The sequence below is a fragment of the Grampus griseus genome (assembly GCF_964374135.1).
Source record: "Grampus griseus genome assembly, chromosome: 2".
NCBI lineage: Eukaryota > Metazoa > Chordata > Mammalia > Artiodactyla > Delphinidae > Grampus > Grampus griseus.
The window spans coordinates 10,738,566-10,860,461 of NC_139018.1; the positions used below are offsets into that span (position 1 = coordinate 10,738,566).

At 51.2% G+C, this 121,896-nt stretch overlaps 1 protein-coding gene across 1 annotated transcript; it reads left to right on the forward strand.

The window, feature by feature from the left end:
- The first annotated feature begins 61,003 nt into the window (after window positions 1–61,003).
- PRIMA1 (proline rich membrane anchor 1) lies at window positions 61,004–121,245 on the forward strand. The gene is made up of 5 exons (XM_082648636.1): window positions 61,004–61,057; window positions 61,691–61,814; window positions 68,788–68,923; window positions 107,323–107,452; window positions 121,113–121,245. Exons 2-5 carry the CDS (start codon window positions 61,722–61,724, stop codon window positions 121,213–121,215), a joined length of 462 nt encoding a protein of 153 aa, XP_082504762.1. The 5' UTR covers window positions 61,004–61,057; window positions 61,691–61,721; the 3' UTR covers window positions 121,216–121,245.
- The last annotated feature ends 651 nt before the right edge of the window (window positions 121,246–121,896 follow it).

Sequence of the window (121,896 nt, forward strand, 5' to 3'; positions counted from 1 at the left end):
TACCATCAAGCTCTACAAGGATTAAACCATGAACTGCTGCAGCTGCTGACTTTCAACACCCCCTGAGAGGAGTTCAGGGTGGAGGGCAGAGATGAGGCCCTCTGTGCTCTGGGAAAAACTAGCAGAACAGGTCTTCAGATAGTTAGATATTTTCAGGAGACGATTTTATGAGCTCAATTCTTGCATCTCCTCATATCTAGAAAAGCACTAAAACCCTTCATGGTGATGATGTCTGCTTCTCGTGACTAGCAGTAACCTTCACGAGATTAGCAGAAACCTGCAAAAAAATATGTGTCTGATTGCATGCACTCCCCCTTCACCAGAATCACATATATACTGACCTTCCCCCCACCTCTTTGGAGCAGTTTCTCAGAGCTATCTGAAATGCTGTCTCCCGGGTCATAGTCCTCATTTTGCCCCAAATAAAACTTAACTCACAACTCTCACATTGTGCATTTTTTTAAAGTCAGCAACCTTTACACACGTGGATGTGGATGTGCCCTCCCCAGAGACCCCCTGGAATCTGGGGGTCCCCAGTCACTCCACCCCCCCCCCGGGGCCTCGGGCTCAGGCTTGGTGGCATTTCTCCAGTGCCCCCAGCCCCCTTCCCCTGCCACACCATGCAGACCTCCCCTCCCTTGCTGCAGCCCTGATGCCCGTGTCACTGGCAGTGACTCTGGTTCCCAAACCCAGGTTGACTCAAATCTCAGAACGCCACAACGTGGGTGCTCTTTCTGGGCCAGATACCAGCCTAACGCTGCCCTTGGCTGCCAAGGTGACACCGTCTTCTTCAAAAAGACAATAAACAGGCTACCAGGAGCGCCTGGCAGATCTCTGAGCTGTTCCGTCACAGTGACAGTCAAGGTGACAGGCGCATTGACAGATGAATTTCCATCTCTCAGCTGTTACGGTGACCCCCGGTCATGTCCCCACCCCCGCCCCAAGAGAGCCCTCTTTCTGGGGCGACCTCATCATTCACCCGGCAGAAGCAAGGGCTGCATCCTAAAACACCCTGTCTGCTACTCACAAGCTAGGAGGGGTGAGAAAGCTTTCCTAGCCATGTCGGGGGGGGACCCACCACAGATGCCATCTGGGCTGGAGTGTGGCGAGGGCAATGAGCTCCTGTCAGATCCCAAGCACACTGTTCCACTCGTCCTGGAAGAAGGTTCCAAGGAGAACCAAGCCATCAGGCAAGTCACCCGCTGAGGAAGGGTCAGTGCTGAAGTTTCTGCAGGTACCTTGAAGGCCTGGAAACCCAGAGGGAGCCTGATGGATCTGACACAAAGCTCACAAGAGATCCTCAGACTCTGAAAGCACCCACACTTGCCCTTGACCTCCCTTCCACCACCCTGGGAGCCACTGTGGGCCAAGAGGCAAATATTATTATCCCCACTTCCCAGAGGGGAAACTGACTCCCAGAGGGGCTAAGTGATGTGCCTGACATCCCGCAGGGAGTAGGTAGTGAAGCTGGGGACGAGCCTCTGCTTTCAACACCAGAGCCGTGGTTTTCAAGATTTGGTAAGTGGGAGGTTGTGCATAAAATGCAGATTCCTAGGCACCGCCCAGTGATTTTGATTCAGAGGGTCTGGCTGAGTTTCAGGAACAGCTGAATCTGTTGCAGCCAGTCCACGGCCCACATCTGGGGAAGGGCTGTGCTAGATGCTTGTCTCCACAAGGACGTTCCGTCCGCACCTGGCCGCCTTCTCCAAGCGGCTTGCTGGCAGGAATTTCTCCCTCTGCACATTCCAGTAGTGCATTCTGGGTGAGCCCCCTTTTGTTGAAAGTGGTTCAAATCCCACCTCCTCTACTTATCAGCTCTGCGATATTGTCCTGATTTTCTAATTTGTAAAATGGGAAAAATACCATGACCTGTCTCAGAGCTGTTATAAGCATGAAATGAGTTCATATAGAGAAAATGCTTGGAACAGCACCCAGCACATAATAAGCTCTCAATAAATATTAGCTGTCATTATTATTGCAAACATTTCTGTGGTTATTATTACTACGGAACTATTTCAAGTGTATCTGTCTTGCCTACACAATAAGATTCTAAACTCCTGAAGGGCACAGGGCTTAGCACAGGCTGAGATATACAGCATATACTCAATAAATACTCATTGAGTGTATAAAGTAATCATTAAATGCCTAAGTAATCAAATCTTATCATTAATGTATGGGGGAATATCATTAATGTATGGGGGAATAATAACGATCATGGTGACAATATTATGAAGAATAATATTATTGATCACTTGTTGATCACTTAATACATACAAGGATTCCCACTAAGCACTTTACATGAATATCTCATTTAATCATCCCATTACGCATGAGGCGGGCACTACTTGCAATGAGAAAACGGAGGCACAAAGACGTTAAGCAATTTGAGCTACTGAGTAGTTGGGCTGGTATTTTACACCAGATTTTCCTAAGCTAAGAGCTCATTAATGCAAGAGCACAACATTGTGTGTTCCTTTTTTCTTGCTAGACTGGAAGCTTCTCCAGGGGAGTAACTGAATCTTGTTCATCTTGTTTCCCTAGGGCCAGGCAAAGGATTTCATATAAAGTAGGTGCTCAAGGAAACGTCTGTGGGCTACGTTTGCATGGATGGATGGGTGCATGGATGGATGGGGGGTTGGATGGGTGGGTGGGTGATGGATGGGTGCATGGATGGATGGGGGGTTGGATGGGTGGGTGGGTGATGGATGGGTGCATGGGTGGATGGGTGGATGGATGGGTGGGTGATGGATGGGTGAATAGATAGTTGGGTGGATGGATGTGTGGGTGATGGATGGGTGAATGGGTGGGTTCATGGATAGATGGGTGAATGGATGTGTGGGTGATGGATGGGTGAATGGATGGGTGCATGGGTGGATGGGTGGATGGATGGGTGGGTGGATGGATGGATGGGTGGGTGGATGGATGGGTGAATGGATGGGTGCATGGATAGATGGGTGAATGGATAGATGGGTGAATGGATGGGTGCGTGGATGGATGGATGCGTGGATGGATGGATGGATGGGGGGGTGGATGGGTGCATGGATAGATGGGTGAATGGATGGATGTGTGGATAGATGGGTGGGTGGATGCGTGGATGCGTGGATGCATGGGTGGAATTATGGATGTATAGCTGGGTAGATACTTGGGTGGGTTGGATGATACGTCTTTGGGAGAGCAGGTGGGTAAATGAATGAATGTTCAGACAGAAGGGTGAATGAATGGATGAATATGTGGGTAGATCAGAGAATGAATAAGTGCAAGAATGAGAAGGTGGGTGATTAGATGCATAAGTGAAAGAACACCCTCCCCATATTACTCTGCAGAGTAACACTCATAGAATCATGAGATAGAGAAATGTAGGAAGCAGATGTGTATTTTTGGATAAAAGAAGCTGAGAAATAGTTGTTGGCAATGCTGTTCCTGGAAGGAAGACGGGGACGGGGAAGGCACATCTGGGTTACAGGAAGAGGTGTCCCCTAGTTCGGCATCTTTAGTCTGAAAGGGCCAGGGCTCCACAGCGAAGGCACTAATTGGATTTCTTTAAAGTGAAATAGATTTCCTAGCACTGGAAAAGCTAGTTCATTAATTTAATACATGCTCTGCTGGCAGAAGGCACGGGGAGGGGCAGCCAGCCCCAGCTCATCTGGGCTAAGGTCAGAGCTGGGAATGCTGCAGTTTGATGCCACACTGGGGTTCTGAGCACCTGCTCTATGCCAGTGCCTGGGCTGGCCATTGGGTATGCAATGACAAATCAGGTACAATCACTACCTCCAGAAACTCCCAGTATCGGGAGAAGGCAAACACACAACAAGGTGGTTCGTGCACAGTGGCAGGGCACTGGACGAGGGCAAGCAACATAGAATGTCTGGTCTGTGCCCCTGGGGGTCCCGGCAGTTGGGTGGAGGTATGGAGTGGAGAAGGATGAAGCTGGCACAGCTGGTATAAGCGTCATGGGTCATGGTTCGCAAGAGGAAAGCTGTTTGCCTGAAGTGGTGATGATGGTACAAAACCAGTGGAAAAGAGAAGTGGGGTGGGGGTGGGACTTCTGTTCATCCAATTGTTCAAAAATATTTACTGAACACCCACTTTGTATCAGACATGCTGTAGATAGTACTGGACATTCGATGGGGAAAACTGACTTGATACTGGAGCTAAGGAGAGTGGTCTTGGTTGGAATTTAAAATTGGGGAGTTTTGAGCATATAAAAGTGGTTAATGCCCCAGCCCAGGTGCAGTCACCTGGGGAAAGAGTAGGAGGAGTGGTTCGTCTGAGTTCATTCTTCCTCCCAGAGGGAGAATTACTTCCACAGCATCGCTGACAGGTGGGCGCCCAGCCTCTGTTTGCATGCTCCAGTGACAGGGAGCTCACTATCAGCCAAGGCAGTCCTGCCTACCTTTGGAAGTTCTGGTCGTTAGTAACTTCTTTCACATGTGAGCCCAAGCCTCCCTCCTGATTTTATTCCTAGTTGTCTGAGGAGCTACCCCAGCTTGCTTTTTTCTCTGGGTTGGAGATCAGCTCACATGCAACAGTGGCCATGCCAGGGGCCAAGGATGGCTAGCTGTGCCGTCCACCTCAGCCCCGTCCTGGTTGCCCTTCTTCTTACACAGCATCTTTATAACAACATTTGACCCAGTTGAACATCCCTCCCTGAATGGAGGCGCTTTGGTCCCCCTGAGTGCTTTCTTTTTTTTTTTAACATCTTTATTGGGGTATAATTGCTTTCCAATGGCATGTTAGTTTCTGCTTTATAACAAAATGAATCAGTTATACATATACATATGTTCCCATATCTCTTCCCTCTTCCCCGAGGTGCTTGCGTCTTCCCCGAGTGCTTTCTTGCTCTCAATCCTCCCTTGGGCTAATGCAGCTGCAGGTCTGGGTAAGCAGTTTTCTCCTGCCAGCTGTGGCCCAGCCGGGCCAGCTTCTCTCCTGCCCTCTCTCTCCACCCAGTCTTATCCAGCAGGGAAAAGAAATCAGGCTCTGAGTTCTCTCTGAGTTCTGCTGGCAAAGGCTGACTTGCAGCAGATCAGGGTTGTCCACACCCTGAGAGGTGTGGCCATGGACTAGCTCCTGGGAGATAACCCGTTCACCCTTGAAATATTCTTCCTGATGAGAGTGTCTTTGAGCCATGCCAGGTAGTCTACACAAACAATATGATTTATCCTGGGGGCTTTGGGCCACGGGGTACCAGTTTGACCTCTGGAGGGGCTGGAGACTAAGGTCAGCCATGCCCACACAACTGATGCGGACACCGAAGCTCAGGTGAGCATCTTTGGTTGCCACACGTTGCTACATGAATTAGCTCTGTCTGTAGGACTCTGCTGGGAGAGGACAAGCGGAAGCTCGTGCCTGGTCTCTCCTGACTCTACCCTGTGCCTCTTAACCCATTCATCTGTGTCCTTTCACTGTTGTAAACCATAACCATGAATAAAATAGCTCTCTGAGTCATGTGAGTCCTAACCCTAAACCCAAGCCTGGCCTTGGGGACCCTTGAATGCTTCTGCCACCACAGCATTCATATCTGCTTTGTTACATGTCTGTACCCCACTCCCACCCTCTCAGCCCATGAGCTAGGATCCCAGGTGTACAGATCTTCATCCCAAGATCCCACCATCCACGCTGCTCCCTCGTACCTCAAGCTGGACTCCACAGACAAGGCTCTAGCTTACCAAAGATTTTCCCTAAACTGCCTTCTGATTTTTGCTCGACAAATGATAAACATGGGTTTCTCAGGCCAACGCTGTATGTGAGGGGCAGTTACACGCAAGCACTGGTCTGAGGTTCTGGATGGAAATCCACAGTGAGCTACGCTGTGCAAGCTCAACAGAGCCTTGGAACCTCCGTCACCATCCCCGTCCCCACTGCTGATTGTGCCGTCTCCCTTCACCTCACAGCTCTGATCCCTGAGAAAGTCAGAGGGCCCTGGGGGCTCTGAGAGGCGCTTCCGCTCACATCCCGAGCCATCGAAGTCCAGAGATGACCATGGCCCTGTCAGCAGGGGGGCCCTTGGGTACCCCCAAAAGGAAGACCGGAACTCCCCTCTGTAGGATGGAAAGAGTGCAGAATCTTCCAAGAGCTGGTTTCCTTGGTAAGACGTAAAAAAAAATGGAAAAGAGCCAAGTCTGAGCGCAAAGAAAATCTTATTTGGTGACTTCATAGCTGGGCCCGAGCCTGGCCTGGCCCCAACACAGGCTAGCTGGAAAGGACAGCTGTCCTCACGACGCATGGCTGTGACGAGGCTGTGCCCTCCCTGCCTCACCCCCACCCCTTCTCCCCTGCATCCCTAACCTCTCAGGAAGGAGACGGCCTGAAATGGTTTTGCCTGTCCCTGGTTAATGGGGGTCTGGGGATATGAGAGGGACATATTCAGCTTCTCCTTCTTTCATTTAATTTTTCTGTTTAGGCAACTAGCTCAGCTTCTAGAAGCAAGACTGGAATCTAAATAATATTGGTGTTTTATGAAACGCTTTTCCAACCATTATCCCACTTGATCTTCATCACAATCCTGGAAATTTGACAGGAATTAACACCTGCCTCCCACCCCCACTTTCCGCCCTTTTCCAGACAAGAAACAGGATCAGAGAGATTATGTGACTGAGAGGGCAGAGTCAGACTAGAATCTGGTGTCTTCATACAGGTGCCATGGTGGACACTGCCATCAGATGCATTGGCTCCAGGAGAAAGGGAGCTGGAGGGGAAAACGGGTCCCAGCCCCCTGGAGAATGGCCCTGGGCTCTGCAGCTCTGCAGCGTTTGCTCATGCTGTCCCCTCTGCCGGGACCCTTCTCCCTGTCTGCAAGTTGGGCTCCTACTCATTCTGCAGAGCCCCACCTAAATGTTAACCTCTTAATAAAAATTCCAGGGTACTTGCGGGCCAGCTGGATTATCTGATTCCCTGGGCCGTCACAACTCCTAGGATGACTTTATCACCCTGGACTGTCATTCTTTGACATTTACCTTCCTCACTGGATCCTAAGCTCCATCTTTCATCTCTGCAGCTCCTGCCCCTAGACAGGGCCTGTCCCAAAGGATACACACTCTTTAATGTTTATTGGCTGAATGAGTGAATGAATGAATGAATCAATCAAACGTACCAAGCTGCCACCCCCGTGTTTATTATCCACAAAGCAGATTTGCCATTTTTTGTTATTATCTTATGCATTTATTTTTAATTATTCAAGAAGAACATAATTATATTTTTGCTGTAGGCAATTCAAACTCCACAGAGAAGTCCCAATTCCCCCTTGTCAACGCCCCTCCAGCCGTCATCCTATGCCCCCTTCATTCCAGTCCTTTCCCTAGAGAACGCCGTCGTCACCTTGGGGTGCCTCTTTCCAGGCTTCTTACTATGCGTTCACACACGTTTATAACTACATACAGAAACCTAAGGCTTTGTGTGTCTTTTAATCTAAACGACATCCCATGTTACATCATATTGTGCAACTTGCTTTCATCACACAATGATATGTCTTGGACTTCTCTCCTTGTCAGTTTCAGAGAGCTCCCTAAGCCTTTGTTGTTGCTGATCTATTGCTTATTTATCTAGACTCTTCCTGATGGGCACTGAGGCTTTCCCCCATTCTTCGCTCTGGTAAACGAAGTGGCAGTACCACGTTCAAGTCTTATAATTTCCTTTCCCAGGTGAGTGCCTTCCAGATCGACGCTGGAGCCCCAGGTAAACTCTGGTCCTCCTCCAGCCCATATGTGCAGCAAAGGTCTGGGCTCCGGCCACACTGGTGGTCTGAGGATGGTCAGAATCAAGTTCCTGAGACCAAAGGCGTTTAGAGCAACCCTCCTCTGAGGTTTGTTGCCATTTATACAACAGCCTGAGTCATGGCTTCCACAGCCTGGGAACGAAGCCCTCGTCACCCCCCAAGGGAAAGTCACTTCACTGCAGGGCCAACAGGGTTTGCATTCAGACACGGTTGGTTTGGGGGACTTGGAGGCCTGGGGGCTCAGCCTTAGATCCCTGCTCTATAGATGGAGGACGGCAGCCCCTGCCTGCAGGGCTGCTCTGAGGGTTAAGGCAGATGAGACGTCCACCGCGCCTCGCGCTGGACCAGCTCTTCCCAGCTGCTCAGCGCCATCAGCTACTGGATCCACACCCGCCTTCTGCGGCTGCCCATCTGAGAGCCAGCTCAGCCCCACCCTGAGCCCCTGCTTTCCCGGCCCATCCTGCCCCACCCACTCATCCTCATCTTGTCCCTAATGAGGGCAGGTCATAGCTAAGGAACGGTCATCTGGGATGTTTGGGAATATGAACTTTGTGTTTCCTTATGTAAGACAGGATTGGAAATTCACCTGCCACCAAAGTCGCTGACGGTCAGTGTTCCAGGATCCAGAAAGATCTGTACAGGGGCCAGCTCCTCCTGGCGTAATCGAGCCGAGGCTGGAGAAAAAGAAGATAGGTCAGCAAAGCACCTGCCAGGGCCAGGGTGCAGACTCCCATCCCCACGGCCTGGGCCCCGACTCAGCGCAGGGGGCTCTGGAGTCATCTGAGTGTTTGTCCGGAGTCACCAAGCTAGGAGTACTGGGACCAGGACGAGGATGAGAGAAGTGACGTTTTCCTCCTAGAGCGAAAGGTCTCTCCCCGGAGGAGGCCACAGGTGCACCGGGGCGGGGGGAGCTGGTCGGATTGGCTGACTTGAGGTTCTCTTGTTTACTGAGTGATGTTGGGCAAGTCACTCACTCTCTCTGGGTCTCGGTTTTTCTCGTCTGTGAAATGGGAGCAGGGCTGCTCTCTCACTGGGTTGTTGCAACAGCGTGTGTAAAGTTCTTGGTGACATCTAAAGTCTAAAGCATCAGGTAGGTGCCAGGCCTTCCTGCTAGGACACTCTCAGAGGGCAGAGACACGTGAACCGCTTGCAAAAGACCAGGTAAAGGAAGTAGGGCCTCAGGCGGAAAATAAGGAGAGGAGTTATAGGGTAAGTTACAGGAGAGAGGGGAAAGGAAAATGTGGACAGCAAGAAGAAATAGCAGTGTGCTTACCAAAGCCCATTTTCACTCTTCCCCCGTTTTACCGCTGTTCGTGTTACTCCTCGGCCCCTGTGGCCCGGGTTGATCTCTGGCGGTGTCTGTGGAAGCCAGCGGGGCCGGGCACCTCCCCAGTCCTGCGGCAGGCGAGCTGACCCCACGTGCTTCCCGCTGCGCTTGCCGCTCGGGACTTGGAAGCACACGCGGTGGCCGCAGCATCGTGATCCTCTGGCTCTCAGTCCTCCGCTGGAGACTCCCCTCCACTCGGCCTCACCCTGACCCACGTGCTCACCACGTCTCCCTCCCAGCCCCCTGGCTTCTGGGAGAGGCCAAGGAACGCCCATCCCACAGCCAAGGCTGTCCCGAGGCGTAGGGGACACGAGGCCGAGAGAGAAAAAGAGAGAGAGAGACAGAGAGCTGGGAGTGGGCTGGGGGAAGGGCAGGTACTCAAGAAAGAAAGAAACAGAGACACAGAGACGCAGAAAGGAAAAGGGAGAACTGGAAAGGCAGAAATATCAATGAGCAGGGCCAGGGCACAGAGCAGAAAGTCTAAGCTTATTCTGAGGGTTGTTCGTAGGTGTTTGCAGGTTGGGATGTGGTTCTGTTTCCAAACAAGTCAGGCGGAAAGCACAGGGTAAAACAGGAACCAGAAAGGCTTCTCTTCTGCAGGGCAATACTGTGCTCTTGACGTGCTGATGTGGGTGTCCTGAATCTCCAAGAGGGGGCTCTAGGGTTTCCCGATACAAGTCACCACCGGGGACAACGACGACCAAAATCCGGCACCGTGACATACGCTGACACAGAGATTCAGAGGAAGACATGGACCCAGAGAGCCGGAGGCTTAAAGGTAAAGGGACAGGCAGACAGACAGAAGGACACAGAGAGACAGGGACCCAAAGAGAGAGAAGTGATGGGCTGTGCTGCCCTGAATTTAAACCCAGAAGGGCTCTCGCTTGTTCTGAAACGTAAAGCCCAGCAGGTCGGGCCCCTCCTGTAGCTGGTCCGAACACTTCTCCTCTCTCAGCGGGCAGCGCAGAGTCTGCGAGACCAGAGGACACACTCCCTGGGGAAAGTCACTTGACCTGCCACAAATTCAGCCACCCCTACGGAGAAGGCCTGAAAAAGAAATCAACCACGCAGCGGACTGAAGACCGTCCCCTGCTTCTGGAAAACTAAGACAATGATCAACAGTTGCCACTGCGGCTGCGGCTTGGCTTCCGGAGGGCAAGGCTGAGATAAAGCTCCGAGAGTTAACTGAACCGATTGTAAACGATTTGCCATTAATTTTATGGGTTTACAAGAGCTTTCGAGATGAGAGATGGACTGCGAGACTTCAGAGACTATATTTCACGGGTGTTAATGCCAATTCAACTCAACAGGCCACCAGCTCTTTTGATCCCTTGAATTCGTGCCTGTTCTGATGAAGAACGGTCCTAGGGGATTTCTGTGGACACAAGTCCCCGTCACGTCAGATCTATGTGGATCTCTCTCCCCAGCAGCCCCACCTGTCTCAATCTGTGCTCCAGGCAAGATGTACCAGTAGTCTGCTGCCCTGGGGTGATGGTGCATGGTGGTCAACCAGCTGCTCCCTTCCCCTCGTGAGATCTTTCCAAAGCACAAATGTAAACGGGCTTCTCCCCTGCTCCAATGCCTTCCAAGGCTCCCAGTTACCACTCTGGACGCCTGATCACCCTTCAGCCCTGGAGAGACGTTAGGCAGAATTCTTCACTGCCTACTGTTCTCTTACCTACTCTGAGGCCAGCGCCTCCCTTGTTCTCAATAAACTCTGGATCTTTATTCTGCACTGGCTTCATGTTCTGTGTTATGGATTGACTTGTGGTCCTCTCTTCCTTGTCTCCTGGCCCTCTCAGGCTGGCCCCCTGTTTCTGGCCCCACTAGCCTCTTGGACACAGTGATGGGCACGGTGATGAGGTCGAGCTTCTCTGGTCCTGGTCTGCAGGCTCACCCTTCAGTGCTCCCTGCTGCTGGCTGCTCTGGCGGGTATGCACTTGGTCTTGTATTAGGCTACAGGCCAAACTACTGTAACACGGCATCCAAAAAGACAGTGGCATCCAAAAAGACATGTGAAAGAGGCTTCATTGTTTCTCGCATAGTCGTCTAAATGTAGGCGAACATAGTAAATTATTGGCCTATCTGATCACCCCTTCCTGTATTTGTCCCTTTGCTGTGTGTCTTTACACTTTCCCCACTAGAGGTGCCAGGTGTTTTACTGCCTTGCACCGTGACTTAATAATACTCAGTGAGCTGACTTGTCATGACCAATGGCGTGTGGGTGGAAGCCACAACATGAAACAAGCCAGTGAAACAAGCTCATAAGAGGCCTTGCGTGACTCTCAGCCAGCCTGCAGACACATGAATGGAATACATGCTGATTGCTGAGGGCCACGCAGATTTTGTCGTTATTACAGTGACGATCCAGGATGGGCAGACGGCTGCGCTTCATGGAGCTGTCCGGGGGCCCAGGTTAGCGGTGAGCTCCGCCATCCTGACGTGTGACTTCCATCTGTGTCCAAGGCAGCTGCTCCAGAGCCACCGGGAGGGGAAAAACCAAAGACAGGCAGCTGCGTGGCTTGCCTTTAGGGAATTGACCCGGAAGCTGTAGGCAGCTGTGCACAGCACTTCTGTGCATAGCCCATAGGACTGAATTCAGTTACGTGGCTTGCAAGGGGGCTGGGGAATGTAGGCTTGTTATGGGCTGAATTATGTCCCCTTAAATTCATATATTGACGTCCCAACCCCCAGTACCTCATAATGTGACTGTATTTGGAGATAGGGCCTTTAAAGAGGTGATTAAGTTAAAATGAGGCCACTGGTGTGGGCCCTAATCCAGAATGACTGGTGTCCTTATATAAGAGGAGATTAGGACACAGACACACACAGGGAAGACCCTGTGAAGACACAGGGAGAAGACGGCCGTCTGCAAGCCAAGCGGAGAGCCGTCAGAGGAAATCAACCCTGCAAAGACCTTGATCTCGCACTTCCAGCTTCCAGAATTGTGAGAAAATAAGTTTCTGTTATTGAAGCCTCCCAGTGTGTGGTGCTTTGGGATGGCAGCCCAAGCGAACGAATGCAGGCCACAACTGGGTGGCTGTGCTCCTCACTTAAACTTAGGGGAGAATGGTGATTCTACTAGAAAGAAGAGAAAAGAGGATGCTGGGAGCAGTTAACAGTCGCCACCAGTCTCCCTCGTGTGTCGGATCTGACACGTCACCCCCACCTTCTCAGCTCTAGGCCCTAATGACATGGGGTCTACCATGTACCCACTGGCCGTTTACCCAAAGCCAAAGTCATAATTCTCTGCACTTTACTGTGTGCACTTACAAACGCTATTCTGAGAAGGGGTCCGTAGGCGTCACCAGATTATGGTCAAGTGTCCATTGTTTGTGATGCTCTTCCCGGGTCACAGACAGGCCGTGTGCTTGTGCGTTACTGACATCATCTTTAATTTGGTGACATACGTGGCTTGGGGACCCCTCAGTCATTCCACCTCCATTAGCCAGCCCCAGGATTAGGCAGAAAGAGAAGTTGAACACTGATCAAGACGCAACAGAGGCCCCAGCTGGTCCCACAGGAGCTCCGGAGCTGGGGAGGCCCTCAGAGTATTTCATATTGAGGCAAGGGGCTGGGCCTTCCTACCCCTGCAGGGACAGTCATTGGATGCAGGCTGCCCAGAGGTGAGGAGTGGCCTTAGGGGAGTCAGCTCCCTCCAGCTGAAGGCAGTGCCTGGCGAGGGACTCAGCTGTGAGCCCCCAGCGGTCGGAGGTCCCGGCAGCCAGGAGAACGAGGGAATGCCTGGGTCCTGCAGGGGCAACTGGGTAGTGCACTGCGCAAGCTCTTATTCTAGGCGCTGATTCCAGCTCTGACTACCTGAGCCAAATGTGCTTTCTGTCTCTGTGTCGTTTTCGGCAGACCTGGGGCAAGCTTTGGCCCGTGGCTCCAAGAGACCCAAAAATACCTGGTCATTAGCCTCTTGGGCCTAGGAGGAAGCGTTCTCTTCTGAATGTCAGAACCCTCGAAGTGTCCACCTAAAGGACTCTTGCTGTTGGAGCTGCCACTGGCCAGGGTGCAGGTGCTGAGGAGGGAGCCTGGCCCAGCTCGGGGCTCTCGGTGACGGGCTCTCCTCTCCTTCCACATCCCGTGAGACTCGACTTCTGTGCGCTGGGCTCAGAGGAGCAGTGGGTGAGAGCGGCCAAGCCAGCCGGGGCTGTCTAACCAGAGCTTAGCTCTCTTCCTGGGCTTCCGGACACTCTGGGGCTGCCCTTGTAGGCATTCTTAACCATCTCTGTCCGTGGACCCCTGAGTAAAATGTGATGGAACCGATGGACCCCTTCTCTGAGTAATATTTGTAAGTGCATACAACAAAATACACAGAATTACCAAAAAAAAACCCTACAACAATGATATTGGAATAAACTCATCAAAATATTGTAAAAACCAGTTTTGTGATCTAGTACTATATATGTTTTTTCCGTGCATTAATGGTAAGACTGGACAAGAGTAATCTATATCTCACACTATCTAATAACAATCTAATATTAAAGTAGTGCGGAGCATAAATGATATTTTGAGATACCTGTGACAACTATAATATGATACAAAAATACCTGTGATTTTTCTTGGTTTCAAAGTAGCGCTAACATTACCGTGGTTTGTTGCCTATGATATAATTTTTCCCACCAAGTTCATGGACACTCCTGAATTCTATCTTCAGACCACTTGGGGGTCGAGAGAACCCAGACTGAGAACGCCTGTTCACTAGTGAGTTAATAGCTAGAAGAAACTGAGCCCAGCCTTGGAGCCAGGAGCTGGATTCTGCAGCTTAGCTGCAGTTCCCTTCTCCTCTTGCAAGGCTCATGACTTGCACAGCAGTCGTTTAGCATGCCTCTACACGCTGCCTGGGACTGATCGTTACTTGGTCATCCATGCATCCATCCATCCATCCATCCATCCATCCATCCATGAGTCATTCAACAAATATTCATAGAGATGGCCTCTGGGCTGATACCTCTATCCCCAACATGCTGGGAAAATTTCAGGATGCAGGGGGCCAAAAGAGGAGATGTGAGAAGAGAGAAAAGGATGACAAATCCAAATGTTGTTGGATTTCTCAACATCAACAACAGAAGCCAGGAATAATGGAGGAAGAGCTTCAAGATTCGGAAGAAAAGTGACCTCCAATGTAGAAATATGCAGCCAGTAGACTATCACTTAAGTTTACTGCCAGTTAGACTATCCAAAATGCAAAGTCTCAAATTGTTTGCCTCCTGTGGCAGCCAACGCCCAAGATGACCCCCGTGATCCCTGCTTCTTGCTATTCCCCCCCCCGGGGGAAGCCAGCTGCTCTGCTGTGAGGGCACTCATGCAGCACTGAGGAGAGGCTCATGTGATGGGCAAATCAGAGGACTTCTGCCGACAGCCAGCAAAGAACTCAAGTCTCCTTCCACAGCCGTGTGAGCGGGTCTCTTGGCAATGCACCCCCGACCCCATGTCAAGCCTTCAGATGACTGCAGCTCTGCCCGACAGCTTTACTGCAACCTCATGAGAGACTGATCCAGAAGCACCCATCTAAGACACTCCTAGATTCCTGAAATGTAGAAACTGTATGAGACGATGCATTGCGGTAATCTGTGTTTTATATATATATATATATTTATTTATTTATGATAAAGAATTAGCTCACACAGTTAAGGATGAGCCAGTCCCAACAACTGCAGGGTAAATTGGTAAGCTGGAGACCAAGGAAAGCTGATGGTTTAGTTTCCATCCAAAGGCCAGCAGGCTCAAGACCCAGTCAAGTGTGAAGGCAGGAAAAAATCCAGTGTCCCAGCTCAAAGGCAGTTGGGCAGGAGTGCCTTCTAACTCAGCCTTTGTTGTATTCAGGCCTTCAGCTGATTGGATGAGGCCCACCCCACACACCAGGGAGGGCAATCTGCTTTACTTAGCCTACGAATTTTTTTTTATATATATAATTATATTTATTTATTTTTGGCTGCATTGGGTCTTTGTTGCTGCGCGCGGGCTTTCTCTAGTTGCAGCGAGCAGGGGCTGCTCTTCGTTGTGGTGCGCGGGCTTCTCATTGCGGTGGCTTCTCTTGTTGCGGAGCACGGGCTCTAGGCATGTGGGCTTCAGCAGTTGTGGTGCGTGGGCTCTAGAGCGCAGACTCAGTAGTTGTGGCACGTGGGCTTAGTTGCTCCACGGCATGTGGGATCTTCCCAGACCAGGGATTGAACCCGTGTCCCCTGCATTAGCAGGCAGATTCTAAACCACTGCACCACCTGGGAATTCCCTAGCCTACCAATTTAAATACTAGTCTCATCCAGTTATACCCTCACAGACACACCCAGAATAATGCTGGCCCAAATATCTGGGCACCTTGTAGCCTAATCATGTTAACACAAAATTAACCATCACAGATACCAATGGGGGGAAAGTCAGCTGAAAGAGTTGAAAGCGCTTGATTCAGGGCATTTGAAAATGGTGGTGAGAGGCCCCAGGGGACTGCCATTTCCATAGCAAGCTTTTTAGAACTACTTTATTTCATAGATTCTAAGACATCTTTTTCACAAGTTAACATCTCTGAAACTAAGATTCTGTTTAACCATCAATGGCATCGGACAGTTACAACTGGTAGCATTACTGTCTTTCTCACTGGTATATAAAATTAGAATTCACCTTGCAATCAATATCATCCTAGATTCAATGAGATACAGCATTTGACTCTTTATGTTCAAGGTATAAATTTAGTATCAAAACAGAAATTAAAAAAAAGAAAAGATTGTGTCCATGAGACAATTCCCTCACCGACACATGCCTAGGCCAGCCTGGACCAGGATGGAGTAAAAGTGACAACACACCACCAGTATAATGTAGAAGAGCCGTGACTTTTTTTAAACCACTGAACTTTGTTCATATTTCTCTCATTATTAAGGGGATCATGTAATTAGCAATCAAACCAGAACCCTTTCGAGAGTAAAGGAGGGCCACTATTAATGATTCACTCCAGGACAACAGGCATAAAATGAGACTGTCCCAAGCAAACTGGGACTTACGACCACCACTCAGAGTGCTTACCCCACTCTAGCAGTTACCATCCAGTTACAGATCTGCCTCCCAATCTCTGAAGCCTGTAATCTTTTGTAACTTTCATCTTTGTACTTCTCAGTATCTAGCATGGTGTCAGGTACACGGTTGGTGCTCAATATATAGTCATGGGATGAATGAACAAATGACAGGGTTAATGGACTCTGGTTAAAGAATTAGTGGTGGACCACAGAATCAGACTCTAGCTATTACTTTGCATCAGTTATTACTATGTCGTTCACTGCTTAATATTCATGCTCAAATGAAGTCTCTCTGAAAGCATGTATAAATACAGGTACACTCAGTTCTTGTGGAAGTTCAGTTTTTCTCAACTAATTTTCCATGGGTTTCTTTTTCTTTTCTTTCCTTTCCTTCCTTCCTTCCTTCCTTCCCCTCTCTCTCTCTCTCTCTCTCTCTCTTTCTCTCTTTCTCTCTTTCTTTCTCCAATTAAAAGAATTGCTCCAGGCCCCGATAAGGCCAGGTACTTCCCTACAGTGGAAACAATACCTCCTACAGATGCCAATACATCTGGATTGCACACCAGCTCTGCCACTAGAAGCCATGTGTCCTTGACAAGGCAGAAGCTCTCTGAGCCTCAGTCTTCCCTTCTGTAAAGTGGTCAGAGAACAGTGCTGGAGCAGGTCATAGGGTGAGGTTGGTGGTGGGTGAATCGGGGGGCAGCACCCTGCACATCCCCTGTTCCAGGTGAGGAAAGTCCTCAGGCACACGGTTTCTCTGGGCCTCAGATGCCCACAACAGCCGAGCAGTGGCTGCTGGTACCGGGAGTCTTCCTCCACTGTGACACTCTGATGTGATAGAGCTGGGGGAAGTAAGACAAGCCTGGAGCATTTCAGCCTTGGAAACTGTGTCCCAGTTGACCTCGATAATTTGAGAAACAGGAGCATGTCTTTTCCTTGATCTACCCATGAAATTGCCACAGTTTCATTCTTCAAAGACAGGAGCTGTCTGAAACCCAGGCTTTACGAAGAGGAAAACCCCAGAGCATTCTCCCGGTGACAGTCCCTGGTCACCCCTGTGTGAGAAATCTCTGTTCCTCCATCTTCCTTTCCTGCTTTGGGCTATCTTCACCCCCAGGGACTTACCTGCTTAAATACTTTGTGTTAATAGCTCTCAGAATGTATCCTTAACGTGTCTGTGAGCCAGTGTGCCCTATCTTCAGTCTTAATGAAGACTCTGATTTAAACATGACCACAGACCTGGGGGAAGTCTGGGGGAAAGATGAGGAGGAAAACTTCCTTAAATTGTTTAGGCTCTGAGGCCCCTCTGAATTGTATTTGAAAATCTCTTACACTTAAATCCATCTTAATTAGAATGGATTTGGCTTCAAGTAATCACCCAAACTCCCATTCCTTTAGTGAAGCTGTCAGCATATTTGTATCTCACAGCAGGAAGCCCAGAGGTGGGCGGCTCTGGGCTAGTTCTGATGCTCCCAACAACAGCAGCAAGAACTGGATTCTTCCCAACCTTCCCCTGGGCCATCCTCAGGGCACAGCTTTGGTCCTCAAGCTGCTGCCCTCTGGACACAGATGAGGAAGAGCAGACAGCGGATCTAAGGACAAACAGACAAATCACTGGCTTGGATTACTTTCCGCACTTGGCAGAAGAAGAAACTGAAGCACAGAGCAGTTAAGTAACACGCTCAAGGTCACACAGCAGAGCCAGATCAGTCTTCTTTTGAAGACCTCTTTCTACTGGATTATGTTGCCTCCCATCTCCTACCTGTCCTGTCTCCAACCAGAGCTCGTCACCCTGCTCCTTGCCCAGGAAGGAGCAATAGAACAGGACAAGAATCTCCGAGGTTTGGGAAATAGGACCCTCTCGTATCATATGACTATGGGTTTCATGCTGAATGTTTTAAAGTATCTCTACAGTTGCTGCCTCCTTTGTGTCTGAGAATACAGTGAGCCCAAATAAGGCCTCAGAGAAATGTACATACGAACTGAATAGCAGGCTATGTTGGTGAATTATAGTTCACGTTATTAGATGAAACACCAAGGTTACGTAAGAAAATGTCCACACACCCCTCTTTGCTGAGATGCAAATGCAAGTATTCATGAGTGAAATGAAGTTTGCAATCGGCTTTAAAATACTCCAGGGAAAGGTGAGGTGGGACAAAGCTATGGTGGCAAAGTTCTGATGGCTGTTGAAGCTGGGTGCTGGGCACATGGCAGCTCACTGGTGTCTCTACTTTTGAATGTTTGGAAATTTCACAATAAAAATTAAAAATAAATGAAACATAAATTTCTAAATCAATAACAAAAGGGCCTCCCAGCCAAGCTAGGAATTAGCCCTGTGGAGTTAGTCAATGGAAACAGAGGGGCTAAAAATAGCAGAGAGATTTATTTGGTCTCTCCGCATGACATCTTTTGATAATTTATCATCCACGTTCACATTTACCACATTTGTTCTCTAGATGTCCTGGATGGAGCTGGGTTTCAAGGAGAGAAAGAAATATTTCCCTATCCCCGCTTAAATAAGTGCTCCTGCAACTTCTGATGGTGGGATGGATGGAAGTGCCTTTCTCTGCCCCCCACTACTGTGAGCCTCAGTTTCCCCAAAGAACATTAAGCATGAGGGTACCTGCTTTGACTCTCCAGTAGGGTCCTTGAAAGGAGCAGAGGAAATGCTATAACTGAAAATACTTTTTTAAAAAGCCTTAATTTTCTTGTTCGTAAGTGAGACATGGATCATTGTAGAATATTTAGGAAGCAAGATAATCAAAATAAAGAAAATATAAACGACTCACAATACCACCTCCCAAATATAACCAGTATTATTTTAGCATATTACCTTACAGGTTGCTGTTTGCCGTGCATACGTGCTTTTGTTGCTGTTAATTCACAAACAGGCTCAAATTATGTAACATTTTATTTTCTAACTTAACACATTGGGGACATCTTTTCATATTGTTACAAATTCTTCCACAATATTATTTTACATTTTAATCATTGCTATGTTTTCCATTATGTGTCTATACCATAATTTATTTAACCAGTCTCATTATATTAGTTTCCTAGGGCTGCCATTACAAAGTGCCAAAAACATGGCGGCTTAAAACAAAAGACATATATTTTCTCACAATTTTGGAGGCCAGAAGCCTGAAGTCGAGGGTTGATTCCTTCTTGGGTATTCAAAGGGAGAATCTGGTCCATGCATGCCTCTCTCCTAGATTCTGGTGGTTGCAGGCAATCCCTGGGATTCCTTGGCTTGTGGCAGGATAACTCCACTCTCTGCCTCTGTCATCACATGACTTTCTTCCCTGTGTGTCTCTGTGTTTCTTCTTCTTTTCTTGTAAGGACACCAGTCATACAGGATTAAGGATCTATACTGCTTCTATATCATCTTAACTTAGCTAATTACATCTGCAGTGACATTAATTCCAAACAAGTTCATTTTCTTTATTTTTTTAATTTTTAATATTTATTTTATTTTTATTATATTTATTTATTTTTTTATTATATTTTTTTGTTGAGGAACGTGGCATCTTTGTTGAGGCATGCAGGATCTTTCGTTGTGGCGCGTGGGCTTCTCTCTAGTTGTGACTTATGGGATCCAGGGTGCGTTGCCTCTGTAGTTTGCGGCACACAGACTCTCCCGTGGAGGCTCGCGAGCTCAGTAGTTGTGGCATGCGGGCTTAGTTGCCCCACAGGCATGTGGGATCTTAGTTCCCCAACCAGGGATCGAACCCGTGTCCTCTGCACTGGAAGGAGGATTCTTTACCACTGGACCACCAGGGAAGTCCACCAAACAAGTTCATATTTTGCAGTTAGAGTTAGAACTTTAACATGTCGTTCCGGGGATAGAAATCCATCATATTGGTGGGCTTTTTAATTAGCTCATTTGCTTTACATTTTTTTCTTTTTGCTATTACTAATGTCTCAATTTTTTTTTTTTTTTTTTTTTTTTGTGGTACGTGGGCCTCTCACTGTTGTGACCTCTCCCGTTGCGGAGCACAGGCTCCGGACGCACGGGCTCAGCGGCCATGGTTCACGGGCCCAGCTGCTCCGTGGCATGTGGGATCTTCCCAGATGGGGGCATGAATCCGTGTCTCCTGCATCGGCAGGCGAATTCTCAACCACTGCGCCACCAGGGAAGCCCTAATGTCTGAAATTTTTGAACACATCTATGATTATTTTCTTAAAGTAAATTCTTAGAAGTGGAATTTCTAGGATAAAGACTGTATCAGTCAAAGTTAGGCCATGAAAAGAGAAAGCATAGGTATTGCAAACAGAGGGGATTTAATATAGGGAATTAATTACATAGGTGTTAAGAAGATGAAAAGTAAAAAGATGCTGAGATAACTCAGAGATTAATAACTGCAGGAAGCAGTTACCATCCCCAGGCCTTGGGGAACCACAGGAAAGAGTTGATGTTACTAGAACTCAGGAGTGTGGAGGAGGAGCCCCCCTAAAGCTCGTGCTTAGACTCCTACAGGAGACACCGCAATGTCAGTGCTTGGAACTCTCGAGGGAGCACTGACAACAGGTGCTCAGACATCTAAGAGGAGGGCCCACAAGTGATCTCTGATGGAGCACCACGTATCTGATGCTTAGACTTCTGGTGCTCCTCCAGAGGGTACAAATGGCATGGCTGCTGCTGGTGGGGTACAGACCTCAGGTGGAAGCCAAAAGACAGTCCTTTCTCTCCTCCTCTCACCTTCCAGTTTCCACTGGTTTTGAGGTCAGGCTTTTCAATTTATATGTGGTCAAACCTATTAATCTTTATTTTTTTATGGATTTGCCTTTGGTTTTATGCTTAGACAGCTCTTCCCCAGGCCAAGATTACATAAATATTTATATTTTCTTTATTCTTCATGGTTTCTATATTTTTAACACGAACTTTTAAAAATTTTAGTCTTTATATGGAATTTATTTGGGGATATATCAATAGTATAAAGTTAGAAATTATTGAACAGTTAATTTTCCTCTATTATTTGGAATGCCATCTTTATCCTTTATTAAATCTATATGCATATACATGTATCTGTGTCTATTTCTGGACAATCTCTTTTATTCCATTAGTCTGTCTGGTCATTACATTTTATTACATTCTCATAAAAATGTAAACTCCATGACAGTCATCTTGGTACCACCAGTGGCTAGCTAGAATGGTGCCTATCAAAAAGTAATTACTCAAGAAATACACATTGAATGATTGAGTGGACTATTTCTGTGCCAGAATCATGTTCTTTTTGTTTTAAACTCAGATTTGTTGAGTATTAATTTACCTATAGTAAAATTTTCCCTTGTTAGTGTCCAGTTTAATGAGTTTGACAAACACATACAGTTGGGGAATCACCATCACAGCCAATGTATAGAACAGTTCCACTACCTCAAAAAAAACTCTCATGCTTTTTTAAAATTAATTTTTTAACTTTAAATTATAATTTAAAAAAACTCACATAACATAAAATTCGCCATCTTAACCATTTTTAAGTGTTAAGTATAGTAGTACCATGGTACTAGTGTTAAGTACAGTAGTACTATAGTACTAGTCAGTAGTGTTAAGTATATTTACATGGTTGTGCAATAGATCACCAGGACTTTTACAACTTGCAAAACTGTAACTCTGTATCCATTAACTACAACTCCTTACTCCCTCTCCCTTCAGCCCCTGGCTACCACCCTTCTACTTTTTGTTTCTACAAATCTGAAGACTTTAGATGCCTCATATAAATGAGATCACACAGTATTTGTCTTTTTGTGGCTGGCTTATTTCACTTAACATGTGTCCTCAAGGTTCATCCGTGTTGTAGCAAATGTCAGAATTTCTTTCCTTTTTCAGGTTGCATAATATTCCACGTTCTCTACCAAGTCCTTTTGTAGTGAATGCCTTCCCCACCTCTCAGTCTTCTGTCTCAGCAGTTCGGCCTTTTCCAGGCTGTTACATAAATGGAATCTGACAGTTTGCAGCCTTTTGAGTCTAGCTTCTCCCACTCGGCGTAAGGCATCTGAGGTCCATCCATGTTTTTGTAACTATCAGTAGTTCGTCTCTTCTTATAGCTGGGTAATACATCATTGTATGCATGCATCACAGTTTGTTTACCCATTTCCCAGCTGAAAATAAATTTGGGTTGTTCCCAATTTTAATTATTATGGTTTCATAATGCATTTTTATAGTGAAACCATTCAGTAAGATGCCAAACATATACCAGTTGTAGCCAGAACTAGTGGAGAAGCAGGTGTCCCTGGAATGTGGAGATAAGATTTCATTCTGGGATTGAGAGCAGGAAGAACTCACTTCTGATGAATGTGGAGAGCATCACTGATAACAGAAGACTTGTGGGAAACCGCCAGGTCCTGTCAATAAAACTGGGCCAAGTGAGCTCACCGGCAGTGTCATGAGGAGTAAGCCATTAGGGACATGAGCTCTGAAAACGAGGAGCTCTAGATGTGGCTCTTTCCTCTGATGCTTCCTTGCTGGTGATGGGGCAACCTCCTGGCCTGCTGGAAGCCTTGGTTTTCCATCTGTAAAATGGGAACACAATAGCACATTCCTCATGTGAAGCTGTTAGTGGAGCCACTAGCGCAAAGTAAGTGCTTACTAATTGCTTCTTTTTGTTAGCTATTCTCTTGGGAAAGTGAGGCTGGATCATGAAAAAGAAAGCCACGTATGGATTCATTCAGCTGAGTTTTTTCTCTGAAGAAAGAATGTACAAACAATGCAGGTGATTACGGTGGTTTTGAAACACGGCTGCAAATTCTTCAACATTCTTCCTTTCAAGACATGAGTCTATATTCTCTCTGCTTGAATCCGGATAGACTTGCAACTGCTTCCACCAATAGAGTAGAGCAGGAGTGATGGCGTGTGACCTCTGAGGCTGAGCCATGAACAGCCATGTGGCTTCTGCCTTGTTAGCTGGGCCTTCTGCTTTTGGAGGCCTGAGCCACCGTTAAAAAGGAGCCTGGCTATCCTGACGCCTGAAGCTGCAGGGGTGAGACTGTAACTGAGCAGGACCCCATGGGGCCTTCCTGGGACAGGCCTTCCCTTATATCCTCTGCTTTAGCTCCTCTCTGTGAAGTACCTAGAAAGCAGGATTTGATGCACATTTCCTGACTTGTTTTACAGATGGGAAACCATACCCCCACCTGCTCCCCACCAAATGGAAGATGTTAACAACTTGATCACCATGAGCCCATAGCCCCAGGCCTCCTGGAGCCTAAGGACTGGTAATGTGAACCCCTGTGACACTGTTCCCTCACTATCAACCAGTCAGAGGGTTGTGCACTAGCTGATCACATATCCCCCCTCACCTGGCTTTTTAAAATGCTTTGCCGAAACCCTTCAGACAGCTCGCGGCTTTTTAGGACATGAGCTACCCATCTCCTTGCTTGTCCCTGCAATAAACCTTTCTCTCCTCCAAACTCCAACGTTTCCGTTTGTTTGGACTCACTGTGTGTCAGGTACATGAACTTGTGCTAACAAGACCACATGCAGACCACACAGAAAAAGAAACCCAACAGGCACCTCAGCCCAGGAACCAGACGTGTGAGTAAAGAAGCTTCCAGATGATTCCAGCTCCCAGCCATTTGAGTCATCCCTAGCTTTGGGGACTCCCCAACTGAGGCCCCAGACATTGTGGAGACAACCCATCCCCTTTGTGCCCTGTCCAAATTTTTGACCCACAGAATTTGTATTCGCAATAAAATAATGGGGATTTTATGTCACTAAGTTTGGGTTGTTTTGTTACAGCCATAGATATCCGGGACGGTGGTCTAGAAGGGATTTAGGAAAAAAAAAAAAAGGAAGGCAAAGAGGGAAGATTTATCAGTGTTCTGCTAGCAGCTGGTGGAAGCCTCCACCCACCCACTAGAGGAGCCTCACACACGTGGTGGGAGAATTAATCAGGCTTTTTCACGGCCTCAGTGAAACATCCCCCCAAGAATGTGTACCTTTGCTTCCTCTGCTTTTGTGCCTACTGAAAACCAGAGACTGACTAATTCAGCCATGATGGCCAGGAGTATTCCGGAGCCTGGAGGAGTTACATCAAAGCGGTAAACCAATAGCTCTGCGTTCTGGTTTGTACAACAGTCTCTTATGACTTCACATGTGTGAATCCCTTAAGCCCAAAACTTCTGGACCTCCTCAGCGGCACAGTGGAAAGTCACAGGCTGAGGCTCTGGGTCTAAATCCCAGCTCAGTTACTGTACCACCTTGGCAAGGTGCTTGGCCTCTGTGAGTCTCAGTTTCCCTGTCAGTAAAATTGAGTCAAGAATGTCTTTTTCGGGCTTCCCTGGTGGCGCAGTGGTTGAGAGTCCGCCTGCCGATGCAGGGGACACGGGTTCGTGCCCCAGTCCGGGAAGTTGCAGTATAGTATAAAAAAAAACCGAAAAGACAACCTACAGAATGGGAGAAAATATTTGCAAATGATTCAACTGACAAGGGCTGAATCTCCAAAATAGTACCTCTTAATTTCTCTCCCCCCACCTCCTAAAAAGCTTGAGGGCAAGTTCTAGACACAGTGATTCCTCCTAACTCCCCCTCCCCCTCTCCAGGCATTAATCCTCAGAAAACCTGGCCATGGGAGCCCAGCTTGCTCCTCTCTGACCCCTCCACCTCCGGCTACAGTGCTGTCCACACAAGTGGAAACTCTTGGCCTGGCTGTTGGAGCCAGGTTGGCTTCCTCGGTGGACCCGGAGATGTGTCTTGACTCTGCTCCTAACCCCACAGGCTCCGACTTGAGAGGCTGAGGGAGAATCAAATAGGAGACGACAGAGAACACATGGCTGGGATGACAGAGTATATAGTCCCTGAAGGTAAGCAGCCCTGTCCCATCAATTGGTAGGATGGGAGAGAAGACGGGGCTTGGGAAATTACAGCCCCATCAGGCCGCCATCATCTCTTGCCTCTCATGAAAGTGACCAACAGCCCTTCGACTCTCATTTTAAAGATCAAATGGGAGGAAGGATGACTCCATCAGATTTCAGCCCAGGCCGCTGGCAGCCCCAAATGCCAGAGAGTGTGATGGATTGAGTGCCTGAAACACAGAAAGAAAACATGAATCTCCATATATCACTGGAAGACGCCAGTCAGATCCAAGGAGGCACGTGGTCCCTGCATCTTCCGGCCTCAAGACAGATCCTTGTGCTCTCTGGGAGTCCAGGCCCAGGCTCTGGAACATCAGTTTCAGGAGAGCAGGGGACCAAATCCATTTTGTTCAGCACACATTAGGCACTCAGTAAATATTAGTTGAATGAGTGAATGAACGAACAAACACTTGTTCTGTCTTTCTAGCTATGAGGTTTTGATCAAGTCACTTTGCACAAATCAAATGGCCTGTCTTGGCCTCAGTTTCCTCATCTGTAAAATGGAACCAGGAATATCTACCTCTCCAGGGTTGTTGTGAAGATGAAATGACATCGTACAAAGAAAGCACAGTGGCTGGCATCCAGTACAAGGTGCCCAGGCAAAGGAGAGGCCAGGTGGGAGAGTCAGGTCACGAGGCAAAGTCCAGACGGGTAGGATGAGGGCCGGGGGAGTGGCTCTGTAGGGCACAGTCCTGAGACGTTTGGGGCAAAGATGGCTCAGCTTTGACTCATCATCTTCACTCACCGCCCAGCTCTCTGTCTGCGTCCCGTCTGCCTCAGAGGAATCATGCAGAATGCTGTGACATGTGCTTAGCGGATCCTTCACTCCCGGTGACGAGAATGGTATTCACAAAGGATTCACGGAAGGGGGTCCCTTTGTCAGGAACAGTTCTGAAGGCATTGTGGAGGGAGGGACATCTGTACCTGTCTGTAACAGGCAGACAGAGCATGGCTGGTGGGGCTGGAACCCAGGCATGTTTGTGGGCTGGGTGCACCTTCTCTGCAGGCTCCAAAAGGCCAGGCTGAGGACTTCACAATTCACATCAAGGCAGTTGGGAGCTATGGAAGGTTTTAGAGCAGGAGTGATGACTCCAAAAAAATTCCTTAGCTTTGTTAAACAATTAGTGTTTTGACTCTTCCACAGAAAGGGGTCAGCAGTTCAACATTAGCGCCTACCATCCAGGCGAAAGAAAATAGCAGGGACGTGATGGCAGGAGTCACGAGCTCTGGGTTCAAGCCCCAGCTCTCCTGCTTACGGGCGCCAGTCCCACAGGCAGGTGACTTCACTGCTCCAAGCCTCGGCCTCCTCGTCTGATTACTGAGCTGGCTGCACGAGGATTCTGTGTCAACGCCAGGCAGGCTCTAGCGCAGTCCCCACCTGGCAGCAGGAGCGAGCAAGTCTCAGCTGGATTTTATTAGTATTTGTGTGAAACAGAGAAGGAGCGGGAAATGTGGTGAAATAAGTTATCTTGAAAGGGAAAAAAGACTTCCCTGGTGGCGCAGTGGTTAAGAATCCGCCTGCCAATGCAGGGAACACGGGTTTGATCCCTGGTCTGGGAAGATCCCACATGCCGCAGAGCAACTAAGCCCGTGCGCCACAACTACTGAGCCTGCGCTCTAGAGCCCGTGAGCCACAACTACGGAAGCCCACACGCCACAACTACTGAAGCCCACGCGCTCTAGGGCCTGCGTGCCGCAACTACTGAGCCCACGTGCTGCAACTACTGAAGACCGTGTGCCTAGAGCCCGTGCTCCGCAAGGAGAGAAGCCACCATAATGAGAAGCCCGTGCACCGTAACAAAGAGTAGCCCCCGCTCGCCGCGGGCACCTAGAGAAAGCCCGCGTGCAGCAACGAAGACCCAGTGCAGCCAAAAATAAAAAAAGAAAGGGGGAAAAAGAGGGGCAGGCAGGACATTGAAGTTCAGGTTGTCAGATGTGGGCGTCACCAGGGTGCCTTTGGGAAGTGTCCTGTGAGTGATAACACCAAAAAATAACTGACCCTGGGTAGGAGGTTAAGTTCTTCTTTGCCCCCAGGATTCTTCTCCTGCCCCTCCAATTTTTCCAAAGCCCTAAGGGGCCTATTGGCTGAAAGAGGCAGTGTGTGGGTTTCTTCTCTCAGTGGGGGATGGGCTGGTTTGTGGTTGAATCTCGGGTTTCCTCTGGCCAAGGGCTGCCTGGTTACAGATCCCATCTGAGCGTGGGGTTCCTGGAGATGCACCCTCACTCCCCATGGCCAACACGGCATCAGGATCATAAACTCACTTTGTTTCCCCATAGATGACAAACAGACAGGGAGAAGGGAGCGGGGATGAAGCCCAGGCTGGTGCCTGGAATCTGGGATCATGACGTAGCCTGTTGGAATGGGATCCTTGGCCCAGAAGGTACACTCTGCAGCCTGGCAGCCACTGGCCTTGGCAGTTGGCCAATGTTCCCAGAGCCCCTGGCACTGACTGCCTTTCTGCTTAAACAGGCTGTGCCTTTGCAGAACGGGGAGAGGGCTACGAGCCCAGTGTCCACCTCAGCTTAGCAGGACGTACCCAGTCCACAGGTCCAGGCAAAGTTGGCTTAAATAAACACAATGAGGAAAAAAATCTAACTGGTCACTCATGGCTTCTCACTGGGACCTCCCCGCCACAGCCCCGTAGCTGCCATTTCCTAGCCCTCCAGACTCACTCCCTGCCCCGTTTACACCTGAGCATGCAGCCAGATTTCTCTTCCCAGATTACAGCTCTGGTCAAGTTATTCCCCACCTCAAAATGTCTGCTGTGCCACTATGGAGAACAGTATGGAGGTTCCTTAAAGAACTAAAAATAGAATTACCATAAGACCCAGCAATCCCACTACTGGGCATATACCCTGAGAAAACCAGAATTCAAAAAGAGTCACATACCACAATGTTCATTGCAGCTCTATTTACAATAGCCAGGACATGGAAGCAACCTAAGTGTCCATCGACAGATGAATGGATAAAGAAGATGTGGCACATATATACAATGGAATATTACTCAGCCATAAAAAGAAACAAAATTGAGTTATTTTCTGTGAGGTGGATGGACCTAGAATCTGTCATACAGAGTGAAGTAAGTCAGAAAGAGAAAAACAAATACTGTATGCTAACACATATATATGGAATCTAAAAAATAAAATGGTCATGAAGAACCTAGGGGCAAGATGGGAATAAATAATAAACAAGATGGGAATAAGCAGACCTACTAGAGAATAGACTTGAGGATATGGGGAGGGGGAAGGGTAAGCTGGTACAAAGTGAGAGAGAGGCATGGACATATATATACTACCAAATGTAAAATAGATAGCTAGTGGGAAGCAGCCGCATAGCACAGGGAGATCAGCTCGGTGCTTTGTGACCACCTAGAGGGGTGGGAGGGAGGGAGACGTAAGAGGGAAGAGATATGGGGGTATATGTATATGTATAACTGATTCACTTTGTTATAAAGCAGAAACTAACACACCATTGTAAAGCAATTATACTCCAATAAAAATGTTAAAAAAAAAAAAAAAAGAAACATGTCTGCTGTGGCTAAAAATTACCTGCACACTCCTCACTGTTGTTTTCCAGGCATCTCTGTCTCAAGGCCAATCGCAAATGCTATCTCCTCCAGGAAGTCTCTCCTGATTTATTTTTCTGAACTGTATGTGACTGCCCCCTTCACAATCCCCGTCAGCTTTCACTTATATCAGAACCGGTCCCAAGGCCTGGGGTGTAACACACAGAGCCAAGGAAGAGAAGAGGCAGTCCTTCCCCAGGGAGAGCTGATGGCTTCCCCAAGGTCCTACAACCACACTGCCATCTGTGAAATAAAGAACATGGTCACACAGAGAGTTATCCACCAAAACTGAGAGGTCGGGGAGGTCAAGCGCTGGGCAGCTTTGGTGTGTGCCTGAATGTGTGTGTGTGTGTGTGTGTGTGTGCGCGCGCGTGTGTGTGAGTACACGTGTGTGTCAGGGAAGCCCGGGGGCTGGGAACATCCCAGGTTGACAAATTTAAATCAAATTAGAGCGTTAGAACTGAAAGAGGCCTCAGATCGTTCAGTCCAACGCTTTATACACAAGGAGGCTCCAGAGAGGGGGTGGGATGGATTTCCAGTTAGAGATCACAGGAGTCATCATTTAGTTCATGCAATCACATGGTCATTTGTTCTTTCAGTTATTCAACAACTTTACTAAAGCCCTGATAGATTCCAGACCTCCTGCCAGACTTTGGGAACCCAGAGCTGAAGAAGAAATGGCTCAGCCTGCACGAGGCTGAGTCCATGGGGAGTGACAAGTGCCAGTCTGGAGGTCAGCCCAAAGCGAGAAGAAGCAGAGAAGGGAGCAGAGGCCCTGTTGGGGGTGGCAAGGTGGGTGGACAAAAAGTGATCCCGGAAGGCTTCCCAGAGGAGGTGACATCTGGTCTGGGTGTGAGGAATGTTTAGGAGTTTCCTGCAGGGTCCAAAGAAGTAGAGTTAGCAGAACCCACGCATGAGGACTCCCTGCCCACTGCTCTTCCCTACCCTGCACTGTAGGATTTTAACATGTGAGCACAGCCTGAAGGTAGTGGGAAGAAATGGGCCCTCTGTCACCCCAGCTTGGCCCAACCTCCACATAGCCACAAGCCTGAGGCTGCGTAAGGTACAGCAATGATTGGTCCAGAGTGATTCTGAGAGAGCCTCTGCAGGGAGACAGAGAGACGAACAGCAACTCTGGGGCAGACCTTGTGTTCAATGATCCATCCACACTGCAACGCTTGACACTTGGAGTGGAAAAGACTGGGTCATTTTACAGACAAAGCAACTGAGGTCTATGCAGACAGAGCCGCCTGCTCAAGCTACGCAGTAAGTCAATAGCAGAGCTGGGACTCAGAACAGGCTTCTCAGCTCCTAGGCCAGCGTGCTTCCCTGGCGGGGAGTCAAAGAAATCAGGGAAGCCTCCCCTAGGGAAGCATCAGAACACATTATCTTAAAAGTCTTTATAAAACTCACAACCAGGGCTTCCCTGGTGGCGCAGTGGTTGAGAGTCTGCCTGCCGATGCAGGGGACACAGGTTCGTGCCCCGGTCCAGGAAGATCCTACATGCCGCGGAGCGGCCGGGCCCGTGAGCCATGGCCGCTGAGCCTGCGCGTCCGGAGCCTGTGCCCCGCAACGGGAGAGGCCACAACAGTGAGAGGCCTGTGTACCGCAAAAAAAATTAAAAGTAAATTAAAAAAAAAAAAAAACTCACAACCAAAAAAGACCGAGAGCCTGATAAGAAATACAACCAACACCAAATGTAAAGGTTAGGAGATAAGTCAAGACAACTTGTAAAAAAGTGTTTTTCAGGGCTTCCCTGGTGGCGCAGTGGTTAAGAATCTGCCTTCCAATGCAGGGGACACAGGTTCGAGCCTTGGTCCGGGAAGATCCCACATGCCGCGGAGCTACTAACCCTGTGTGCCACAACTACTGAATCTGAGCTCTAGAACACGGGAGCCACAACTACTGAGCCTGTGTGCCACAACTACAGAAGCCCGTGCACCTAGAGCCCGTGCTCTGCAACAAGAGAAGTCACCGCAATGAGAAGCCCTCCCACCACAACGAAGAGTAGCCCCCGCTCGCCACAACTACGGAAAGCCGGCGGGCAGCAACGAAAGCTCAACGCAGCCATGAATAAATAAATAAATAAATAAATAAGTTTTTAAAGGTGTTTTTCAGGCGTCATTGATTCCCCTTCCTTCAAGAAGCATTCTCCCTGGAAGACTCCCCTCCGGTTGCACTGGCTGTCTCCACCAAGCAACCCGGGAACGGAGTACCGTGTATCCTCATCTACACTCGAACTTAACAGACCTCTTCTCCACAGTGAAGGAGAAGCTCCTTGAAGGCAGGAATGGTGTCTCTTTTATTGCTGTGCTCCAATTACTCGGCGTATTGTAGATGCTCAGTAAACATTTGTTAAGTTAATGACTGCATAAAAAAAAAAAAGAGTAATGCTTCTTCCTAAAGACAAGATCTCTGCTGTAAATTGAAGTTCCATCCATCGTCTCTCTATTCTCCCATCCCTCCTTCCAACCACCATCCTTCCATCCATTCATTCCTCCATCTTTCCATTCATCCATCATTTCCTGCCTAACCCCTTCCTCCCTTCCTCCTTTCCTCCCTTCCTCCGTCTCTCCCTCCATCACCCATTTATCTATGTATCCAACACCATTTTTTGAGCACCACCATGGGCAGGCCGCTGAGTTAAACAAAGAGAAACGGAGTCTGGTCTCTGAAGTGAAAAGCTTTCTGTTGGCAGGGGCCTTCATAGAAAACCATCATCAGTGTTTTGGAGAAGACAGCAGAGTAATTTAGAGATGTGATTTAATCAATACTTCCTGGTCCCTGAAATCCATCTCTGTTAAGTGACCAACAAAAGACGGAGGCCAGGGAAGTACCACTGACAAGTGAGAGGGGAGAAAACTCAGTGTGACATCTGATGGGGAAAAGATCCACCTGCTGGGTTAGGGCTGCTAAAACCACCAGACACCTTTGTTATTAGTAATCACTGTACAGGGGCTCCTGACAATGAAAGCAGCGTCCCCATGCCTGAAGCTCTGCTGCAGGCAGCGACAACAGGTCTCAGATAATCACCTGAAAATTCCTCCTTGTGGGAAGCTTTGCCTCCAGCTTGACTCCAGTCGGCCTCCACACAGCCCATCACCACTCAAGACCCTCTGCCCCCAGAGAACCTGCCCAAGGGCAGCAGTGATGGTAGTAGCTGCATATTCTTGGCAGCAGGACACGCCTTCACATTCTTTTCTCCTTTGAGCCCTTCCCCTTTCCCAGCTAAGAAAACAGAGGCACAGGAGGATGAACCGACTTGACAAGGTGATAAAGTTTGCAACTGTCAGCGGGAAGGCAAACTCGGTTCCCTGACGGACTGCTCCCCTCCCCAGGCCTTCTGGGGACTTGACTCAGTATCAGGACATAATTAAAATCCTAAATGGCATTTTCCAGGTGATACCCAGAGTGAAAACAGCCCAGTGCTGGCCTGGAAACTAGGAACATTATTAGGACTTAAAGTTAACACCCCAGCACGGTGTTCTAGTACCCACGCTCACGATGCGGGTGGATGCCCCCTGAGCTCCAACTGCCTTTCAGAGGCTAGGAGAGTCCTTAGTCAGAGTACTGTATCCATTTCAAAGCAAGAAGGCATTCGCGAGGGCTGCCAGCTGTCATTTCTATAATGGAATTTGCTTTCAAAGCCCCAGGTCATGCTAATGACAAAATAAAGCACACTCAGGAGAAGTAGGCTCGAGCAAGGCGGGTGGGAAATGCCAGGACACCTCCAGCAAGGGGGGGGGGGTGCGGAGCACCGAGAGTCACGACTGAGTTGCCTACACTTGTGTGCTTTTGCACACACGCACACATGCACATGTACTCACACACACTCCATGGGGAGGTTCTGGAAACCAGGGAGGGGGGATTTAACCTGGGACGGAGATCCTGGGGGGCACTCGAGAGCTGTAAGTCCGTTAAGGGCTTTTTACATGGGAGAGAAATTAGAATTAATTTGAACGATGGTTGCTCCTCATTGAGTGCTTACTAAGGGCCAAGCCCTGCACTGGGGGCTTTTATCTTCTCAGTCAATCCTCACAGCAAACGCAGGAGGGATCCTTTTCATCCCCATTTTGTAGGTGACAAAGCAGGGGCTCAGATGTAAGACCTTTTGCCCAGAGTCAGAGCGCTGGTAAGGAAGGGAGCTGGGACTTGAAAGCAGATCTGTCCTCCTCTCCTTACTACTCCACCTCCCTGCAGGTGGAAAAAAAAATACTATAATAAAACAACAGGCTGGTGTCTCCACAGGGCAGAACTGAATCTCATGGGGAGATGTCACAGAGATGAAGCCACTGTCTCAATCCAAGAAAGAACTAAAAGCCAGGGCTGACCCCAAGTGGAACGAGTGGTGAGACACCTGCCCCAGGAGGTATGCAAGAAGCAGCAGAAACCGGTCACTGGGATGACCCGAGGGTCTGTTGGCTCCTGAGGCTGAAGCCAAAAGAGCTGTTTTTCAGCCCCCGCACAGAGCATCCACCCTCACTTCCGACTAGCCCCCGAGCTCCCAGGCAGAGGCTTCGCCCACATCCCGCGCTGCATGGCTCAGGGAGCTGCCGCGTGACAGTCCGCCTCCGAGGACACCTCGACCCGTGGGTCGAGAGCCCCCATCGCCAGGGAGTTCCCACGCAGGCTCCGCCCCGCAGTGGCTGAGTCAGGAGCTGCCTGGTTGTCAGCACTGCCGGCAGCCCCGCCCACGGCAGGCGCTGCGGGGAACTGCCGCCCTGCTAACCGCCCCTGAGTGTCAGGTGCCACCCTCACGCACTCTGCCCCAGGCGCTGTCTTCTGCCTCCCCAGCTCTGGAGCACTCTCTGAGTGCCTGCTATATGCCAGGGCGGTGCTCAGGAAGCGGAGTCCGGACTTGGATGGAGTCCACCAGTGCATTGCCGATCCGGCTTCTCCGGGATCACCCCATGACTCAGTTATCCCATCAGCAAGACTGAGTAGTCACAGCCATGACCCAGGCTGGCAGGAGCACTAGAGGCGCTGATTAACATGAAGGGCAGAGAAGGGTGCCCGGCACACACCGGACAGCAGTCACTACAGCCTCACTTAGTGCCCCCAGCAGGCCAGTGAGATCTCGCTTTACAAAGGAAGAAACTGAGGCTCAGAGAGGCAAAACCGTGCTCTCAGCTGGCAAGGGGCGGAGCCAGGACGGGAACCCGCAAAGTTCTGACACCAAGTCCAGGCCCCTCATCACTTCTCCTCTGCTCAGTCCCAAAGCCTGACCACACCTCTGCCACATCCAGCAGCCCGCCCCCACCCCAAGCTTCGGGTCACACCTGGGCTGCTGTGACCATTTCCTCTTGGCTCTCCCGATCTGGGGTCCCAGCAGGGTTTTCCCATCCAGCTGGAGGTGGGACTCTCATCAAAGAAGAAGCAGCGTGAAAGGTTTGGGCCAGATAGATGGCAACCACAGAGGGCAGACACTGGGGCAGGGGCACCAGGAGGGAGGGGGCTGAGGGCTGAGGCTCCTCCAGTTAGTCACTGGTAACTTGGGACAAGTCATTCCACAGTTTTTTCATCATGAAATGAAGAGAGAAGAATTCTTGCAGGGCTGTTGGAAGGATAAAGTGAAGCGATGAATAGAGTGCCTAGCACGGGGGCTGGTATAAAAAGGTGCTCAGTAGCTGAGAATTGGAATTAGGGGTGGAACAAGCAGAGCTCACCAGGGCATCAAAGGCACCATCTCTGAAACTTGCTCTGCCCCAGAGGTAGGTCCATGGCTGATCTGCTCCCCATAAGTCATTCTTCTCTTAGTCCCACAACCAGGGATTGAACCTGGGTCCTTGGCAGTGAAAGCGTAGAGTCCTAACCATTGGATCTCCAGGAGATTCCTCCCCGTAGGTCATTCTAATGTTTATTGAGCACCTACTATGTGCAGGGTTTTCAGCAGCTGCAGCGCTCTGCATTGAGGCTACGGAGCTGAATGGGGTGGGATTCCCAGCCTCAACAAGTGTCTATCTGGGGAGCTCAGACACACAAAAATAGCTCCAATACACCGTGTGATGCCTCCGTGAAAGAGGAGCAGGTAAAAAGCAGTGAGTATGTGGCGGAAGGAAAGCGCAATTCCGGCTGTGGGAGGAGGGGGGAAGTGGGGAGCTGGAGGTCAGGGAAGAACTCTAGCAGCTGGGCTTTAGGGGACAGGATTTGAATCAGGAGATGGGCGAGGGGCTTTCATCGTAGCAGGCACAGCCTCGGCAAAGGTGTGGTGGCTGGAAGGGCTGATGGAGCTCCAGGAGGGCAGAGCCCTGCGCTGGGAGTCTCTGTCCTTCCAAGGCAGGTGAGGTATGTTGTGAATTCCGCACGTTCCGTGTGGACAAGGCTGGGCCTGTACCCAGGGCCTGGCATGCATTAGGCACCCCGCAGAGATCTGTGGAATGAATAAGACGTGAACCAGTGTCCAGTTCCTCTGAGTTTTGTCCAGCTGTTTTCTAGAACACGTAGCTGAGTAGCTTACGGATTTAGTTTCTGGAAAAACTGCTCGGGTCAGAGTTCTGTGTCTGACTACCTTGAAGAGTTACCTAAATTCACCGTTAGTAGTGAAAGTTAACATTTATGGAGCCCTGCGATGTGACCGGTTCTGTGCTAAGCGGGTTCAAGGATTGCGCCTTTAAGTCTTTATAACGACCATTTAAAGCAAGGGCTGTTGTTTGGTTTAATTTACAGATGAAGAGATCAAGGCCCAGAGAAGCTAAGTAACTTACCCAAGGTCACACAGCTGATAAAGGCAGGAGAGGAACTTGACTATAAATAAAGTGTTCATGCTTTTCACCACGATATGATGTTGCCTTGTCTCTAAGTTGCTGTACTTTTGTGTCCAATATTATTTGGACTGGAAAGAAAATGCATCCTCAGAGAAATGTTTCTACAGTGTAGATTTTTAATTATCTTATTTTAGCTGTAAAGTAAAATAGAGGTATATGTAAAATACATAAATATGTAATATAAGTAAAATAATATGGAATAATAATTTGAAAGAAGAACTAAATGACACTCATTTAAGAAAAGATCGATTCACTCACTCAACACTCAACATTATTTGGCGCCTACTGTGTGCCAGTGAGGCGTTATTCTCAATGCAGTGGTGAACAAAGCAGACAGTGCCCTCAGAGTTTACATTCAAAAATAAATGATAAGTGGATGATGGAAAGAGAGAGAGATACAGAGTGTGATGAGTAAAAAACTAAATAAGAAAAATAAAAAGTAGAAATAAATCTGAAATTTAGTATTGCAAAGTATGAATCTAGGGTGAAGTAACAAAAACAGGGTGAAGTGATACACAGTGACTCGGTGATTACTTCAGACGGGGTGGTCAGATCAGGGGGGCCCTCTTGGGGAGGGGCCAGTTAAGCTGAGAGGTGACGAGAAGAGTAGCAGAGGAATGGGGTGACCCCTGCAGGGGGATGTGAAGTAAGGAGAGAACATTTTAAAGCTTGGAGATGCTAAAATATATTCCTGTGCTCCTGGGAATGATCCAGTAGCGAGGTAGGAATTGCCAGTTTAGGAGATCATGGATAATCACAAAGCTGTACCGGGAGGGAAGGCAAAGGGTTTGGGCACGGAGTGTACCACTGGTTGCTTTGAAGCCAAGACAAGGAGGGAACCCCTGTCCACTTGATTCCTGGCTGAGGCAAGGCTACCAGCTGAGAGAGGGAAAAGTATGCATTGTCAACTTAGAGAGCAAAGAGGAGTGTGGGAGGATTGGGGGCAGGGTGGAGGCCCCCAGGGGCTCACGTGTGCCGATCACAGGCTTCAATGTGCTCAGAGTGGTCCCTGTATAAATAACATTGCGGTGAACATCTTTGCATATCGACCCGTTTCTATACTGTGCGCTGTTTTCTCAGAATTGAGTCCTCGAAGTGGCTGTACACATTGTTGTGTGTACAGCTTTTCCATTTATTTGATTCATGTTGGAGTGAAACATTTTTTCATAAGCTTACTAGCTACTTGTCTTTTCTCTTACTGTAAATTGTCCTTTTGTGGCATATGTAAAGAGTCTCCGAGGTAAATCTCAGTGAGGTGATGGCCACACAGCCCATTAGGAGTGAACCAGGGGGTAAGCTTGCAGAGAGGGATTTTCTGGCTATTTCTTCTCCTGACAGTTGCAAGGGGGTAAAAAAACCCGTAAACTGAGTCAGGGCCATAAACAGCATATTTTGAAGCTAATTTAAAATAGGAGGCTTCTTTCAAACTTTCTCTCTTTCTTTCTTACATAAACACAAACACGCACATATATGATGATGATAGCGAGGAATTATTTACGGAGTTCTATCTCGGCTGAGCTTTTTCTGATGACTTTTATTAATTATTGAATCATTCGATAAATAATTCATGATTTTCCTGCTGGTGAAGGCATCATCAAAAACTCTTGAATACCCGTCAAGCCATCTCCTGGTCTTCCTGAAGCCGCAATAAACCCTGATTGTATTTCCATGAATGTGTGAATGTGTGTGTGTTTGTGTGCGTGCCCGAGTGTGGGCCAATGAGTGTGGAAGCCTGGTGTGAACAAGTGTGCGAGTGGTTATGCGTATGAGTGTATATCGAGCATGTGGTGTGAGTGTGCCAGTGGGGTGGGGCGTCTATAGCCAGGTGAGAATGAGTTGAAAAGGAATTTCTCTGTGACTCTATTCTGCACGTCGTTATCATTTCTTTGGCTTCTGGTGGTGGGAGCAATAGTTCTTTCTTTGTTATCTGTATAGATCGTTCCTTAATAAAAACAGATTTGGGATAGAGGAAATTGTAATAAAAAAATATGTGTGCCTTGGGGAGCAGTGAGGAGCTGGGGGGGCCGGGGAACGATGGGGAAAATAAGGAATGTCACCTCCACCAGGAAACTTTCCCTGATTCCCCAGGCTGGGCTTCTCAGTGTTTGGCACCTTATAGTTTTGGACAAATCACTGAAGGCTATAAAAGATAAAGAAAAGGAGAAGCTCCTTTAAAAAGGAAGACAGACCCAGCCATCGATCTCATCAGCAGGGCTTCTAGTCTGACCCCTTTGGAGGAGGGACCTGGGGCTCAGCCTGGAGATGGAAGGGAGATGGCTATGGTGGCCAGTTTGAGTACCCTGTGTACTGGGGTTGTTAGTTAACATGTCTGTGCTTCTGCCTATAAAATTACAACAAGAAATCCCTGCCCTGTGACCACTGGGGGCTACTGTTAGAGCCTTGAAGAGAAGTGAGTGCTTTGTGCCCAGGGTCCCCAGGGCTTCGTGGGAGTGGAAAGAACAGGAGACAGAGGACAGTTCTCAGTTCCTGCCTGGTCTCTCTACCATTAGCTGGCTGTGCAGTGAGGGGCAAGTCATCTCGTTTCAATTAGGCTCAGTTTCCTCAAGTGGAAAATGGGACACCATCAAGTATGAGATGGGAGCAAATGAAATCAAGCAGGACCATGGTGAGAATTAAATGGCTAACCCTGGCACACAGGGTCTGCACACAGCTGGCTCGTGGTAACAGTTTACTCGTTCCCTGTTCATCCCCAGGGGGCAGCATCTGAGCCCACAGATTGCCGTCTAGTTGCAGCACCAGTTACTGAGAAATAAGCATTACCATAACCAACTCTGTGGATGTGTCCACTTCATTATGCTCTGGCCGGTTTTGTTTTATGCATTTGGAAGCTATTATGTGCCACCACATTTAGGACTGTTACGTCTTTCTGCTCTATAGACCTCTTTATCATTATAAAATGTCTCAGCTTTGTTCTGAAGTCTACTGTGTCTAATATTAAGACAGTCACATATCAGCTTTTCTTTGGTTAGCATACACATGGTACATCTATTTCTGTCCTTTTAATTTAAACCTATGTCTTTATAGTTAAAGGACATTTTTAAAGGCAGCATATAGTTGCTCTTTTATCCAGTCTGACAATCTCCGCTTTTTAATGGACATTTTGATCCATTTACATTTAGTATAATTATTGCTGTGGTTGGGTCTATGCCTACAATCTTGCTTTCTTATTTTTTCTATTTGTCTCAGTTTTTTTGCTTTTCTATTTCTCCAGTACTTTTGCTTTTCTACTTCTCCTGTTCTTTTGTATTAATTGATTTTTTTTTTTTAGTTTTCCATTCTATATCCTCTATTGCATTTTTAGCTATACTTCTTTTCATTATTTCTGCTGATTGTTCTGAGGATCCTAATATACATCCCTAACTTACCATGTGCCCTTAGAATCAATATTGTACCACTTCATATTTCACTCTCCACATTTCAAATTTAAGAACATTACAAGATTACAATTACATTTATCTTCTTATCCTTTGTGATATTATTGTCATATATTTTACTTCTACATAAGTGATAAACTTAACATTATAATGTTATCATTTTTACTTTAAGCTGTGACATTTTTTGTTAAAGAGATTAAGAGAAGAAAGTAAAAGCTAACGTGTTATATTTACCAACATCTCTATCATTCTGGTGCTCATCATTCCTACCTTCAGATCTGAATTTCCCTTTAGATTCATTTCCATCTAGCCAGAAAAACTCCCTTTAGTGTTTCCTGCAGCACAGGTCTGGTGGTAAGAAATTTTCTCAGCTTTTGTTTACCTGAAAATATCTTTATTTTCCCCTCATTTTTAAACAGCTTTACTGAGCTGTAATTCACATCCCACGATTCACATATTTAAAGTGTACAATTCAATGGGTTTTGGTATATTACATTATTGATTTTTTTAAATTGTGGTAAAATATATATGACATAGAATTTGCCATGTTAACCATTTTTAGTGGCATTATTTACATTCACCATCTGCATGATTATCTCCACTATTTCCAAAACTTTTTCATCACCTCAAATGCAAACTGTACCTATTAAGCAATAACTCCCCATTCCCCACCCCAGCCCCTCTAATCTATTTTCCGTCTCTATGAATTTGCCTTTTTAGGTACCACATATAAGTGGAATCACACAGTATTTGGCCTTTTGTCTATGCCTTATTTCACTTAACATATGTTTTTAAAGTTCATTCATGTTGTAACGTGTCAGTACTTAACTCCTTTTTAAGGCTTAATAATATTCCATCGTATGGATAGACCACATTTTGTTTATCCACTCATTTGTTGATAAATACTTCGTTGCTTCTACTTCTGACAATTATGAACAATGCTGCTATGAACATTAACATACAAGTATGTGTTTGAGTCCCTGCTCTCAATTCTTTTGAGTTCGTTCTTCTTTCTTAAAGATATAGAACTCTATATTGACAGTTTATTATTTTCTGTGCTTTTAAGACCTTATTTCATTTTCCTTTGGGTTTCCATTGTTTCTGATGAGAAGTCAGCCTTGATTTTTGTTGTCCTCCTGTATGTAATATGTCATTTTTGCCTGACTGCTTTTAAGATTTTTGTTTGGTTCTCAGAATTCTGACTATGATGTTTCTAGGTTTGCTGAGCTTCTTGGACCATTCATTGGTGATTTTCATCAAATTTAGGAATTTTCAACCATTATTTCTTCAAATATTTTTCTACCCTATTTTCTCTCTCCATGTCTTCTGGGACTTTAAGTACATGTGTGTTATACTGTTTGATATTGGCTCGGAGGTCACTGGGGTACTCTTCATCAAAAAAAATTGTTTTCTCTCTGTTCTTTAAATAGGGTAATTTCTGTGAACTGTCTTCAAGTTCACAAACTCTCCAATCTGATGTTAAACCCATCCAGTGAATGTTTCATTTCATTTCATGTTGTATTTTTCTGTTCTAAAACATTCATATGGTTCTTTTGCTTCCATTCCTCTGCTGGGATTCCTCATCTGTTTGCTCAATCAGACCATCTTTTCCTTTAAGTCCTTGAAAATATTTATAGTAGCTTCTTTAATGTTCTTGCCTGCTGATTCCAACATCATGGTCATCTCTGGATCTGTTCCTACTCACTTCTTTTTTATTATTTATTTATTTATTTTTGGCTGCATTGGGTCTTCGTTGCTGCGTGAGGGCTTTCTCTAGTTGTGGTGAGCAGGGGCTACTCTTCACTGTGGTGCATGGGCTTCTCATTTTTGGTGGCTTCTCTTGTGGAGCACAGGATCTAGGCGCGTGGGCTTCAGTAGTTGTGGCTCGCGGGCTCTAGAGTGCAGGCTCAGTAGTTGTGGTGCACGGGCTTAGCTGCTCTGCGGCATGTGGGATCTTCCCGGACCAGGGCTCAAACCCATGTCCCCTGCGCTGGCAGGCGGATTCTCAACCACTGCGCCACCAGGGAAGCCCCTACTTCTTTTTTCTTAATTATTGGACATACAGGGGTTCAAATCCCATCTCCTCCACTTTTTACATGTGCAACCTTGGGCAGATTAACATCTATTAGAGTATTTCCCCTTCTATCTACTAGGAACAGTAGCAGTTACTTTGCAGGATTGTCAGAGGATTGAATAAGGTACCGTATGTGAAGAGCCTAGCACATAGTAGGCGTTTAATGCAAGGTGGCTATTACTGACCTTCAAGATTAGGCTCATGAGACATCTCTCCCACAGGAAGCTCTTTCTGATAACTCCATTTGGAGTTGGTTGCCTCTTTTCTGTGCCCCTCAATACCTTGGGCTTACCGCTCAATGGCACATTATTGTACTATCTACTCACCCCCGTCTCTCCTGCTAGACTATGATTCTTCCAAAGTAGGAATGGGTTTTATTCAGCTCTGTGTCCCTGGCTCACAGTAGGTCCCCATGCACATTTGTTCTACCCAACCAAAGCAGCCCTTTTCTGAGAAGCCAGGAGCAGTTTCACAGACAGCACAATTTACTACAGTCTGCAACATGGTAGAGAGTTGCAATAGTTCAGGAATTCCCCACGGGCCAGCAAACCTGGGGTCCCTTGTGCCTCCAGCCCTGTAAAACTCTAATTGAAGCTCACGCTGCATTAAGCATTGCTTGTATTAGGTCTCGAGGCAGTGCAGTTGCTCTTTGCCTCTAATATACCACTGACATTTCATTTTTGTAGCATCAGTGTCTCATTATTACCCATGGCTTCTGCCATGAGACCATAAACACGTGGTACACGCATCAGGATTTTCTCGCCACGTGACACTCTCATATCTGAAACTGCCCCCAATCCTCCCCCTCCCCTCTAACTCAGAAACCTGACTCCTGGTCCACTGTTCTGTCCAGTGAACTCGCGAGGCAGATATCAGTGATGGTGAGAATGATGATAAATGGGCCGATGAAGACTAAAGCTAATGAACTGAGAGATTACCGCGTCCCAGGCACTGTGCGTGCTACCCCACTTAATCCTTATCAACTCTGAGCAATGGGTGTCATTATTCTCATATAAGAGAGGAGGACTCTGGAGGCAAAGGGAGCTGATGACTTGCCCAAGGGCATGTAAATGGTAAGAGAAAACCCAAACTTGCTGACTCTTTGTCCAGTGCTCTACTTTTTTCTTTTTTTTTTTGCGGTATGCAGGCCTCTCACTGTTGTGGCCTCTCCCGTTGCGGAGCACAGCCTCCGGACACACAGGCTCAGCGGCCATGGCTCACGGGCCCAGCCGCTCCACGGCATGTGGGATCCTCCCGGACCGGGGCACGAACCCGTGTCCCCTGCATCGGCAGGCGGACTCTCAACCACTGCGCCACCAGGGAAGGCCTGTCCAGTGCTCTTTTCTGTGGACTGTTGGTGGTGCTCAGCAAACCCTGACTCCGTGGACAGGTGCATGTGCCCAATCTTACCAGTCACATCAAGATGCTCCTGGCTCTGAAAGCTCTGGGGAGTGGTGTTTTTTTTTTAAAGGGATGTGCCTATCTGTGACGATTAAGGTGGATGGGGTGACCAGGGAGAGCTGGAGAGGGTGAAGTCCACAACAATTGTAATGACAGACGTCACTTTTTGAGGACCCATTGGAGCCAAAGCATACGCTGGGCAATTGACTTATATTATCTCAGTCCTCACAGCAATCCTGCAGGGTAACTATTATTCCCATTTCACAGATGTGGAACTGAGGCCTGGAGAGATTCAGTAACTTGCAGCTCCCCAGGGGGCCTGCTCTCCCCTATCCCCAGGCCTGTGTCCATCCTCTGCCTCTTTCCCTGCCTGGTTCGCTCCTGGTCACCATTTGGGTGAACTGAGAAGTCACCTTCCTGGCCTGTGGCTCCCCCAGGCTGGGTCCGGGCCCACCTGGCCCCATAGCAACCTTGCCCTTCACCTCATCATGGAGCTTCACATACCGCACTGTTCTTACCCATTTTCTACCCCGAAATTGAGACTGTGAGTAGCTCACATCTCACTTGGCTCAATATGTTTAAATGAATTAGTAAACGTAAAATGCTGGCGCTGTCTCTGGTGCATAGTTGGGGCTCAGTAAATGCTGTTACTTTTTTTTTTTTTTGGCCACGCTGTGTGGCATGTGGGAGCTTCGTTCCCTGACCAGGGTTCAAACCCACGCCCCCTGCACTGGAAGGGTGGAGTCTTAACCACTGGACTACCAGGGAGGTCCCAATGCTGTTACTTTTATTGTCTCTGTTGCTTACCATAATACCAGGCGCACAGCAGGCCAAGAGACATCTGTTAAATTAAGGAATGAATTACCACCATATGGCCATGCATTCACAGAGCCAGGGATATGATTCCTCTTATCCCTGAAACCCACACATTGCCTCTGTCACCCAGGCTGGATATGCGGGATGACCCCCAACTACCTGTTGCCGACGTGCCTTGACCTCCAGGCAGCACCCCAACTCCTAACCCACCAGCAGAGGCAGGTGAACACATTGGGAGCAGAGCTCTCCGCGACAGAGCTCACAGAGGCCTAAGACCACTGCCCAAAGCACCTTGGGAACGGAGGGCCCAAGCTCTGTCCTCTGCAGGGCTCGCGGAGGGAAGGGGACTCTCTGCAATTTTTCTTGGAATTTTCCAACATAAAACGCTGACCTTTCTCTTCTGAAAGAACAGGGTTTTAAGACTGGATTTGTTAATTGGCCTTCCCTGGTCATCTATGCAAGCTCCCTCCTCTTGCTGTCCTCCCCTAGCAAACCTTCATTTTGGTCCAGGCCCTACTCTCTGTCCATCCTCCAGACCCACAGCCTCTATCATCCTGAGGCAGCCCTTCTTCAGATGCAAATTCCAGGCTCCTTTGCTCCTTGTTCAGTCTGCTCTAATGATGCATGCCCCACCTCCTGCAGTGCAGCCCAAGGGAATCCCAGCTCCTCCCACCCAAATACTCACTTTTTCATAACAGGGGGGCCACACCGCCAGATCCTTGGCCTGTCCCGACAAAAGCAGGCCGACCAGCAGGAGGGGGTTATGGCTGCGTTTCTTTCTTTCTTTTTTTTTTTTTTGCGGTACGCGGGCCTCTCACTGTTGTGGCCTCTCCCGTTGTGGAGCACAGGCTCCGGACGCGCAGGCTCAGCAGCCATGGCTCACGGGCCCAGCCGCTCCGCGGCATGTGGGATCTTCCCGGACCGGGGCACGAACCCGTGTCCCCTGCATCGGCAGGCGGACTCCCAACCACTGCGCCACCAGGGAAGCCCTATGGCTGCATTTCTTGCCCAAGCTAGGAATCGTGTGCCCCAGGCATACGCCCGGCACTGAGGGTCCAATGGACCTCGTCCCTCAACCCCATTTCGTTGGCCAGTTCCCCTCTGCCTCTTCATCTTCCCCTCACCGCCACCACCATCATCATTATCATCACCATCACTGCTAGCTCTTATTAAGGGCTTACACTGTGTCAGGCACCGTTTGGAGCACATTACATAGGTAAACATCATTTCATATAACTAGATCCCTACACTACTTTGGACAACTAGGGCCTGATCCTAGAAAACAGGTCCACTTGGTGGAGGTCCTGAGACCTCCACTCAGGTAACTAGACACTGTAACCATCATGGACAGAACACCTGGGACTTCATCCCAACTACCCTTTAGAACCGAGGTTGTTGATTTGCCAGGTTCACCCAGAAACTGACTTCTCTTGAGCGTTGGCACTAGACCAGCTGGGGTCCAGCTGTGCTCTAATACCTGGATCCTGGATGTGGGTTGTGGGATCTGCCATTAGGGCCAGGCCAGCAGGCCAGGGCAGCTTTGCCTTCCTCCCCTTCCCCAAGTCATGCCTGAGTTCCCAGCCTGCGTCACGGCCAAGCCCACCTGGGTTAGGACATGAATTCTCCATTTGAACATCCACAGTGATCCAGTGCCCCCAGCAACTGATGAACTGCCTACTTGAATTGTCTTGGTGGTGACTGCCATCTTGAGCTGCCTCTCCAGTTCTTCTCCTCCCTCTACCCTCTCAGCTTTTATAAAAGGCAGGATGGAAACATCACGGGTGTGACTCTTGGTAAAGCTGAAAAAGTCCATGTAGAGACATGGTTATCTTGTTAAAGCCATAAGAGAAAACCTATTCCGTTTTATTTTATTTTATTTATTTATTTTCTATTCCATTCTAGACTGAAGTTGAGGGTCCCCCATGGAGAGGACGGTATTCCAGTTCCTACAGCTGCAAATCGAAGTACAGCAGCATCAACCAGACCTTTGTTATGCTCATGGATTCTGTGGCTCGGGAATTTGGGAAGGGCTCAGCTGGGCAGTTCTTGCCTGGGGTCTCTAATGAAGGTGCCGTTAGATGTTGATTGGAGCTGCAGTCATCTGAGGGCTTGACAGGGCTGGAGAATTCACTTCTAAGGAGAATCATCACATGGCTGGCAAGTTGGCACAGCTGTTGGCTGGGAGCCTTGGTTTCTCTCCACAATGGCCTCTCCATGAAGCGGCTTGAGGGCTCTCATAGCATGGCAGCCAGCTTCCTCCAGAGTGAGATATCCAAGAGGCCAAGATGGAAGCTGCAACACCTCTATCACCCAGTATTAGAAGTCACTCACTGTCGCTTTCACCATATTCTGTAGGGGACACAGGCCAACCATGATTCAGTGGAGGGAGGGTCTACACAGGCGCAAACACCAGGAGGCAATGACCATCGGGACCATCTTGGAGGCTGGCTGCCATGTACACCATTCTCGAGGAGGGAGCAGGTCCCCCAGGAGGGAATGGAATTGGGCGCCAAGAGAAGATGCCACATCCCTCCCTCGGTTCTGGATTTGAAGGTGTCAAGATGTCCAGCCACACTCTCCTAAACTGTGGGTGCCACAGTTCTGTCCACCATGCGAAATAAGACTGAGGAGGAGATAAAAGGACCCTGGGATGGAACCCAAACTGGAAATGGGTAAATGTCACTGACACTTTTGGCACCCGCCCTACCCCCCTCGCTCACCTCTGATGCCAGCTGTAGCTGTGGTGGACAGTTCTGGGCACGCTGCAGAGTGTCAGCTACAGCGCCAGACACGTCTTGCTTCCCTGCCTGGTGCTCACTTGGCCCCGACACAGGGCAGCCCAGAAATGCAGAGGGGTTAACAACCCCTACCAACAGGGGTGGTAGTCGGTGGGTACAAGCCCCTGCCTCCTTTCCCTTCCGGGAACAGTGCTGAGTTCCTTAGGGGTCCTCAGTGAAGCTGAGCCCCAGTGGCCCACAGCAGTGTGATAAAGCACTTAGTATTGCCTGTTTCTCCTTCCCCGTTCTCTCGCCTTCGGAATAAACACCTGTCACCCAACTCCTTGACTCAGACTCTACTTTGAGGGGAACTCAAACTAAGCTTCATCTCACATTCTTTGTGGGCCCCATTTCCTCAATTCATAGTATCCTCTGCTGGTTCTTTTATTCAGCAGACGCTTTTTGAGCACCTGGTCTGCACCAGACGCTGGGCGCAAAGGCAATGATCTCGGTCCTCGAAGACCTCAGCCTTGCCCACGGCAGTCCTAGACAACGGCACCGACTATTAGCACGTTGATGAAGCCAAGGACCCGCGTGTGAAAGGAGCCCAGAAGAGGGGTCTCTAAATCAGACAGGGGTCTGGAGGTCTTCTCAAGTTAAATGATGCTTGAGCTGAGAGGTTCAAAGGATGAAAAGTTGCTAATGAGACAAAGCATGGGGTGAGGTTGGTTTGAGCCAAGAGAATTGAAAGGGAACAGCATTGCCGAGGAACCACTGCTAAGACTCTTTGTTGGTTTTTTTTTTAACACTTCTGGAGGGCTTTTCCAAGTGCCCAGCCCTCACGTGGATTGTTTCATGGAATCCTCACGACACTTTATGCGCTAGGCATAATTGTCGCCATTTTATAGATGAGAAAACAGAGGTAAGAGTTAAGTAATTTGCCCATGGTTGCCCACCCAGTAAGTGGCGGAACCATAATTCAAACCTAGGTCAACCTGATTCCAGATCCCAAAGTCTCAGTCCTACGAACGTACTTGCTGGTACGGTTAGTGGTACATGTGGAGGGTGGTGGGGACAGAGCGGGGACAGGAGGCAGGTGCTAGGTCACAGAGAGCAACAAACTCCGAGAGCTTAAACGAGGGAGTGACAAGCTCATGTCTGGTATTTTCCAAAGATAATTCTAGGCATTGTTAGAACATTCTCTCCCATGTTCCAGAGGATGAAAGAAAGGTTTTTGTCCATGTTGCGCCCAGAGGGTTAAAGGGCAAGCAGCGCCCCCATGAGGCTGGAATGGGGAGGCAGCAGGTGGGTAACACCATCCTCGACCCAGTATCCCCCCACCTCACCCCAACCCCGACCTTAAGAAAGTGCCCTCCAGTGCGAACCTTCCAGGGCCCGGGATTTCATTAAGGAAAGAGGCATTTTCTTTCAGGTTTATCCCTCTTGGAAAGCGTAATAAGCATCACCTAATGAGCATCTAGGGCCTCCAGGGCGCAACGCTATACACGATGACTATTTTTGACTCACCCTGTTTTTTTCCAGGACAATCTTAATTAAGTGGAAGGTGCCAGTAGCTCTAAAAGTATTTATCAACAGCCTCTCAAAGTGACTCTGATTAATAGCAGAGGCGCAAATGTGTCGCCATAACCAGGTCACATGACATAATACAAATGACTGTCTGTTGCTATTTTTAAATAATGTTTATTAGAATCCCTTGGTGCGTAATAAATTTAATTTACAGCAGCTTGAAGCCCAGCCTGCACATGGCCTCCTGTGGCTTAGTTCATTAACACACTCAGGGAAGAAATGAGTTTTCTCCTTAATTCTCCCATTCCATTTCTCCTTTCTAATGAGGCCAGACAGTGAAACTCTTCAGGAGAGAATTTCTCCACTGTCTGCAGTAAAAATCATTCCTAAATGTTCAAATTTTTTAATTATCACAGAGGCACACAGCACAAATTCATGTTAGACGGCTCGGGGCAGAGCTGGAGAAATAAACAGTGAATCATCCATTCTCACGTGAGTGGGTGCGGGCCCTCAGAAGGGAGGACAACAAGAGGAGTCCTGTGGGTACCAAGAACATTCCAGTTGGAGACTTGGAGGCTTTTAAACAAATCCAACTAGAAAGTCCCCCTAGAAGCAGTAGCAGAGCTCTGGACTAGGAGACCAGAGACCTTGAGTCTAATTCTGCCTCTGAGTTTTGATTAGAAGACCTCTGAGGGCCTATCGAGCTCTTAACTGTCTGATTCTTTCCATTTCTGGGCCTGAGGACCAAACTGAAAGACCAAACATCTCAATCAAACTATCATGTAGAACAGGAGTGTACAAACTTGTTCTGTAAAGAGCCAGAGAGTAAATATTTTAGGCTTTGCAAGCTAAGAGGCAAAATCAGGGATATTGTATAGATACCTACATAATAAGAACAAATTTCCCCAAGTAATGACTGATGAAAATAGAAATCTAATAATTACATATAAATTTTGTATAATAAGTCTACCAATGAGAAGAATGGAATTCCTTTTTGTGGGATAGCATTTGTTTAATTGAGGTTCAAAGTAACTGTTCCCTATCATCAAAACGATTGAAAATATTCATCTATAATAACCTTTCTTAGCTCATAGGCTCTACAAAAACAGGGGGTGGACTGCATTTGGCTTGCAGGCCATAGTTTGCTAACAGCCAGAATAGAAGAGCATCTAAGAGTGTGGGCTCTGCAGGAAACCCACCTGGGTTCAACTCCTGGCTGTACCGGTGATTGGCTGGGAATTTACGTAATCTCCTGTTCAAGCTATCCGGCGTCACAATAACGCTGCTAAACCTTGGTGGTGTACAGTGAGAACTATCTACCTAGCTCCCAGATCTGCGGAGGCCCCCTCGATCTGGGTGGGCTCTGCTGATCTAGGTGGGTTTACTCATGCACCTGGAGTCAGTTGCAGATTGGCTAAGTAGCTTTGCTGATCTCGGCTGGGCTCACCCACAGGTCTGAGGTTCAGTTGGTTGTTGGCTGATCTAGGGTGGCCTCAGCTGGGAGCAACTCAATTCTGTTCCATGGGTCTTTCACCTCTGGCAAGCTAGCCAGGGCACCATGTGACCATGGGAAGAGAAGCAAAAGTAAGAAAACCCAGTTACACAGCACCCTCCAAGCTCTGCTTACACTACACTTCCCCATGGGTCCAAAGTAGGTCATCCCACGTGTCCAAAGTAAGTCACAGAGGCCCAGAGTCAGTGGGAGGGCAATACCAAGTCACATGGCATAGAAGGTGGATGCCGCAAGGGGCACACTCTGGAACCACTGATGCAGACTCATCATTCTTTCCCAGTTTCCTTATCTATAAAATGGTGACAAGCACAGTAACTACCTTATAAGTTTGCCATGAAGATATAAGGAGTTAACACTGTAATATCTTTGAAACAGAGCCTGGTGCTGTAAACGGCCGAGAAATGGTAGTTGTTCTCATTGCCTGGTTTACCCAACTCTGGGTACCAGCATCTTAATTCTATTCACTGTGTAGGAGCTATGCCTGCTAAGGGTCTACAGATAAAAGTACCTGGAAAGAATGATTTACTCTGGGGCTCTTTTAAAGCTTTCTCTGTGCTCAGTTAGGTATGGACCATGGATGCCAGAAGAAGTCTGGGGGTGTCTGGTCTCAGCCTGCCGCTCCACCCATTAAGGAAGTGCAGAGAGGCTGCGAGAGAGGAGCTGGGCTTTCAGGGAGACATCCCCGTGCGTTCCAGGTTGTGTGGCCCCATGCTGTCTACGTGGGCTGGCTGCCTCTGGTTTAGAGGCTCTTTCACACTCTTGCAAAACTCAAAGGTTTGCCTCCCTCCGGACGGTCCACCTGGCCTGCTGCTGCCATGGGCCCCTCAGCCCCCTGCCTCTCTGACCTGAGCTCCATGAGGCTGCCCTCTGTCTTGCTCATCATGGTTGCATCAACACGAGGGGCTGCTCAAGCCTCTGCCAAGCAGGTAGGTGTCACTGTCTCCTTGGAATACGATCCAAAAGAGGGCCCCCATTACTGGGGAAAAACGGATATCCTTGAACCTCTTATATAACATAATTAAGCACCCTTCCTGCAACACAGCCTCTGGGGTTGCTCTTTCTTGTCCGATGTCCTAGGGGTGACATACATTTCACGTTTACGAAACCTAACATATGAACTCCACAGTGCAAATCAAGAAATTGCTAGTTGTCTAGTTGCTCCCCAATATCAGTATCTCTCTTATTCATCAGTAATGGCATCTCTGATTTTAAGCTGGGCACATAGCTGCTCTGAAATGCTTTTCCCAGCTTCCCTCGCAGCTAGGTGTTGTCATGTGATTATGCCCAGGTCTATAGGCTGTAAGCAGAAATGTCATTTGATACTTTCAGAAAGTGTTCTTAAAGGGAGGAAGCTACCCTTCTTTTTCTCTTCCTTTTCCCTGCTAGTTGGAATGTGGATCTGATGGCTGGAGTTCAAGCAGCTATATTGGACCATGAAGTAAAAAGAAACCTACATGCTGAGAACTGCAGATCAACAAGCTAGAAAAAGCCTGGACCCTACTCTGTAGAGCACCATACTAGCCCCAGGCTTCCTTTTACCAGAAATAAACTAACATGTTTAAAGACCCCACTGATTACTGATCATGTCTAGTACTTGCATGGTATTTTAGAGTTGACAAAACCCATTCCCATTTATTCTCTTGTGATCTTCCCAGGAAAAGAAAGTAATTTCATTGTTCCCATTTTACAGATGAGGAAACTGAGGCTCAGAGACTGTAAATGATTGCCCAAGATCACACAGCTAGGTAAAAGCTGCGATTCAAACCTAGACCGTGTGACTCTAAGTCCAGGCTCTCAACCAGCACTCGCTTTGCCCACCTTCCATCTGAGCACCCCTTCCCTCATATCCCTCTTTCCCGTGATGCCAGCATGGTCTTTATAAGTCACAAATGTACGATGCCATTTTCTTGCTTAAAACTGTTAAATCCTTCCCTACTGCCCCCCAAATGAATTCCAGATATGTTTGCATGGCTCACGAGGCCCACCACGGTCGAGTCTTTCCTTCCCGCAGCTCTTTCCTTGTACTTTCCCACCCTCTTCTCCAGCCATGCCCGAGAACACATAGCCAGGAAGCAGCAGTACTAAGATCCAAACGCAGCTCTGTTTGATATCAGAGTCAATGTGTTTTTCTCCCAAATCGTGCGCCCCACCCCTACGCCATCAATTACTCATTGCTCACACAAGAGGGTAAAAAGGGCAGCTCCTAAGAGGCAGGCTACAGACAGCACAGGACAGGATGAGGTTGGTGGGGCGTTGGGATAGGGGAGGGAATCTTTCCTGGGCAAAGCGATGTAAGCCAGGATTTGGAGGATGACTAGGACTTTGCCATGAAGATGGAGGGAAAGCATTCCAGGTAGAGGAAACTGGACATGCAAAGGCAGGGAGTTGTAAACAGCAAACGTGTGCAGAAAATCACAGTTTGGTTAATCTAAAGCAGAAAGTACAATTATGCCGAGATGCTGAAAGCACTAGGTTCTTCCTGAAAGTTTGCAGCCTGCGCTCACCTCTATCACAGCCCTTCTCACACCGTGTTTATAAGCATCTCTTCCCTTCTCTGTCTCCCCCACTAGCCAGGAGCTCCCAGAGGGAGGGCAGGGACCCCGACTCAGGCAATTCTGATCTCCAGTGCTCAAGTCTGGCCCATAATCTGTGTTCTATAAATGTTCGTTAAGTGCCTAAATGAGCACAGAGTATCTCAGTTATTTCAGGGACAAGCACACCAAGGTAATCCTTCTCATCATGCTCTGAGGTAGGCATGCTCTTTGAAAAGTTATAACAAATAGCTGAGCGATGGGCCAGTCAAAGCGGGTGTTAGCAGATCTTCAAGCTCCTGGATGCTTCCGACATTTCTGACTAAAGTAAATGGCAAAATTCCTCATTCCCTGAAAAATCTACAAAGCTCAAAGACTGGCTCCCGGGCAGAAGCCATTCTGTGAAAATCCTAGTGTAAACAAGAAGAAACAGGATTCAGCAAGTTCACCTTGTGATTAAAAAAAAGTCACCCAAACATTGCATCAGAAAGCAAGACACAAAATGGAAAATTCTGTAAGTTGTCTCTCTTTCCGTTCACTCCTTCAACAAATATGTACCGGGCCGTCGTAGGTCAAGCATGCTCTAGGCTTGGAGTGTGCTGGCCTCTTGGTTTGGGTTCTCCCCAAAGCGGTGTGAGACCAGGACTCATGTGGGTGATCTGTTTGGAAGGTGAGCCCAGAGGAGGAGGGAGGAGCCAGTTAAGGCTGTGTTAATGGAGACAGTTACCTGGCCCCCTCACCGCAGTCAAAAGGGCCTCAGTCCACCGAGGGGGGACCCCCAAGGAAGTGTAAGAACGAGCTTCAGAATAGTCTTCAAAGAAAGGCAGGCCAGGGTATGTGTCCACAGCCCTACTCCATTGTTCAGGTCCTTCGGGAGGCCTCGCTCCCCACACTTCTGGTTTCTCCCTGCTTTCCTTGGCTCTCAGGCAGCTTACTGGGCGGGGCGGGGGGTCGGGGTGGGGGGGGACCCCAGCGTGCAGAGGAGCTGTCCATCATGGCTGTGCTGAAACCAGTGGTGTGTTGAGCGGATGTGGTGCAGGATACAGGAAGTATCCTCTCCAGGCTATGAACAGAGAAGTCCAAAGCCCCTGCCCTCAGGAAGCTTACATTTTAGTATGAGAGGAGACACATACTGATCACAGGAAACAAGTTTTAAAAGTGTGTATTAGGAAGCAATATATACTAGTGAGAAAAATAAAACAACATGGGAGAATGGGGAAAGCCAGCAGGCGTTGGCTATCAAGTTAAATAGGGTGGTCAGCACGGGTCTGGGTAGAAGAGTGACAGGCAAACAAAGACCTGAAAGGTGTGAGGGAGTGTGCCCTGCTGAAATGGGGGGAAGGGCGTTCAGGCAGAGGGAACAGCCAGGCCCAGGCCCTGGCCCTGGCCCTGAGGCACGCTTGGGTCTGAGTGTTTAAATAACAAGGAGGCTGGAGGCAGGGTAACAGGAGACAGTGAGAAGGGAGGTTGGAGAGTGAAGGAGACCCTTGCACAGAGGCCCAGTGGCACTGGGTTCTACAGTCACTCTCAAATATTTACGGAGCCCCTGTTAGACGTGGGGGGCTGCTGGGTGTCTGAACTCAGAGATGAATAAAACAGAGCCCCTTCCCCCAAGGCCCGCACAATTAGGAGAGGAGACAAACTTGCACCTAGGCGGAACAGACAGGATTTCTTGAGGGCCTGCGCTGTGAAGGCACTGGGCTCTACGCTTTACATGCGTTATTTCTAGTATTTCCCCCTGTAGCCCAGCAAGGTGAATGTCAGCACCCTTGTTTTGCAGACAGGACAAGTGAGGCTCAGAGAGCTGAACGGAACTTTCCAGATTCCTCCCCTGGTCAAGCAACCCCAATACCAGAGTTCTTTCCATTAAGTCCACGCCCTGCTGCATCCCTGACTGCCCATGTCCTGATAATTCCAGTGCCACGATGGAGAGGTGTGTAAGATCGGGAGAAGGGAGACAGGGACAACTGTATAGGAATTAGCCAAGTTGGCAGGAAGAGAAGGGATTCTCAGCACAGGAAACAGCGTGAGCAGAGCTGGGAGATATGAAACAGCAGGAAGTGCTGGAGCACCAAGGACAAAGAGGGGAGTGAGTGTGGAGCGGCAGGGCCTGGGGACGCTTGGGCGCTGTGTGAGAGTCTTCTGGGGGCTTGAAAGCAGAGAAGAGAAACGGTCCTATTTGCAGCTAAGGAATCATGTATGTGTCTCCTCCCTCTACTAGAATGTGAGAAATTGGGGAGGAAGATCTATCTCCTTCATCCTGACGGCTCCTGCTTGGCCCAGCACGTGGAAGAGAAGAGATGAAGCCAGCTCTCTCAGCTGGGCTGGCATTTGGACTTGACCCACTGGGCCAGAGGGGTGGCCCCCCGAGCAGTTCCAATCAAACGTCCTCTTGGATCACACCTGTGTGGACTCTCCTGTGACACTGGAAAATGGCACTGGACCAGGCGGCACCACCAAGCATGCCCAGTCCTGACAATTTCCCCCAAAGTTTTGGTCCTTTCTTAGGATTTAAGAAAGGACAACAAATGAGGGAAGATACAAGTGGTTTTAAACAAAAGTTTAAAATCCGGGCTTCTTCCTGACTCTCCTCCACATCCAAACGTCTGGCTGCAAGAAATCTAGACCAAAATGTTCTTGGGGAAAGGGCCTAACTCAGAGTCTGGGGCAAGGCAAATCTGCCCACATAGCCCTTGTAATGAATCCAGCTCAGCTCTTAGGTCACTGGTTGGAGTGTGGGACCAACCTCAGAAAGACCAGTGAGGTCTGGGACAACACCTAGGAGAGACTTGGGTTCCCACTCCCCCGATACGAGGGCAATCAGGAAAATGTCCTCTCTGGACAGAGTCACAGCTGATCTATCAAACGTGACATAGACGATTCCATATTTCACTCAAGCAGAGGTAATGAACGATTTGGACACCACCAATGTCTTTTTCAATAACTGTGTTTATTTGCAGTATTTCAAGACGTAATTACCCTGCATAACTTCATGGTTCAATGAGGGCTCTTTTACTGGTCATAAAGTGTTTCCTTTGTTTCCTTGTGTTTTACTTAAAAAGATTCCTGATGCCAATTAGCACTTTTGCAAAAGGGCAGCGTTTTTGCGCCTTTATCCGTCAAAATAATTAGAGACTCCTTTGCTAAGCAATTATTATGTGCCAGGCTAAGTGTTTATATGAATTATCTCAGTTAATCCTTCCAAGAACTCTGCAATCTAACTCTATCTAAATACTATAATTCCTGATAGACAAAGAAAAGGAGGCCAGCTTTTTTTTTTTTTTTTTTGCTGTACGCGGGCCTCTCAGTGTTGTGGCCTCTCCCGTTGCGGAGCACAGGCTCCGGACGCGCAGGCTCAGCGGCCATGGCTCACGGGCCCAGCCGCTCCGCGGCATGTGGGATCTTCCCGGACCGGGGCACGAACACCGTGTCCCCTGCATCAGCAGGGGGACTCTCAACCACCGCGCCACCAGGGAAGCCCTTTTTTTTTTTTTGACATAGAGGCCAGCTTTAAAGGTTAGGGTATTCTACAAAGACTCCACAGGTTATAAGAATCAAGCAGTCTGGCTCAAGAGCTGGTGTTCTCGACACTCATGAGACTCTTCCCACCTAGAACTTGCCTGGATGCACAGGAGTGGGGACCTGAAGAAGACCATCTGGATGCTTAAGGAACCCCTTTGAATTTGCTGTGGGCCTTCAGAGGCTGCGGTAGGAATGCAGTGTCCTACTTCATTTTATGCATGTGGCCACACCCTCTAGAGCCCATGAACCCTCCAAGAACTTGTCTGAGCCTAAACTCCCCAGGAACCGGAAGTAAAGCAGAGGTAATAACAGATTTGGGGGGAGTGAATTTCTAGGTCAGAAAGAGCAAGGGGAAATTGGCAGGGAGGCAGGGAAGGAAGGAAGGCAAAGAAAATGTGGGCCCTTCACTGGTCTGGCCACAGCTTTGCTGGGGAACGCAGCCAACTGCTTAGTCACACAAGACAGACTCGAAGAGGCCAGATGGAACCAGATGGAGATGGAACCACGGATGGAGAAAGGGTGATGGATCATCTCCCACATCTTTCCCGACCCTGTCTCTCCTTGATCCAAGTCTGTATCACAGAGACTTAACTCTCTACACTTTCAGGTCCTCTTCCTTGGCCCCTACAGATAGCTGCTCTGGGAGTCGGATCCCATCCACCATGGTGTGGGGCTTCGTCTGAGTATGGGATTGGTAGTAGGAGCCCAAACCTCCATGAGTCTGGTCCCCTCCATTGCTGTTGGGACCCCTCCTACAGTGGGCATGATGGAGGCCACACTGAAGCTCAGCTCTGCCAAGGCGGGGAGGCTGAGATGGCCACAGTGATAGGAGATGGGATGGTGGTAGCTCTGGCCGCCCTCTCCAGGGAGCAGAGTAGGGAAGCAGGTGGAGCCAGACAAATCTAGGTGCCTAAATGTGGTCTAATAGAGTCCACCCCCTGCATTACTCAGAACTGTTCACATCCTTCTATGCTATTTGCAAGTAACTTGAGAAGAAAATGCCATCAATTTGAGAGTGAAGGTACAAGTCCAACTGTAACTTCCTAACAAGACAGAAAAGATGAGCAAGCCAAGCTATAGTCCCACTGCTGCAGCTGGTCCTAGGGCCATAATTGATATTCATCATCTCCCCCCGCTACACCTCCCATTCTAGATTTCTATGGCCAGCTTTTCAGCTGGTCCGGGGTTCTTACCTGGACGGTCTTTGGACGTCTTAACTGCCCATTCATGTTATCTCTGAGCAGAGAAGCTCCAGAGAATCCCAGAGTATCAGCTCGAGCTGCCATAACAACATACCACAGGAGGGGTGGCTTAAAGAGCAGAAATTGGGCTTCCCTGGTGGCGCAGTGGTTGAGAGTCCGCCTGCCGATGCAGGGGACACGGGTTCGTGCCCCGGTCCGGGAAGATCCCACATGCCGCGGAGCAGCTGGGCCCGTGAGCCATGGCCACTGATCCTGCGCGTCCAGAGCCTGTGCTCTGCAACAGGAGAGGCCGCAACAGTGACAGGCCCGCGTACTGCAAAAAAAGGAAAAAAAAAAAAAAAGAGCAGAAATTCATTTTCTCACAGTTCTGGAGCCTGGGAGTCCCAGATAAAGGTCCATAGAGTCGGTTTCTGGTGAGAACTCTCTTCCTGGCTTGCAGAGCTCTTCCTCTGAGCACATGCAGAGAGAAGGAAAGAGAGCTCTCATCTGTCTTCCTCTTCTTGTAAGGACACCAATTTTATTGGATTAGGGCCCTACCCTTATGAGCTCATTTAACCTTCATTTCCTCCTGAAGACCATTTCTCCAAATACAGTCACATTGGGGAATTATGGTTTCAACATACGCATTTGCGGAGTGGGGGCGGGTACAAAATTCAGTCCGTAGCCAAATATACTCTTCCCCGTGCCCACTGCGTAACAGCAAGCCTAGATCCCCATGGTAATCAAGGATGACCGCCCTGCCAGTATAGCAACTCCTCTCTCTGACTGCTGGTCCACTGGCAAGAGAAGCCCAAGGTGCCCAGGTAGAACTTACGGCTTTCAGTTTTGAGCATCCCTTTCTGTGTTCACTGGTGGAGGCATCAGCTTCTAGGAGCCAAGACCGCTAACCGCTTAGTGTCTACATTTGCAGGAACAAAAAACACAGAGTCTGCAGGTATCTCTCTGACAGGTGGGCTCAGAGGGGCCAATCGTACTTCACTCCTTTGTTCCCAGATTTCGTGTGTTCTTGCTGTTGGAGACACATCTATCAACTCACATGCAACCAGGAGAACAATGGCCCAACCCCACAGGTTGTTGTCTCCCAGCTGATGCCACGGCTCAGCCTTCAGCAGACCAAGCCATCGTTCAGGGAAGCACTAAGATGGCCAGAGAGAGGGGCTGGCTGACTTCCACAGGATGGGTCATCCTGTCCAACTGATTGCTGAGAGCCTCCTTGGCAATAGATGCTCCCTGGTGAGTATGAATATGAGGCAGGACCATCCGTATCCTTTGTGTCCACCCCTATGAGTTCATCCATTGACTATTCACCTGACCTCCATGCCCCTGAGTTTTCAGTATTGTTATTTCCATAAACAATTAGCTGAGCCACTTCCCCCTGCAGACCCAAGATTTTCAGGCTTGTTCGCCCAAATATTCCTGTTCTAGATCACAAGGTCCAACTCTTTCCCTATCAGAGCCCTGATGTGAACAGCTGGGTGGCTGCACGTGTAGTGTTCTTTCCAGCTCTGCCACCCTTACAATCAGATCCTGGGCCTATTGTTCAGGTGCCTCGTGGATGTCAAGAGATGAGAGTGTCCTTAAAGCTTTCACAAAGTATGCCTCAAGTTGGCAAATAGCTTCCCTATCACTTTCTTTTTGCAAAATCTCCAGTGCTGTCAGAAGAAGCCATCTAACCTCACAGTCTTTATGATTATCATTGATCAAACACAGTGCCCACTTGACCTCCCATAGCCTTGCTTTTTACCCACATCTCATCTCGCTTAGCCAGAGGTGAAGCTTTACAAATAGTAATGTCAAATATATGCGTGATTATGACCTGCTTCCCGTCAGTAATGGGGCCCCTATGGCTTCCAGATAGACGGGAAATCCAGCTCCAACATCTGACCCTGAAGACTTGCTTTCTGGACCACCTGTGGTGCCCATTGTCCCCGGTTCCTTAGGAGACAAAGCATGAAGCAATGCTTGCTTGCTAACACTTTATTGAGGGCTACAATTCTAGGACAAGAAAAAGAAAAGAAAACGGAAGTAAAGGAAGGAAGGAGGACAGTAAATACAAGGCTGTGGGTTATCCAGGTGGCTGCATCTTTGGAAGAAAACATTGCCAGTCACTCAATCACACCTCCTGGACATCTCCTGACAGGCCAAATGGAACTACGACCGTCCATATGCTGGTTCCCTCCCATCTCTTGTCTTTTGTTCGTCAAAATTTGCTGCAAGGTTTAACACCCCTGCATTTCTTTTTTTGTGTGTGTGGTACGCGGGCCTCTTACTGCTGTGGCCTCTCCCGTTGCGGAGCACAGGCTCCGGACGCGCAGGCTCAGCGGCCATGGCTCACAGGCCCAGCCGCTCCGCGGCATGTGAGATCTTCCCAGACCGGGGCACGAACCCGCGTCCCCTGCATCGGCAGGCAGACCCCCAACCACTGCGCCACCAGGGAAGCCCGCCCCTGCATTTCTCGAGGAGAGTTGCCTGGCCCTGGTAGGCAGATCCCAGGTACCATGGGTTGCTTGGTCTTCACCCTAACAGAGGTGTGATATTCCACGGCGTTAGGAGGGCTGGGAGAATGTGGAGCCAGCTGACTCTCAGGAGGTGCGTATACTGGGTCCAGTACAGGAATACTGAAGATCAGAATGGATGATGCAGGCTTTCCAAGAGGCACAGCCTGCCTAGGCTCTCCTGAAGTGTTGGACCTCTGGTTGGGGCCAGTACTTCTGAATCCCAGGTGAGCAGCTGTGTGATCCTGGGAAAGTCACATCTCTGAACTTGTCAAATGGGGCAATTACATTTACCCCACAGAACTGTAAGAACTGAATTAGAATGTGATTTAAGAACATTTTTAAGTAGCAAAGTATTCCATATAAACCTCAGGGGCTGCTGTCATATCTAAACACTGAAGTCGTGGACTGAACAAAATACCCTGGCCAGCTTAAGTGGAAAGGCATTAAAATACCGTGTTATTTTGACCTCAGCTGACCAACAGGGCTCATTCTGTGCCTCATTCTCCTGCTTCAAACCACGGGTGAAAGCAAGTAGTCCAGGAAGTCCCTCCTGCCCCGACACCTGTATTTTCTCCCCGTCCCTCCTCCCACTATGATGGGCCCCTTAAAGGCAACAAGAAGATCTGATTTGTCCACTGCTGTATACCCAGCATCGAATGCTCTGTCTGGCCCTTAGTAGGTGTTCCAGACACTGTGTATGGAATGAATGAACAAATGAACAAGCATCTCCACATCTTTGCCCGGGGGGTTCCCAATGCCTGAAATACTCCCCCACTCCCAGCTGGTCACCCAATCTTGGAAGCCTTTCCTGACCCTCCTTCCAACAGAAGGACATGAAGCTGCAAACACCTCACATTTCAGAGTTTTCACTGATCTCTCCTCCCCTTAGAGTGCTTTTGTCACACACAGCTGACAGCAGAATGCCAATGGACAGTGGAATGGCTGGTTTTGTTATCTGTCTCCCAGATCAGACCCCAAGCTCTTGGAGGGAAGGGACAGGGCCTCGTTCACGACTGTGTCCAAACATCTCCTTGGTTCAGATGCGGCTCTACGGAGTTTGCATGGAGAAGAGCCTCGGGTCCGCACTCGATATGAAAGAGTTCGCTAGGAAATTGGTCTGAAAGCCGGTTTGCAGAGCAGTTTATAGAGTGTGTGTTTACAGGGCGTGACTTAAGGGTGCCCAGAGAGATTGGGGAAAGGAACTAAGTAAATGCTCCTTCGATGAACGAGCTATGGTGTCTGACTCTCCGCTCTCTGTCCTGACCCCCTGGTTCCTTCACCCAACCTAAAAATAAGATTGTCCATGCGTTGGGGGCGGGGCGCTCTGGAGAGCGCCTCTATAAATCAAAGCTCTCGTCAGGCGCTCTCACCCGATCAGCGGAGGCCATGCATACCTGTGGTGCGGCCTGGCGGGGCCCGGGGCAGCTTGTTTGAAAGAAACGTAACGCGCTACTTCGCCACCGACTTGTTGATAATCTCGCCTCAAACAGGAGTTTGAGATGGCTGACGAAAAGCAGTGGTGGAGAGGTCCTCCCCGGGGCCGTCGGCAACTCCTTCCAAGGTGCAGCCGTGTGGCTGGAACGGTCCCCCCGCCCGGGACTACAGAGGGGAGAACACAGCACTTGGCCCCGAGAGTGGCGGCCTGCACCTCGAGCCCGGGCAACCGGGGCGCCTTCGGCACCGTCCGAATGGGGTGGAGGAGGGGAGGGATTCCGCAGGGATCGAGCGCAAAAAGGGGTCTCCACGAGTCAGTCCTTACTCCCTTCCCGCCCCCTTGGAGAAACTTGGCGGGGGGGGGGGACGGCAGGCAAGGAGCAAGACCCTCGGGAGCTGGAGTCTGCCTCGCGGGTGGATAAATAATTAAGCGCCCAATACACAATAGCCTCACTAGATGGAGACGAGGAATCACTGCAGCGGCGCTGGCGGCAGCTGCGGCGGCGGGGAGCGCGGGCGGGAGCGCAGCCCCGGGCGGGAGGCGGGCGAGCTCTGGCTCGGCTCACGTCTGTTTTCCTTTTTCGTGCATTATTTATTTCGCCTCCGCCCGCGGCCCTGCGGCCAGAACAGGCGCTCGAGGCCAGCGCCTCTAGCCGCTGCTTCTCACGGGCTGGCGTAACGGGCGGCCGGAGCTCGGGCACACCAGCGCCCCGGGCAGCCGCGCGGCGCCACCGGGGAGGGCGGGGACCCGGGGAGGGCACGCACCGCCCGCTCCAGGCGGCTAGGAGGAGACTTTCCCCACCCTCCGCCTCCGCCTCGGCAGCCCGCCCCGGCCCTGGGCGCGGGGTGCAGCCCCTCCCGCCCCGCGCGCGGCCAGGCGCAGCCCGGAGCCACCGCGCCCTGCGCCCCGTGCGAGCGCGCCCTGCCGGGGCCCCGGCTCAGCCGCCCCGGAGGCCCAAACCGCGCGCAAACTTTTGCTCCAGTGTCCGACGCTCCTCCCAGGCATGTGAAGCCCCCAGGCGCCCGCGCAGTCACCAGGGTGAGGACCGAGGCCCCGCCTAGAGGGCGGGGGACTGGGGAGGCGGCTGGCTTTAAATGGGGGCCGTCCGGCCGCTCGGGAACAGATTCTGCCGCGGGGGGGAGCGGGCGCCTCCCTTCCTCGCGCCGAGGATCGGGTGGGGCCGCCGCCAGGCAAGGTGGCGTAAGGCCCCGGAGGGGTGCGGGCGGAGATGGAGACGCGGGGGGAGCTCGTGCCCTGAGGCCGGAGGCCGGGGCTCGGCAGAGCGCGAGGGCAAACGGGGCGCGCACTGAGGTGCATGTGTTGCAGTGTGCGCAGTGAGGGCCGGCGGGGCAGAGAGGGTGCACGCAGCGTGTACAAGCGGGGTCAGCGAGCGTGCGGGCAGGAGTCGGTAGGTGTGCACGGCCGTTTCTGTGGGTGTGCACGCAGGGTGAATGGTGCCCGCCGGGTTTGAAGTGTGCTCACAGTGGGGGAGAGTTGTGCATGGCTGTTTCTGGGGAGGTGCACGGGCCTCGGTAAGCGTGCTTGGCTGTTTCTGGAGATGTGCACGGGGCCAGGGTTTGCGCGCAGGATTCCGGGGGCGTGCACCACGACGGACTGTAAGTTCTTGGATGCCGGCCCCTGTGAGTGTGCATGAAGGGTCAGCGAGGATGCAAGCTGGAATGAAAGGCCAGGCTTGGTTTACGAGGGTGCCCCAGGGTGCGGGGCGTGCCCGCCCAACCGGGACTGCTACGTGTGTGCGTGTGTGCGGGTGCGCAACCACGGTGGTGCCGGCGGCGCCTGCCTGACCCGAGCTTTTCTCCCCTGACAGTTCGCCCCGGGAGCGGGTGCCGCGGGCCGAGATGCTCCTCCGGGACCTGGTGCTGCGCCGTGGCTACTGCTGGCCCTCACTGCTGCTGCACTGCGCGCTCCACCCGCTCTGGGGCTTCGTGCAGGTGAGCGGTGGCGCGGGCTGCGCGCGCCTGAGGACCTCCTGGTCAGGACCGGGTAGGGGGTGGTTGTCACTTCACTCCCACGACCCTGGCTTCCTGAAATCGCCCCTCTGATTGGTCCTGGGAAGAGTTTAGGAAAAGAAAGGATGCATACTCTCGCTCTGAAAAGATAAGAAACTCCTGAAGGAGGCTTCGGTCCTGGCCTGCTGAGGCCTTCAGGACAGCGCCTTGGAACAGAAAGGGCTGAGGGAATGCCTTCTTGATGATAATATTCTATTGCAGAAATGCAGACAAAGAAACCTTAGAGCTTTTACAAAGTTAAAAAGAAAAATGATACCAAGAATATACCTTCTTTATTTCCCGTCAGAGCCACTAGTAAGCTTCATATTAGCCTTCTTAAACTGGACTTCAACACAGAAGGGGTTGTTTCTTGTAGGTAGTAGAGTTGAGGATGTGGACAGGTTTTGCGAGGTGGCCACTGGTGGGGGAATGTAAGAAGGAGCTGTCCATCTATAAGGACTGCCTGAGGATGGAATCTTCACCCCGGGCCCCCCAGTCCCCAGGGCAGAGACCAGGTAGCCACCAACTCGAGTGACCTGTGTTAGGGTCAGAGAGATGGTAAGATGGGATGGTCCCTAGTCCCTCCCAGAATGCACACAGTCAGCAGTACAGTGGAATGGTGAAGAGGTGGACTTTGGTGTCAGCTCTGAATTTTGAGCCCCAGCTCTGCCCCTTACCAGCTGGGGGACTTTAGACAGTGCGCTTAACCTCTCTGGGCTCTGGTTTCTTCTTCCTCCCTGTGCTATTATAAGTACTTGATGAGATAAAGATTACTTAGCGCAGCTCCTGAACCATAATAAACACTAAATGGTAGCTGGTGCTGCTATTATTGATGTTAGTAATAGTAACGTCACGCCTCTGTCTGGCTAGCCAGGTACTCTGTTGATTGCTACGTACTCTGATCAACAATTTTGAATGGTTTTGATCAGCATTTTTACCATTTCAGTCATTGAAATACCCACTCTGGGGTGTTTGCAGCTTCATGTCCTTCTGTTGGCATTTTGGGGCTTGGGGACTATTCAGGTAGTTGCCCTGAGTAGGAGGTGACAGTCCAGAGAAGATGGGATTGAGCAACACTGCTTGCCAGGCTGCCAAGGCTCATGAGCTGTCCCAGGTGACGGGGCGTTGCTGGGAACCAGGGTGGTCAGTCCTGCTTGTATGGCAGCCCTGGTGACCCCTGGAGAGAACCAGGGGCTCTAATGCTGGAACCAGCCAGCTCGGGGGAGAGCTCGAGTGGGGGAGGGGCATACCCCCTGCTGCAGCGCCAGGCCCATCTTGTGCTCTCTTCCCTGGCTTGCTTCTGTGTCACTCACAGTTGTTTTCCTTTCGGAATTTGACAGCTTTGTTTAATGTGTGAAGCGGCAGTTATTAAACTCAGCTCTGCCTCCTCGGGATTCAGACTTTTGTCACTTCGAAACACTTGGGTGGTTTGGGACCAGTTTCTCTCGTTCAACTTTTAGCTGAACCTCAGGTGTTAAGCTCACTTCCTTTTTGTATTCGTTTGTTTACAATTTTCCCTCTTCTGGGAGACTTTTTCAGCTAGTACAGAGAGCAACATGATGATGTTGTTAATCTCCAAGGACTGGAATTTTCTGCAGGAACTAGCAGGATAGAAACAGCAGCTCCACCACCTCCCTACCCACTCCCACCACCAAAGAAAGGATTTTGTAAAGCAGCTTCGTTTTTTAGCAGTGTTCTTCAGCCAGGCAGTGCTCACACAAGCAAATGTGTGTGTGAGTTTGTGTGTGTGTATTTCAGATGCTGTTTACTCAATACAAATCAAGTTTTGTGGAAATCAGTTAGAAAAGAAATCCTCCAGGCAAGTAGAACGGGTAACATCTTGGCTGGAGGCACTGGAAAGATTAATCTACAAATGATAAGGACTGAGAAGTCAAGGGAAAAGGGGCTTTGGAAGGAATGGATTTGGTTTTTGAGCAAAAGAGCTGAAACCAGAAGAGAGAGGAGAAGAGGAAAAATCAAAGTGCACAAAGCCATGTGTTTCCCTTTAATTGGAGAGAGTGTCATTTGTCACGTCATAGGAGTTTCTTGAATATAAAGAAATCTATCTGTGCTTTCATGAACTTTTTGCCAGAAGAATCCCTCTAAGTCGTAAACATCTGGAAGGGTGAGACCAGCACAATAATTGGTGAAGCAAGAGGTCTGTGGTCCCTCAAAGCATCAGGTTCCAACCTTGAGATCAGCCCGGAGCCTCTGGCTGCTGCCTGGATGATAAGAAACTTAATCATTACAGTCAGATGACATTAAATGGCCACAAGGTTGGTGGGGGCACTCTTGAGGCTCTTCCCTTTTTTCCTTCATGTGTCTGGAGTTGAGATTTTGAGCTTTTGTGATTTAGGGTTCTTCTAAGTTCACTTCCACATGAGTCCTTTTTTTTTTTTTTTTGCAAGTGAAGAGGATGACAGGCTGGCGAATTTATTAGGTGTGACAGGAGTGTGTCTCATCAAGTTACTGTGGCGCTGTAACAGTATCGAGTTACTGTCTCGATAAAAGATGCCAGAAGCCATCATCCTTGTGGGCGCCCCCCTAAAGCAATTGTCATGGAGACAGGCTCTGATCCGGGCCTGTGGGTCTCTGTGTGGCAATGAGGAGCCATCCCAGACCCAGGCGATGCCGACCCCCTGCCCCTGTGGTCAGTCATTACAGCTTCACTTATTTAGTCAGCTGCAATTATTGGGCACCTACTGTTTGCCAGGCCTCCCGTGTTAAGTGCAAGGGATCTAGGGGTCCCTGCCTTCATGGCATTGACAGTCTAGCACCGGAGAGATTGTGAGACAAGTCATAATAGGCAGGAGTGCTCAATAGGAGCAAATAGCTTAGAAACGGGAGCTTGTGGAGGATTCAGAGAAACCTCGCGGATGCAGCGCTTCGGCTGAGACACGGACAAGGAGAAATCAGGAGTCAGGATGCAAGCGTGAGTGAAGTGTCCAGGCGGAGGAGGGAACAGCCCCGAGGTGGGAGGAGAGGGCAGGGCATTGGAAGAACGCAGGCGAGGCCTCTGTTGTAAGCCACTAACATCGTGTCTTACAGTTTGGACTTGATCCTGAGGGCTCTGGGGGCCGTGGAAAGTTTTAAGAAAGAGACGACACAACCTCAGATTGGCATTTTAGAAATCTCAGTCCAGCTCCAGCACAAAGTTTGGATTCAGGGAGGGGGCGAGGCAAGGGGCACAGGGGCTGGTGAGAGTAGGGTTGCCAGATTTAGCAAATAAAAATACAGGCGGTCCAGTTCAATTTTCAGATGAACGATGGATCGTTCTTGAGCGTTAAGTATATCCCATACAATATTTGGGACATATTTATACTTAAACAATGTTGTTTCTCTAAAACTTTACAGGGTGCCCTGTATTTTATCTGGCAATGCTAGGAGAGAGGCAGGGCTACCCGGTGGGGATGTGATGGTGTCCTGGTTTAGGGCTGTAGCACTGGGAGTGAGGAGAGGTGGATGGATTCAAGGACTATTTAGGGGGACTGGGCCAGAGAGCTACACTGGTTGGCCAGAAGTGGGAACTGGCTGCCACAGGACTGTGTCCCCCAGACCACAGTGCCAGGGACCAAATCCAGGTGACTGCGGAAGCTCTCTGGGCCCCAGGATTCTGGCCCCAGGAGGACGCGGCAGAGCAGGGACAGGATGGCAGGAGATGGCGAAACCGGAATGAAAAGCGGTCACAGGAAGTCACGATACCGGCTTTAGGCGGGCGGCTGACCTCTCTGGGCCTCTGCTCCTTCTTGGTTAAGTCTAGCTAAGGGCAAGTGACTTCCGGGGCAAGTTTCTTCTCCTGGTAAGACTCCCCAGGATGTAAACCAACCAAGCAGGCATTGAGACAAGCTCGTGGTACTGAGGTTTCCTCTCTGCTGGTCTAAACACAACACTGCCGACCCGCAGAATCCCAAAGTGGACCCGGAGCTGGGGGATGGGGTAGATCCCACGTCTCTCCACTGCTGGGCAGACAGCCCCCGGCACACGTTTTTACTGAGCGCCGACGGAACGCCGGGCCCTGTGCAACTTTGGTAAATCACTTAGCTTTTGCCAAGCCTGTCGTCCCAGCCAGTAAGCGTGGATGATAAGAGCTACCTCTCTTGATTATCCTCATGGCGAAAGGAGAGCCTGTTTCCCATGACTGACACACAGTAGGGCTCAGGAAGTCACGCTTAGTCAGGATTGATAAAGCACAGACCCACTACCTTTCTGCTCCAAGATGCTCACAACTTAGTGTGGGAGGACATTAACAGTGGGAAAAGGGCCCCAAAGGGGAGGGTTTACGAGGTGAAGAGGCAGCACTGGGCAGCTGGGTCTCATCTGGGGGGGCGTGGGGTTCAGGACAGATTGCCTGGGAAAGCCATGTAAGAGCTGGGTTTGAAGGATGCATAGAAGTTGGCAAGTGGATAAAGGACCTGTGTAACCAGCTGTCAGTCTAGGGAGGCTCAGCGGCCACAGGCTTGCACTGGACCAAACCAGTGAGGAGCCCCAGGGGTCCCCGCCTTGGAGAGAAGGACAGCCCGCTCAGGCCCGCTAATTTTGTGATGACCTTTGGGTAAGCAGTTATGCCCGCTCGCATTTCAGTGGGACCGTTACACGAGAGACCACAGATGTTTAACACGCCGTGTGTGCCTGCACTTCCCCCACTTCAGCCTTGAAACTTGGCCCTGGTTTCCCTGCCTGTAATTTCATCACATTAAGCACTCTTATCCATATGTGCCCTTACAGCCTCTCACGAAAATAGGTCATTGTGTTGGGCCAGGTTAAAGAAACGTGCTCCCCTTGAACGTTCTTGCAGAAATTGCACCTCGGAGGGTGGGAAAGTAATTGCTTTGGCGATGGCATTGCTTGAGGTTTGCACACTTGGTAGAGTTCAGCGGAGAAGCAATCTCAGAGGCCAGCCGTTGGGAGAAGGGAGAGTTTGAGCAACCGCCATGGTCTTAGAAGGTCAGAATCCAGATGGTGATGGGAGGGCTGACAACTACGCTGGGGGAGAAGCCAGTGGATTTGCCATGACATCTAAGGAGTTAATCATCTCCGTAAAATAACAGAAAAGGCTCACGGTCTGAGGAGATGCTCTTCCCGGCGGGAGGTAAGATTGCCTTCCAGAGTTTGCAATGCAGTCAGTGGTCCTTTAAAAACACTAAAAGGTGGTGAGCAGGAGCTTCGTGGCCTCGTCAATATTAAGTCAGGGCTGTGAATCAATCCACCGCCTGCTGCCATTCCGGTAGCCGTTACCCATCCTGTTCACACCTGCCAAGTGGCAAGGGAGCAGCCGAGTCCTGCTGGCTCTCTCTGCGGGCCTGGAACACGTGCAGCAAAGGGTCTGCACTGGCCCCCAAAGGCAGGCCTTCCGTGGCTGGTTGCAGGGAAATTGGGGATCTGGGTTTCTACTCACCGGAGATGACAGCCAGAGAGATGAACTGTGGGCATCACTGAAGTAGGGGGTGACCACCAACTCTTCCTTCATGGCTTTAAATCAGCTGTTCTCTGGACAGGCAGAAAATGCTAGGTTCAAAGGTCTATGGCCCTCTGCCATAGAGAGGGATGTTGGCAGTTGGTCTAAACCAGCCATTCTCTCACTGGCTACATAGTTTAACCTGGGATGCTTCAACAAATACGCATGCGCAGCTCCGCCTGTAGAAATGCTGACTTCACTGGCGTGGGAAAAGCTCGAGCATGGGTATTTTTTAAAGCTGCCTGGAGATTCTGATGTGCAAGAAAGGCTGGGAACCGCTGGGTGAACACAACCCACTTTTGCTCCCCTTTTTAGTTTACAGATGGGGAACGTGGGACTGGTGTTGAAAGAACACCAGCCCAGGAATCAAGAGGTGTGGATTTTGGTGAATTCCAGGCATTTCCTTAGGTGTTATGATGGCGAGAGAAAAAACAAAAGGCCTGACCCCTGACCCCACAGACCTTAGAGTCCAGTGGTAGATAGGCGGCTGAGCTAGGTAAACGCCCCCGTGTGGATTTCTGCCTCACAGAGTGAAATCCGGTGCCAGGAGAACCTGTAAAATGGAGATCTGACCTGGTGGGGGCGGGGCGGTCAGAGATGCTTCCCTGAGGAGGTGATGGCCAAGCTGAGTCATGGGTAAAGCAGAGGGAAAGGTGTCGGAGGAGATTCCAGACCACTGGAGCAGCGTGCTCAAAGGGAGGGAGCGTGACCAGGCGCCAGGCACCGGAAGGAGGGCTTCGAGAGCAGAGCAGAAGGCCAGAGTAGGAGGGGAGGGGGCCCTCCCTTGCAGGGCCCTGTGGCCCGGTGATTCCCCTGAGCTGTGGGTGAGCATCCGGGCATGGCGGGGCGGGGGCCTGCAGGCAGTGTGGTCAGGTGTGTTTCCCACAAGGCCACTCGGGTGGCTCGTGCATCACACTGGGGAGGTTGCTCTGCTCCCCTTCGTCACGTGCGCCACCAGAGCAGAGGCCTGGCCGGGTAAGGTTCCTCCCCCAAGGTGGGGGGACCTTGGCCCAGAGTGGACACACAGAGGCCATCAGGAGCTGTGGCCAGAGAGGAGGTGAGGGCTTGGTCCTGCACCGTAGCCGGGCAGATGGGAGAAGTGGTTAGGTCAGGTTACGCAGAAGGTAAAATCAGTGTCCTGTCACCATCTGGGTGTGAGAACCTCAGGCGGCCACTTCTCCTGCCTGGGCCTCAGTTTCCTCATTTGCACGATGGGGAGATTCTAGAAGCCTCTCATGAATGCCCAAGCCAACTGTCCCGGTCCCACAGAGCTGGAAATACAACCTAGGTCTCCATCCCTGCCAGGCCAGCCCCGCGTAACACTGTTCCCTGCGACCCAGCCCAGTTTCTGGCTCTTCCTCCTGCCTAGGTCTGGGGAGGGGTGCGTGCGTCGGGGTGGTCCCCTTTGGGCTCCCAGATGCCGCATTGGCTTCTCTCGGGCGCCCGTGCCCATTCCTGCAGGTGACACACGGGGAGCCCCGGAAGTCCTGCTCCAAGGTGACGGACAGCTGCCAACACATCTGCCAGTGCCGGCCCCCGCCCCCGCTGCCCCCGCCCCCGCCGCCCCCGCCGCCTCCCCGACTCCTCTCCGCCCCAGGTAAGTAAAGGCTCAGCTCTGGTTCCGGTTTCTCTTCGCGTTTTCCTGGGCCCAGGAAGGACCTGGGAAGCAGGTTCCCGGGAAGCCAGGAAGCAGAGGGCAGCCTTGCTTCCTTTGTAATTTTCCACTGGCCGAGCAGGAGGGAAGCCAAGACCCAACTTTTCCCTGCAGTCTGCAGAACGCCTTTCCCACAGAATGTTCCTGTGAGATGGAGAAGGATGTTTCTCCATTGGTTAATCAGATAAAAGTCAATCTCCATTTGATGAGTGGCTCTGCCTGGATTGTTCCGAAGGCCAGACCTTGAAGGGGGGCAACCATGGGCACTGGTCTGAAATACCCCTCTCATGAGCATGGTTTCATTTTTTGATTTTAATTCATGTGTAAGGGAGCAATTAGTATAGAACCGAGGTGGAGGCTCTGAGAGCAAAGTTACACGGGTGCCGCTCAGCTATTTGCAGCAAGTTCTGCTACACACACACACACACACACGCACACACACACACCCGCGCATCCCCTCCCCCGCCTCGTCACTTGTTTTCCTTGATTTCATCTCTGAACAATCTGATTGCAAACAAAGGAGGGTTTCTTTAGCCAGAAATGGCTTCAGTCCTGACCCGTAGGGGTTAAGTTCCCTGCTTACAATTGCCAGTTGATAAGGTCTCTAACAAGAGATTCTGTATTCGGGTTTGATCACTCAAGTTGCGGCCTATAGACTGCCCAAGCTCATGTGTGGAGCCACCTCATTAAACACATCTCCGTTGAGTTATTTGGGGCATGTTTTAAATAACTTTGACGAGGCTTATTCTCTGGTAAGCCGTGTTTCCAAGCTTGCGGTGTGCAGGCAGGGATGCGGTGTTCTGGTGGAATCTTTTGCAGTTCCCATGTGTTTCTGCACTTTGTCTGCTAGGCCCCCACCTGTCTCCATTCTTCCCTGACACACGTGGCTCAGTGCTTCTCAAAGTGTGGCCCTCAGCATCGCCTGAAGCATTCGTTTTAAAGTGACGCTGCACAGGGCCACTTCAACGCACTGAGTCAGAGCCTTCGGGGTGGGACTTAGGAAGTGGCATCCTAACAAGTTCTGAGATGATGCAAGTGCAAGTTAAAGTCAGGAACCTCAGCCTACCAGGCCCTGTGCTCCCGGCCTCTGCAGGGTCCTGCCATCCCAAGATGCTCACCCTCCTTCTGTCTCCTGAAGGAATCCCTGGGCTGTACTGTAGGGCCCCGCCTCAGGCCCCTGGCCCCTCACTCCCTTCCCTTCCATGAAATTCCTTCTCCCTCTGCTATTCAAGCTCCAGGCCCCTGCTGCTTCCAGGTGTGTTTGTACCTAAATGGATCCACATCCGCCAGTTAGAGTCTGTTCAGTTCATCTTGTGCGAACCGAGCATCTGTGCCAGACACAGACCTGAAAGACCGTTCTGGTCTCTGGGATCTCTCGGCCTCAAGGAAGGCCTTCTGTCAGCAACCGACAAAAAGTGACCTGAGAGAGCACAGAAATTGTTCTCCAGGTGCACTGGAAATCCTTGAGTGGCTGGGCCAAACTACAGCCACAATAACATTGACTTGGGTCTTCATAATAAATGGAATTGTTCTAGGTCATTGAACGGGTGGTGGGGAAAGGGCATCCAGGCAGAAGGACCATCGAGAGCAAAGGCTTGGAGGTGTGACGCTATGGGACTTCTCATGGGAGGTCCAAGCCCCTCAGACTGTGATGTGCCTTGTGTGCCCGGCCGAGTAGATCACATTTCATCCTGTGAATCGCTGTTTGCCAAACATTCCCCTATCCAAATACCTCCTGTTGTTTGCCTTATTTTTTTTTCTTTAAACAGACTCACTTTTGTGTTGATACAAATTAATCTCCAAAGAAAACTTTAATAACTACCATCAGTGAAAAACCAGAATCACTTGCGTAAGTAGAAGGTGACATAAAAACAAATGCAAACACACCGGTGTTTTAAAGTTCTAGCCTGTCGTGAAAGGTTCTGAGCTCGAGGCCTCCTTTCTTTCTGCTAAAAAGGGAGCGCAGCAGGTGGTAGGTAGACGGGTGGCAGAGCTGTAGTAGCCCCGTGCGGAGATATTTCTCAAGAAAGAAATCAGAAGGTTTGTGAGAGAATCAAAAGGGGCCTAAGTTTCTTGTTCTATGTTTCTGTGTGTCTGAGCACCAGGTCCACGTGTCATCCAATACCAGCTCACTTACCTGCAGGGACACGCGCCCCATCCTTTAGGAAACGCTACTCTGGGCAGCAATGAGCCCACGAAGGTATTAAGCAAAGAAGTGACACGATCCCACACCGTCCCCTTCAGAGTCAACTTTCCTGACCATGTGGAGGGTGGATTGGGGTGAGCTACCCGACTGGGGTAAAGAGGGGACCACTGAGATACTTCAGGCCCCAGACCAGCCATGAAGGCCTGAAGCCAGGTGGGGGGCTGTGGAGAAGGGGAGGCGGGTGGCCGTGCCAGGTGTGAGGGGACGGAGGCCTCCTGTGAGCTTGAGGCCTGAGAGCACTTCTGGGTTGGAGGACAACAGGTGTAGTTTGATTCTATGGTAGGACTTTTTCAGTTACAGATTCTATGGTAGGACTTTTTCAGTTACAAGTAGCAGAAACCCATCTTGAAGTGGCTTAAGTGATGCAAAAACTAGAGAGAGCTGTTCGTTTTTTGGCTCATGTATTGGCATATTCCAGCAGCAGGTCTTATATGATGACGGTACTGGGTTTCTGTGTCCATCTCTCTCTTGTGATTTCTCCCGGGTCACCTTTTCTCTCAGGCAGGCGCAGTCTCTGTGGCTCCAAGCTCCAGGATTCCGTCAACCTTACAGTTAGTAATCTCCCTACAAGGAGAGCTTCTCTTCCTCAATCATTCAACTAAAGACCCAGGGCTGACTTTCACTAGACCAGCTTGAGTCACATGTCCATCCTTGAACCAATCATGATGGCCTACGAGATGGAATGTGCTGATTGGTCAGGCCTGGGCCATGTGACCACGGTTGACAGTTGAGGCTTATGGATAGAGGTTAAGAGGGTGGTGGCTTCTGAAAGGAAAATCCAGGTAGAGGGGTTGTAACCCAAGGATGAAGACGTGGACACTGGGCAGGAGGACAGTGGATGCACTCCACAGCCATGGGGTTCCTGGCAGATTAGACCAGTGGCAGAGAGTGTATTTTGTACATCACTGAGCTCAGCCCAGAGCCCCACACACGAGTACTGCCCGGTAATGTCAGACAGAGCTGTGGCCACATCCACAACTTCTGCGTATTCTTTAATCCCTGAGGAATTAGCCTCTCCCAGAGGGCACGGGGCTTCAGCGGGTGTGCACGGAGCTCCCCAGGTGCTGGCAGGGGCTTGGAAGTCAGCTATGGTCAAGAGAGGAGCAGCTCCTGCCCACAGGGAGCTCACGGTGCGGTGGTCCATAATCTGCAGAGGGTGTGTCTAGGAGTGTCCTTTCCTGCCATCTTTCTGGATACACTGGCTCCAGGCACATGCCAGCCTTTGCTCCTTTGGTCATCAGATGTGCCTGCATCCCTGCCGCTCACAAGGGCTTCTGATTTACCTGGTGAACGTTTGCCGAGTGTCTGCTCTGCATCCAGCCCTGTGTTGGGTGCACTGAAGGCCCACAGAGAGTTGTTCTCAATGGCGGGGCCCGAGTAATGAAAAGACTGAGAACACGGCATGAGAGGTTGAGACCCTGAGCCTGGGTTGATGTGCCAGCCCTGCCACTTCCTCTGCATGATGATAAGAGGGCTGATAAACTTTTTTTTTTAATTTTTATTTTATACTGGACTATAGTTGATTTACAATGTTGTGTTAGTTTCAGGTGTACAGCGAAGTGAATTAGTTATACATATACATATATCTATTCTTTTTCAGATTCTTTTCCCATATACATTATTATAGAATATTGAGTAGAGTTCCCTGTGCTATACAGTAGGTCCTTGTTGGTTATCTATTTTATATATAGTAGGGTGTATATGTTAATCCCAACCTCCCAATTTATCCTTCTCCCCAGCCTTTCCCCTTTGGTAACCAGAAGTTTGTTTTCTATGTCTGTGAGCCTATTTCCGGTTTGTAAATCAGTTCATTTACATCATTCGTTTAGATTCCACATATAAGTGATACCATGTGATACTTGTCTTTCTCTGTCTGACTTACTTCACTTAGTATGATAATCTCCAGGTCCATCCATGTTGCTGCACATGGCATTATTTCATTCTTTTTTATGGCCGAGTAATATTCCATTGTATATATGTACCACATCTTCTTTATGCGTTCATCTGTTGATGGACATTTAGGTTGCTTCCATGTCCTGGCTATTGTAAATAGTGCTGCAGTGAACATTGGGGTGCATGTATCTTTTCAAATTATGGTTTTCTTCAGATATATGCCCAGGAGTGGGATTGCAGGATCATACGGTAGGTCTGTTTTTAGTTTTTTAAGGAATCTCCATACTTCTCCATAGTGGCTGTACCAATTTACATTCCCACCAGTGGTGTAGAAGGGTTGAAATAGGGCTGGTAAACTTAAGCCTGAGTTTTAGGTGTGAGATTTTCACCCACCAATGGGGTTGACTGCAGGATTCATGTAAGTGGCAAGCACTTTTGAAAACTGGACCGGTATCCATTGCTGCTAACCATTGTGGGAAACAGTATCCATTGCTGTTAACCATTGTGGGAAAATCTTTCTGATAAAGAGCAGCCTCTGAGTGTTAGACTTAGGGAAAAAAGCGGTGCTTTGGGGGAAAGATATTTAATTCCAAAAGGGGCAGGAAGGGAGGATCAGGACAACATGGGAGAATTTCCAAGTAGACCTCGGATAGGTAGGAGCACAGGGTGGCCGGACAGTCCATGGAGAGGCTGAAGCAAAGGCCCGGAGTTCGGAGCCCGAGGATCAGGCAGGAGGCGCCCTGCTGCAGGAATGTCCTTCTGCAGGAGCGTGGACGTCGGTACACGTGTCGGGGATAGAGGGAGAAAGAGGACACAGGGAAACCTCTGTACCTACTCACACAGACCTATAAAGTCGCCTGTAAAAGGAAGAGCCAGAAACATTTGCCAGAATTGTTGGGCATCCTCCCTGTGGCCACGCAGGCCTCCCTCTTCATCCAAACAGCACCTGCTGCTGCCCTGCTGCCCCGGGCTACCAACGTATCCCGGGTTGGCTGGGACTCTCCTGGTTTTAGCCCTGAAAGCCCTGCCTCCCGGGAAACCCTGTAGTCCTGGGCAAACTGGGATGGTGGGTCACCTACTGCTGGGCCACCCTTCTGGCAGTGGCAACATGGTCTTTCAATTTATTTCTTATGTTTTATTTTGTTTTACTGTGAAACTTTCAAGAGCACTGTCCCCTCACCCCCCGCCTCCAGCTCCATTCTAGAACGTGTTGATCACGGGGGCAGCTCAGCCCCACATTTGTCTGTGGGTCCCCAGCTCGGCTGCCCCTCCCAGCCGCCCTGGGACGTCTGTTGAGACAGCCTTGCCCTGAGTCCTGCTTGCCACCGAGAAGGAACTTGGAAAGGGTTCTTGTGATGTGGAAGATTCTTGACCGGCATCTCCAGTTTCTGCCCTTTGTTTCCCCAGCTCTGCCCACGTCCTTCACACTTTAGGTGGCGACTGCCTAGGGCAGCTGCACTTTGTAAACCTTTGCAAACAGTGGGAGGCACTAGACTGGGTGATTCTCAAATGCAGGTGTGGTCCGAATCCCCTGGAGGGCTTGTCCAAACACAGGTTGCTGAATCCCATCCCCAGAATTCCTGATTCAGTCGGTCTGGGGTGGGCCAGAGGATTTGCATTTCTAATATATTCTCAGGTGACACTGATGCGCTGGCCGGCCAGGGCACACCCTTTGAGAACCAGTGTCCTAGAGAACGGCAGTCAAGTCAAGGGACTTTGGAGTTACGTGCAGCTCTTCCACTCCGAGCTCTGCGACCCTCGGCACACCTCATCCCTCTCAGCCTCAGTTTCCTCATCTGTAAAATGGAGCTAATGATACTTAACCTCAGGAGGGATTGCAGTGAAGACTGGAAATTATACAGCCTGTACTTGGCAGAAACTACATGCTTAAAAGTGGTGTTACAGCACAGTGGCTCAACCTGGCTGTCCTGCCCTCTAGATCTGGGGTCCACCCTTGTTCATGAGCTAAGTGATTTGGGCAACGTGTCCTTAACAGCTTGGGACCTCAATTTCCACATCTGTGAAGTGGAGCTAATGACAATACCTGCTGCATATGGGCTGGGCGGTTGTGAGTATTCCATGCCATGAAGTTAACACAGCGCAGAGCCTGGAACCCAAGTGACACTCACTGAATGGCAGCTAATAAGTAATACTAATGATAACAGTAGTAGTAATAATTATAATAATAGGTCACTGACGTTCAGGTTGGGAGTTGTTTAAACGTGGTTCCGGCACCTCGCTGCTGAGAAAGGAACATCTGATTAGAAACGCAGGGAGGAAATGAGTGCTTTAAGGATGTGTAGATGCCCCTAGGTATTCAACAGGAAAGAAAAGGTTTACTGAGAGTACCACTCCTGCCCCAGTAGGGGCAGCTGTCACCAGGCTTGTGATCCCCAGGGTCAGCCCCAGAGTCCCTGGGTGAAAGTATTTCTGGAAGGCATGGGCAGGGGTGAACCCTGGCAAAGCAAAGGAATAGACGTGCTCGAGGACCCGACCAAAAAGCCCACGGCAGCTGCCAGGGCTCAGGACTGGGCCGACTTTGTAAATGTCAGTGATGGCCCACTCGTCCCCGTGTGTGACTCAGACGCTGCGGCCGAGGAAGGAGCCGTGTACCAGCCCTCAAGGAAGAGCATGTACACCCCCTCCACGAGACCTGCTTCTGAGGCTGATGGGGCCAAAAATAGCTGTGGCAGAACAGAGGCGTGAGCCTGCATTCCCATAGTGCCTGTCTTTAAGGAGCTCAAAGCACTGAGATAGATTTGATTTTTCGCCTTCATTTTATTCTTAGAAAAACCCGAAGAGAGGTTGACTCCGCAAAGGTCACACAGCAGTGGTGGAGCTAGGAATGGGGCCACCTGGTTCCCTTCCTATGTGCCAAGGGCCACGTTTTAACAGAGAGAAGCAAATGGGACTGTGGAAGTTCTAGAATGCTTTTCTACTCAGCCAGAACACTAGGAGGAACTGGTACTCAGCCCCCGGTACTGAGGTGGAAGGTCTGTGCTTCTCTTCCCCTTTAATCCTCACGTACTCCTTTGTAGGAGGTCGTATCAGCCCCGATTTCCCTTAGGAGCCTGGGACTCAGAGAGGGTGACTTACTTGTTCTCGGCGGCCCAGCTGGTAAGGAGGGGAAGTACTTCTAGGTCACCGGATTACTTCCTGCCGAGTCCTCTGCCTAACTCTCCTCCTCCATCCCTGAGAGTCCGCTTCAGGGGTCCCCTTTCCTCTCCTTGAATGGGCCTCGCTCTTTCCTGTCTCGGAGCCTCTTGTATATACTAGTCCTCGTGTCTGCCAGGCATCCCCTCCAAGTAGTTAACCTCAACTCAGGCAGATCTCAGCTCAAATATCCTCCAGAAAACCTTCCCTGACTTCTACAGAGGTCACTCCGTTGCCTGTTCTGGGTCTCGATGGCTATGGGGTCAGTCGCGCCAAAAGTTAGTGGTTAAAAAAACAACCCAAGTGTACTGTCCTTTCCTCTCAGCAGTTATGGGGGGTGACGGGGCTCCACCAGGAGGATCTTGCTCGGGGTCTCCGTGCAATTGTAATCAGTTGGCTGGAGCTGGAGCCACGTCGAAGGCTCCCTTGCTTGTGCCTGGTGGCTGATGAGGGCTCCTGGAGGGGTCCCCAGCTGGTCTTGTTTCTCCACGTGGCCTGGGCTTCCTCACAGCATGGTGGCAGGGTTCCAAGCTTGAGAAGCAGGTAGAAGCTGTACGCCTTTGATGATGTAACTGAGGAAATCATGCGGCATCGTTTCCGCTGCATTCTGTTCCTTGGAATCGAGTAACCAAGGCTGCTCAGCTTCTAGGTTCAGGGAATTCGATTCCACCTCATGGTAGAGGAGTGTCAGGGAATTTGTGTACGTTTTAAAACCACACACATACATACACACACTCTTTTTCTTTTCCTTTATAGCAATCATTCTACTCTTTATATCTAATTAATCATTTGACTAATGCCTGGGCTTTTTGCTGGATACAAAGAATTGCGTGTGTCCGCCGTGTCCACTTACAGCCCCAGCTTGTTGGCATATGCCTGGCACATCACAGGTCCTCAGTAGCTACTAATTTGTTTCTTTTGCAAAGATTCTTACGCTCTACTGTATGCCAGGCACTGTGCAAGGTTCTGGGCACTGTGCCAGGCACTGTACAAGGTTCTGGGAGTGCAGTGGTGAACAGGATGGAAGGGTCCCTGTGTGGGGGACAGAAAATAAACCAAAAATATCGCCAGAAAAATAGAAGATAGCGTATCCTACAAAGGTAATTAGAATCACAAGATCTGATAGGGGGTGACTGGGCGGTCACTTAGATTGTGTGGTCTGGGGACAGGAGATGACATTTCAGCTGAGACCCGATTGAAGGGAAGGTGTGGGCAAGGAAGACGTGGGGGAAGAGCGTTCCCAGCAGAGGGAACAGCAGTGCGAGTTCCTCGTGCGCTCGGGGTATGTGAGGGGCCGGGGCTGCTGGCTGAGGCGAGGCCCAGGGGGAGGGCCTGGGAGGCCAGGGAAGGGGTTGGGGTTTTATCTTAAGTGTAAGCAGAAGCTTCGAGAGGGTTTTGAGCAGGGCTGTGGTGTGGCCTCATTTATACTTTACAGAGCCCGGCTCCCAGCAAGGAGGGTGTCCCTTCGGTCCAGGGGGTGATGGGGGAGCCTGTGAGGTGGCCTGGATGGGGGGAGGGGAGAGGCAGCAGCGTCAAGGCCTGGTCTGATTTAAGATGGTTTTGGAGGTGAGGTGATGGCTGCGGTTGTAGGGAACGAGGGCAGCAAGGATGCTGTTAGGTCCTGTGGAATGAAGAAGCGGGGAAGCCTCAGGACGTCACTCACAAGCTCCCCCTCCTTGGTCCCCTTGGACGTTTGTGATCTCAGCAGCGGGATAATGATGCAGACCCGGGTGGTGCCGGGAAGAGGTGAGCGTGTGACACGGGACTTTGGATATCCAACACAGGCTGTGTCACTTGGGTCGCTTCTTGTTTCACGGGCCATGTTGGTGCCAAGCTGGTCTTCACTGCCGCCGTTGATCTGGACCCTGGGGTATTGGATGTTCATCATTTGCGGGAGGAGGGGTTTCTGTGCTGTTATCTTTGAGCCACTTGTCTGGTCTGTGAGTAGTAGGATCTGGTGGCTGGGCCCGGCTCTGTCTCTTACCAACTGCGTGCTGGTCACTCAACCTCTCTGAGCTTCCGTTTCCTCATCTGCCGAAGGGGGTTCAGGATGCCGTCCTCCGAAGGTACTTGTGGGAGCATGAATAATATGTGGGCCTAGCCCAGCACCCGCTACGTTCCCACTCCCAGTAAATGGGCTCTTGTCAATATAATCCTTGCTTGAGCAAATCTCTTATCCAAACCAGTCTCAGCTCTCCCATCCCTAAGAAGGCCTGGCTGGCTCTGCCCTGAGTTCCCCTCGACACTGAGCATCACGTGTATGGTAGCGTGATTTTCTTGTGCCCGAACTCGAGTGTCTGATATCCGTAATATCTTTCGGTACATGGAATCGTTTGTCTTCCATGTATTTGCTCATATCCAGCAAATAAAAGATTACAAATTGACGTGGACTTTAATTTCTTAACAAACCTATATTCGTTGATTTATTGAACAAATGTTTGCCAAGAGGTTGTGCCCTGGCAGGTCTCGGGGCTGCAGAGATGAGCTGTGCACAGCCCTGCCCTCGGGTAGCCTGCCTCTGGCTGGATGCCTGAGCCCTGCTGCGTATCGGCATCCCCTGCGAGCTTTAGACACGACTGATGCCCGGGCCCGCCCTCAGTGGAGGTGCTTTTTGCATGAATCAAGGTTGAGACCCTCGGCGGGAACCAGAGGCCAGAGGCAGGAAGGGGTCTGTACCAGAAGGAGGAAGACGTGAGGGCCCAAAAGACTGATGAGGCTTGCACGTGCGTGACCTCCTGGTACGGCTACAGACGCTGTGATGACCCCAGAATTGGGGCCACACAGGGCAGGGAGGGTGCAGCCCCCATAATGGAAGGGGAGCCTGCTGGGTGGGGGGCATGATCCTGGCTAAAGGGCCCCACCTGTCGCATTGGGATGGAAGGCTGGTTCTGACGCCCTCTGACTCTGGCCTCACGTGGACCTCGTTTTCCTCATAGGGCTGTTGAGAGGGTCACATGAGTTTGAAGGTGACGGTGCTTAGAACAGTGCCAGCACGGGGTGATCGCCCTGCCAGACGTAGCTATTTCATATTATTACGGAAGTCATCTAGAATGTCCCTCTTACGTCCGGGTCAAAGCGGCCAGCCTGGCCTGTTTAGTTTCTGATCCAGTCCCTGAGGTCGGGGACTGTTGATTCGTCTTTGTCCCCAGAGACAGCTCAGAGCTTGACATGGAAAGCGCACACTGAGTGTTTGAATATATGAATGCATGTGTGACTAAATGAGGAAGACAGAAGAGAAACTGTCCAGGGCAGGGGGGTAGAGAGGGGACTGACATGTTTTTAAGCGTCTGCCATTTGCCAAGGAGCATTTGGGACCATGTCTTATTTAGGGCTCGATGGAGGGTGGGGTGTCGACTTACCCAGGCAGAGCTGCAGCCCTGGCAGTTGGAAGCCCAGCCAGCGAGCCCAGGAAGGGCACCAGCAGCGCCTGGTACAAGCTGTCACCTTTTTCCACTGTCATTGCCACAGGTGACCTTGCCCCGGTCAGACCCAGATGGACCCACATCTCCTAGCTAGGAGCCCACACCTCTCTTTAGCACCCGAGAAAGCACGTCAGCACTCAAGCGAGTGTTCTCCTTTCATCAGGATACCTAATTCATATATTTAAAGAGCAGCAAATCACTCACAGACATTTACTCGTTCAACAAACATATGGAGAGCTCTGCTGAGGCCACAGACCGAGGAGGACACAGTGGGTAAGACAGGGCGAACCCAGGGAAGCTTCAGCGGGGGACGATCCGGGCTCTGCTTTCTCTCATGTGGAGTCTGGGGTGCCTGTGGACAGCCAGGAAAGGCAGAACACACAGGAACTGTAGGCTAACGGAGCACCAAGTGTCCGCAGGCCGTCGGGCCCCTGAGAGGAGTGGGTCTGTCCTCGAGCAGGTGTCCTACAGGAGGCACTGGCTGAGCTGAGCGGGGATGATTCTCCAGGTGAGGGCTGGGCGTGCTCACAGCACAGAGAATGGCAGGAGCAAAGGATGGGAAGCCACGGTGATGGGAGGCATGGTGAGAGAGGAGTGGAGGCGTGGCAAAGCCTGGAGTCTCAGACTCACTGCCCGGGCAGTGCGAGCCCTGGAGGGTCCGACTGGGTCCGACTGGAAAGCTGCCACCTAAGCTGCCTTTACTCAGCCCTGGCTGGGGTCAAAGTAGAAGGAAGTTGAAAGCAGAGGGTGGGGAGGAGACGGTGGCCTGGGACAGGCAGCAGCTATGAAGCATGAGAAATTTCAGGACTCAGTGACCAGCTGCTGTCCAGGGTGAGGGAAAAGGAAGACTCTGTCCTGGAGACAGGACACGAGGGAGAGGGATGGCCTCAGGAGTTCCAGGCTTTGTCACGAGGCATTGGAGGTGGCACAGGACAGCGGGGGAGATGGTTGGCTGGTGGGTCTGGAGTTGAGGGCAGAGGGCTGAGCTGGCCCTAAGGATGGGGTGGGAGCAGCAACGGCCTTGGGGCCAAAGTCACTGGAGATCAATCACCTGGGGAGAGCAGGGGGAGGACAGAGCCTGGGGTTCGGGGAAAGAGGAGCCCGAGAAAGGGCAGCCAGAGAGGAAGGAGGAAAACCAGGAGAGGGGAATAGGCAAGGAGTCGAGCGCTGGGAGGGCTCACGGGATTCGTAACCAGGCGCTGGTATCCACCCTCCTGTATCCACTTACCTTCTCCTCTAGAGTGGAGAAGAAAGAAGGAGGAAGAAGCTTAAGAACTGAAACCAATGCGTGCTCCCACTTAGGGACCACTGGAAGTCAGGTGGTGATAAAGTTAGTCCAATCCAGGGAGGCTTCAGGGAGGAGGCGAGCCCACTCTGCATACCTGCAAGGTGGGGAGAGGTACGATTGGCCTCAGGAAGATGAGCTGAGTGGGAAAGGGCATGAGCAAGGTAGGGGAGCTAGTGTGGATGTGGCTGGGAGCAACCAGGGGCCCCCAGTGGAAGATCTGGTCTGCGTTGTCACAGGTGGGTGTGCTGATCAGTGTTCAGAAGCAGAGTCCCCGGGGTGCTAGGAGCTGAGGCTGGGGGAGGCGATGGCAAGACTGGGAGACCTATATTCATTCAAACATTTCTTGAGCATTTCTACATTCCAAGAGCTTGGGCTACACCGTGGAACCAAGTCAATGCAGAGCTGCTACTCTGGCAGGGGAGAGAGAGCAGAGAACAACAAACCTGATGAGGCTTTAGGCTGTAGAGTGTGCTAGAAATGTAAGTGCTACGGGGAGAAAGCAGCGAGGCGTGGCCGGACACTGCAGTTGCTACAAGGCGAGCAGCTCCAGTGGGGTCTGCCCCAGAGATGCTGGGACCAGGGCTGTCCTGGAACCAGGACAGAACCATCTGATTTCAGGTCCCAGCGAGCCCCTCAATGAGCACTCGGATTCGAACAAGGCTCTGATGAAGGGCTTTGTAAGTGGCCTGGTACTGGTGTAATTAAAAGAGGGAAATGGTTTATGCATCTGCCAGGTGGGGGATGAACGCCTACCACCCAGTGCTTCCGGGTGTGACGCCTGAGTCCTTCATCACTTTCATGGCACTGTGATTGGCTATGCAGCCCAGATCTGCCCCACCTGTATCTCCAGGGCCCTGGGACTGGCATTCCCAAAGCCACCTCTTGGGTCTCAATCCTGGCACCCAGGTCTAGCCCAGAGCAGAGGCCTATTGTGGAGGAACCATCATGGAGGTCATTTCTGTGGGTACAGGAAAAGAGTTGAACTCTGTAAGAAACATGCTGATAGTTTCTCTGAAGTGAATCAATGCTGACAAATGAAAATAACAGTTAAGAGTTTAAATATACTCAGAAGCGAGAAGCCACTCTTTTTTTTTTTTACTGAAGTCTAGTTGATGTACAATATTATATGTTACAGGTGTACAATATAGTGATTCACAATTTGTAAAGGTTAGACTCCATTTGTAGTTATTTAAAAATATTGGCTATATTCCCTGTGTTGCACAGTATATCTTTGTAGGTTTTTTGTTTTTTGTTTTTTCTTTAATTTATGGCTGTGTTGGGTCTTTGTTGCTGTGCGCGGGCTTTCTCTAGTTGCAGCGAGTCGGGGCTACTCTTCCTTGCAGTGTGCAGGCTTCTCATTGCAGTGGTTTCTCTTGTTGTGGAGCACGGGCTCTAGGTGCATGGGCTTCAGTAGTTGTGGCTTGCGGGCTCTAGAGCACAGGCTCAGTAGTTGTGGTGCTTGGGCTTAGTTGTTCCATGGCATGTGGGATCTTCCCAGACCAGGGCTCGAACCCGTATCCCCTGCATTGACAGGCAGATTCTTAACCACTGTGCCACCAGGGAAGTCCCTGTAGCTTATTTTATACATAATAGTTTTTCCTCTTAATCCCCTACTCCTGTATTGCCCCTTCCCCCCACTGGTAACCACTAGTTTGTTCTCTGTATCTGTGAGTCTGCTTCTCTTTTGTTACATTCACTAGTTTGTCGTATTTTTTAGATTCCACATATAAGTGATATCATATAGTATTTGTCTTTCTCTATCTGACTTATTTCACTTAGTGTAATGCCCTCCAAGTCCACCCATGTTGCTGCAAATGGCAAAATTTCACTCTTTGTTCTTCTTTCTCTAGTGGCTTTAGATGTAACATTAGGTTGTTTGAGATTTTTCTTGTTTCCTGAGGTAAGCTTGTATTGCTATAAACTTCCCTCTTAGAACTGCTTTTGCTGCACCCCATAGGTTTTGGATCATCGTGTTTTTGTTTTCATTTGTCTCTGGGTATGTTTTGATTTCCCCTTTGATTTCTTCAGTGATCCATTGATTGTTTAGTAGCATATTGTTTAACCTCCATGTGTTTGTGGTTTTTGCATTTTTTTTCATGTAGTTAATTTCTAATCTTGTAGCGTTGCGGTCGAAAAAGATACTTGATATGATTTCAATTTTCTTAAATTTACTGAAGCTTGCTTTGTGGCCCAGCATGGGATCTATCCTGGAGAATGTTCCATGTGCACTTGAAAAGACTGTTTTCCATCTGCTGTTTTCAGATGGAATGCTCTGTAAATATCAATTAAGTCCATCTGGTCTAATATATCATTTAAGGCCTGTGTTTCCTTATTGATTTTCTGTCTGGATGATCTGTCCATTGATGTAAGTGGGGTGTTAAAGTCCTTCACTATTATTGTGTTACTGTCAATTTCTCCTTTTATGTTTGTTAACACTTGCCTTACATATTGAGGTGCTCCTATGTTGGGTGCATATATACTTAAGATTGTTATATCTTCTTCTTGGATTGATCCCTTGATCATAAAATTGCATTTTTTTTGTGGCTGAGTAGTATTCCATTGTGTATATATACCACATCTTCTTCATCCATTCATCTGTTGGTGGACACTTAGGTTGCTTCCATATCTTGGCAGTTGTAAATAATTGGGGTACATGCGATGAACACTGGCGTTCATGTATCTTTTAGAATTAGTGTTTTTGTTTTTTTCAGGTATATACTCAGGAGTGGAATTGCTGGGTCACATGGTAGCTCTATTTTTAGTTTTTTGAGAAACCGCCATCAAGAAGCCACTCTTGGTTTCTGCTATAAAAAAGCTCACAACCTGGGGCTTCCCTGGTGGCGCAGTGGTTGAGAGTCCGCCTGCCGATGCAGGGGACACGGGTTCGTGCCCCGGTCCGGGAGGATCCCACATGCCACGGAGCGGCTGGGCCCGTGAGCCATGGCCGCTGAGCCTGCGCGTCCAGAGCCTGTGCTCCGCAACAGGAGAGGCCGCAACAGTGAGAGGCCCGCGTACTACAAAAAAAAAAAAAAAAAAAAAAAAGATTATAAAAAAGCTCACAACCCAAAACCCTTCTAACTTTTTGGTCAAGAACCAAATGAAACTAGAGTCCGGATGCCCAGTGGGAGATTGTTGCAGGTGTTCAAACATCTGCTGAACTCTTGCTCTGGGGTGGATGCTGTGGCAGGAGCTGGGGATGTGAGGATATACTGGTGATTACATGGCAGAAACGGAGGCTACAGAGAGGGCCCTACCTTGGACAGAGTGGCCAGGATAGGTCTCTCCGAGCTGTCTGATATTTGAAGGAGAAGGAACTAGCCTTGTGAAGACCGGGGAGAGCATTCCAGGCAGGAAGAATAGCATGTACAAAAGCCCTGTGGTGGGAACAACTGTTGTGCTGGGTGTGGTGATCAAGGGGGAAAGTGGTTTAAAACGATGTTAGAGAGGTTAGTGCCAAATCACGCAGGGCCTTGAAAACCATACTTTACATACTACAGAGCTGGATTTTTTCCAAAGTGCCATGGAAAGCCACTAAAGAAGTTTGGACCAATAAGGTGGCACTCACAGATTTACTTTCGAAGACAATCATTGGTGGCCGAGTGCAGAATGGGCTGGAGGGGAAAGAGAGTTATAGGGAAGACCAGCCAGGAAGCTATCGCTGTTGTCCAGGTGATGGGAGATGGAGTCCTGGACTGGGGCAGTGGCCAAGGGGAAGGAGAGGTGGACAGACAGATCCCAGACACAGTTTGGAGAGAGAGCCAGCAGGATTGGGTGGAGAAGGATGAAGAGGAAAAGGAGAGAGTCTAAGAAGGAGATACAAGGACGAGAAGTTGATGCCAGCCAGTGTCTGCCAACAGTTTGGTGGCCCTGGTACCATCTGCTGAGCAAGGATGCTGATTCACTCAGCTCATTTGTACGGAACACCTCCTATGCACTTACTGGGTGCCAGGGTGAGCAACATAGAGATAAGTAAGAACTGTTCCCTGCCCTGGAGGACCTCACCAGCCATGGGAGGGGGGATAAAAAGCTGTCATCCAGTGCAGAGTACAATGGATACAAAGTGCTGCTGAGCCCAGAGGCGGGAGCTCTGAACCATCAAGGATGACTGCTTGGAGGAGGTGGCATGGAATTGAGAGCAGTTAGGATTTTGAAGAGCAGACGTGGGGAGGGGTATGAGGGTTGATGGAAAAGGTGCTCCTGGGGAAAGAAACAGCATGAGAAATGTGGGGAGTCAGGAGTCCCAAGGCCTTCTGGGAACCTGAGCGTGGTCCCACTTGTTGGGAGCGTGGGATACCGGGGCAGGGTGATAAGAGTGGGCGCTGTCTCGGGATGGACCGGCTGAGGAGTCTGGATGTGATTCGAGAAGAGCTAAAGCTTTTGAGCAGCTGAGTTAAGCCAACCAGGTGGTGTTTGAAGACTATTAATCTCACAGAGACAGGAAGGAGGCCGAGTCCACTGCACAGTTGTGTGTCTCTTTCTAAGATTGTGCCAAGATGTTGGCCTTGTTTTGTTCCCCTTTACAGCCCAGTGTATGGGGACTTGATTTATGCTGGCTTTCCATCCCATTCCTCTCTCTAAATATGGTTAGGTTGCAAATGCGGATGGTATCTGTTAGTCCTGCAGCGTGGGCCTTCCTTCAGTTTATCAAGATTGGACAGGGGGCTTCCCTGGTGGCGCAGTGGTTGACAGTCCACCTGCCGATGCAGGGGACACGGGTTCGTGCCCCGGTCCAGGAAGATCCCACATGCCGCGGAGCGGCTGGGCCCGTGAGCCATGGCCGCTGAGCCTGCGTGTCCGGAGCCTGTGCTCCGCAACGGGAGAGGCCACAGCAGTGAGAGGCCCGTGTACCGCAAAAAAAAAGAAAAAAAAAAAAAGATTGGACAGGACCTGACAGTGGCACCCATGCACCCCTTTGCCCTTTGGCCTCCAAAGAAAGAACCCAGTAAAGGTTCAAGGTGTCTGGGACCAGCCTGTCTGGGATGCTGGGATGCTCGCACTGGGGCCTCTGCCAACATCCAGAGAGGTGGTGACGGCAAGTACTTCTTCTTGGTCACTCCTCTTCCAGGAAGGCCTCCCCTCCTCTAGGCCTGGAAGTTGGGATTACGAATGGGTTGCTCCAGCTGGCTTGTTGGGCTGCCTGGGGAAGAGCTGTTTTTCTTCCTTTCTTACTCAGCCAGGAGAATTGCTGGGCTTAAGAGATTCCAAACTCTGATTGTGCTGGAAATACAGATACCTTGACTACTCAAGAGTATTTTGATTCTGTGAAACAGGCACTTCTCCTCTTTCCCCTCACCTCCCTCTCCAGCCCTTTCCCTCGTACTCAAGTTCATACTTCTCCAAGTTCAAATGAATCTCCCCCACCCAACACACATACACACACACACACACACACACACACACACACACAGAGGCAGTGCCCTGCCCTCCGACACCCTCTTTCCCTCTCTCACCTTGAGCTGACTTTGATCCTACCTGTGGTTCTCAGTCAGGGGTAAATCAGCCCCTTAGAGTCCATTTAGAAAAGTGGGGGAATTCTTGTTTGGGGGGGGCGGTGAGTGCTGCTGGCATTTGGTGGTCAGGGGCCAGGGATAAGAAATGTCATGCAGGGGGCAATTTACACGACAAAGGCCCTCCCCATGATATAGGGATCCGGCTGAGAAACTGCTTAGCCGCCAGGCCTTGTTTTGAAGCAGCCAGTCTTCAAGTCCTAACCCGGTGTCCCCAGGAGAGTTCTCTCTTTCCATTTTTGGAAAACTCAGTGACCCGCATCGCTACCCTGGAAGACAGTTACTGTCTCTTTCGATGATTCTGTTTCACTTTGGATAATGGCTTGAGGCTAGTCCACATTCATTTATCAACCATTTATGAAACACTTTGCGAACAACAGAGAGATGCAGAATAGGCAAGACCTGGCCCAGGTCCTTAGAGAGCTTGTGTTTACGTTGCTGAGTGACTCTAGAGGTCTTCGATGACCCCAGCAACTCACAGTCCCCGGGAAGGCAGAGAAGGGGTCTGCTTCTTTCCCACGTCCGCCCCACAGAGCTGCTTTACGTGGCCTGCTCGTGACAGGATGCCGTTCACGCCTGTCGGCATTCTGGTTGGCTGGAGGACAGGGCTCTTGGTGATCCATTACCAGGGCTTTTGTTCTCCCCTATGCTGTCAATGCTGATGTATGAAATTGAAATTTGACGCGTGGTCTTACGTGGTCAGGTACTTGTATTAGGCTGTGTCTTTATAGGCATCATGTTTTTCTTGACTTTCATTGGTCATCTTGTCTTATATCGGGTGCCCTAGGGGCAGAGCCTGAGCTGGGTTCAGCTGTGTCATCATTGAAGGAGGGTCCTCAGGAGGGAAGTGAGGGAAACAGGACCCGAAACGGAAGGAACCAATCAAGGGTGTGGTTTCAGGGGAACCCACAGGGAGCTCAGGATGTGAGTGGCTCCAACGAGGAAGCCGTGAGGCAAGGGGGCAGCCTTTTATGCTTCCAAATCACTGTCTGCCCCAGTGGTCCATGGGGGACCCCAGCAGCATCTCCTACATCGCTCAGAAGCAAGGAGCATCTCCATCAGGTTAGGTGCTGCACAACATGCCCTCAGTTTCTTGGCCCAAATCAGGCAGAATCCTTTGCTATAAAGACCTACCCAATTTTGTCCTCCTACCTTTGAGACTTTTAAGTGTTTCCCCACTTTTTGTTCCTCTCATTCCCTTTGTCCCCCATTTCCACTGGTCTCCTGATCCCACCAAGACAGAGCCCGGTGCCCTGAAGTACCCAGCTCACCTCAGAGACTTGGGGAGCTGGAGGGGTGCACACGGAAGGGGATGAGTCACCCCAGCCCTTAGCCACAGCTGATCTGCAGCGCAAAGCCCCCTCCCTCAGGCCCCACCCCCAGGCCAGAACCCTACCTTCCTCTACAGGGAGAAATACACGAAAGACTTTTGTCTCATCTCTGAGAACATTCTGGACCTTATAACCAGCAAAGCAGTTTATCTCCTTTCTCAACCCTAAGATGCTTTCTGCGGCCCCTTAAAGCCCTGTGGGATTACCGGCTCTGACGTTTACTGCTCCTCATTCCGGGGGAGACTGTAGGAGGGGGAGCGTGCTGGCGGCTGTTTATTTAGTGCTGCTGTCTCCGAGGTGCAGCCGTTAAGTAATACCGCTAATTCCTTTCTTGCTTTTTTTTTTTTTAAAAGCACATCCCACAACTTATCCATCCTCCCCTTGGAAGTTATCCCACTCTGTGCTGGCTCCGGCAGTTCTGTCACTGCCCGGAAAGTTTCTAGATTCTTCCCTATAAGGGTTTGAACCCGCGTGGCCAAAACGGGGAGGAGAGTTAGGCATCTGATTTACAATTTACAAGGAAGATTCCGGCAGCTGGGTGGAGGATGGGTGGGGGAAGGGAGAGACCAGTTAGGAGGCTGCTGTCAAGAGGGCAGGTGAGGGCGGAAGGGACGGGAGGCCAAATTCGAAGGAAGAAATGACGAGACTTTTGTTGCGTTGAAAGGAGGGAACGGTGAGGGGAGGGGGGGTGTCAGGAAAGACCCCCCAGTTTCTGAATTGAGCAGCTGGGTGAATGGATGATTGGAGAAGGAGGGGGTTGAGGGGTGAAAAGTGAAGAGTTGGGTTTGGGACACAGACAGTCTAAGCTGGTCTGTGGACCACCTAAGTGGAGATGCTGAGTCAGGAGCTCAGGGAAGAGCCTGGGTCTAAACGGTAAATGTGGGAGTGACTGGCACCTGGCTGGTGTTTGAAGCCCTGGGACTGGATACATCTTCTGGGGAGCGAATGGAGAGAGAGACAGGTATGGGAGAGGCCGCCTGCAGCTCCAGGACCTAAGAATGCTGCATTCACTTTCTCTGTTTTTCAAGATGACAGCTTCCTTGCCTTCCTTTATTCCCAGAGGAATAAATCTTACAGCTGATCCGTTACTGAGGCCATCACCTGGGTCATTGCCTCCCAGAAGGATGGGAAAGGCAGCCACATCAGATACCACGCTGATGGGCCCGTGGCCTCACGGGCCACACCCAGTGTTTAAAAAGAGAAAGAAACAATATGTAACCATCAAAGATAGTTCACATTTTAAAACTCCTGATTTCGGTGTTCTCTTAAAAATCAGCACCTCGCAGTGCTGTGGAATGGAAGTGTGAGCTAACGCTCAGAGTGGAGTCCTCCAGGTGACGAGGGCAGTTTGAGGCAGTGTGGGGTTGGGAGGGGAGAAAAGTAGAGAGAAGGAGGCTGGAAGGACTTGGGGGGGCGGGGGCGGGGGGGGGTGGCCTGGAGGGACTGTAGTGAGTGTTTGTTCTTTGCTAAGCTTGGTGATCCCTTCGTGCTTCTCTAGGGAATCTTCGGCAAATGCTCATTCCTCATTACTGCCTGTGGGTTGGCCCCGGGGGCTGGGGGCGGGAGATGCTGAGTTGGCCTCAGGGTGAATTTGGGACAGGAGGCAAGGCCCCAGGAGCCCATGGCACCTGGTTTACCGTCTCTGTCTAACAGAGGTACTGGAAAGGCTCCACATCCCTTATCTGAAACTTGGGACTGGCTATGTTTTGGCAATCAGAATGCTTCAGATTCTATAAAAGAGGTATCGATACATATCATATATCCACGGATTAAGGCACGTCTCCAGGCAGTCCAGCACCCAATAATATAAAGAAACCCACTTCCCCACAGCTCAGGTTTGGCTACCAAATTAATTTTGGCAGCAAATGACAAAGAGTTGAGGTCCTGCATTTGAAAAACATCCTCTTCTGAGCTGGCTAGATAAATCGTGGCATATCCATACCTTGGCACTCCATTCAGCAATTTTTTAAAAAAGGCAGCTCTGTTCATACTGACGTGAAAGCATTGCCAAAATATATTAAGCGGAATATATATTATATCTGACAGCATCCCTGGTGTATGTATAGGATGCTGTCTTAGTCTGTTCTGGCTACTCCAGTGGAATAGACTGGGTGGTTTATAAACAACAGAAATTTAATTCTCACAGTTCCAGAGGCTGGAAGTCCAAGATCAAGTTGCTGGTAGATTTGGTGTTTGGTGAGAGCCCCTTTCCTGGTTCATAGAAGGTTGCCTTCTTGCTCTGCCTTCACATGGCAGAAGGGGCGACAGATCTTTCTACAGTTTCTTTTATAAGGGCACTAATCCCGTTCATGAGGGCTCCACCCTCATGACCTAATCACCTCTCAGAGGCCTCAACTTTTAACACTGTCGCTTTGGGGTTAGGATTCTGACGTATGAGTTTGGGAGGCACACAAACGTGCAGTCCATAAATGGTGTTCTCACTTGGAATATATATAAATACAACAGACCTGCTGTCTCAAGGGACACATGAGAAATCGGGTCCAGTAGCCTCTGGGGAAGGAAACTGGGTACCTGGGCTAGCCCTTAGGCCTCCGTGTCCTTTCACTGACCAGCGTCTGGACGTCTTGAGAACCTTCAGGGTTATTGACCATATTTTACAGTTCAGACTCCCTAGAACTGAGGAAATCTCAGCATCAGAAGAGCTTCTGAGACTCCACCTCATTCTCAGGGGAGGGGGCTGAGTCAGACCCGGCCTCTGCCCAGGGCCGTGGCCGCCGTGGCATTTGTTTGTGGTACCTTGGGTTTTCTGAAGCAGGTGGACACAGCCGGTTCCTAAAGTGTCACCCTGTCTGTATGAGGCAGCCCTTGTTTCAAGGCCCCATTGATGTCCCTGTCAAAGGCAGATGATGGGACAGTTGATTATGGTGACCTGTGTGGCCAGCTGTCATGAAAAATAAAGAACAGGCGACAGTGTCTGGGTTCTTGAGGTGCTCACGAGCCGTTGGATTTTGGAACAATGTGTCCAGGGAGCTTGTGACTCTAAGGAATTAAAGAGGGGAGGGCTTCCCTGGTGGCGCAGTGGTTGAGAGTCCGCCTGCCGATGCAGGGGACACGGGTTCGTGTCCAGGAAGACACGGGTCCAGGAAGATCCCACATGCCGCAGAGTGGCTGGGCCCATGAGCCATGGCCGCTGAGCCTGCGCGTCCGGAGCCTGTGCTCCGCAACGGGAGAGGCCACAGCAGTGAGAGGCCCGCGTACCACAAAAAAAAAAAAAAAAGGGGGGGGGTAGTATTTATCCTGAATGTCACATAAAAAGTTTCTCCCAATCTCTCCCTTGCTGAGAATTTTATTTCCCTTTTCCATCACTCCTGGGGTCCAGGGTGGGCATGACTGCGTTCCCAGGTCTTGTGCACGTCTCACGGATCTTCGGTTGAGTAAGTCCTGCCCTCCACCCTTAAGAGGAGTGAGTAAAGGGCTAGAGAAGGCTGGGAGTGTGGCCGGGGACACTCCGCATGGAAGCCATGGGTCTGAGGTCGAGGCATCCCCCGGCAATGTTCCAATCTGTTCTTCCAGCTGGGCCAAGGCGCCCTGCCGCCAAAATCCAGTAACAGTGGTCTTTGCCTGGTTGGCAATAGGATGTGGTAGAAAGAAGAAGGACTTTGACATCAGATGGTCCTGGAATCCTGGCTTCTCCGGTGACCTCTCCTCACTGAGCGTCTGTAATTGGGGACAGTGACACCCACGTCTCCTGATGGATCAGGAGACCTCAATCAGGTGATACACATGCACGCAATGTGGCTTAAAAAGGGCTTAGCAAAGGAGGGGCTGTTATTATCATTATAGTTGTATTAAGCTCCTTGAAATATTTTTAAGACATAAAAGTAGTCCTCCATAAAATTTTCTGAAACCTTAGGCATTTGCTAGTCTGCCAATAGATAAGAAACAGAGAACACTAGTGAAGGCTCAGAAACAGCCTGGCAGCCCCAGTCTAGAGGTCTGACGTGTGTGAACGCAGGCGACAGTGGCCGTGACTTTGTGTAGATGGCGATCACGGCACCTTTGTATGATGGGCAAGTTGTTCCTACTTCACCTTGTGGGGTTTAATGCATCCTGGACCGTGACCTCCTGCATCCGGGCTTTGAGTTGCTCTGCCCAGAACGGGACAGAGACACCCTGCTCCACTGTGCCTTCCACTCTCGAGGGAGTCCTGTTTGAAAAGAGGGTGGTATCATCTCTCCAGTTAAGAAAGGGATGGTGTCCAGTGGCTTTTAAGAAGAATCACTATTGTTTAGTCTTCTCCCCAGGAAAAATGACAGAGTTCTGCCTGGCGGGTCAGGGAGGAACGTCCATTAGTTTCTGTCCCCTTCTTTCACCAGAGAAAAAACAAGACAACGATATGAACAGTGCCCATTCCCAGCTCCCAAGTTTCTGTGTCACCCTCACCAGCACTCAGAGAAGGCTAAAGGCTACCGTTTCCTGGAAGGGGTGTCGGCCTGCCCTCCGCCCCTCCCGAGAGTGAATGGGCTCCTTGTTCTCCGATTTAGAATGAACTGGACTGTGGGCAGCAAGGGCACATTGTCTCCTGCCTTGGCAGAGAGAATTACGGATGCTTCGGAAAATAATGCCTTCCCCTCTTCTTGGATGCTGTTACGGGCAGTTCCGCTGGGCAGCCTCTCAGTAGCTGGGGGTCGTCGTGGAGGCAGTTGGCTTGGAATCTCAGGTTCCAACTGGGAGGCCATCAGGCCTGACTCCTTCTGTTGGCTGGGACGGGTGTGCTGGACTCTGGGAGGCAGGTCAGGGCTGCACTATTGGCCGTGCCCGCATTGGAGGCATCCATCTCTGCACCGCGTGGTGGAGCCAGGGAACAGCCCTGGAGACCTTCCAGTCCCCTGGTTTTCAACCGGGAGATTTTGTTCCCCAGGGAACATTTGGTCATCACAGTTGGGAGAGGGATGCTCCTGGCACCCAGCGGGTAGAGGCCGTCAGCTAGTGTGTCCAGTGCACAGGACAGTCCTCACGGCAAAGGAAGATCCAGCCCAAAATGTCAACAGTGTCGAGGCTGAGGAACCCAGCTCTAGGCCAAGCTCACCACTCCCATCTGGCATATGGGCATTTGAAGTCCAGACTGATGAAGTGACTTTCGAAAGTTCCAGGGGTTTCCAAACAACGCCACCAGGTTATGTGGCCTTGATCTTGAGAATGAGCTGCTTGTCCAGAAAGAGATCAGAATTCCCAGGCAGGAGCCCGCTGCCAAGTTGAGACCTTCTGCCCGGGGTCAGCTTGCCCCGTCCTTCAGACAGGCCAGCGTCACGGAAGTTGTCCACGGGGAGTGTGATGGTGGGGTTCTCGTGGGCCTGGACCCATTCCCTGCAGCGAAACCACTGCACAGCTGCTCATCACAGAGGGCAGAGCCACTGCTTCATTATCTCAAAGACAGAGTGACCACTCTGGGTCACGTGTTCCACTCACCAACCACATGGCTGTTGAGTGTGCCTGCCAAGCGTGGGTGTTAGGCTGCGCCCCAGCACGCTTACAGCTCCTCAGAGAGCCGACCTGTTGGGCCTCCCAGCTGCTGTCATTGTCCTGGAACCTCCCAGCAGTGGCAGCGGAGGCCTTGCAGCTCCGAAGCTCTGACTCTGACTCTGCCAGTGGCTCTGTGACTCTGCCTCTTGGGTCCTTAGGAACCCTCAGTTTCCTTACCTGTAAAATGATGCTCAGAGTTGCTGCCTTGGCCTATTTGTGGGGGAGGAGAAATGAGAATGAAATAAAAGAATCTGAAGAAGAAAGGGCTTTGAAAAGAGCACAGCCGTCATATGTGTGGCTGCCGTCATATGTGTGGCTGCCGTCATATGTGTGGCTGCCGTCATGTGTGGCTGCCGTCATACGTGTGGCTGTCGTCATATGTGTGGCTGCCGTCATACGTGTGGCTGTCTCATTTTGCTTCCCATGAGGTATGAAAACTACTCTTGGCTGCCTCTTTGGAAAGCGAAGCAGGACATCTCACCTCTCATCACCCTGGACACGTGGCAGTGCCGTCCAGTAGACTTCCTGCAACGATGTAAATGATCTGTACCCGTGCTGTCCAGTACGGTGGCCATTAGCTACATGTGGCTACCGAGCACTTAAAATACGGCCATAGTACAAGTGAGAAACTGAACTTTTAACTCAATTTAATTAAATTTAGGTAGTTACATGTGGCGGGTGGCTACTCTGTCGGAGCGCGGCCACGGACCATCCATACAGGTTTCTTTCCTTCTTAATACTGTGGTTTTGCCCCAAAGCTACAGACATTGCAGGTTTCTTCCTTTTTTAACAAAGACCAATTGAGCAGCAGTGATCTTTTTCAGCTGTGTCACTGTCCCTTTGTAGTCGCATTCAGGACAAAAATCATCCTTGGGTTAACCCAGCAGGGACCTTTTAAACAGAACTTAGGCTCAGTCCAGAGAACTAGCAAAGGGTGGTTCTGGGAAGGAATCTTCCAGAACATAGAAATCACACATGAATCTCGTTGGGATGTAGTTTTATTTATTTGAGGCCTTAGAAGGCAGGCCACGATCTTTCGGTACCATGGTGACCTCGAGTCTAGGGCTCCTGACGTGGAACCTGTCCTCAGAGACAAGGATTCTTAAAGGAGGCGTTCCCAGGGGAGACTGGAAGGCAACAGAGGAGGGGGGACGGGGCGGGGAGGAAGCCAAGTGAGAGTCCAGGAGGCCTGAGCCTGACCCCATAGGGGGCTCTGGAGGCTTGGTGATGTCTCACCATTGTCCCCAGCCGGTGGCAAAGGCTGACTGTCCCACCTGGTACCTGTCATGGGTTGAGGACTCTCTGGGCTTTGGAGGAGTAAATTCCCAGGTTCTCTGCCTGTGCTCGGCCACTCTAGCAGCCCCAGGCAGTCTTCTAAAGAAAGTACAGGTGCCCAGGAAAGTCAAGGTAGCTGCATGCCCCCTGCACCTCAGCGCAGGTGGGAAGCAGCTCCCGCCTTACCTCCCACACCTTCACAGCCAAGTCTGGGCAAGGCAGCTGCAGCAGCTGATGTCCAAATGCCCAACAAATAAAAAGACCCCGAGATGTACCCATGAGAGGGGCCAGTGGGAGGAAGGAGGGGCCAGAGGCTCTCCTGTGCGCTTAGAACGGTCAGAGGAGGAATGGAACAGAGCCGCCTGTGCTGCTGCTAAGCTGAGGCTAAGCCTTTCAACAGAGCAGGAGCCAGAAGCGTCCTGGAGCCTAACGCCAAAGCGGCGGCTGTCCCAGCCTTAGGAATCAGCCTGCCGCATTGAAGGACAGTTAGTGTCGGCAGCTCCTGGGGGTGTCAGTCCTAAATCTGCCCCCGTCCCATTGCCTCCACTCACGGGCCGCAGACCTGACTTGAAGAGCCGCCAACATGTTACGGTGGTGACCCTGCCCTTTGTTGTCTGCCCCTGCAGCAGGGCCGCGGATGATACCTAGCATATTACCACAGTAGATGCCCCCCACCCGCCTTCCAGGGAATGTTGTGCCCCCGGCACCTGACCACTTAGCAGGCGCGGTGTGACCAAGTCAAGACTGTCACTGTTAAAACTCCCAGACAGAACAGAGCCCTGTGTCACATGTCTAGACACCTCCCCACCAGGGCACTGGTGGGACATTTGGAGTAAAGGGACTTTCTAAAATATAAAATAAGGAGTGGAACGTGTACTTGTAACATGCAAATATGCGGTATAATTTCAGGGGTCTCTCAGATCAGTTTTCTAAGCTTGTCTGAGAATCTCAGCCGAAGACCACGGAAGTTAGGGAGGGGTGGACACACTCATTCTGTAAAAGGCCAGAGAGTGAATAACTTAGGCTTTGCAGGCCATACAGTCTCTGCTGCAGCTACTCAACTCTGCCGACGCAGCAAGAAAGCAGCCATGACAATATGTAAACAAATGGGCATGTGTCTGTGTTTCTATAAAACTTTATTTACAAAAGCAGGTGGTGGGCCAGATTTGGCCTGTGGGCCCGAGTTTGTTAACCCTTGGGCTGAGTTGATCCTGAACCCCTCTTCACAGTGATGACGGCTGTTTGGACCGAGCAGATACTACCTGACTGGGCAGTCATGAGACCCCATCATCTAAGTGCCCTCTGGAAAGGGAGAAAGTTCTCCCAACAGGTATTGAGTATCAACTCGGTGCTGGGGCTCTGCTGGGCATTTAACATAAACCACTGGGAGCGTGCTCCTGTCCCAAGGTCATGAGCCTCTCACGAAGATGAGCCCATTGCGCTCCGTCAACCTACGTTGGGTCTTTGTGTTCGGGGAATTCTTATTTTTTTGTTCTGTAGTTTCCTGCTGTTTGTACCTAAGGCACATGCCCAGTATCTTGGTGAGACAGGAATCAAACGTGCATTTAGCTGGTGGTTAGTGAATTCGTGTCCATTCTTCAGCAGACTGGACCACAAGGGCAGCGTCCCTGTGTGTTTTTGCCAACCTTCCTCTCTCCAGCACCTAGCCCAGTGCGTGGCATGTCGTAGGCTCTTAGCAGATAGGTGTTGAGTGAGTGAATGGATTTGTCCTCGAACAAGGAGGAGTCGGGGCAATGAGGGTGGGCTCAGGTGGTCCCCCAGAGCGTTCCCCTGTGGCACCGTCTCCTCACTTCTGGACAGCGCTGCGCTGTTCTAGGCTGGCTGAACGTAGCCCTTCCAGGCAGCGGTGCATCTGCAGCCCTGGGTGGGAACTGAAGGCTCGGCGGATCTGGGGAGGGTTCCCAGGGCCGGGCACAGAGAAAGTGTGGGCTGCAGCTCCAGAAAGATAGCAGAGCTGCTGAGCACAAGTCCCGGCCTTGAGGAGCCTCACAAAGAGGGCTGTTTGGGTGAAGAACAAGGGGAGACATGTTCTGCAGTCGCCATCAGAGGCAAAATTAATTGCCCCCGGCAGCAGCCTGCTGTTCTCAGGCCTCCACCCAGGCCTCTCCCTGGCATCGGGAAACACCAAGGCTGCCCCCACCATAGACACTTCAATCCAATTCATAATTTTCCTTTCCTAATTAGGCACGGGAACGATGGAGACAATTATTAATAATGTATTGGGTTTTTTCTTAATGCCCCCCCCCCAGGAGCCGATCCTGAGAACTGTGTCCTTTACGATAAGCGGCCACATTGCCACCACGCTGGGCTCCATGCCCGGGATGCCGGGCAGAAGTAAATAAATCAGAGAAGTGAGCATCTCGTGGAGCTCAGGGAACCGGCCGGGACTCACAGACGGAAGGGCCAGAGCCCCTCAGCAGGGCTTTAGCGGGGTGGTCCCATCACCAGGGGGGAAGCAGAGGCTTGGGGCACCAGCTGCCCATTCCCCACTCTTTCCCTTGCAGCCTAGGCCAACCCAGACAGGACCTTGCCATAGGGCTGTTCCCTCTCCCCAGCCCTATAGGGCTCAACCAAAATGCCACTTCCTCAAAGAGGCTTCCCCACAGCCCAAGGTGACACCGATCTTTCCTTTCCACACCCGGCATTGCTCCCCTGGATTTGCTGGCTCGCTGGTTTTTGGTCTGTGTAGCAGTTACGGGTTGGCCCTGGAGCCAGATGTCTGGGTTCAAATCCCAGCTCCACCACCCACCCAAGTGGAGCTGGGCGTCTTCACGTGACCAGGCGGTGTGCCTCAGTTTCCGCCTCTGGTCCCGCACCGTCTTCACTCCCCGGGTGCACCCACTTCATCATACACGCTGGGCAAACCCGGCTGCCCCCCGCCGGCAGCTGAAGGCGGCTGGGCACAATGGCCAACCTGGAACTGGACTCGCCCTCACACCACTGGCCCTTCAAGCTCCTCCTTTCCCCAGCCAGACCAGTCACCCACCTGCCCTCCTAGAAAACCAGATCACCTTCTCTGCTCCCCTGGAACGCCGACCCCCTCCCCCATCCTGCTCTCAGCCCTGGCGCTGGCCTGGCCTCCCTCCGAAGGCAGCTTCCACTGACTCTCACCTGTCATCCCCCCACCTTTCCTCCACAGCACAGCTCCTGCCACCTGTGCACAGGCCGCCCCCTCTCCTGGGTCCCGCCCACCAGCACTCACACACGCTGCATCTCCCGTCTTAGAATCCTTCTCTTGCCACCACTGCTCGCCCCAGCTGTGGCTCCATGTTGCTGTTCCCTTTTGCAACACAACTCCACCAAAAAGCTGTGCATACTTGCTGTTTCCATTTCCTCTCCCCACATCCCCTCCTAGATGGCCCCGGTCAAGCTTCCTCCAGCGCTTCCGCAAAACCACCTGTGTGGCGGTCAGCGGTGACCGCCACGTTGCTCCATCCAGTGGCTGGCTCTCAGCCTCGTGGCGTTTGTCCGTCAGCTGCAGTGGACACAGCGGACTGTCCCCTCCTCCTTGACGTCCTGCTCTGACTTGGCCACAGGACCCCACATCGCCTTGGCCCCTGTCCCTACTGGCCTCTCCTCCCAGCCTCCTTTGCTGCCTCTGCCTCTTCCCGTGGAGCTCCCCAGGGCTCAGGCCTGGACCCTCCTCTCCACTCTGCTCACGCTCCCTCACTTGATGATCTCATCCCCTCTCGGGACTGGGTGCTGACAGCTCCCAGATTTATGCCTGCAGCAGAGCCCTTGCTGCTGAACTCAGAATCTAGATCCCGCTGCTGGGTTGCCATCTCCCTTGGGTGTGTGATGGGAATTTCAGACTTTACTCCCAACCTCCACACCCAGCAAGCCTGTCCTGCCCCAGCTTTCCCCGTCGCTTGACGGCAGCTCCATCCTTCCGCTTGCTCAGCCCCCAATCCTTCAAGTCATCCTTACCTCTGCTCTGTCTCTCACACCCACATCCAAGCTTTCGTGAACCCTACCTTCCAAACATATTCAGAATCCACCTTTGCCCACCACCTCCGCTGCTGACCCCCATCTGAGCCACTGTCAGGTCTCTCCTGGGCTATCGGCAGTATCCTCCCAGCTTCCCACACTGGCACACACCCCCTGCCACACACACACGCGCACACACACACACACACACACACACACACACACACACACGGTCTATAGTCTACTCTAAACACAGAGTGATTGAGCCAATGTGTAAGTCACACCTCACCACCCCTCTCTCCAGACCCCTCAGCGGTACCTCATTTCTCGGTGTAAAGGCCCACACCTCTCTCATGGCCTCCAGACCCTGAGCCATCTCATCTCCTCCCGTCCTCCCTTTGCACACGTCATGCCAACATGCCAGGCCCGCAGTGACCTCAGGGCCTTTGCTTTGGCTCTCCCCTCAGGTGCCTGCATGATGAACCCCCTTACCAAATCCCAGTCTTTGCTCAAAAGTCGCCCCTGGGGGCCACCCTACTTTGCATTGCAATCCACCCACCCTGCACGCCAGCACCCTCAGCGCCCCCAAAGCTGCTCTGTTTGGTGGTAAAGAAGGGCATGGCAGTGTCCACAGGGAAAGAAGCCTGCCTGTTTTCATGCCTCTAACAGCAAGGAGACAGGTCTGGAAGCGTCCAGCAGACTGTTCCCCCCGTGTCATTGGCCAGAACTGCATGACATGCCCACCTCTGGCCCAATTAGGAGCAGAGGGCTAGAACGACCAGGCCTGGCTGAGACCTGAGCTGGTCCCGCCTCCCCAAGGCCTGGGCCCTGTAGAGGGGATCAGGGACACAGGAGGAGAGCTGGGGCTCTGCGAGGGAGAAGGGGAAGGATGCGGGGGCAGCTGAGGGGTGTCTGCTGTGAGCTCCCTGATCTCATATCTCATTTAATCCTTGCACCAGCCCGGTGGAGGAGGTGCTGTTGTTTCCTCCCAATTTATAGTGGAATTTAAATTGAGATTAAATCTAAAAGATTAAATGATTTTCCCAGGGTCGGAATCTGGAATTTAACCCCAGATCCTTCCAGGTCGTTTGAAGAGCCACTGTGCTGAACTGGGGGAGGTACCCCAGGGATGAGGGGCCTGGTGACAGTGATAACCAGACAGGGCTCCCCAGGAGTCAGGGAGAGGCAGGTGGAGAGGAGGTCGGAGTGCTCAGCTCCGCAAAACTGGTGGCCTAGCTGTGGAGCAGAGGGCGTGCTGACCCCCAGGCTGGGGCCTGAGCCTGGAACGAGGGCAGGACAGGAAGGGGGCAGCTCACTGATGGATGCCTCCAGCACAGAAGGTGGGGATTTGAGAGAGGCTGCACACACGTAGCAGTGGCGGAAAAGAAGCCGAGGCGGAGAAGATGTTTGGGGGGCCACTGGTAGCGCAGTGAGGGGAGGTCCAGGGGCCCTGGGCAGCCCTCCCTGTGAAGCCCAGTGAGCTGTCCAGCCCGCCTGGCCCTTGTGGCTCCAGCCCCTCTGGAGTCCTGGTGGCCAACTGAGGTCTGTCTTCTGGCTGAGCCCCTCACCAGAGGCTGGCTAAGGCCTCCCGCGCTTCCATAGACCAACGAAGTCCATCTACAGAGGACGAAAGCCAGGGAATGCTCAGCTGCAACAGCCCCTAGAGCCCGGCTGGCAGGAACAGGAAGGGGGCTCCCGGGCTGGGTGTGGAAGTCAGTGGAGACCAGCGACAGGACTGCGGGAGGCGTAGTGGGCAAAACAGATGGCCCTCCGCGCCGGCCCGGCACAGCACGGCTTCCCCGGAACACTGCCCCTCCCCGGCCGCCCTGGAGGCCAGGGACCCCCATTCAGGCTGCAGTGTCCAACCTGCAGGGTGGAGAGGGAGGGGCCCTGGGTTCTGGAAAAGGCAAACTGCTGAGGCCCCCCCCAGAAGCAGGGAATTCACGCCTTCTGCCTGCTCTTACTAGGCAGCCTGGGGCTTCCTGCTGTGGGAACCTCAGGTCTGGGGGAGGAATGGGGAAGACTTATGGAAAAGGGGGGTCTCTGTGCTGCACCCAAAGCCAGATTCCCAGTGGCCGAGAAGGGGTGGAAGGAGCCCCCGCGCTGAGGTGCCGATGCTCACTGCTTTCATCGGAGCAACTCAAACGAGGCTTCTCCTTTCTCTCCAGAAACGGGGGCTGATTGCAGGGCGTTGTGTAAAGCATCAAGGTCTGAGCTTGTATCTGTGGTTTAAAGTCCGGCCACACACGCTGGCAACGTGCCGGTAGGAAACGAGTGAGCGCCTCACCCCAAGCTGGCCCAGGCAGGGGGGTGGACGCCCCTGGCACAGACCTCCCAGTGGAGGCCTGTGCCGGTGAATGGAGAGCAGCGGCCTGAGTTGGTCCCTTGTGTCCCGCAGACAATGGGCTCTGTGTGGGGTGTGAGAGGGAGGGGCCGTCGCCGTTGGATTTGGGGTCTGTGTCAAGCAGCCCAACAGAGGTGGGGCTGGGGGCCCCGAGGCAGTGAAGGGAAAGGGCCGTCAGCCCGTGAAGGAACTTCTGAGAATCCAGGTCCTTCACGGTCCTTGGGGGCAGCACATAAAGCAGGGCTGGGGGACGGGAAGCCCAGGTCTGCCCCTCCCCTCCTCCTGGCCTCGTGTCCTCCTTTGTCTGAAGGGTCTGGGGGCCGGGTGTTGCCACCACACAGATGTATTAGCAAAGTTCCTGGACCCCTTGCTGTCCTCGTGAGCCACATAAAACCAGCAGGGGTTTTAGGCGAGCAGGCAGAGGCAAGACGAGAGTAACCATCCTCTTAAAGGCTCTTCAAACACTCCACCAACTCGCAGTGTGTGCATGATTCCTAGACATGCTGGACCCTCCACGTGGGTGGCAGGGTGTGGAAGTGAAACGGAGCCCACCCACCCTGAGGGCCAACTGTGCCCCGAGACCGTCCCTGGGATCGGGGCTGTGTGGCCCCCTTCGCATCTGCTCCCAAAGCCCAGGGCAGCACCTGATACCCAAGGGTGACGAGTCCCTGGCCGTGTCGTGAGGCCCGGGCCAGCTTCTGACCTCAGTTTCCACAGCGCAAAGGCTGAGCGTGTCCGCTGTGGTTTGAGAAGCATGTTTACAGACATCAGCCCCTCAAAGGAGACCGGTCTCTGCAGCCCAGGGGACCCTTGACACTGCAGCCCACGCTCAGGGGCTGTGATCCGCCCAGTGGGCTGGGAGCTGAGCTGTGAGGGGCAGGAAGCAGAGTGGCAGCTTTCTGTGCAGGTCACACCTCCTCACCTGGCCGTGACCAAGGCCAGCTCCTGGGCATCAGTCGGGAAGCCGCTCGGGTAACCTGGGCATGAGTCACCAGACTGTGAAAGTTGGAGACGTCTAAGGATGCCCTAGAGGTTACTGCATGCCCGTGGTGTCACCAGCAGGGCCTGGCAATCAGACTGCGCTCAAGGAACACTGAGCCACGTGAGCGTGGGGCTGGCCTCCGCAGGTGGCCACGTGCGGGTCCAGAGGCCGAGCCAGGGAGAAATCACAGCCTCCATCTCGCAATGGAAACATCAGGTTAAAACAAAGAACATGGCTCTCACTCCCTTCTAGCAATCCTTGAAAAATACCTTGCAAAACTAAGGTTGTTTCCACCCAACTCACTGTTCCTTTGATTCATTCATGCCCCACTCAGTTCCCCTCCTGTCAATCAGACATCTCCGGTGCACAGCGGGCTCTGAAGAAGAGATGGAAGTGGCAGGCCCCAGGTCCAAGGTAAAGATGCGCTGAGTTGGCCGTGAGTGTTGTCACAAGGCACACCTGGTTCAATCCTGGCAGGCCCCTGCCTGTGTGTCCCCACTGCAGAAGGGGGACTAGTAGCGGCCTCAGAGTTGGTGCCGCGTGAGGGAGGGAGGTACTCCTGGTACCCTCGAGAACACTGTCTCCGTCATCCCATTTGATAGACACAAATACCCCAGTGAGGAATACAGGAAAGGCGCTTGTCCCAGAGAGCAGCTGACCTCACGCAGTTCCTCTGTGACACCGGACCTCAGGCAGGTCCACACACCCCAGCAGGAACCTCCTTGGTCTGCTTAGCCCCCGTGATACCGTCCAGATGGGGACATCCAAAGCGACCCCTCTGCCCCCAACTGCTTCTTTTCCAGACACCTGTGGGGGCATCTCGGCCTCTTCTCCATTTCTTTTCTAGCACTTACCATAATCTGTAATTATTTATTTGTGGGTGCTGTTGGCTCCCTCTGCTTTTCTGCAAGTGCCCTTGGGGAGGGGCCTCGTCTGTCTTGCTTCCTCTCGGCCCCATTTCCTCGATGTTCTCAGTGGGCTGGACCTGGGCGGCATCTCCCTTCCAGGACCGATATTTAGAAACTGTCTCCAGGCAGTAAGCTGGGGCAGCCGTACTGCTCACCTTCTCTGTTTTTGTTTCGTTTTGTTTTTTGACTGCGCTGCACAACTTGTAGAATCTCAGTTCCCCCCAACCAGGGATGGAACCCAGGCCACAGCAATGAAAGCCCGAATCCTGATCACTAGGCCTCCAGGGAACTCCCACCTCCTTTGTTTCTTGTCTCTCGCTGCCTTTTGTTGCCTTGATGTCCGTTGTTTTGAGACCATTGTTTTGTATATTTGGTACATCTTTTGGATGTTGGGAGGGGATGGGTAGTGATGCCAACTCTGGGCCTTGTTACTCCACCTTGGCCGGAAGCTGCAGTCCCAAATATAAGCTTTTAACGCTGCATTTCTTGACTGAAAAGACAGCAGCTGCTGCGAAAAAGCAAAACTGAGTCCGTGTTGTTCTAAATCGCTCTCTGGTTGCCAGTCTCATTATCTTTACAGGCATCAGGGGTGTTTAATGAATACAGCAGACAAAGCCTCATTGAGTCCCAGGAGGGAGGGTGTCGTGACCCCTGAGATATCATGACAGCTCCTGCCTGTCTGTCGTGTTTGCAGAATCTTGGCAGGGAGCGAGGGGGAGTGACAGAGAAGTCAGCTCCGCGGCAGCCTCGTGTCAGGGGCTTCACGCTCTGGTGGCCTCAGCACCCTCCTCCGCCTGACCACCTGCCTCTCCCAAGGCATCACCCTCCCCTTGAACCTTGGCGCCGAGTGGCTTCCTCTCCTCGGCCACAAGTGACCTTCCCCTTGCACATCAGCACCTCCTGTGTCTCCTCTCCTCTTGGAGCCTGCCGTCTCCTTGAGCAAGGTGATCAGGTCTTGGGCAGCTGGCATTAGACCCGGGAAGGGCACAGTTTACATCTAATTCACCTCTGTACTCCCAGCTCCTAGCACGGTGCCAGGCACAGAGGGTGATTAGTAAATATGTGGTGGATGAATGAACAAATGAATGAATGAGTGAGAACCTTCATGATTCTGTCTTCTCGAATAGGAGCCATCCGTCTGCCCACAGGGTAAATGGTCTTATCACATCTGGAAAGGAGTACTGGCCACGCCCAATGAGAAGGAAGTTCAGGCAGGGGCGGACCTGGCCTGCAGCCTGAAGATCCTGGGGTCCGAATCCTGGCCCCTGGGAAAGCTGCTTGATCCCCAGCCTCAGCATTTATTCTCTTTTCTGAAATGACACCTCCTAGGCTTCCTCAGACTCCGACATCCCCTGATCTTTTCTAATGCAAAAGGCATGAGTCAAGCAAGGATAAATAAGGATGCATTCTTTGAACACAATAGCTGTTTTCTTGGCAAAATCCAAGATTTATGCCTTGGACTGTTTCACAAAACACCTCCCTTGCTTGGGGTGGTTTCCTCACATGCAAGTGGTGAGCAGTACACTGCTGAATATTAGAGGGGGACCCTCTGCAGAAGGACCCTCTAGAACAAACCTCCCTGCTTTCATTATCAACTGTGTTTGAAAAAAGTCAGCAAGAAGGAAATTCCCACCTCATTAACAGCGAATATAAAGGAAAGAACATCACGAGACGCACTCTGAAATTTAGCGTCTAATTCCAAACGAAGTTTAGAATCAACCCTTTCTTCTGTTTCAAGTTGATGGAATTTCTCAACAGGGGCCCTGGTGGCATTCTGGAGGGACAAGTCTACCTTGCGTGGGAATATCCGGGTCACTGTTGTTAATATCCACAGCTGCTAGGCGACCAAAGACAGCCCCCACACCCGGATTTCCAAATGCCCCCGGGAGGGATGCTGCCCCTGGCTGAGGCCACACACTGGTAGATGAATGCCCTGGCCATGGGAGTGTTGGGTAAATTGTGGGCCACTGGTGTGAGGGTTACCATGGGCTGCAGGCTTGGCCCTGGACACTCGCCCAGAGGTGTCATAGCCTGGGTGGTAGAATGGACAGAAAACAAAATCGCTTCCCTTGGCAGTGAAAATGCAAACCATTGGGGGCCGGGACCCCGTGTATCTGGTTGCTCTTCTGATTCTCCAGCAATGACCACTGTTGTGGGGAATATCTGTCCCCAGTCACCCTGGGGAGACTGAGCGAAGCCAGAGGCACCCCCAAGATGAACAATGAGGGGGAAGGATTTTGTGTTTGATATTTCACAGAAAAAGCACTGAAGAAGCTCATCATGGGGAAAAATGAGAATCCTTTCGGATTGCCTCTCCCTCATTCTAGAGTGTATTCCCCTTTTGAATTCTATATTCTCTATCTCTTCAGTGTTGCACTTTCTAAAGGCCGGCTTTCACCGGGCTGAGAGCAGCCGTGTGGCTCAGTGACATCCTGTTCCAGTCATTTCTTAGGATGCTTTTCTGAATCTGCTTGGTCTCTGTGTGGATCTGAGCTCCACCTCTGGGGACCTTGCACCTGTTAATGGGGCTTTAGCACCTGTTCCCTGGGAAGCACATAAAGGCTTCCTGGATCTCCTAATCCAGATGCAACAATGCCACAATTTGATAACAGTTTGGTAACCTGTAACCACTCCCTTCTCTCCATTTTTCCTTGTTCCCAACAGGAGTATACAAGAGTACAAGCACTTGGGGAAAACAGCACGACAATTCCTTACAAAGTTAATCATACACAAACCACAGGATCCAGTGATCCCATTCCTAGGTGTTTATCCGAGAGAAACAGGAACACGTGTCCATATCAAGAAAGTATGTCTATACCATGTGCGCAAACGTTTATAGGAGTTTTGTTCACAAAAGTCAAAACCCGGAAACAGCCTAGGTGTCCATCAGCAGGTGAACAGGATAAACAAATTGCGGTATATACATACAATGGAATACATCTCAGTTACTGAAATGTGCAGCGATATGGGTGAATCACAAAACCACTGCTATACAAAGGAAGCAAACAAAAATACACACGGCATGATGCCATTTATGTGAATTTCAAGAACAAGCAAATCTAATCTGTGACTTTAGAAAGCAAAACAGGGTTTTGCTGGTTGCCAACAGGGTAGGGATTGATTAGAAGGAGGCACAGGGAAGCTTTCTGGGGTGATGGAAATATTCTATGTCATGATAAGAGGTGTGGCTTACACTGGTGGACGCATTTGTCAAAGCTGATCAGATGGTACACTTAGGATGGGTGCATTTCACTATATGTAAATTACACCTTGATGATTATAACAATAACAACATCATCAATAATAGTAATTTAATAATGAAGCCACCCATGGTGTCCTTTGGGAAATCTGTCACTATTCTCTGTTACTATTCCCTGTCATTTTCCTTTGGGAAATCTGTCACTGTTGTACCCTTCGAGGTGCCTATTATTATTATTATTTTTTTTTTTTTTTGCGGTACGCGGGCCTCTCACTGTTGTGGCCTCTCCCGTTGCGGAGCACAGGCTCCGGACGCGCAGGCTCAGCGGCCATGGCTCACGGACCCAGCCGCTCTGCGGCATGTGGGATCCTCCTGGACCGGGGCACGAACCCGTGTCTCCTGCATCGGCAGGTGGACTCTCAACCACTGCGCCACCAGGGAAGCCCTCGAGGTGCCTATTATTAAGTCTGGGGCATAGTTTTGATTCTTTTGCATATATTCACGTCTTGAAGAACTGCCCCAAACTAGTAATGTCTGTATGTCTGTCTGTCCATCTGTCCTCCCTTACAAGCCCCCTGTCTCTTTCCCTCCCTCCCTCTCCCTTTTTCTCTCTCTTTCCCTCACTTCCATTCCTTTTGCAATTCCAGGCAATTCTTTCCAGTTGGGTCGAGGTCTTCCAGAGCCTCTGGGATAGGCTGTGTGATGTCTCTGCTTTTCTCAGAGCCGAGTAAACCGGCTCTGTTGCAAGCCTCATCTACACCTGTGTGTGGGTCCACCCACACAGCTCATGCCAAGGGGGAGGACAGGTTCACCCCAAGGACCCCACGGACTGAGTAACGACAAGGGTGCCCTGCAGCACCCACGTCATATGCTTTCCAAATTGTGGCCACCCTGTGCAGGCTGAGACAGCTGCGGAAACCCACCACATGGACCAACCCAAGAAGGGAGAAAATTTGCCTCTTGCAAAAAATTAGCTTACGAAACGGATGTTGACAGGCCTTCCTTTCTCTCCCCCGCCCGTCGTGCTCTGCGGGCCCTGCTCGTCACCCTCACCTTCAGAGGAAGCAGATTTAATGTCCCAACTGAGAGAATGAGATGTTCTGTTACTTTTCATGGGAAATTAAACCCGACCCTGCTGTCAGTTAGCTCATGCCAAGGGAGGATGGATGGCCCCGGGTGCGGTGCTTGACCCCAGCTCGGAGCCCGTTGCCTGGCTGGAGGCCAACCATGATGTCACCTGCCGCTGGGCAGGGGTGGGGACAGCAGGACAGGTTGGAGAGCCTTCATCTGGGTGATGGATGGCGGTGAGACCAGCCTTGGTGTCAGCCACAACGGTCCAGCTTTGATGCCAGCTGGGACCCACTCATCCAGGGGACACTCAGGCTGCTCCTGTCTCTTTCAGCTCCCAACGCTACCTCGTGTCCCACTGAGGAAAGCTGGTGGTCGGGGCCGGTGATCATCATCGCGGTCTGTTGTGCCTCCCTGGTGTTTCTCACTGTGCTTGTCATCATTTGCTACAAAGCCATAAAGAGGTGAGTGCTCACCCAGCTCTGAGCCCAGAGGGGAGCCCAGCTGGGCTCAGGGGTCCTCTGCCCACCCCCATTCTGTTTTTGGTTGTTTTTTAATAATAAAAATTGTTAAGCGTTTAAGAAGCAGAAAGAATGTACAGTGAACGCCCATCTACCTTCACCCCGCTTCAACAGTTACCAAGATCTGGCTAATATTTACTCTCTTTCCTTTTCTTTGTACCTTTTTCTTTGCTGAAGTATTTAAAGTTGATCTCAGATATTATGCCCCTGTCCTTTTAGGGGGTTCAGCGAGAAATTTGATGAGCGCCAATTATATGTCAGGCTCGATGCAGTATAAAGCTCCCCTATCCGTAAGTCGCAGGCCCTGCTGTGAAGAGCTCTCTCCAGGCCTGGGAGCATGGAAATAATCCTTGTAGGGTGGGTGATGGAGCGGCTGGAGGGGGTGCCATGCTGGTTTGGAGTGGGAACTGGGTTTCGGAGTCTGATCTAAATTCAGACTCCAGTTCAGGCTGTGTGACCAGGAGGAAATCAGCTCTCTGGCCCTCAGTTTCCCTATTGGTAAAATGGGAGTCAAGAATAACGGTCTCACCCTGGGGAACGGTGAGATGCCTTCTGTGAATGGCCTGCATAATATGTATACTCTGCAGTGCCTGGCATACAGTACGTGCTCACCAAGTACTGCACCAACTTTCACTGTTTCCATAGTCAAAGACAGAGGAAGAAGGCTGACAGAGGAGGGAGCGAGGTTCTCTTGGGAGGAGAGGTAGTGATGCCTCAGAGAAGGTTTTCCGTGAATGTGCCACCTCAGCTGGGTTTTGAAGGATGAATAGGAGTGTTCCAGCAGGATCATGAATGATCCAAACAGCAAATTATCTTTCAATAACACTCTCCGTCATTTCTGTTAACTACCATCTCACTTGAGTTGGGGTGTGCAGCTCAATATGGTTATTGTTGGGGCCTGAGGAGGTTTGAGGTGTGTCCAGAGCCCTAAGTACAGCAGAATAGGCCACGGTGTGACACCCCCTGCACTTACAATACAGTAGCTCTGGCTATGTCCTTTGATTTCCAGTTCTTAGCCTCCTCCAAAAAAATGGCCTCCCTGGCCTTGGGGAATGTTAGGGGAAGATAAAATCAAAAGACAAACAATAATGTTGCAAAAGGCCAGCAGGCCATAGGAATTGTTAATATGTTAAGAAAGTTTTAAAAAAATTCCCTAAGGCCCAAAGTTAGAGGATCTATTCTGAGCAATCATAAGACCAAAGTTATTTAACTTTACCCTTTTAGTCGGTTGTTCTGTGTGATTTCACTTTAATAATTCAAAAGCAGAAAGAGTAAAATATCAAAAGTCTTAACATGCATATGGTCAGGGCTGCATCAGGCCAACAGCCTGGGAGCGTCCTGGTGACCAGGCAGGAAAGGCAGAAGTCATGGGAACTCTGATGGGGATGAAACAGCATTTGAGCTGAGAGCCTGCTGCAGCGGGAGGACGATTTTAAGAAGCAGAGCAGGGGAGGCGTTCCAGGCACCAGGAAGCCCCTGTGACGGGGCAGATGAGGCTGGAGGGAACCCTGAGCCCGACGGCGGAGGCGTCTGTCCCACCAGGCGGAGCTGTTGGCCCGTGATTCAGTAGACACAGGGAGCTACTGAAGGTTCTGGGGGAACAGTGTGCAAGTTCTCTGGGGCACTGCCAGAGAACGGGGCAGTAGTCCCCTCAAGGACCCTCCTTCCCCCAGAGACAGGCTGCAGCATCTTTTTAATAAGCTCAGGCACTTCCAAAAGATACAGCGTCGCTTCTGCCTCTCTCTCTCTGCCCCCAACTCTCCTGAAGAAATGGGCTACCTGCTCCAAGGGCAGGAGGGCAGGGCGAACCTATCAGAAGAAGCTGACGGTCACAGCTCCGCACCGTGGCGTTCCGGCCAGCGGTGGCCTGGTTTCGGCGGAGCGGCGGCCCTCACAGAAGGTGTGTGGAGGCCCCGCCCTCACCGCCTCGGAGCAACCGGAGGGGCCTCCCGTCTCCTTCCGCTGGCTCTGGGCTCTTGGTTCCCGGGTCTGTCAGCCGCCTGGAAAGACAGAGAACTCACCCCAGACGGCTTAGTGGATCCCTTCCATGGTGTGGCTGGGACTCCTTCCCGGAGGGTGGGCGGGGCTTCCTCCCAGGGGTGTGGGCGGGTCCACCGAGCGGTGGAATTCGTGAAGCATTTCAGGACTAAAAGCGGTGGGAGCTCTTAGCACCCCTAAGACAACGGAATAATACAAGGGGGAACCTAGAGAGCCCGGAGACTCGAAAGAAGGGCTAATCAGCAGGACCTGTGGTTGGAACTGCGGGAGATGCAGCCCCAAAACAGCAGGTGGGGGGGAGAAAACTCCCCACCCTTTCTTTCTCCAGGCTCCCAGGTCTCCTGGAGGTGCCTCCCATTGGCCAAACCCAAGAAACAGAGGAGCCCAGGAGATACTGCATAGGTGTCAGCCTCCCGGGCCCACGTAGTAAATGGAGCACAGTCCCTTTTCTGCCCCAGCGCCCATATCAGCAACCTCCTCTGGGTGAAGACCCAGCCCTCTGCCGTCCAGACCCTCACAGTCCAGAGAGGGCATCCCTGGCGCAGGAGGACAGATAATCAGTGACAGGAGGGGCTGCTACTCACGGTCAGTGGGGGCAGAAATAGAGGCCAGTTCTCCCAGAAGCCTCCTGGAAGGAAGCTTGACCTGGGGAAGGTGGGTTGGGGGAGGAGCAGCAGAAGTTACGACCGGTGTAGGAGAGCAAATGCCCCCTCCCGGCTCCCCCAGTTGACCCTGTAAGAGATAGCCTGTCGCAGGCAGCTGTCTGTGCATTTCTCTCCCGAGTAAATGGAAGATTTCTTGCTCACAGTCAATTCTTTTTGGTTAATAATTCATCTGAAACATGCCTTTTCTCTCAGGAAACAAAAGCATTGCATGTCGCTATAAAACCATTGAAAGGAAAATTCAGTGATAGACCCTGCTTTCTTAAAAAAAACACTGTCACAGCCTGGAGTCCTAGGGGAGGATTTCCAAGAGATCTTTGTGAATGGCCACAACACAGCCTTTTGGAGGCAGATTGCTGGGAGGACGGTTCTAGGATCAGCTGGGACGGGAAGGAGATGATTCTGGAGATGCCAGCTCGGCTTGGCATGTGGGTTGTGGCCGCAGGGATGAGAGAGACGGGGTGGGGGGGCAGATGCAGAAGGAGCACCCCCATGGTGCCCTCACTGGGCATTGACCTTGATGGGAGGTGGGGTCTCCTTAGCACTTTCCACACACAGACTCAGTGACTCAAACTTCATCCTGTGACTCAACAAATGTTCCCAAGGTCCCAGCTCTGTGCTGGGAGGTAAGGTGCTCAAGGCATCCAGGTTGGGAGATCCCAGAGGAAGGGGCGCCTCACCTAGACCTGGGGGCTTGAGAAGTTTTTTGGAAGGAGATGGGCATCCCATGTGTTAGTCAGTGGGACTAACATGTACAGTGGCCCCCAAGTCCCCTGTCAATCACCCAAATTCTGGAGGGTTCCCAGCCGTGGGGAGCCCACGCGGTCTGCATTTCAGTGGCTCGTTGCTCTGAGCTTGCTGTGACCACGGGATGGTCAGGCCCCAGAGCCCTTGGGCGTTCTGGACCTCGTGCTCCATCCAGGCCATTTCCCCACCCCAGGCCTGGCATGTACCTGTCATCAGACAACAGGACAGCCTGGAGCTGTTAAAAGAACCCAGAACTGGGAGTCAAGACCCCTGCGTTCTGTTCCCAGCCCCAGCCCAGCTCAGTGGGTATCACTGCCCTCATCTTCAAAGTGAGGGTCCCTCAAGTCTCTCTCCGGCTCCCTGAGCCTTTGTTTCTCTGTCCTGGCATGGCAGGCGGACCACTGCCGCTAGGTCCTTCCACCGCCCAGACGTGTAAATGCTGGGCCAGGGGCCAGGGCTGTGCTTGGCCTGGGCGCTTTGGTGGTGGGTGCTTCAGGCACAGCCCCTGTCTTCACTGCACACATCCCTAGGGGGAGAAGTGGGTGTTAATCAGATTGCCCCCCAAAGGACCGGGAATTACAATGGGAGAGGACTGCCTGCAGGGGAGACCAAGGCTCTGTGAGCAGGGAAGACAGAAGAACCTCTTGGTCCAGGGCGGGACAAGGACCTCAGACAAGCCGGAGTCAGCGAGAGGCATGGAGATCAAGCTCCAAGGTGTGGGGTGCCCAGTGCCTGGGTAGGAGGTCCAGGTGACACCCCACAGGCCTGTGGGCCCTCAAGAGTGAGGTCGTTCTCCTAGGTGGGTTTGCAGCTTCTCTGCCGGCCACACCCTTCATGCAGAGGCTTGCGTTGCAGAGATGGCCTCACCCCTCCCAGCCCCCTCCCTTGAGCTACCCCCACTCCCAAGGCACAGGAAGAACACCCTGCTTCCTTTGCTGGTGCATGGCACGGGTCTTTCACCCTCTGCCACCGATTTGCCATTAAGCCACTTGACAACCATTTCCTTCTAATTTACAGGGTATTGGCTGAAAGACCAATAAAAGGCTGCAGAACAGTTTGGCCGATCCTGCAGGCTGCTAATTGCAGACAATAAGCAAGCATGCTGCTCCTGGGGAGTACGCTGCGGGGTGCACACGTGTGCCTGAGAGCGCCTGGGCACCCGCATCATTGCTGGGCTCCCGTGCACATCAGCTTTTCGTGGTTGAGTTGCTTCCAGAACAGACACTTTTGAACACCCAAGGGCCTTAGAACCCACTGACAGGCATAGGCTGCTCAATGAGCCAGTGCTGGGCCACACATATTTATCGAGCACCTACTGTGTGCTGGGACCTAGACTAGATGTCAGGGATGTAGCGATAAACAAGACTGGGTCCCTGCCCGCCCCCTCCTTCTGGGGGAAGCAGATCAAACATACACACACTGGCAAATTAATAAATGAAGTGCTTTAAAAGACTGAGTGCTATGAAGAGGAAAAAAGAGAGCCTCGGGGTAATGAGGGAGAGGAAGAGAAGGGGATGGGAGAGGTGCTTCCCCTACCTCAAGTGTCAGGAGTGCCGTGCGTGCCTCTTGAGGCGGCTTTATGGTTAGAAAGTATGGTTAGGGCTTTGAACGTTCATTATCACTTTTTAATTTAATTTTTATTTTTATTAAAGTAACACATGCGCATAGTTAAAAATGTCAAATGAGTCACAGCCTACTAAGAAAACCAGCAGCCCCCTGATTGTCCCTCTTTCACCCCAAATCTCATTCATAAGAGGCAAGCACTTTTTTTTTTTTATTTTGGCTGTGTTGGGTCTTCGTTTCTGTGCGAGGGCTTTCTCTAGTTGCGGCAAGCGGGGGCCTCTCTTCATTGCGTTGCGCGGGCCTTTCACTGTCGTGGCCTCTCTTGTTGAGGGGCACAGGCTCCACACGCGCAGGCTCAGTAGTTGTGGCTCACGGGCCTAGTTGCTCCGCGGCATGTGGGATCTTCCCAGACCAGGGCTCGAACCCGTGTCCCCTGCATTGGCAGGCAGATTCTCAACCACTGCGCCACCAGGGAAGCCCGAGGCAACCACTTTTGGGTGTTCGTTGTTCCTTCTGGTATTTCCCTGCATATTCTAAGTGATGTGGATACTCTATTTACCTTTTCTTTCAATCTGAAACATTATCAATTGACTTTTCACTATAGCAGACACAAGGTTCAGGACCCTAACACTACCCACAGACGTACAAAGCACTTCCCCGCTTCCCATCCACTTCCTATAGGTGTCTCCTGTGAGAGGTTCAGTGACTAGCCAGTGTCTCCCTTAGTAAGTGATAATGTAAATATTGATCCCAGCTGAGTGCACTATGATTTGTTTCCTTCCCTGGAGTGAGCAATGCCTCTTCCCAATATGGTCAAATACATCAGGTGATCAATCTGTCAGTTCCATGTTTGTCTTGGAAAATCCGTCCTCCTCTCCAGGTGGATGGTAGCTCTCTGGGCTTGATGCACAGCTGTTGCATTCTCCAGCAGCCTTCCAAGCTCCCCTCTGGGAACTTGCTGCCCTCAGCTCTCTCCCTCTCCTTCTCCCACTCCAGTTCTTTATTTCTTTAGCTTGACTCCATCGTGGAATTTGTCCAAGATCTTTCCTGAATCATAGACTCGATAGCAAGTCAGTTTAGTGAAGTTAGTTTTCTTTTTAGAATTGACGTGCTTTCTGGAGCTTTGGGATGGCCCAGAAGAGGGTTAGGTCTTACTGAGTGTGTGGCAGGTCAAGAAGACCTGGTTCCCAGGCAGCTGGAATGCCATGGAGGAGGGCAAAGGAGATTCCTGTGATGTCTGAGCCACAATAAACCTCCGTGGTCGTAGGAGGAAGCTGAGACCTGGATGGGGACGAGACGTGGCTCAGGTCACAGAGGGGTCCAGCCCTCGTCTCACATTCTTTGAGGATGCAGGGAGCTGCCCTCCTGGCTTCCAGCTGAGTCCTTACTGCTCACTCAGGACCCAGCTCAAACACACCTCCTCGGACATGGCGCCCTGGGCTGGGGTAGATCTTTCTTCCCCGCCAAGTGCTAGAGTTGTAGCTCTCCCTGGATTTACATTTCTGCTTTCTGCTCTAGGTCGGTTAATGTTGGTGTTTGCATGTGCATGTGCTCGTGCACGAGTGCGTGAGTGACTGTGCACACGCACGCACACGCACACAACAGGCACATTAGACGGGGGAGTGGTCGTCCTGTCTCACTCATCTCCTCTCTCTCCTCCACAGCGCCTGGCACACGCCTGGCACGTGGTACTCTTCCATGACTTCCTGTGGTGCGAATGGAGGCTTGTTTGTACAGACTTGCCAGAGTCTGCCTTTAAAAATGACAAACTCTATGTACAATTTCAGTAAACTTAGTCGTTTTGTTCCTCTCCCTCTGGGTGAGTGAAGTAGGATCTGCTCTTAGAGTGAATAATGTGTGCACGGTTTTAATGCCTGGCCTCACCCTTTCATCAGCTTCCTGACCGTCTGCCATGTCTGCCCCCTCCCGCCAAGCCCCTTCCCGGTACCCAAGATCCAGTGCTCGCACACTGACTCAGCAGCCCCCTGTCACGCCCGGAGAGGCCTGGCCTCCCTGCCACGTGCACGTGACACACTCTCAGGCTGAGACTGCCTCAGAGGAGGCAGGCCCTGCCATCTGCCGCCTCCCCTTCCGCCCCAGAGGACACGCCCAGCAGCCCAGCCCTCTCTTCCCTGGCCTCTGCTGAGCTGCCTAGTCAGGGTCAGAGCAGGGGCCAGAGGAAGACCAGGTGGGCTGGGTCCAGGATTCGGAACAGGAGTGGAACCTCTTCATCCAGCCTCAATTTGCCGTGAACTTCCAGGAGCAAGAAATTCACCTCGAATCCATCTTGCATCCCTGGGGTCTTGAGCCTGAGGTTATCTTTTGCACCAACACCTCTTGGGACAGGTGGGGGCCTAATGCAGTGATTGGGTGCTTGAGACCCAGCCTTTCCCATCTGCCACTTCTATAGCAGTGCTGCTCCCCCCAGGCCCCCAAATCCAACCTCTCTGGCTGGAATTTGAGACTCTCATGTCCGGCTGTACCGTGAATTAAGTTAAAAGTAGTACCCTCCAGGGAGGGACCCTTTGGGCATCGGTGTTGAGCACAGATGCATGGCTGTGCTCAGAAACCGTCTGACTTCCTTTGGGACCTGGGCTGGATTCAGAGAGCTGATTCCAGTGCTTTGCGGCAGGACCAAGACTCAACCGTCTAACTCCTGGGCCAGCACTCCTTCCCCTGAGCCACGCTGCCATCCTCTCGGCTGTCCCAGTGGTGGGACCAACACACAGATTTCTTCTGAGTCCCAGATGCCACAGGATCTCTCATTATTTTTACCATCACCACACTTCTCCCTCCGAGAAGAGACTGGGCCCAGAAGGGGCTGGGGTGCAGGGTGTCCTGACCTGCCCTGGGCTGGGATACTTACTTGGGCTTATTTGTGCTTCTCCCCTGCCCCATAGGGGTCCACATGCTGTGGCGGGTGATGGAGTCCCATCCTGGCGGTAGGAGGCGGGCGGTAGGGACCAGCTGCTCTGTCTGCCCGGGATCCTCGGGTCAGGAGCCCTGTGGGGTGCACCAGCGGATGGGAGACTCAGACGGGTCCCTGCTTCTTAGGCCTTCTCTTGTCACCAAGAAGCTCCATCCTCCCTGAACTCGTCTCTCCAGACATTGGGGCAAGGCCATGGGGCAGGGTGAGGGGTAGACAGGAATCCCCGATACGAGGAGTCCTCTGATGGCTCCCACTGCACTCAGAATAAGATCCAGATGCCTGGTCCTGCCAGCCAGGTCCCGAGGAGGACATGAGTCCCAGAGCCTCCCCAGTGCCATCCTTCGACTTGCTCAGCAGATGTGGCCGAACAAGGAAGCCCTGGTGGTTGGTGGGGGGACGGTGAGCACAGGGGACGCGACTGGAGTGTGAGGTTCCCCAGCCACATGCCTGGCTCGCCTTCCCCTGGTGGTGGCAGAGGGTGCGGGGCGGGAATGGGGCTGCTGCTCCTCACGGTCAGGGACGCCCTCTGTGGCCCAGAAAGGCTTTTCTTTGGCTTCTTGACGAGGTTTGGAGAAATCTGCAGTCTACAGAGGCGTCTCATGGCAGAGCCCTGTGTGTGTGTGTGTGTGTGCATGTATGTGTATATGTGTGTGTGTGTGCATGTATGTGTATGTGTGGGGGGCATGTATGAGTGTGTATGTGTGCATGTATGTGTGGGTTTGTGTAGTGTGTGTATATGGGTGTGTGTGATGTGTGTAGTGTGGTGTGTGTGTCTGAGCATGTATGTGTGTGATATACGTGTGCGTGTGTGTGTAGTATGTGTATGTATGGCTGTGTGTGGGCATGTATGAGTGTATATGTGTGCATGTGTGTGTGGGTTTGTGTAGTGTGTGTGATGTGTGTGTGATGTGTGTAGTGTGGTGTGTGTGTATGAGCATGTATGTGTGTGATATACATGTGCATGTGTGTGTGTGTGTGGGTTTGTGTATTGTGTGTGCATGTGTGTGATGTGTGTAGTGTGGTGTGTGTGTGTCTGAGCATGTGTGTGTGTGATATACGTGTGCATGTATGTGTGTGTATGTGTGGGTGTGGCGGGCATGTATGAGTGTATATGTGTGTATGTATGTGGGGGTTTGTGTATTGTGTGTGTGATGTGTGTAGTGTGGTGTGTGTGTGAGCATGTGTGTGTGATATACATGTGCATGTATGTGTGTGTAGTGTGTATGTGTGGGTGTGGCGGGCATGTATGAGTGTATATGTGTGCATGTATGTGTGGGTTTATGTATTGTGTGTGTGATGTGTGTAGTGTGTGTGTGAGCATGTGTGTGTGATATACGTGTGCATGTGTGTGTGTAGTATGTGTATGTATGGGAGTGGCGGGCATGTATGAGTGTATATGTGTGTATGTGTGGGTTTGTGTATTGTGTGTGCATATGGGTGTGTGTGTGATGTACGTGCAGTGTGGTATGTGTGTGTGCATGTGTGCGTAGGTATGTGTGTGTGTGTCAGGGGTGGGCTGTGGGGAGGATGAATGCCTTTGGAAGAGGGGATCTGAGACCTTTAACCTCACTTCGCTGAGAATGACCCTCCGTGGGGTGCGTGAGACAAGAAACCAGCCGACAGCCTCCCCCTCAAGCCCTCAGAGCTGTTCTTCGCTTCCAGTTACCCCACAGAGCAGGGGCTGCGGGTGGGGCCTGTGGCAGCCATGCCAGCGTTGACCGAGAGGGCTCCGCCTGCCCAGGCTGGACCAGCCGCTGCTCTGCAGGCAGTGAGGCATCGGCGCCGCCCTCCAAGCAGAGAACGGGGGCCCCTGTGCACCAGGCCGGGGTGGGGTGGGCGTGGGGTCTCAAGGTGGGAGACCTCACCCTCCGACAGCTGGGAGTCGGGCACAGAGCCAAGGAAGCGCTCACTTCCCTTTCTCTTGGTTTTAGGAACCAGGCCATGTAGGCAGCCGTTTGCGCCCATCTCTTCCCACACAGACCGGGTGGAAAGGCCTTTCTTTGGTTTAGCGGGACCTCCCCGGCTGGCTCACGGAGGGGCCCGGCTGGGTCCGCACAAGCCTCCCTAGCACTTCAGGAGCCCTGCAGGGGGCACACTAGGTGGGAAGTCTGTGCGGACCGGAGACCACTGGCTGCTCCCCGCTGACCCCTTTCCAACCGCAGTACTGAGAGCTAACACACACTTATGGGGCGCTTACTGTATGCCAGGTGCTCATCCAGGGGCTTGACACGCATTAACGTATTTAATCCTCCCCACGGGCCTATGAAATGGACACCATTATTGTGCCCATTTTATAGACCAGGAAACTGAGGCCGAGAGAGGTTAAGTGGCTTGCCCAAGGTCACACAGCTAGAAAGTGGTGGAGCTGGGTTTACTGAGCCTGATTCTTCCTCCCAGCACTTCTGCAGCGTCACCCTGAAGAGCCGTGCTTAGAGAGAGGACGGAGATGGGGTTCAAGGCAGAGGCTTGTCCTGCCGTAGGTAAAACTCCAGCTTCCACCGGCCTCCAGTGAACCCCGGAAGGGCTTTAGGACTGGGCTGTCCAGGGAGCAGAGTGGACGGGGGCTCAGCTCCAGTGGGGAGGGGGGCAGACCAAGTTCACTTCTCAGAAAAGCCCTTGGGGCAGCTACTTCTCCCCTCAGCGCACCCAGGCTCTGGGACTGCTCCTGAGGCAGTGTTGCGCCAGCCAAGTGTTGCCTTCTTTGCCGGGTGGAGCCCCTGCCGAGACCCCCTTTCCTGTCTGGGAAGCTGGCTGAGTCACTGAGGAGGCCCTGGAGCTCTCTCCTGGCCCTGCCCCCAGTGTCCCTCCAGCCACTCCCTCTGAGCCACCGTTGCCCCCAAGGCCCCGGGAATGCAAAGGGGTCTCCCAGACAGCAGCCTGCGTTAGCAATGTCTCCTCTCCTCCTGACAGAAGGAATCCTGCTCAGTTCCTACCTACTCCCTGAAAAGGGCAGGAAGGGCTTCCCTGGTGGCGTAGTGGTTGAGAGTCCGCCTGCCGATGCAGGGGACACGGGTTCGTGCCCCGGTCCGGGAGGATCCCACATGCCGTGGAGCAGCTGGGCCCGTGAGCCATGGCCACTGAGCCTGCGCGTCCAGAGCCTGTGCTCCGCAACGGGAGAGGCCACGGCAGTGAGAGGCCCGCGTACCGCAAAAAAAAAAAAAGGGCAGGAGCTCTGTGCCCTCCAGGCTTTGTCCATTTCCCTGTGAGTTCCAGGACCCCTTCATCTCTTCATTATCCACCCCGCTTTTTTTCTTTTTTTTGGCTGTGCCACGAAGCATATGGGATCTTAATTCCCTGTCCAGGGATCAAACCCGTGCCCCCTGCAGTGGAAGCGCAGAGTCTTAGCCACTGGACCACCAGGGAAGTGCCTCATTATCCACCCTTGAAGGCCCTTAAGCCTCATCTCCCCTGCCCTGGACCCATTGCCGCTGAGTTTTCAGACCTAGCCCAAGAGTGAATATTTATTAGGGAGAAAAACAGAAAAATCTTTGGGCCCAGAGATTTTTGCCTCTATTTTCTGGAACCCTGATTCTGATGAAATCCCTCTATATTAATGATAAATTTAGGAATCTCACATAAGTCCATCGGTGGCCTCATGTTAGGGGCAACAAAGGATCCTACTGTAAGAATATGCATCCCCACACCCGATTTTCCAGGCTGGGTAAAACTCCCTGAGTCAGAAATCAAGCCCACCCAGCGAGGTCAGAGCTGCTTGAGGCTCCTGGAAAGGGGTGGGTGGGACAGGAGGAAAGGTAAGGGAGACGGAGGGAGAAAGGCGCAGGGGAGAGGTCAGCTCAGAGTCCGTCATTTCCAGGAGCCCATCACAAACACGGCAGCTTGTCTGAGCCCTTTCTGAATTCCAGAAAGTGCCTGTGAGCACGTACATAAATGGGGTGTTCAGACCCTAGAACATAGCATGCGCTGGGTTAAAGCAAAATGCGACAGGCTTCTGGGAGGACTCTTGAGAACCCTGGGGAATCTCCAAGAGGAGGACGGAGGAGGGCCTTCCTAAGGTGATTGGACCACAGAGCCCTTTTGGCAGGGGCCGGGGGGGGGGGGGAAATGCCTGCTTTATCATCAGTAGCAGCAGGATGCTGATTCAGCAGAAAGATGTCTGGACCAGGACATGGTAGTGGGTGGTGTTCCAGGTCCCACCACCAACTAGCTGGGAGGTCCTTGGGCAAGTCACAGCTCTCCCTAAGCCTCAGCTGCCCCATGAAATGAATCCCATAACTTCAGGCCTATCTTCTTCAGGGGACCGTTGTGAGAGGGGACAACCACAGGGGACATATGATAACCATGTCACCTCTGAACAGGCCTGGTAGTCCCACCCCATGAAACTACTGATAAGCTGCTCACAGACCCTCCCTCCCCTAAACTAATCACCAAGGCCCTTATCCCACAGGCATCAAACAGTCTCCACCTACCAGGCCTTCTCCTGATGGGTTTGGGGAGGCTCTGAGGACATTTGAGAAGGCAGATGCAATCAGTCCCTAGGCTTTCAACCATGACCGCAAGAGTTCAACTTAGACAACGCACAAAGCCAGTTCAGGCGCAGCCCCAGCGTTATTGGGGATACAGGAGGTGTCTGAGCTGCTGCCTCATGGGCCTCAGATCCACCCAAGAGACAGCAGGATTGTAGCATGGGGTCGGGCTACGCAGCATGTATGGCATGGACCTGTTGGGAGGCTGTGGCCACTCGGGCCTGGGGCTGGGGGCCGAAGCCCTCCTGAGCCATGCAAGAGAGGAGGTGGGATTTGAGCCAGGCCAGAAAGCCGTGCTGTGAATTCAGAGTCTCAGCGGAGTGGGCACGAGCCTTCTCAAAGCCATCCTCCCAGCCTTCCCGATGCCCTGCGTTTGTAAGACGAATGGCTCCTGGGGTTAAAGGGCCTCTGGAGTGAGTTTCAAATGGCTCGATGTGAAGTGTTTGAGAACCACTGGGGTGCACTAGTTTAGTCTGGACATTCACCATCACCGCAACCACCACCGTTACCATCTCTACCATCATCATTATTACCACTATCTTCAACTGCACCACCATTACTATTACCACTGTCATCATCGCCATCATCACCACCACCATGACCACCACTCTCATCACCACCATCAACTCCACCAGGACCTCCACCCCCATTACTATTACCGCCACTTCCACCCACCATCACTACCACCTTTACCGTCAGTGCCACCACCCCTGTCATCACCATCACCGCCTCCACCACCATTACCACCATCCACCTCATCACATTTTCCACCTGCCTTTGATCACACAGAGATAAGATTATAAAGTCCAACTACCGGCACCTCTCCTCTCTTAACCGTCTGCACCCCAAATATTCATCGTCATGTCTGTCGGCTCATAATCAAAGAGACCAACCAAAGCCTGATACCATACTAGGCTGAGCGTACATTCTGGTTTGTCCAGAACAGTTCCAAATCCTGCCTGTTGTCCCTGCTTCATTATTCACGGCTCCCCTCTTCCACTGTCAGCTACGTTTGCATGACATTATATTGTCACCCTAGTTTAAGACCACATCCCGCTTCTGATTGAGTCCCACGAAGATTAGCACCCCAAGGATGCTGACCTGGAACAGAGCCTGGCAGGAAAACTAGGAGGGTGAGATACCCCTCGCCAGGCATCGATAACTAATGGATACCCCTGCCTCCCCCTCCCTTGCCTTCCCGCTGCTGCACCGGCCCCCAGGAAACCCCTGAGAAAAGAGGAAAACGGCACCGGTGTTGCTGAGTATCCCATGACCTCCTCGCACAGCAACAAAGGGGTGGACGTGAACAGCGCCGTGGTGTGAGTCTGCAGGCCCTGGGCTGCTGGCCAGAGGGGCACCTCGGCGGCACTAGTGGACACAGGAAAGCAGGTGGACACGAGCTGACACTGGGCTTGTCGGGACTTCATTGCCTTGCAGGCCTCGAGCCTCCAGAAGGAGAAACCATGCTCTGCCCAGCCTTGCCCCCTGGTCAGGCCGTGGGCAGGGGCAGCGGACACCATGCTGAGCCAGGCTCACCTGCGTGCAGCACCGGGGCAGCGCTGCCACCCGCCACCCCGTCTCTTCCTTGTCTTGCGTTTGATCCATTGACTGTCTCCGGGCTGCTGTCTAAAGCACACGCTCTGAGAAGGCAGGGAGTCTGTCTGCTGGGGCGGGGAGGCATCCCCCTTTAGCCAAAAGGAAACCTCTCCTCCTCCCCAGGAAGCCCGCCTGCTTCTTCCTTGACCAAGCTGTCCCCAGCAGAAGCCATGGGCGCATCCGTGAGACGTCCCCGTTCAAAGGTGCTTCCCACACATCTGTCCGCCGCCCCGTCTGCAGCTGTCTCAGTCTTCAGGGCCTGCCTTCTCCCTCCCGTCCCCACCGACGCCTGGGGCCCCTGTCTGCTGACCCCCTGCCACGGAGGGCCGTGAGCCCAGCCTACAGAGTCCCCTCCAGACCCAGCAGAGGGGCCCATTCACACCCCGGGGTGGAGTCTGGCCGTCCAGG

Bases quoted from the DNA above. Each gene is read 5' to 3' on its own strand.
- PRIMA1 (XM_082648636.1), top strand. From the start codon at position 61,722: ATGCTCCTCCGGGACCTGGTGCTGCGCCGTGGCTACTGCTGGCCCTCA. The intron at 61,815-68,787 runs GTGAGCGGTGGC...CCATTCCTGCAG, and splicing joins CGCTCTGGGGCTTCGTGCAG to GTGACACACGGGGAGCCCCG. The intron at 68,924-107,322 runs GTAAGTAAAGGC...TGTCTCTTTCAG, and splicing joins CCGACTCCTCTCCGCCCCAG to CTCCCAACGCTACCTCGTGT.